The sequence below is a fragment of the Amphibalanus amphitrite genome, unplaced genomic scaffold (genome assembly GCF_019059575.1).
Source record: "Amphibalanus amphitrite isolate SeventyFive unplaced genomic scaffold, NRLGWU_Aamphi_draft 000663F_arrow, whole genome shotgun sequence".
NCBI classification, from domain to species: Eukaryota; Metazoa; Arthropoda; class Thecostraca; order Balanomorpha; family Balanidae; genus Amphibalanus; species Amphibalanus amphitrite.
Window position 1 is genome coordinate 243371 of NW_024882157.1, and position 144179 is coordinate 387549.

The following is a 144179-nucleotide window of genomic DNA, read 5'->3' on the forward strand; positions in this document are numbered from 1 at the left end:
ATCTGTGACACACGTCTTATGTCCTTCTCTTGCATTGATTCTCGGAGCATGCGAAAGTAACCCAAATAACCTATTCTACTTGACGAATCTGGTATGTTCATAGATAGGTACTGCCAGAATATGTCGATATACGTGTAATCGTGGATGTTTAACTTCGGTTTCTCTTTTGATTCAAACGTTAATTTGCCGTGACTTGAGCCCCGTTTATCGTTTGTCTTAAACTGTGTTAGGTACTCTAGTTTTGATTTGGTGAAATCATCTTTGTTTGTATTGCTATCCGTTTATTCTATGTTAAGTTTTAAGCATGGCTGCAAAACTATGTTGTGTCTGTGTGTAATCGTATGACCCTAGAGCTGGTGCAGGACGCGCGGTGCCAAAGCCCATACATTTTACATCTACAGTGACGCAATGCAAGTACAAGCATTGTCATGCCATCGACCGACGCGCCGACAAGTATACATACATGCATGTCTCTGTCTTCTGTCCCCAAGAAAACAAACATTGAATTGAAACCAATCGAACATGTTCGATTCACACACTGCGCAGCTCAACGTGAGAAAATGGATTCGAGCAGGGCCCGAATGGATCGAATGCGCATGGATAGGTGCTGAATGTCACATTCAATGGAATACATAGATAAGGAAACACAAACAAGCACCAAAGAAAGATCGTGAATCAACTGCAGCTTAGCCAGAACGTATAGATGGTGGAGGAACTAGGAAGGTTAAGTTCGTAATAATTCTGCCCTTCGGCGTTGGGCGTTTCGCGAAGCCTGCCGGCACTGCGCAGCTCAATATGAGGAAATGGACGCGAGCAGGGCCCGAATGGAACAGTCGGTGGACAAATTACCGACGCGGATTTACACCGATGGCAAAAACGAGTTGTCGAAATGCCCCGCCATCAGCGGGAATGGCGGCCATATTTATATGGGGCGGGTCCCGGCAGTGATTGGGGAGTGGGGGAAGGGGAGGGCCTCCCGCGCGCATCCCCTGCAGCCGTCAGCCCCTCCCTTCCGGCGCCGGCCGGGGGCACACAAACAAGGAAATGGATCTCATACCAAGGTCACCTTGGTGCCCGGAATTCTTCCTCGTCAGCGGACCCGCTTCCTCCCCCCATCCGAAGACCGGACCAGCAAAAAAGGATCACGCGCTCTCCAAGGGGTGTCCAAGGCCATAGAGAGCCGGCGGCCAAAGAGGGACGCCCGCGCCGCGTCTCTTCAAGGGCAAACCTCCCCATGGAATGGATCTCATACCGCCGCCTCTACGCCGCTGTTCCCCATGGGAGGCCCACCGGCGCAGAGGGAGGGGAGGGGAGGGGGTGCACGCCTCAAAGGAAGTGCACCTCACTACAAGGTCACCTGTGTTGTCGTAGTAAAAGCCAGCTGAAAGAATGTGGCGGGAAACTAGTGCGCAGTAGCGCGGCTGGTCCGCCGGAAAGGGGCGTCATCGGAGTGGCATGACGGGCGTGGGGACGCACGTGGTCTCAGCGGGGCCTCATTGGGAGGTGAAGAGCTGGCGCCAAACGTCCGCGACCGTCATTCAGAGACTCTTCGTCCGCCGTAACGCCGCCGGATTCCATGGCGCGAGATGGCGGCCGCCTCAGCCAGTCGCCGGTCAAATGTCGATCAACACCGAGCGGTATGTACGGTGGGGTGTTTCGTTGTTGGTATATGCACGACCCCGGCAATCCCGGACTACTTCAGATTCCTGCAGCATTTGCGTGACCAGTTTTACGCGACCAGTGTAAGTGCTGGCGCTGATTTTAAATTTTTTTTGTTTGTTTTTTGTTTTGTTGGGTTAGGCCCTTTCGGTCGACAAGACCATTGCAGAGCCGGAAGGAAGATAGGAATTAGGGGGAGACATTGGTCTGGGCAGGCACCCTAGTGAGTCGCCGGGGCTGAGCCCGTCCGAAGACAGGCCACCCAGCCCCAAGGCACTCACTGCACCCGGCTACGGGGAGCGCTCCCTCGGGAGCAGCGGCGCCGCTCCAAGGGAGCAGCCCGCATGAGATAAAGTTGCCTGTCCAGCCCGGAAAGGGGTTGCGGTGTGGAGGAGAAGGATTTTAGTATCCTGAGGACAGAAGCACGGATAGGTGCTGATTTTAAAAATCCGTTTTCCAAGACACTGGGGTATAATTTGTGCCTGACCAGGGCATATTTTAACATACTGACTGCGTCCCATTTTGGGACGCAGCCCCCTGCCTTTGGGACGTAGCCCTCGCGAAATTTGGACCACTGCGTCCCACACTGAAATGCCACGGTTTCAGAGGAAAGTGCGAGCAAAACTAAGTAACATGCCTCGGTCTTTTACTGTGTAACAGATGTTGCCTTTCCGATTGCGTTGTGCCCTGATTTACTTTGTACCTAAGAACATATATGTCCTCTCCAGTCCTTGTGCCCTGCCCTACCCTAGGTCGTACACCTTATTATGTTCTTCCCTACTATACCCCTGGAATATGTGCCCTGCCCAGTGCCCTGTCCTTAGGTCTTGTTCCTTGCCCTACCCTTCCTCCAGGCCCTGCGCCTTGCTCTGCATTCAGGCTCTGTGCCCCGCCCTGCCCTGCCCTCAAACCCGATACCTTATAATTATATACTCTGCCTCGAAATTTTATGCGCTGCCTTCCCGTCTTCAGGCCCCGTGCCCTGCCCTACCCTAGTTTGAGCCCCTGTGCCATTCTCTGCCTGGTGGGTGGGTACTGTTTGACCTTAAGTCATCTTATAATTTCAAACACATAGTATCTTCAATGCGAATTGGCAATATTTCACACGTCAAGCTCTATTTTGAATCGATTGATAGGGTTGCAAAACGCGTGAAGAGACGTATGTATCACATTTTAATCATGCGCATATTTATTTTTATTCATTAAAAATAGGTACAACTTGGTGCGTCAAGGGAGGTCGAACACTCCCAACGCCGTTCAGGAAAACGAGTGACTAACAGCAATATAAATGTCATTAAATCGCCGGTCCGTCCTTTGAATGTGGATAAAGAACGCGCCACGACTGGGCGAATTTCGAGACTGGCCAAAAGCAATCACAGCCCGCTCCCAACATCCCGCTTGCTGCCCCTCCACCAGCACAGTAGGATAGGGTGGGCAAAGCGCCCACCCTAACTTTTCAGCCTCAGTATCTCCTTATCTTACAAATTTGAAGAACAACCAGGTAGCTGATCAGCTCATTACAAGTATGGAAAACATAGCCCGGTGAAGGACTGCTCCGGTTGTTTTTCAGTAGAAAAACACAATTCTAACGAATAGTGTTTGTCTATTTCAAACAACTTGCGGTTACCTTAGCTTTCTTCAAATAACACATCAGAAACGTGTGGCATGCACAGTATTTGAGATATGCCGTCCGATTTGAGAGGACTACAGATCGGGCGTTTTGCCCCACCCGTGGGGCATAACGCCCATATGAGTGGGCATAACGCCCAGTCCTGAATGTTTCATCACAATTTTGATACTCTGACAAAATAATGTAGTAGGTATTCATCCATTCCTCATTTCATTAGACCTCAACTCGACATATTGCATTATAAAAAACACCTTAACCCGGCAGGCGGTGGGCCTCCCGGCCACCTTCCGCGCGGTGGGGGGCATTTTTTTGCCCCCCCCCCCCCGTATCTCCGAAACTACTGAACGGATCCGGAAAATTCAAACGGCGTTCGATATCTCTGTCAAATTTGTTGATTTGTTGAGGGAAACCAAATTTCATTGACCTCGGGGTCACCGATGACGTCACAGGTCAGGTCAAAGATAAAATGTTTTACCGTTCACAGGGCTTCAAAGCGCTATAACACCGAGTAAAACGCATTTTGTCGAAAATCAACGATAGGGCGTCAGTTGTCTAGTACATATGTTTCTATTAGAGGTCACTGGTCATACCACGTCAGGTCACAGGTCAGGTCACCAAAGGTCTCCAAAGGTCACCACATGAACCCAACTTTACTAAGGTTGTGCGATGCATGTTTTATGGCCAGTTTTTCATTTCCAACTCAATGGTGTTGTTTATAAGACCATCAGGTACAGTTAAGGTCACTTTCTGGTGGAGGTCAGACTCAGGTCAAGGTCAGGTGAAAAAAGGTCAAATTTCAAAGTTGATATTTTTGCATAAAATGGGTATTGATTCGATTCAGCTCGTGACGGAGAGTCTAATGGTGGTCTTTGTTTTGCGCTAAGAGGTCTAGAATTGCTAGAAATTGAGTTTGAAAATTCGACGTCATCAATTTTGAACAGTTTTTTCGCTATAACTTGGCCAAAAAAAGAGATATCGATCTCAAATTTGGTATGTAGATAGAAGGCGGTAGGGACTATAACATATCGTCCGTTTTTTTTTCGAAATTCAAAAAACTGTTTGGATTTTTCGGCTATTGTATTCAAAAATCTATTTTTTATTTTTGGGGGCCAAAATCCAAAAATTCTAAAAATCCGAGATAGCAGTTTTGTAGCCCTTTAAATTTTACACTTTTTATATTTGAAACATTTTTCTGTATCTCTAAAGCTGTAGGCCTGACAGCTCTTCTCGCGAAACCTTTTTTTTGGGTCGAAAATGGCAGAAATGACGGCACTCTGACGTCATTTGCGGCCAACCTATCATAGCCTTTGGAAAAACGTTTGGTCACAATGTGCAATAGCTATTCACGGGAGGGTACTGAAAGTTTGGTGACGATCGGCGCAGCGGTTCTCGAGATATATCGAAAAAACTAAAGGGGGGGGGGCAAAAAAATGTTCCCCCCCCCACCGCCTGCAAGGTTAAACAGTAAACACTGCTGTCGCCACCCCAGTCCTTATTCAGGCAACGCCTGTCACTGCGCTGGTGAGCAAAGATATCTCGCGAATAAATCGTTCTAGACGATACTAACCAGAAAATTGCATATTTTATCAGAATCCTGAGCAATAGAAACATATCCCGCCACTCACTTTGAGCCCAAAATGCTCGCAATAACCCGTGCTGTATAACTCCCATTGGCCCATGATGGGCGCTTTGCCCCACACCAAAGTGTTCGTATTACCCCAACAACACATTCAAACAAAATTTGCCAAAATTAAGCCTGTCACAATTGTGTTGCAAGCAAATAAATGCTCAAAGCATAGCTTAAATCTGCATATTCAACATAACAAAATTTTCTTGCCTTCTTCAATCTCTATCAGACAAAGTTTTGGCACTAAGAAAGCTTTTAATTTCTAGAAAACATCAGCAATATATCAATCTGTATTTTATGTCCAGAAAGCTCCACTTGTGGAACCAAAAAAGGAAGCACAAGCAGATTCCTGCGTGTTCTTGAAAATGGCTATCAAGGATTCTTTAAAAAGTCGAGCATTTCACAAATAAGAGGGGTGGGCGTTTTACTCGCCCTGGGCGCTTTGCCCCGCTCTACCCTACACAATGACACATGTATCTGTACATTATCTCACTTGCATTATATACTATTTCGCTTGCAAAGTGCCCTTTCCAATCGAAGCATGTGCCCTATGCCACCTTTGGGACGCAGTGAAAAATCCTTAAAATATGCCCTGTGCCTGACGGAGATAGATCGTGTTCTGACAAAATTAATTCGACCAAAGCCCAAGAATCCGAGCCATGCCGAAGGAACTGAGCTACCTATATGACCGAAGTAATAGATTCGTGTTTCGATAGTTTGTCTGTTCCATAATATACGTTCGATATTTCGCCATTTCGATATTCTTATGCTCGATATTTTGTACTTTCGATGGTTTTATTTTTCATACTTCGTCTTTCGAGACATGATTTTTCTTTCGATATTTTTTTTCTATATTCTGCGTTTGATTTTTTGTCCTTTTGATATTTGTCTTTCGATGCCCATTTTTCGATATACCGTCTTTCCATGTTTTGTCCTAACGATGATTTTTTCGTTTCGATATTTGTCTTTCGATTCCCATTTTACGATATACCGTCTTCCATGTTTTGTTCTACAATATTTTGTCTTTTCGACATTTTGCCTTTCGACATTTTGCCTTTCGACATTTTGCCTTTCGACATTTTGCCTTTACGACCTTTTGCCATTCAACGTTTCAACACCACTATGTCGGCGTTGTGTAGTGTATCTGTCTGACAAAGGATCGTTGGAACTCGACTGTAACCCGTGTCTGCGCTATGCTCGACTGTAGCCGACTGTAACCCGTGTCTCGGCGCGGGGCTCGACTGTACCGGGCGTCCATGCGTGCCGTCCCAGTCGACCATGTGGAGGGAGGCCCGAATAATTGCCGACGCTCCGTTTCAAGGTGACCCTGCGGTCCCCTCGTTCCTCTCTCGCTCCCCTCCGAACACGTTATGCCAAACGGTTGGGAGCACAAAAAACGCGCGCGCCTAGCTGCTCGGCCGGACACAAAAAGAGCGCGCCAAACGGAAACCCGTTAGAGGGGGACAAAAACGGGAGTCGCCCAGCTGCGACGCTGTCCTAGAAACCGGGGCGGAGCGGCGTGCGACCACACGGCCGGGCCAGGACATTTAATTGGAAATAAATGATAAGATGCCTGATGGTACGGGGACCCGCAGTTGCTACTGTACAGCGACCCTGAGTAAATTGTCCTGGCACCCACACAGTGAACAACGATAAGATGTCAGAGGGCACGCACAGAAAACCTCAGCTGCTCTTGTACAGGGACCGGCAGTCGATGTCAATGTTATCGGTTGTTACTGGACAGGACAAACGGTTAGACTTGGGGTTCGTGTACAGTAGCTACTGCGGGTCCCTGTACCTGACTTGGGAAGTTGTTCGGCACTATCTGAAAGCTTAACACGATTGCTTACGACAGCATAAGGGGACCAGATATATAGGGTGACGATGAGCTGAAAATGAACCAAAGACAACGCGCCCAAAATAGCCGTTTTCACGACGGGCTATCTGGCGAATGCACCTAATTTGACCAAATCTGCACCTAATCTCTTTTACAGCAAATATCTTCTGAAATATGAATTTATTTCAGTGTTTTAACCCGCGCCCCACTGGGGGGGGGGGCTATTTATAGCCCCCCTCCCATTTTTCTGCAATAACTTCCAAACCGCTTGACGTATTGACGCCAAATTTTCAGTACCTTAGGCTGCATCAATTTGACACGTTGTGTCAAAATTTGAACTTTGTATATACTATAGGTCGGCCGGAAATGACGTCAGAGTGACGTCATGTTCGGCCGATTTCGACGCAAAACATTGAACCACGGCAATCGCTCCCAAGAGATCAGTTTTTAAGCTAGATCCAATTTCTTTGCATGAGAGGACTCAGAATAGACTGCGCTATCAAACTGCTATCTCGGATTTTCGACATTTTGAAAATTTGGAAAATTTGATATAATAAAATCCAAAATTTATATTTTTACATTTTTTTCGAAAAGCTTTTGACTTTTCGAAAAAAACGGTATATGTGATAGAACGCATTATTATGACTAACTCTAGCAAGTTTTAGCTAAATATCTTCAAAAATGGCCAAGTTTTACGCATTATTGCAAAAAATTCACAATTATTAATTTTGTAAATCAATTTTCAGCACGTATTTGACATCGTACGCCAATATAAATAGCACCATCGTGCTCCTGAGCTCAAACTGCATCCAATAGACACCTTTTTTGTTGAAAAATTTCAACTTTAAAATTTGACCTTTTTTGACCTGAAAGTGACCTGACCTGAGCTAAATTCCACTCAAAATGACCTCGAATGACACAGAAGACATCAAATTCGAAATCTCGGACCTAAATGGACCATAAAACATGTGTCACGTGACGGACTCATGATATAATATTTTCGTGACCTGTGATGACCTGACCTTGACCTGAAAATCAAAGTACAAGTTTGGTACCCTCAGGCTATCTAGAGCATCTGTTCACGAGTGTGTGATCCAAAAATGAGCCTGATCTGACTTGTAAGACGGCGGCCAGAGCCCAAAACGTGAACAGGCCAAAATGCTAATAATTTTTACTTTGACCTGACCTGTGACGTCATCGGTGACCTCGAGGTCAATGAAATTAGGTTTCGCTCGACAGTTTTTCCGGGGCTATCAGACGCCGTTTGAATTTTGACGATCGGCCCAGTAGTTTCGGAGTTAGGAGGGGGGGCTATGAATAGCCCCCCCCCCCCAGTGTTATACGCAGACCCCAGTGGGGCGCGGGTTAATCGATGATGCTCTCTGATAATATGACAAGTAGGCATATAAGCAATAAGTGCAACCCTAGCTGATAGCTACTAAGAGACACACTGAACCTAATTTGACCAAATCTGCACAAAATCTGCACCAGATGTGCACCAAATGTGTACCAGATGGCCGCCGTGAAAACGGCTAATATGCCAATATCACAAAATAAGTACGAAAACGGAACGGTTACTGGGGTTGCAAACTCGTTGTCTATGTGCAACTAAACTATTGCATGAACTAAGGCTGAACTTTTGAACAGGATGCCTTACAGCGTTCGTCAATTATGGAAACCCTTGATACGTTTACGATATCAGCAGCCCCGTAAAAAGCCACTGACGAGAACAAATTAGGCAAATAGCTTTCACACGCCAATAGTGCTGTCATGTGACACCACTCTCAACAAATGCGTGCCCAGCACCGATTCAGAACCTTCACATACATTGTGCCAAACATTGTAGTGGCAAGCACTACATAACATTAGCTTAGCATCATATCAGTACATTATATCTAGCATCAAACACATCGGACCAATAATTATAAACAAGACAAGACCACCGCGTAGTACCAAACACTACAGCATGCCACCGCTATGCCGCGAACTACCATATCCAGCCATTTTCAGGGTGGGACAGCCGGCATCCGGCGAAGGTCACATAAAAAATCAGTGAATTCCCAGTCATTATCGCTCTGAGTGGGAGTCACCTTGAACATAATGAAACCCTTGTGGTGTCCACCGGCGAGCCAAAAGTTACACGCCTTCATTAATTCCGGTGATTCGGTGAACAATAATGGTGACTTTTGGCCTCGGGGCAGACAGAAACCGCTACTCGTAGCAACAGGGAGCACCAGCATGTGTGACATTCCCCGGCTATAGCTGCACATGCTGGCCGGACGTATGGATCTGTGGCGTATCTGTTCACATCTCAGTCCAATCCACAAGTTAAACACAGCTGAACATCATTTGGGGCGGCATTTACTTGTGCATAGGCAATTTATATGTGCACCAATAGGCAATAACATTTCATTTTTCATGCCTATGAATTATGATTACATATGATTGCATTTTACGAAGCATAAACACACCAAAACGTAGCTCTATTGATACAGTGCACATAAATAAATTTGTCATAGCCTTGCATGCATGGGCAGCTCCATCTAATTTTTATCAAACTCAAACTTATTTACCTCATTCCTGGTATACATAAAGAACAGCATCACACTTCTGACACTAGCTTTATAAACACATAAATTACACCACGTAAGTCTGAGTGCGCTCTTCTCTTAGCCGACATAGAATCACGAGCGCTTCATTCCTGCAGAGTCAGTAGAATATGCTTCAATGCCTCCCCCCTTGCACGCCTGGAGGCTGAAGCCATGAGACTATGGGATAAGTCCCGAGGAGGGGAGGGGAGCCCCTCCCCTGGGAAGGAGAGAGGTGTCGGCCTCTCCAGCTGTGATTTAAGCCGTTCCGAGGAATACTCATAAAAGTTTAAAGTACACGGGAGTCGTGCACCCAGGTATTCCGTGATGCTACGCTTCTGCACAATGGGTAGGGTCACAAAAACGTGACCACAAAATGTGGGTGTGAATTAAAGCCGCTTTTGCAAATGTAAGGCTGTATGGTGCATCATGACATACGTCTTAGCGTTTATATGCAGGCGAAAAAACGGACGGTGATGTCTGAGTCAAGTGCGCCGTTGACCAATATTATCCAGATCGGGGCACACAATGAATGATAATGTTCATCGGTAACAAGTAACGCTGAAAAAAGATCGAATACGCATATGTGCTTGCATTTTGCAATCAGTCCAGTTACGCATGTCATCAGCTCAACGACGTTGCGCATCAAGCTTGGTAAGGGTTACTTTCTTGTGATACGTTCAATAAAATGGCTCCTCAACCCAGTAATCTACAAATATTATTGACTTCGACTTGCATGTTAGTCGACAATAGCCGTTTTCACGATGGGCTACCCGGGGAATGCACCTATTTGACCAAATCTGCACCTAATCTCTTTTATAGCAAATGTCTTCATTTTATGAATTTATTTCAGTGTTTTAATCGATAGTACAGACTGATAGGTAATAGTTAGGACAAAGTATATAAGTAATAAGTACAGCCCTAGCTGATAACTACTAAGAGACATACTGAACCTAATTTGACCAAATCTGCACCTAATCTGCACCAAATGCGTACCAGATGGCCGTCGTGAAAACGGCTAATACGACTTTTGGCTCCATCGGTAGACGCAGTGTCGGGGTAGGGGTGAAGCCTGGACTCTGGAGGCATAACATAAACGTTTTACCACGGATATTTTTACTCCAAGGCGCTAGCAGAGTTCCAGGAGGTCACCTTTATAGCCACGCTACACACTAAACAGTGCGCTCAGCTGCACGCAGGGCGGGGCGGCCCTCACAGCATGTCACCCCGTTCCACGAACCGAGTGCTCCCCAGCGCACGTGGTTCGGTGGTCCCTCGCCGACGCGCCGGCTGGCGGGCCCATGCCGTCAGCGTTGTTCGCAGAACTACGTGACTGGCGACACAGAAGGGTCGGGCTCGACGGGTAGGCCAGAGCCGACGCCTTCGGGGAACGGACAGCCAACAAAGTTGGACGGTTCAATGGTGGAATGCGGGCAGGGTAGCGAGGGTGGGGACGGTCCAGGGTGAGGTAGGGACGGCCGAGGGTGATGAAGGGACGGTGGAGGGTGAGGATGGGGACGGTCGAGGACGAGATAGGAGCGGCTTTATAAGGCGAGGTATAGGAACAGCTGAGATCTCGTTCAGAGGTCAGTTTTACTAACAGAAAAATAGTCACATGTCGGAATTTTTAGCCTAAAAACCGCTTCATATACGGAGCGTAAACGCGATGGGCACGTAAGTGGATAGGGCTTTACTGTTAACGCTCCGTATGTGAAGCGGTCTTAGGCAAAAAATCCGGCAGGTGGCTATTTTTCTGTTGGTAAAACTGGCCTCAGATCTTGTGACTGAGTTCACACCCATAAGAAACTCAGATTGCACGGCACTGTCCGTGCCCACCCATATACGGCTCCCATGCCCTTACCAACCGAAAAGCTCCTGTCTCCACCCCTCTCCATTCAGGCCAGGGGCAGCTCAAGACATTCCCCAACCCCATTCCCCAGCCCCAGGAGACGGCGACCACACCCACCAGGATCCCCCTCCCCTCCCGGACCGCACCCCCGAGCGACTCGGTCCGCCTGCAGTCAGCAGCAGGGGAGTGATCGCTGCCGCCGATAGCAAGATTTGGTAAATAACGCTGACCATGAGAAGTTCCCAGAACTGACTGCAAGCGCCCAAACAGCCCCTGCACGAAGGGGAGGCTCAAACCTGTCGGGGCTCGGACATGCAAGAAATACCTATGTGGTATTTCTTGGACAAGCTGAGAGATATGTGGTATTCTACTCATACTCGTAGGCACGTAAATAAAACTGGCAAAATATCATCAGATGGCTAGTTTGGCCTTGCTGGAGCACTTGATTTTGATTGACCTTGCAGAAAAATGCACCTATCTCATCAAAACTCAGTGCATGGATGCCGGCGTTGTAGTAGAAGATAAGCAACTAGCTTACCTAAAACGTATCGATGTCGCATTTCTGTCAGATAGCCAATGGTGTGTGATCTTCCAATGGTGTGTAATTGTCATACTGGACCGATAGGCGGTTCACTGACATTCCATTCCACACAAAACAATATGCATGGAGCATTCACAACCATTTGTCATGAACAATGAACATGAACACGTTACACGCTTGGTAAGAGGCGGCTGTCTTTTTTTTCTGGGAAATTAAAGGGGCAACACGACGTTATGAGACTATGATAGAAATGAATGTGATAGTATGTACCTATATCAATAAGTTATTAGTGAGGAAAGAACATAACATGTTAGATGGTCTTTGAAGCATTAACTAATGCCTATGTGCCATGTAGCCCCCTTAAAACCGTTTTGGCAGATCCATCAGTCAATAATTAATAACTCGGCAGTGAGAGGCAAATGAACTTCATACATCACAAAAAGTGTGATGCTGATGAACGGCAAAATCACCAGCGGGGTGCTGGCAATATCCCATCTCTCCCTTCTCTCCCACTTTCCAGCTCATCATTAATCTCGCCGCTGACTTCTTTCGGCCGGCAAAACCCCGCCGAAAAACCGCCCGAAAAGCCGGCCCTGCCGCCTGCAATAATGTCTGGCGGCGTGGCCGTCTGGCCCGCCGCCAGAGACCTCAGACAGACGGTGGAGTTCCCTGAAAACGTCCCGCGCGATTATCCCTATGACCGGCTGGGTCCTTCAGAGTTCGAGCAGCCGGTGTGCTGAACTGCAGAGATGGCAGGCAGCAGCCCATCCCTCCTCTCCGAGATAGAGCTCTATCCGCTATCGGGCGGTGCTCTCCGTTTGGGCCAGCTGCGCACATGTAGTGCAGACCCTGTGGGGTATGCGGTGCAAACATTGAGTGGTGCAATGTTTGCAGTTGCACCCTGCAACGTAGTTGATGGGAGGGGTGATAAAATGTGTGGAGTCGTCTTTAAATCAAATATCGCACCCATATGCTATACCTAACTTCGACATGGACAAAACGTGGGGATTGCATGCCGTATAGAATACGCCTACCCAAAAACTCAGAAGGGCCTGCTTCACACTAGTGGTGTCAATCGGAACTTGAATCTTCGGAATTCCGATTTTGTCCAATGTCCAATTCGGAATTCGGTTGGATAATGGCCGCAGGCTTTGGACAACTTTGGACAATCGCTTGCTACACCTCAACATTTTTAAAAAGTAGTCGTGTTTAACATTGGTTGGCTATTAGAAAGCTCAGCTTTCGATATGATTAACACTTTTGAGCTTGCAGCGGTACATGAAAAGCTAATGAAATAACAGTGTTGAGTGTAAATTATTGCGTAGGTGTCGGACATCTTAAGACAAATGGCTGGCTTGGACATTTTTGGACGGACAATCGACGTAAGCATTGGACATTGGACGGACTTTGGACATACGTTTTCTGAAATTGACACCACTACTTCACACCACCGGCTGTTCGTTTTAGCCAAAGCTGAACACCGGCACTCCGTTTTATGTAGGGGAGAACGGGGCTATTTGACCGTCCGCGTCACTGGCCGCTCCATGTCTACGCGTTTTGACAGTCCCAAGCGATTATTTTTTAATATGGCGCCATCCGACCGCCGTCATCATATATGATGTAGTAAGTAGTTGTTATAACAACTACTTTGGACAGAACAGAAACTATGTAAAGCTAAAGATATTTGAATTTTGGCTAAAAAACGTAGCTTTTACTTCTTCACGAAATGCTGCATGGTATGCCTCATTTGGGTGACATCAAAATTTCAACTCTATGGTAGAAAAATCTCAGGTAATTCAGGGAACTGTCTCACCGTTTTGCGAATTTAAGTAAAAATTTTTGCTTCTTTGCGGACCCCTTTCCTAAAAATGTGGTAAGAAAGGCGTGTGATCCTTGCGGGATGCACTGATGACGGTCGTTGGGAGTCGATTTGGCTCGTCTGACCGCCCAGTAACAGCAGAGCTGCAGCTGCCGGCCGGGCGACAACGCAAACAGAACACCGCCCCCGCCCGCCCACGGGCTGCCCCGGATGGGATGGGACCGCCACGTGGCAACAGCGACCCAGCTCGCAGGCCGACTCTCTCTCTCTCTCAGCTCTCTCTCTCTCTCTCTCTCTCTCTCTCTCTCTCTCTCTCTCTCTCTCTCTCTCTCTCTCTCCTCTCTCTCTCTCTCTCTCTCTCTCTCTCTCTCTCTCTCTCTCTCTCTCTCTCTCTCTCTCTCTCTCTCTCTCTCTCTCTCTCTCTCCTCTCTCTCTCTCTCTCTCCATCCAATCCCCCGCGTCCAAACAGTTTCTGCGGGGCCGACAGCCGGCGGCGGCGACGTTTCGTCGAAACCAGGCCGGCCGGTCGACAGGGATCGCTCCCGTCGGCAGTGACGGCCGGCCGCGCCGCCACACGCCGCAGACACGCCGCCACCGCCGCAGAGACGCCGACGAGCGCCGCGCGCGTATTGACGTTTCGACGCAACAAAGAAGCCCCACGCTGCACCCTTATCCAGCGCAGGGCTCAAACGGCGGGTAGTTCGAACAAATTGCTCAATCACCCGATATTGTCAACATAAATTGGAATAAGTCAAATAGAACTAAGTGCCGTCACATTAGCGTCGTCTGCGGGTCGGACGGCACGACGGCGGCCAGAAACACAAACAGCCGGTGGCACGGTGGCGAACAAAGACACGATAAAGCACCCGGAAACAGATAGCAGAGTACGCCGCGGCACAGACGGCCATCGGCCGCGCGACAAATAAGCTCGCCGACGGGGCAGACAGGCGGCAGCCGCGTGTCACCGGGATGCCCTATAAGCCCCTCTGTCAGCCGCGCCAGATATTGAGCTCGGATCGGAACCGGCGGAGAGGAGACTCCTATCGTCGTCCTCGGAGCCGTTTAAACGGTTATCGACGCTAAAATGGCTGTTATTGAGACGACAGTTTTTCTCGTCTGGGTGTAAGGCTGCATCGCAACATAACGTCTTTAAAAGACTCCTTAGGTTATACCTATGCCTATCCACATTTACCTATGCTTATGTTAGCCTTTTGTTACACATCTGACGGCTAATAAGCCACTCCTTAAGCACCGAAACAGTCTTCCATAATGCCTACCTTGATACAAGTGTCGACAAAATTTTCTTCGCGTTCAGATTAACTTACGAATCATGCGTAGATAATCAAATGCGCCTCAGCTTTTCTTAGCTCAGGATGAATATCAAACGACGTTTCGTGAACGGCTTAATCCATCCGGTAATGGAGTTATAGTTCTCTGAACGACGCAGTCCACCCCGTAATCCACCACTCCGAGCCGAGATCAGTGCTAATCTCGCTTCACCCGACTGACCTAACTCTCAAAATGCGTCTGTCTGGTGGCTGGCCGCGCACAGGGAGCTCTGGCTGACAACGGGACTGCCTCGCAGTATAACTAAGCTACAGAGCCAGCAGTTAGGTTTATTAGACCCACGCTTCCAGGAGTTCATATCCAAACACAAACTCTGTCCGACCGGAATAGTTGGAAGGCCAAGACCCGTAGGATATGTTCTTATGAATTTGATTGGTATCCTGACTGAAGGTCCGGGTTCTGGGCGAACAGACACGGATATGAATCGGGCATCACTTGGATATGCTAAGTAAGGCAGACTACCTGACCTTCTTTCTCATGTCCCATGGGACCTAGGAAGTGCTGTAAAACTTGAGCACATATGTTTGCAATGTACTTTCCCGGTCGGACATAGATGCCCAAAATACCTTTTCATTAGAACGGCCAGGATGTTAGATTAGGGTGGATTTCATTATTAGGTAGAACAGCTAGATGTTAACGCACTTATAGTTTTTTTTTTTGCCACACGCCTGTGCCTATACCGGTCTGCACTTTGCTGACATACCTACATTCAATGTCATCAAAGAACTATGACAAGCTGCAGCAGCCATCCCCACAACAATCGTAAACGAGTCGAGTCGATTCGCGCTCCTGCCCGGGCCCCATTTCCCAGTAACCGCACCATTCTCCTGCTGTCTGTTATGACAATCATCTGCCACATAATCTGACAATATCTCCCCAGAGGTGCAAAAATGACGCATACCAAGGTCAGCGACGAGCAGATATTCCTGACTCGCCCGGCGGTGTCAACAACCCGGCAGGTCCGTCCGGCGCGTCACACCAGTGGCTGTTTTCTCGGTACCACTGCGCCGTGCAGGGCTGAGATAGTGTGAGGGCACGTGAACCACGCCGCAGTGAAAGTTTTGTGTCAGTGGGCCTCTCATTCGTGATCCGGTGGGCCCCAGAACAATTATTTACATGAAATCTCTTAAAAGACAAAAGTCGCATGCAACGCACGAAACACACTAAATACGTAAATCTAAATCTAAGTGCGCAATTTTCCGAAATCAACATGTCGCGTTCGTACAACGACAATTTTCGTGAACATACGATCCTTTCCGCTTTCCAAAATAAGCTTGGTCATGGTCAAGATTCTTGCAAAGCTATAGTTGTGGTGATCAGCCGTACGTATGCTTCAAGATCAAGTGTAGGCGGTTCATTGGGCGGTTCGGCCGGAGTTGCGCGAAAAAGCGACTTTGAAGGATCATTGCTGATCACGTGAGCGTTAGTAAAAGGGCTGATCAATTCGCTGCTGTCACTGCGGCATGATATGTGAATGATCCGATCTGCCGGATCTGCTCCCAACTGCAAACGTACCTGACGTCGCAGTAACCACTGCAGAAGCGAAGGTCACTCGAAACTGACCATATTTCATTTTCCTGGAATACATGATAAGGGCCTCGCTTGGAATCTGCTGCTAGCTGGCTCCATAATATCCATAATTGGTCATAAATTTTCAGGTGAAATGTGAGTGAAAGTGACGTTAAAGGATCTCTATCCAAAACACACAGGCACAAGGACACGTTCGCAAATAAATCGGCAGATACTAATTGTAGCTTGGGGCCTCTACATTGAACGACTGACACATGTTCAAAATTTCAGAAGTTGAGAGAACATAGTTCGATTTAATTTTTTGCCCGACTAGTCACGCCAAATACCGCACACTGCTTATGTTTTGCCTAAATAATCAAACAGTATCGAGCATTTTGGCTTATGCATTTTATTGTGTAACAAACAATCGCGTATCTCACACTATATCCAGAAAATAACTTCATTTCGCACAAAAGCATCTTAGATAAACACATCTGTAGCCATGCTGGTGCAAGCGAGAACGCGACTTTAGCGATACATCCACGGTCTGTCGCCTAGCCGCCACCCGGCGAACACAGCACACCGGATGGAGTCAGCCACCAATATCACCCAGAGCTTCACACGTCGTTTGTTCACACAGACTGCTCCCTTACAGCCCCCTACCTCGCAGCTTAAATAATAAACGTGAAATAGTTCACGGCATAGCGCTATGCATATAATCATTGCTATTAAACTTAGCAATGACTGCCGATCCATGGTGTCGAACGATTAACTAAAAAGGCTGGAGAAGAGACAAGCCCCATTTACATAGCTCACACATCAAGTCATCCACTCACCGAAGGCGCACACTATTGCGAGTCTATATATATTCCGGGGTGGGATCGCTGCCTTACAGGCTGCCATTCAGGAGCATCCGTCACAAGTTGTCACAACTCAGGGAGTACCACGTCATCCCTTGACTCGAGGGCGCCCAGTCATAGTCTGAAGCCGGGAGTGTCCCGTCACAGGCCGTGTGAGTGCCTCGTGACCAGCCGTAGGAGTCACGACGTGTAGCGTCGTTACTTCCCTGACCTGTATCGCCAGCGTGGACTGTGCGTCCTATCTGTTCCCTCGCACCCCCTCTCAGTCCCGATCCTGGCCGTGTTGCCAGGTCTGTCCATTGCTGTGGCCGGCTACAACTGCACCAGCTCTGCAACATAGCGGCATCAGCATCAGCAAAACATCAGCCAGCTGACCACTGGCGGGCCAACAGAGAGTTCACGATGCATCGTTACATAAACAATCAGAGATAACCTTGGAGCTGCATCAGCGCAGTGCACTGAAAACGAATACCATCGACCAAAACAGCTCTGGGCTGGCACCATTCCTGGAACTAGTCAATGTTATCGAGTTTTCCTAGATTCCAAGCAATAACATTCATTTATCTTCCTTTCATTATATATGCACTTCCTTAGTTTGGATGCCAGTCCAGTGTCAGAGAGTTCGACTTTGTCCAACATTGGCAGTCAGATTCAGATCTGTCCCAAAGGTATACTGACGGGCGACAGCCACTGCGGTCTTTGTCCCTTCTCTGTCCCACACTATTAGCCCGTCCCACATCTGTCCCACACCACCAGCCGGTCCGACATCTGTCCCACACTATTAGCCCGTCCCCCAGCAGTCCCAGTGTCCCCGGCCGCTCGGTCGACCGATGCGGCTCGTTTGCATGCATTGGCCGCCGCGCCGCGATGGCTCGGTTTGGTCTCCGGTGTCGGTCGCTATGCCTCCCGCGCCGGCAGTCTGCTGGGCCGACCACCAATAGGACCACCCGTAAAAACCAGCCCGACAGACCCGGAGACGAAAAAACAACCCAAAAAATGGACCGGAAGTCACACCGGAAGAGTGACCGGAAGTGATGGCTGCCGTGTCGCAGCGGTGGCAGCAGTGGCGCGAAAGGGGACTGGATGAAGTCGAATATGGCCTTATATGTATACAGTGAACTGTATTCGAGAATCTGTCGTTGTTCATTTAAATGAGCTTTTATGAATCCGTTGGAATGTCATATTCGTAGGGCATGTGTGCTTACTGCTTATATAAGCATAAATCAATCGAAAAAGGTCTGATGCGCAAAATGTAACGAAACATGGCATTGCGTGAAGTTTAAATGCAACCGACCGATGATAAAGAAGATAAATTCGTGACTGACAGGTAATGCTATCGAACAAATGTCACGAAATGTATATGTCTCTTGAATGTATGCATGTAATGTTAAGTAATGAGCGACGTAATATATATCGTTGAAAATGTCTTTCGCCTTTATCATTATATTTAGGCAACACTTTGCAGAAAGTAAAAAACAAAACTAGAGTTTTTATTTGAAGCATAGGCGAATCCAGAAAGGCGGCCTCTGAGGTTGCTGGGGCATAGGTATCCCCGAGAATTTTTTTTTTTCCAAAAAAAAAAACTGTTCAGATTTAGATTACTCATGTACTGCAGTGCTGTTTAAAATACATTTTCCTGATAAAAAGCTATTTAGTTTTAACACGGAACAAAAATGATAGACGAACGCGCGCGTTTCGGATAAATCACCGTCATCAGCGTCTAAAAGGAGAGCAAGAGGCACACATCGAGCAAATATCACAGTTCAATCGTTTTGGATGTGTGCCTCTTGCTCTCCCTTTAGACGCTGATGACGGTGATTTAGCCGAAACGCGTTCGTCTATCATTTTTGTTCCGTGTTATTATACTTGTCTCAACTAGAGGTGGAAATGAATATTAGTCATTAGTCAAAAATTAGTCGACTAACGTTAGTCAAGCGCTTTTTTAGTCAGTCAAAAGTCAGTCAACCAAAATGTTTGTTAGTCATTAGTCAGTCATTAGTCAATGATTTTGGTGCATATTAGTCGACTAATTTGTCGTGTTTCGTGAGGTGACCTAACCCTCGCATGTGTAGGGGGGGGGGGGTCGGATGGACCCCCATGGTTTTTCGCGAATAACTCGCGCAAAAAGCGGCCGATCGCGACAAAACTTTCAGTACCCTCGAGTTGATCAATTTTACACCTACTCTTAAAATTTCATGACCCCGACCCAAATGACCTTTGACCTGTGAACAGATTCTCGAGACCATGTTCGGCCGGAATCGCGATTTGGCGTATGTCAGCTCACATTATCCGCGCGTTTCCAGTCTTTTTGTGATTATAAACGTCCAAACATCTGAAATGATGTTCGTCCCACGCATTACGGTGGGTGTCAAGGTCACCTGAAGGTCAGGTCAGGTCATTGACCTTGGATGACCTCGGTTCACTTTTTCGAATTTTACATGTTTCTAGGGTAGTTTTTCGGGCTGATTTCGAATTTGGCATCCATTTCAACATTTACGAAGTAGTTTTAGTGGCTTTGTAACATGTTACGACGCCGTCAGTGGTAGTTGACACCTACTATGGATAGCCGGCAGGACGCCTACTGGTCGACCTGACCTGACCTGACCCGACCTGGCCTAAATGCATGCAGACATCATCTGTGATCAAAACTAAGATGAAGTTCGTGATCAGCACCCCGAAAAACCCCATAACAGCTTCACTTTACGACGAAACTCTAGCAGGTCCCGATTTTCCCGACGTTTGGGTCATTGACCTGACCTGGAAGGTCAACCAATGATCTAGGACCTTAAAATTGGGTATCATCGGCTTCCTCTCGTCACGGGCAGCACGCTCGTTTTTTTTCCCGCGAAGCTCTAGCTTGATCAGGGTCCGAACAGCAGGGGGGTTCAGTCGACCCCCCCCCCCTACACATTAGACGCTGGCAAACGCCGCACACATGCGAGTGTTAACCCGCGCCCCACTGGGGTCGGCGGCCGAACGCGCTCGGCTGGAGGGGGTAAATTTTACCCCCTCCCCTGTTATCTCCCGAACCAGGCGTCGTAGTGGCCGACAAGATATCTTGCGCTCGCTTCGCATCGCGGTGGCCATGAAATAATAAGGGATAAAATTTGGGATCGATTGGTGTTCTTCCAGTGTCGATCAGACGTCTAGAAGTTTAGATATTCGCGAAAAAACTTGCTTTGCTTGTAAATTCCGAAATTTAGTCAAATATTAGTCAAAATCGAGAAAAATGGCGTTAGTCATTCATTAGTCAGTCAAGCTTTTTGAGACGACAGATTAGTCAGTCAAAAGTCAGTCAACCAAAATCGTCATTAGTCATTAGTCAGTCATTAGTCAAGATTTTGGAAAACGTTAGTCATTTCCAACTTTAGTCTCAACTGAAATACTATTTAGTTTTCTTTCTTTATTAGAAACACGACAAATTTTCATCGATTTCGGGTGCTGCAAGGAGGTATTTACCTCAAATTCCTCCCGCTACCCCCCCCCCCTTGGATCCGCCAGTGATTTGAAGTGCGCGTTTCTTTGGTATGCGAGTGACGTTTCCAAGAAAACCAAACACCACTGGCATGTCAGCTATCATGTCTTTGTCGCAGGCGGTGCCTGGCGACCGAGGTATCCATAACACTGCTGCTGTGACAGCCGAGAGAAATGCGCTGTTGACTCGGCGCTATCAGCGACCGTTTCGCAACTTGTCGCAGCTGGCAGCCGTCAGATGCTACAGTTTATGACAGCGCGCCGGCACTGACTGGTCCGTGTTGACCTGAGCCGGCCCGGCGGCTATCCTCCCCCATCTCAGACCGGTGGGGAGACGGCCGCCCGTTCAGACCACTGATCCAAGTCGACACCTCATCCGGCTCGCTCTAATTGGATGCACACACCTCCGTCCGGCGGCCGGCTGTTTTCGTGCAAAGTTAGTGATGCCGCGGGGCTTGATAACATCCTCCATCCGGAGGCGGCCCGTACTGGTCGAACAGGGGAGCCAGCGCCTCATCAAACACGCCTGCAGCGCTGAAACTTCCTACCGGAGGGAGCACCAGGCCAATGAAAATACTAATTTGAATTGAACGGGTGGCTAATTGAATGCATGTGTCCTGGTTGTCTGGCAAGTGGCAGCAGACCAACCGTGCGGTAGCGTCCACCTTCACATATATAGGGGAGACCCGGGAGGTATGGGCTCCCTGGAGGTATTGGCCCTCGCAGTTTTGAAGAAGTTTTGTGTATTTTTTTACTCATGACCGCGTAAATTGGTAGCAACCATTTTTTAAACAACCCATGTGATTTCCACGATCTTCCTCAGTCACCTTTGGCAATGAGCGGTGATAAAGTACCTATTTGTACCTAGAGGTATGTCCTCTTACGGTATCCTTTTACATTGTGACCTCTGCATGCATTTTTTGAACGCTGCCTAGGTCATGGTTTTCGCAATACGAGATCATTTTTATTTGTGAGCAGAGCCAGCAAAAAAGCAAACTGGACATACAGGGTGTCCAGAAAAAACGGATACTATTATTTTTTGCTGTAATTCCGAAAATAAACACCTTACATTTTAAAATGGCACATGCTTGTATTCGCCAAAATATGGCAAAACAGACAGCAGGTGCCACATGGCATGTAAACTCTTTGGTTAGTTGCGGCAGCTCCTCAAAGCAGATACTCAATGTGAGCGGCCTTGCGGCGGATCAGCTCCAGCACTAGCACAGTCTGCAGGTGACTGATGGTCATGTTGACCATCTCGGAGGGCAGGCAGACAACTTTCCAACGACGCATTACAGTGCTCATGAGTTTTGCCAAATCTTGCACTATAAACACATGAATTTGGAACAAAATTGGCACGTGCGTTAATGAATGCGACATAATTTCCGTAGTATCTTTTTTTCTGGACATAGACCTGCATAGATCCAAAATCTAAGTGCATGACTAGGATGTGGGAGAGTAGCGCGGAGTCGTTCCCTTCGTCGTGTGCTCACCGGCTCAACCACGTGGTCCCGACTCGCCGTCGACCGTACCGGCACAGCCTATTGATTGGTGCAGAGGGACGGAGGAAAGGAGGGAAGAGAGAGAGAGAGAGAGAGAGAGAGAGAGAGAGAGAGAGAGAGAGAGAGAGAGAGAGAGAGAGAGAGAGAGAGAGAGAGAGAGAGAGAGTGGACGAGAGAAAAAGAGGGAAGGAGAGAGCGTGAGAGAGAGAGAGAGAGGGAGAGAGAGGGAGGACGAGAGAAAGAGAGGGAAGGAGAGAGCGTGGGAGAGAGAGACAGGAGAGAGAGAGAGAGAGAGAGAGAGAGAGAGAGAGAGAGAGAGAGAGAGAGAGAGAGAGAGAGAGAGAGAGAGAGAGAGAGAGAGAGAGAGAGGAGAGAGAGAGAGAGAGTCGAACGATCCTCTCTAGTGAAAAGCAGGAGCCGATCCATTGCGTGGAGAGAAGAAAAGCTTATGATGCATCGAGAGAAGCCAAACCCCGAAACCGTGCTACCCGGCCTGGTTGACTGCAGCTGATAATAACAACGATTAACGAAACTCGGAGACCCCAGGATAACTCAAATCCACGTATGTCACGTGTAGCCGACAGCCCGATGGGTAGACGTTGGAGCCGTGGGCTGACAAGGGTTGTCCCAAAATAAAAATGGTAAAAGGCTTTATATTACTCGACCAGAGGTCTATGACCCAACCCAATATAGCTTGGCTTAGGTAACGTCCAAGCCAAAACCGGCTGATTGTGCTTGGTAGCACCATGCCAACCAGACAGAGTGTCAGGAGACCAGGGACGTAGCACAGAGATGACCTGCGTGAGCTCGCTATAAACAAAAGCAGTGTCCCAAAATTGCCTTGTCTGGGGTGCCAGAGGGAAAAATTACCCACCAAAAAGAGGGGAGAGAGTGGAAAACTGCTGATTCGATTAGATCCAAAAAGAGTGAGAAACGCCATAAAACATGGATTTTATTCTAGGATGTAGAATGTTTGATGCTAAACCGGGCATTCACACAACCGCTCTTTCTAGAGGTAAAAAAATCTAGGTTTTCTTGGTTGGGAGTGGAAAATTGTTCTTAAAAATTGGTGGTGAGAGTGGAAAATGGATTTCCTTTGGATGTCATTTCCCAGTCAAATCGACAAATTTTAGGACATTGAACAAAAGCACCCCTGACCAGCCAGACCCAGACCAGGTAAAATCAGGCCGGGCAAGGTCAAATTGAGGTCAGGCAAAGCAAGGCTATTGGACCGGTGCAGGTCAGTCCCGTACCTGCCAGGCACAGACTATAGACCAGAGGTGCAGACCAGACAGGAGGACCAAGTAAAAACAGACCAGTCAGGTCAGTTTTCCTGAGAGATGCACCGTCCAGACCCGCTCGTCATCACGGCAGGTGGTGTAGGGCCGCTCCGTGGTGTGAATCGATCCCCACTATACCAATACCCAACTCACGGCTGCGCAGGTTCGTTCTTGATGTAGTCAATGACTCGCTGTATGAGCGTCCGGGAACCTGGTTGCAGGTGTGTAGTCAGGCCTACAGAGGAAAGATTAGCATGGTCTTTGAGTCGATAAAATAGAGTATGTAAACGTTTAACTCAGCCTTCTCGGCTCGTCTTAGCCTCGCAGCTCGCTCAGCTTTGCCTGTTCATCTCATATAAGCTCCCCTCGACTCGATTAGTTCATAGGTATTCAGCCATCGTATGCATGCAGCTTTCGATGCCTGGCTACAAAAAAAAAAAACGAGCGTAGCGGGGCTTTGGATTTTTCCTTCCAATTAGTGACTGCTTCCGATAGACAAGTGCAAATACAGCAGACAAAACGTCGATATGCGCAACTGGCCTTTTTGTCTATAATTTAATCCTTGCATACTGATGACTCGTCCCCGTGGTCTGCGTACCCAACTGTGCATATTAATGTATCATATTCATGAGACACTGTCGCTGATTAATTTTTACGGCTACTGTACTCTATTGCAAGTGTTCTAGAAATAAATATTCATAATTACGTGTAACAAAAGAAAAAAAAACAGAAAAGAGTTAAACAAGTAGCACTGAGGGGTCCCAGGTAAGATATCTCGACTCCGCGGCTACATATAGCGCGGGCAGCAGCCATTTGACCTGCGTCTCGCCGACAGGCCACGTGACCTGCTGACGTCACGCGGCTCGAATATAGCCACCTGTGCTGTGATTGAGAGAATCCCGCTCAATGATTGGCTGCTGCTCCCCAACTGACTGACGTCACACAGGCCTCGTCTAACGAAGCATTAACGACTTATCAGCTCACTAGAGGCGTTGCCATGACAACCAAATAGACCCAGACACTGACGCAAGCCTGCCACAGAGAAACATCCATTGGCTTTTCTCAAGATAGGCCCAACGCGGAGATCAGAAGGAACTAGTTACCTACACTTCCATTCCTTGAAAAGACGCGCTATTTTTGGAAGGTAGTCAACAGCAAACTAACACCCAATCGTCTAGATCCAGAAGCTTCCTTTCAAACGGATCGCAGATAAGCTTGAATTTTAAGCTTCATGTGTCAACCAGCCCCGACAGATATCTCGTCTCGATGTCCCTGACATCTTCTGACCTCTGACCTGACATCAGGGCAGACCTCAGCGGGCCCTGACCGGGATAGACCCTCCCCTGACCGCGATAGAACCCCCGCCCCCCCCCCCCCTGACCTTCCCTGGCCAGGACAGACGCTCTCCTGACCAGCACAGACCCTAAAAACCCTCCCCTGACCAGCACAGACCCTAAGGAGTGGACCCTCCCCTGACCAATGAAAAACCTCTCCTGACCGGAACACACCTTCCCCTGGCTAGAGCAGACGTCTCCAGACCTCCCTGACGTCTGTATCACTGACCGGAGGTATGGACGGGACGCGGCAGCTCCTGGCTGACTGTGCCGGTCCCCGTCAGGCCGAGAGAGAACGGGTCCTGCTCCGGAGCCGTGCCCGGCCGTGGGGACACGTTGGAGTTGATGGAATCCTCGTCATCACTGGTGGTCGCGGGCTTCATCACCAGGGCGTGCTGTGCGGTCAGGCCCCTGTTGGTCAGGTGGGGACGGTGGTGACATTGGTGACGTGACAAAGTGATTTTCAAATTAGAAGCGATGACGGATAAGAGACGATTGGAATCGTTGTAAGTTGATACAAACGTTGAGTGGTGGGGTGAAATACAAAACTAGATGGTCAGGCGTCCAATCTAGACAGCTCGAAGCTCCAGCACATCTTTGTTAGATAGGGACAGAATTGAGGGATGTGGGGATGACAGCGAGGCAGACTGACAACGATCAATGCCCAACGGTCACCATTGATAAACGACTGGCACGCATTTGTATGGGACTTTAGAACCCTGAGAAAAAAAAAAAAACACGGCAGACTCAGCGAAACTCCTGTCTCTTGGTACATTCAAAACGCCCAATGCGTATCAATAAGCTGTTCTATTTCGCTATTTCACTATTTCGGGGGCTTTGTTCGCGAGCCGGTTGAACAACAGATCAGATGCAGCTGCTGAGTATGGCTCGCTGAAGCGCAGAACGCCACAGATGAAGGGCGTTATTTGCACCGGAGACACCGCTCCTAATTACCAGAGGCTCGCCAACTCTGCGACACAAACGCAGCACAAGATTAGCCAATTAGTTCACGGTGTTCGCATGAAATGGCACGGGTAAATACCATCTACCCAAATGGAGTCAGTAGCTCGGTCGACGGGTAAACACAGGATGGCAGAACACGACGCCGATAATTGACTATTGATTGGATATAATTATACCTACTGTCAGGAACACTGCCAGCATTTTACGTTTTTCTCTTCCATTGTGTTCCCTATGTCTTTATTCATATCCAGCGGCCCGACCGATCTGGTAATTTTCGGTTGATCAATGAATAAAACTCGTTGAAGCCGCCGGGCTATTGTCTTGCCCTCTTTGCATTTTGAGTTATTGCGAAATTTTGAATGAGAAAAAACGCATTGATCGACACACTTGCCTATCACCCCATCATTTTCCCCCCTTTAATTCTCGATACCGACTTGATACCGACAGAGTTGAAGTACTCCAAGTACTCGGCTTCTCCATTCTGAGGTGTTGTTTTTATCCGCTGGGACTGAGAGCGTGAGATGATGTTTTTCATACTCCAGCGTAGAAGGGTAGCCATACGGCCGCCACGGTTGACAGTGATGACATCAGTCATCTTTTGCAAGCTATAGCCCAAATCTTTAACGAGCTTGCAAAAGATGACTGATGTCATCACTGTCAACCGTGGCGGCCGTATGGCTACCCTTCTACGCTGGAGTACGAAAAACATCATCTCATACTCCATTCTGGTTTTACATGACGGTTTATATCCGCTTATGTAGCCTTGGAGCACTCCTTCCATGTAGCGGCAGACGGCCTGGCAAACCGGATTAAAAACAAAGCAAAATGTAAACTAAGACTAAAAAATGAACCACGAATAATTGGCTAAAGAAGCAAGCACCCTATTATATTGGCTGTTACTCACAATTCAACTTCTAAAAATAAGTAGTAACATATTGATGTGGTAAAGCTGTACCCATTGGCATAAAAACCGACGCCAATAACCGGGGAAACATTGCTGGACTCGCATTGCGTGTCCCCCAACTGACCCGTTCTGCTGTGCGCCGGAGCCGTCGGAGGCCGGGTCCGGGTGGGCCGAGTTGTCCAGGCCGTTGATGCCCGCCGTGTTAAGGTTCCCGTTGGTGTGAGCCGGACTGGAATCAGTCGACATGGGCACCTGCGGATCGACATCGTGGTCCGACTCGTCTTCTGATTTTGGAGTCGGGTTCCGATCGGACATCTGCTCGGACTGCAGGCTCCGGTCGGCCTGGTCTGACCGCTGGTCGAAATGGTCGGACCTCTGGTCGGCCTGGTCTGACCTCTGGTCGGCCTGGTCGGACCTCTGGTCAGCCTGGTCTGACCTCTGATCAGCCTGGTCTGACCGCTGGTCGGCCTGGTCGAGTTGCGAGTCCTGAGCTCGATCAGCCTGCTCCTGGTGCACGGCCGCAGCCGGAGTTTCCTGTGGAATAGATCCGTGAGAACAGCTCGCCGCACGCCGGGAATATCAGACTGGGGATTAAGTTTAAAGGGAGAGTTGGGGTGGAGTTTATAAACTCAGTAACCGTGCCTCCATGTTCTTACAGGAAAGCTGCATGAGCATTCAAGCATACATACTACACCTTTTTAGGCGCAATTTCAAAAAGTTAAAGGCCAAATTCAAAAATTTTACGTTCAAAATGCACGTGAACGTTTTGAATTTGGTCTTTGACTTTTTGAAATTGCGCCTAAAATGCTGTAGATAGCTGCACAGCTGATCAGCGAACACTATTTGTGGCCTAGATCCGGTCTGATAACCCAAAGGCTTCAACGTACAATAAGTACTGAGGTCAAATCAACTCACGGTCTACCGAAGTGGGAGCCTGGGGTTCTATCCCAGAAATATAGCCCGCCAGTTGTGTACCAGGAAATTTCCACAGGGTTGTTCCTAGCCCTCAGGTAGCTCAGAGCTCTTGGACTACTTCCCACTTAGCCGCGGGGTGGAGACGAAGTTCTTCGAATCGCCTCGAGCTGAGCCGAGGGGCTGACGGACGGAGCCACAAGTCCGGTGGCAGGACTGATCTGGAATTTCATTGTCTAAACTACAGACAGACAGGATTGAAGGCTAGTCGGTCTGAGAGCGGAGGGATGTAGAAATGCTTTTCGAAATCACCAGGACAGCCTAGCTCGCTCGCTTACCTCCGCCCGGGTCGGGTTTCCGTCCGAGTTGTGCGAGTCTAAGGAGCTGTCGTCTCGAGACTGTCCGTCCGACGCCGGGGGCTGTACGGTCGACCTGTCCTCCGTAGTTTGTGGTGCTGCTGAGCCCGTCTGCTCCTCCTCCGAGGAATCAGCCGTCTGAACAACAAAACAAACACAAGGGCCGAACTGAATTACACACGACATGTACAGAGAGCCTGATCTAACAAATCTCCACCTAATTCACCACCGTTGCTGATCAATGGATTCATCTGGAACGCAACAAGGGATCTTCCGCGTCATTGAATAAGCATTACCAATTAATACCGTCCGAGAAAGGCCTCTCATGTGCCATCGACGCAGTCAAGCTGAAGTTCGCATTTTGATAATTTTCACTATTCATGGCTGTGAGTTGTGACTTTCCGCGCCGTCCGCTGCAGCCAGACCCACCTTATCTGCCGCACCGCCGGCAGCGGCGTTGGCCGCCCTGGTCCGACTCATGATGGCGGCCACCCTGCTCCGTCGCTCTCTCCTCTCCTGCTCCTCCCTCTGTAGTTTCTCGGCGGCGGCGATCCTGGCGCGCTCGGCCTCTCGTCGCGCCTCCTCCTCCTCTTGCTCTCTCTGCTGCCGCTGCCGCTCCTCCTCCTCACGGCGACGCTCCTCCTCAGCACGGCGCTCCTCGGCCTCCTGACCGGACACACCGACACCGCAGAGGTCAGCAGGGATCGGTAAGGGTCAACAGAGGTCCCCAATCCCCAGATATCAACAGAGCTCAGCAAAGACAAGCAGATGTAAACAAAGAGGTCAACACAGGTCACCAGATGCCGCCTGAGGTCAGCAGGTATTAGGCACCAAAGTTCACTGGAGGTAACCAGGGGTCACAAGAGGTCATCAGGGGACCCCAGAGGTCAGTAGAGGTCAACAGAATTCATAAGAGGTCGGAGACCTCTGACTGATCTCTGACTGTGCTGACCTCCCCTAACGAGAGGTCAGCAAACCTGGGTAGAGGTCTTCAGAGGTTGACAGAGATCAGCAGAGATCAACTGAGGTCAGCAAAGGTCAGCAGAGGTCATCAGAGGTCACCGGAGCTAGTCACGGGAGTTGTCAAGCCCTCTACACCTTTTGAGGAATGTCAGAGCGTTGCAGCGGGTCATGGTGTGGCTTCTGGAAAAAACGGCGAACTGTGGAAAACCACATACTTGTTGTGCCAAATCAGGATAAAGTTAACAGCAAAACGGAAGTTTGATGAGGAATCATGCATTGCTACATTGATCTATCACTTTCCTCGTGTGCCGTCCAATAAACCACACGAGGCCATTGTCCGCATTAGGTATATCCAATGTCATACCAACGTTCAATTCCGCAGCTCCTAGTAAGACCCACCTGAATGGCTTTCTGGAGCCGCTCCTGCTCAGCGCGGGCCGCCTGCTCCATCAGCAGCTCCTCCTGACGGAGCCGCTCCTGCTCCTGCCGCTCCTCCTCCTCCCTCCGCAGCCGCTCCTGCTCTGCCTGCCGCTCGGCCTCCTCTCGTACTCTGCGCCTCTTCTCGGCCAGCGCGGCCCGGGCGGCGGCTTCGCTGTCATAGCCCGCCTTACGGCTCGTCGTGCTGCCGTCTGCGCAATCGGGGAGAAGATGCATGGTAGTGGGTTAATGGAAGCGAACTCGAGACAAGTGGACGTTCGGGAATCGTCTTAGCTGAAGAATAAAAGTAGATCGAATTTAGCGTACTAAAAGAGCGAGGGAAGCCACAGAAGCGGAGCGAGCCGTTAAAATTCATATCTATAAGAAAGTCGGAAATGATATCATTCTATAAGAAAAATTGCTAAACGCAGAAAGCATGTTCAACAGCTTGTATCCCGCGAGAACCGCTTACCGGCCTGCTCCGTCTGCTCTGACTCCGCTGTGACCTCCGGCTGCGGTGTGACGGTCGGCGGCTCAGTGCTGCCACCTCGCGGGTGCCCGGTGCTGCCCTCTGCACTACTGCTGGACGGCGCTGGACTGGATCTGGGCTCTGACCCTCCTGACTCCGAGGTCGGCTGCAGGCCGGTCCGTGATTCCGGCTGGGGTGTGCTCGACTTGGACCGCTGCTTCTGTGGGCAGTCGACAGCGGAAGGAGCGTCAAACCCTGACACTGACCTCACATGCAGCTCAATTGCTGGCGAAAGCATGTTGCGTAAAATTCGATGCCGTGATCGTTTTTGTTACATTCCTTATCAGGTTGATACATCTAGAGTGACAAAAACATTGTCACTTCTTTGCATGCAACTGACCCAGCATGCACCACTGAGTTGACCTGGTGAGTGATTAGAGCTCGCCAGTGTCTGACCTTTTTGCGGGCGTCGTCGGCCTTGACCTGAGCGGGCGTGCGCCGTGGAGAGGACACTGCTGCGGCGGCTGGCCGGCGGGCCTCACTGGTGGGGGCGCTGGCAGGCAGAGGGCGACGAGGAGTGGACGAGCTGCCGCTGCGACTCGAGCCCCGGCCTGGACAGGTGGGGTGGTGGGTCAACGGGGGTGGGTCACGAGCGGGGTACGACGGAACAATTGCAGGCATAACATATTCGTCGTCCATGACTGTCCCCACACACCGAAAACCACTGGCTTCTCCTTTTCAATGCCCCCCAGAGCGACATATTCACTACCGTCCAGAAAATAACTTGTGTCCTGAGTTCGCTGGCGCCAACACAGTGACATACCTCTCTGTCAAACTCCCACACCCCACATACCCGGTCTTGTCCACTGTTATTACTCCCCATGGCCCATATACACTACTACACACCTCTGACCAGCTTTCCCAGCTATGACATACCATCCCAATGCACCTCCCCGCAGCCTGTCCCACCTTCCGTCGTGTGCTGTGCGCCGGGCTCGGAGCCATGTCGCGGTGTGGGCAGACCGGCGATGCTGGAAGGCCGCGGTTTGCGCCCTCCGCTCCTGGGCCGCAGGGGGGACGGTCGCGCTGCGCCGCCCGCTGCCGCCGGCCCGGCCTGCTGGGACTGGGCCGAGGGAGGTCGGGAGCCAGCGGGAGCGCCGCCCACGATACCTGAGGGTGACTCAGGTCAGAACAGGGGATAGAGTGCGCGAGGGGCTGATTTTTACCATGGTTAGTACGGGCTGGGGCTGGATCTGCATGGGTGCAAGAGGGACTGGTGTACAGGGAACACTGTCGGTAAAAGACTGGTATATAGTCGGTACGATGAGGGACTCACGAGCAAGGAACAATGTCGATACGAGACACGTTTAATAAGGGACATCGATGCGGGGTAATCTGATAGGGTTGAGATGCTGGAGATATTTGTCGAACACCACAACACCTACCCTTACCATTGGGCCGTTTTCTCCTCACTAATGCGGCACAGAATGGCATCCGCATTTCAGACATAGGCACAATACGGTGACACATCACATACTACATCTAACCACATTCTAAGCATCTATACTAAAACAGCTCTGGTGACGACCGATAGAAATGTAACGGTGAATTGTTCAATGCACCGATTATGTCTGTTGAGATATTTGTTGCATTACGTCCATGAAACACATAAGTTAAGTGTATTAGTGCAACTTTTGATGGTGTATTCTAAGGTGATTAGAGCGATATCAAGCATCAGGCTGGCGAGCACTGTGCGTCGGCCAGGAAAAACGAAACGTTTGTGGGAACGATATAGCCTGCTGAGCTCAGGCCGGCTCCGTGAATAAGGCGGCATGGGTGGAGTTTCCTTTATCGTGCATAAACCACACGTTAAGCGAGTTGGTTACATGGAATTGAGGCCGTTCAGTACCCAAACGTCTGCTTTTCCTTGATATAATTAAATGGCTGGGCGTTCTTAAGCCCATTGAATCGAGTTTGTGGAGTTCATAGCCCTAAGAAACAATGGCTTTAGCAAAGCTCTACCCATGCGTCCAGATATAGGTTAATGAGTTTAATTTCATGCATATCGAATCCACCATTTATTTAGGGCGTTAGAAATTAGGGCTAGGCATGCTCGTTGCTCATGCTCCAGCAAGCGCAGAAGTCAGTAGTGAAAGAGGCGCAGACGGAGGCAGGCACATACGTTTTAGCCATTGTGATAGGTTGGTTAGACTGAGCCAAGGGAAACGTTAGAGCGGCGAGTCGCGGGACTCCGTTTACCTGATGGGTACGCGGTGCCGCGAGGTGGTGCAGAGAGTGCCTGAGTGTCTCCTCTGAGTTCCGCCGCAGCGGGCAGAGTGACTTGACGCCTTACCTCGGGCTGGCCACACCGAGACTGAGATAATTAAACCGACTCGGGGCTTACTGCTCGAATACAATGCATACGCAAACATACGAGCCAAAATGGCAGTCAGATACTGCCGTTAAGTCTGCTGTGACAAAAGTTGCAGTATGCTTGCCAGTTGAGGGGACACCAACCGTTTAAAGTCAGTTCCTTCCACTTAACGTCCAAAGCCGTTTACGTAAAAGCACTTGGGGGACGTCTCTTGGGCCTAGCTCATGGGAAAGACGGTCAACTTTTGTTAAAGCAGGTTCGATGAATGGTCTGCACGGAGCGGCCAAATACTGCGCTTTCATAACCCCCATAAGATATTTTATTCACGGGCATTCCGATGGAGATTAGGTACAACCAATAAAGCGCTTTATTTCACAGTCCAAAGTGTTCTTAAAGAAATTCTTACTTCCGCGATTGACTTCGGATTCCTAAGATATATGATACCACCCTTCTCTACATAGTACATAGTATTATACATTTCATATCCCCCCTCACGTCCCCGAACCCCCCCCCCCCCCCTCTCCAGGTGTGCCACTGACGTGTACCTATCTGAGTCGCTCCGCGGGTCGGTCCGCCACCTACCTGGCTGGTGCGTGGGCGACTGTCGGGCGGCTCGTCTCAGCAGGGTAGCTCGGGTAGGTCGCGGCGCCGCCACCGGTCCCAGGTGCCACATGCTCTGCCACTGACGGCCGGCGGCCGGCGCCGGCGACACATGCAGCAGGTCAGGGCGGCTGGCCAGCGGCCGACGCGGCCGCGACAGCACGTCCAGCCGGCTCAGAGAGACCGCTTTACCTGGCGAGCGGTGGCGCGCCGGCGGTGGGTCCCGGAACGAGTGGCCCGGCGGCGCGGTCGGGGTCAGGTCGGACCGGTGCCGCCGGGCGGACGGCTCCTCTGCGGGCGGAGACACAAAGCTGAGAGACGGTACGGGTTCGGCCATAAACATAAGCGAGATACAACATGGCACTTGGGAGACAACATGGCACTTGGGAGACAACATGGCACTGGAGACAACATAGCAGTGGAAAGCAACATATAGCACTGGGAGGCAATACGGTGATGGTAAATGGCACAGCGGTCAAGTAAGTACAGCCCACCGCTAAAGTAATGTAGGGTTTTACCAATCTCAACGGTTGGCTTTGACTGGCGATTGTTTAATTCGGAGTGATCGAAAAGAAGATGTCAATAGCCAAAGTTGCAGCTGCAAGGGTGACGATACATATAAGCTACATTCAAAGTTGCATTGTAGTCTGGTTAATCGTTCCTAAGCTTCAGAAGCAGAACATGCCCATGACTGAAACCGCACATTACTTCTGCTGTGGACTGTACGTGACAATTGTCATCGAATGTTAGCACTTCGATAAGAGACATCATGGCATATCACTCAGAGTTACCTACCTCATTACAATAATCGAAAATAAACGTCAACACGTGAAAAGAACATATAGGCATTGGTTTATACGATACGTTCAAAGCTATATTCATCTGCTGTCAGTAGGTGAATGAAACTTGGGTGAAACGTCATTTGTGGTGTAGCTTACTCAGTGTAGAATTTGCTGCAGCATCGATGGATTTCCTTCTTCCTGAGCAGCGTGAGGGAGCGGGGTTGGGGAGACTTATTAGTGTTTTGTCATAGTCACCAATACCATCAATTGACAGAGTTGTTGAAAACATCCGACCCAGTGTGAGCTGCATGCATCATTTCCTATTTTGTGTTGCAACGTGCACACAACGACTCAAAAGGAACCCAATCCGTGTGAGCCATGAAGAGTAGAGAAATGCCGCGCAGAGAGAAAATAAAAGAAAGCCAGGCGAATAGTGGCAAGCAAATTTACCAGCCGATGGATAGAATGAGCTACAATTAGGAAAATGTACTTACATATACACGGAATGAAAATTGTTGCTGTGTAGACTACAGGTACATACCAAGTATGTAGGCATATGCGGTTTCATGTATAATAAAACAACCTTGGCAACAACAAAAGCTGAGGAATCTCACGATAATCAACGAAATAGAAAGTGCCGGCAATGTGCAATAGAAGAACAAAAGAGAACAAGATCGAATGTTGCATCCTCACATCCAAATACCAACAGCAACTGCCCCACAGAATCATTCTACGCATCTACTTAACAATGTAAAATCTAAGACATAAGCAACGGAGCAGGCGTCTGCGAAAAAAAAAAACGGTCGCAGCAACAGTGCATCCCGAATCATCGAGCGAAACCCATCGGAGCCAACTTAACACGACGAAAGTCTCACTGGTCCGATGTTCTGTTTATCCTGGGACACAGGTCCAACAAAAGAGAAACCAAACGAGCAAGCCCAAGAAACGGAAAAGCACAACCACGCCGAACGGAAAAGACTACTGAGCAGGGGCGAGCGGCCCCCCAAGTCGACCAGCTAGGTGATCCTCACACAGGAGCTCACAGTCGCCCACTGCCGCTGGGGAGTCACAGCGGCCCATCCAGCGGAGCTGCTGGACTGTGAGCTCACTCACCGGCTCCACCGGAGCGCGCTCCGAGGGGACTGGGGTACCGGGGCGGGGGCGCGCGGCCGGCGGGGCTCCGTCCGCCGTCCGTCAGGTCCGACATCGAAGACGACGCCCGCCGGTGCTCGGAGCGCAGCGCTGAAAACGTGCCGACCGACACACTGACCACCGGCTCCAGCAAGGCGCAGGCTCGACCGGCGAGGAGGGGCGGACTCTCGAGGGGGCGGAGAGAGTCTGGCGTTTAGCGCTGCACAGTTCAGCGAACGAATAAAAGGCCATCGGAGACCCACAAGAGACCGCCCAGGACATACTTATCCGGGACAAATCTGACCAGTCCGGGCTCTTAAATGAGAGCCAAACAAGCACTACCTCCATTACCTTTAACACCGTTAGTGTTTGTCACTTAGAAGGTAAGTACACGTAAATGGTACAGTAAGGAAGCTTATTTGGTCTTGTAAGAACAATAGCTATTTAGGCGAAGTGAGTTACATCTGAAGCGGAAAGCGAGTCCAGCAGCAACATAGCTGCACGCACACAGTGGAAGATGTAGCTTTGTTTCTCTCGAACAACATTTAAAGGCAGATGGTTCTTGTGACAACAAAACATGCAGTTTGCAATATCGTTACTGTCTCATAAAGGCATTTACAAGTTACTTACGTAAGTGCATACATGCAGCACATAAACGTCTCGTGCAGGCAGGAACTTAACATGCCTAATACATACATTAATTTACGCACGAATAGCTGGCAGACAAATACTCCCATGCTGAGCTAATAAAGAGAGATCTAGTCAGCCAGAGATGGACTTTCCATACCGCTGCCACAGAACAGTCTCTGCCCATCCCGTCTGTGTGGTTCCGAGTGACAGCCATGAAGTGTGGTGCAAGCGGTGTCCGTGAGAAGGCGTGCTGCCGGCCTGTCTGCGGTGGCCAGCAGTGAGAGCAGAGCGGTGAGAACAGAGCGGTGAGAGCGTGCTCACCCCGTGCGGACGGAGCGGATGCTGATGCGGCGACGGACGGCAGCGGCAGCGGCAGCGGAGACGAGCCGGCGGGCCTGGACGGCAGCACCTTACCGTCGATCGGTGTGCGCTGGCCGGCCGCGTCGAGCTGAGAGCTGGACGTACATCTGGGGGTCAGATGGGAGCACGGGGTGACCGGCGAGGCGGGCCGACTCCAGAACTCGATGTACCTACCGACACCGACCCCGGTCAGCATACGACAGGGGCAGGAGTCGTCAGTCAGTCGGTCAGCCGTGAGTCACGGGTCAATCCGGCATGACAGCTCGAACAGAGTGCAAAGAAAATCAACATGGTATAAATAAATGAAACGCTTTCGATGAAAAGGAAGCCACAAAGAAACACATCAACGCCGGGTGGCCAATGAGTTAAATGTAACATAAATGGTACCGAACACTGGCTCTTTGCTACATAAGATTGGCTCTTTGCCGTGCATATCAGGCAACCATGGGCGGCGCCACAGGGGGGGACGGGGGGGACAGGTCCCCCGCTATCGAAAGTTAGGGGGGTACAGTACCCCCCTATCGGCGAGGCCCGTTCAATAGTTGATAATAATGCATTGTAGAGTTATCCGTCGCATTTAATGCATCGTTGGTTAATCAAGGCAGGTTCTGAATAAAGATTGCTGTTGTGATGTATCGCAGGGGGTCCTGGCCATCTGCAAAAGGTGTGGAGCTGTGATGCCTGTAGTTATAAGGTGATCGGCAGGGCCTCGGGGATCGTGCCCCCCCCCCCTTTTTGGGGCGCCAGGCAGGGTTATTACCTCCTCACCCCACTGCCAGACCCCATTGCCGACAAAACCAAGTTTACTGAAATTCCATAGATTTCCGCTACTATATGGATATTTTCCATTCCTAATTAGTCGAATTCAAGCATGGCAGTTCTACCACAGGAACCATTTGAAATCTATGCCATTTAACCCCAGCACTTGTGGGGAGAAGTGTTCGGATAGATCACAGGCAGGACCAAAAAAAGCACGCAGTAGCCCAAGACCTTATAATTGGGTAGCATCGGCTCCCTCTCGTCAAGGGGTTCGATACTTTTTTTTCTGCAAAACTAAGTTCGGTCGGCGGCCGAACGGCTGGGGGTCTAATCGAGCCAACCCCCCCCCCCCCCCCCACTCCCCTTCTTACGTCAGCGGCTGTGAAAATCGGAATCCTACCCTGGGGCATTTCACCTGCAGAGGTCGCCGGACCTGAGACCCTTTCACTCATTTTTTTTCAACGATGCATGCGCTCGTTTTTCCCGCGAAGCTCTTGGTAAGTAAAATCCATCAGAAAGTGTGATCAAATAATGGCTGGTGACCTTCCATGACCTAGCATGACCTTTTGAGTGACCACCGATGACATGACCACTGACGGCTAGCCATTAGCTGCACCCTGCCCGTTGCATATGGATCAGGTGGTGGTGGTGATGTCATGATTCTGAAATTATATTGCAGTTTTGGCGCACTTGTCAGAGCAGAAGACATTCCCACTTTTCCTCCATGACTATATGATGGCGAAGCCATGAAGCTGACCAGACGTAAGATTGAAAATTTGAAAGTACGAAACGTAAGAATGGTTGGCACTGCTACTCATCATACCTAGGTAATTCGCAGCTTGTAGGAAACCAGCTTTGAGTTGGCAAGACTGCAAATTTTGATTTAGAGGCAAGGATGCTTGAAAAGGTGATCGATCTTAGGTGTCCTAGGATAAGTTTGGAAACGGGATGCACCATTCGATGTATTTTGGGCTTTACCAAGTTTCGCGGCGTTACGTGCCTCGTTTTTTTTTGCATACACGATCAGTATCTACTTTTGGGATTTTCGGTCAGGCAGGTCCCCGTCCCCCCCTATCGAAAACCCGTGGCGCCGCCCCTGCAGGCAACATACACGACGTTTAACGGGCAATCACAACAAATGGAGAAAGCATGTCTAAAAAACGCATTGTTCTGTCGGTGAAGTCGGTTGTGCCTTAAAGAAACGCAAAGCCAAAACACTTGCACGTTTATTCAGTTTAAAGCTACAAATACCGCAAAAAAAAAAAACACCACCACTGCGACCGCCCGTAAACACTGCTGCTTTACGTAGAAGGGTCATGGATGTGCCAATATTAGGTATAAAACGCGATGGCATCGATAGGCAGGTGGAACGCAACCAAATCAGACTCCCTTACCGCTCCGTTTCTCTCGATAGCTGCAAATATCGGATTAGCGACGGGACACACTGGCGGATTTAAACTGCACGTTGTTCATAAATCGCCACAATGGGTGACAAATTCTGTCAGTGCATGCAGTGGAACGAAACACAAAGCCATCGACTTTTAATTTGAATGGTATCTCAGCGGCCTTTTCGAATTGTTGTTATATGTCGATGATTAAACTTACATATAGTTAGATGTAGGGAGGATACACAAGAAAGCCCAAGGCAACATCAGCGTCTCTTACAGGCACCGACGCTCAGCATTGCAGCCATAAGCTGCCGAGCTGAACTAGCCTGCAACTTTAATGGAACGGTCTGTGCTGTGCCCATATCTGCCTCGCCGAACTGACTATCGTCCCATATCTGCCTAGCCAAGCTGTCCCAGGCTCCATATCGCTCGATTGGAGCTGAATTGCGTCCGCATGAATTGACCTGCGTCCCAGTTCAACTGACCTGCGGCCCATGTCTGCCGAGTTCTCCCAGCGGGGTGATGAGCTGCCGAACGCCAGCAGGATCTGACTGCTCTGGTGGAGGCGGCGGTTCTCCCTCCAGGCATCTCTATCAGGGACAGGCCCGGCACGTGCCATCGGACTGGCCGTCACACGGAAATCCTGGTCCTCCTGAGAGCAGAGCAGGTCGCCGGGTCAGTGGGGATCATATCGGGGCAAGGAAACAGCCTGAGAATGGCTGAGATGCAATGTTTCAACAGGAAAACATGAGAATGTCCCGAGAATGGGGTGCACGGTTGGAAAAGAAGCTAGTCTCAGATCTCACCCGTGTGTCGAGCTCCTCGCGGCTGCGTCTGAGTCTCTCCCCATTGGGACGCGATCGCCGAGCTCTGGGCTCCCTCTCGCCGAACGAGAGACCAGTCGAGCCGGCGGCGGCCGCACCATCTGCGTGGCGGAGACACGGGATCGGTCAGCGGTGTACCTCACGGCACCGCCGGCACTGCGGCAGGCTCGCCGGTGGGGAGACCGGTGCTGCGGCCGCAGCGTCACGCACCGTCACGCCCGCCACCGCCGTGACGGACCGCTGGAGCGGGCGGAAGGCGCCGTCACATCGTCACGAGAACGCGACGCCGGACTCGCGGCACACCACACGAGACACAGACGGTACTGGTAGGCAGGGTGCATATACTGTACAGTGTACATAGACACATGCGGAACAGATGGGACACACCAATCTGGCAGGAACTTTTGTATGCACGAGAGCTGCAATATCTTCTTGGACTTGCAGTAGTTTAAAGATACCCTTCGATAATAAATTGCCAATAGAGACAAAAAGGTTACAATGGCGCATGCAGTTAGCTTTGCAGAATGTTTATCACCTGTTGAAATAGCTGCACCATGCAGACCTATCCCCAATCTCCCTTATTCATTTTATCCGGCCTGATGATAACCGACAGCTGTCCATTTAGCTTTCGTGCGTTCTTGTTTTTAACTCAGCGCCTTCGGCCGCCGCCTTCCGTGCTGATGAGTTTTTCCCGTCTGCCCAGGCTCGGACGGCAGTCGGCACAAACAAAGAAGTGAGGAGAGCTGCTTCTCACGCACAGGGCGAGGCCCGGGCGCCGGGCACCGACCGGCCAGAACACTGAGCTACTGACCGGCCAGTGTCCGTACCCTGCCAGTCTGCTCCAGTTGGAGTCAGACACCACCCGCTGACAAGGCCTTGGCCCACTGTCCTGGAACCGTGCGCCACCCCTCCTCCTCCCGCAAATCACCCACAAAAAGTCTCAGACGTGGACATAAACGCTTCCCCGAAATGTCCGTTCGACAATGCAAAAAAAAGTGAACAGTCAAGACAACGCGCGGGGCGCAAGCTTCCCTTACTCTTATCGGTACAATGATCTGATGTGATCTGAAGTAACGGATGATCTTACCCCAACAGGACATCGGTTGACTCAGGAGTCAGGCACCATGCCTACAACACATGCACGACTTTAAACACACGAACATGGCATGCAGAGCTGAGACAGGTTGATCGCGGGATGTCCCGTGATTGGCTACCCAGCTTGTTAGTGGACTCCCGGTACAGCTGTGGTTTGAACAGCAATCGATAGCTGGTCGAGGAAGTTGACAGGATCGATAGCAGCCGTTCTTAGCATCAGCCGAACTGAGTCAGCGTAGCGCTAAAACGAGCGGGCAGCGGCTACAGAGACCGGACGGCCGAATTGTTTAAAACTTAACAGAACTCCACAGAGCTCAGTCGATGATATGTGACGCCCGTATGAAAGGGAAGCCAGGGTAACGTCTAACAAAAGGATTAGAATGCAGATTATAATAATATCGCTACTGTTCCCAATGAGTCACATATAGGCACATACAGCGATCCAGAAATAAACAACCACATACATGCTCAACGATACTACGAACGGACGGGACAAGACAAAGCTAAGCTAGCTGGAATTCAGCGCGCTGGACCATGCGCCTGCTGTCTCTGCAGCTACCTGGATTGGCCGCGTGGTCTTCGAGGGGTATCTCATTCTCACGTGACCCGCACAGGGCGTCGGACACGTTACGGCTGGTTCGCTGGTGGTACAACACATCTGTAGAGAGGGCACGGTCAGAGCACTGGTGGTAGGTACAACACGTCTGGAGAGAGCGAAAAGGTAAAAGGACACAGAACGACACGTCTGCATGGGGAGCGGGCGATCAATCTGGTGGTGGTGGAACACGTAAGAAAAGGACGGCCGACAGGTCAGGGTCAGGCAGGAGCTGCTGTCAGATTGTCTCCTAAAGTATCAGAGCAGGAGGGCCGTACCGATGAAAGTCGGCATCAGCAGCACACAATTATGCAACCAAATGACTGCACAGACATCACTTGCAATATTTTGCCGACCACTCTCCACGTTACATAAGCGAGCACGAAAGCCGGCAGTGGACCGTTCTCGCGTGGCCTTCCCAGCTGGACCGCAGTTTAGCGTCGGTGCCCATCGACCAGTGTCGTGCCACGCCCCGGGTGGACCGACCGGCCACCCTGGCCGCGGTGCCGGGCGGCGCCGACGGCTCTCGATCTATTGACCTCGCTGACCTGGGTGGTCCGGAGTCGGACCCTGACCGAGGGGACGGCCGCGCGTAAACATGGATGGTGGCGAGCTCGGAGCAATCGGTCAGCACTCGAGAGGATGGGGAGACCATGAATAATCTGTCCGTCTGTTTGTTGGCTTGTTTGCGAATGTCTGCCAGGCCATTCGCGTGCTGCCATTCTCTTTCTGTAGATTAAGCTAACATTGAAGGAGTTCCTCTCATTTTATGTGCGCAGTTTCAGCTACAGCACCGGTCGAGTTCCTCGTCGCAATTCTCTACAATTGGTTGTGGGTGTCGAGTACGACCATCGGCATACGTCGCCGTTCTCTCCCTGCGCCTTAGTTCCCTCACAAACTTTAACCAATCAGCAGTCCTTGGTGCACCCTGAACGGCCACCGATCCCCGTCTGCTGTTCGGGGCCCTGCAGAGCAGCGCGCGGTGCTCCCTGCAGCGGGGCTCTCGGCTGCAGCCGACCTAAAGGACCCCTGGAGCCGATTGCACACCCCCGGACCAGCTCGCCTTAGTATGTAGGCAACCACCCCACTCCACGCCAGTTGGTCTCACCGGCGTGCAAGGCCAGCATACTAAACGGACTCGTGAGCGACGTCGGTCGAACTCGCCGGTTTAAAACCCAAGGAACGTTTAAAAAATCAACCCATTTTCAGGATTAAGCCAGAGTTGGCCCAATGTCGATAGCCACAATTCGATTGAACATTATCGATCCCGCGTAAATTCGAGCATCTTTTAAAAAAATTAATGTAAACGTTAAAACTTGAATGGTTTTTAGCACAGTTTTGAGAGACATTATGAATATAATAACAAAGCCGAAAGCTCCCGAAACTGTATTTTGTCTTTCTGAAATTTTATATCTTTTGGCTAATATGAGAGTAAGGTTAATATCTCTTATTATAAAAGTTAAAACCTTTAATTGATGCAAACGACATTGACATGCGACATCGCCGTCGGCCTTCAGCCAAGGAATGGCACTCTCTGGTCACACAGTCTGAACACTAAGCACAGAGTGCAAGGGTTGCGAAACATCGTGACTGTCTTGCTGGGTCTAATTGGCGTCACGCCCACGGACGGAGCAGGGTTGGCCTCAGCCACATACCAGACCGGCAGTGGGCAGAACGCCGAGAACGCCGGCGTGGCGCCCGTCGGCCAGTCTGGGGCTCCGTGAAGGTCACCCTGAGTCACCGCCGTCCGGTGACGTCACAGTGATGACGTCATTGGACCGACCGGCCACCGCAAGCTGTGGGTCACAGCCAGGCACTTTCCAGGGTTGGTGGGCGGGGTTGGGCTGAATTGCCTTAGTTTGTGATCGATCCCGATTCTGACATCAGCCCGGCCTGCAGGACGTAATAGTTCCGATTTCATCAAATGATCGTTATCGATCGGAAGAGGAGTCTGGATGTTGACCGAAGTCGTTCTAGTTTGATTATCCACTGGCTGGACAGTCTGACAGTCTACTACAGCGGCTGCCGGTCTGGCAGTCGCCTGGTATGACAGGCACCTGACTGGGGTGACAGCCGGACGCCATCTGCTGTTAGATCACCCGAGGCTCGTCCCGGCTCGATGTGTTGACGCAGCACCAACGGAGGTCTCCCGGCGCGGACCACCCACGAGAGTCGGTCGCAGCTGGGCGGCTGCGAACGTGGCGTCCCAAAAACTGTGTGCGGAGACAAAGTACGACATCCCAAAACTCTGACAAAGCAGGAGCATGGTGTCATGTGTCACGTCAGAAAACCTCCCGAACGTCGGCTTTCACCGAGAAAAGCCCTCTAGGAACGTCTCAGGTTGACACTAAGACCCGGATTGGATGCTCGGTCCCCACTTCAGAAAGGTGAGACCGGCGGCCGCGGGCCGCGGCAGCCGGGCGGTAAGTTCCGTCCCCATGTCGGTGTCCCGGCCGGTCGCGGCGGCTCTGAGCCGTCCGTCAGACCCGGTGTCCAAGGCTGTGACAATGCCGCGCGGGGCTGTCGCTGGCGGCGCGCCTCGCGGCCGAACCGTTACGTTTTCCGGCGCCGCGGTGCCCGTGCGAAGTCCAGCTCAGCGCGACGGAGCGGAGCGGCGCGCGTCTCGTGCTGGGCTGGCCAGGCCGGGCGCGGCCGGCACGGCTGTCACCGTCGTCTGCTGCAATCCGACGCGGCTGGGACACGAACCGCAGCCCCGTGCCACGCCCAGCTGCCGCGCGCGAGCGAGGGGAGGCCGGCGGCGTAGCGGCGCGCGGCACAGGTGCGCCGTGAACGGTGTCAGCTGCCAGCCGTCCGTCCTCCGCCGCGGGCTCACCGACCCCGGCGTACCGCCCCACACCGCCCCGCCCCGCCCCGCCCCGCCGTGCCGCACCCGACCGGCGCCGGTCGCCGGATCCGGCGGCCGCTATAAACAAGCCATCCCGTCGCCGCCGTCTGAACGGCTGAACGGGGCGGGGCCGGACGGGGTCGCAGCAGCGCTGCAGCTACCGAGCGCGACGCCAGCGCAGCTGACCCCCGCCACGGTCCGCGGGTGGGCGGCGGGGCACGGCCGCATCGCGAGCGGCAGCTCCGCTGGGCCGCCGCGCCGCTCTCTCACGAGGCCGTCGCCGCCGTCTCAGCAGCTGCCGCGGAGGAGGGCGGTGACCGCGCGGCTGTCTGAGAAGTGTTGACGGCACCGGCTGCTGCGAGTCCGTCCACCGCCGCGGAGACGCGGTTGAGGTGTCTGGATTCCACCGCCGTGGCCGCAGCGCACGTCTGCAGTCACTGGGGTGTGGTCGCTGCATCTGGCCGTCGTTCCTTGATCGAGAACGGCTCGATCGGGACAGTGAAAGGCTTGAGGGCGGCTCGATTCGATTTCTGAGCCATCACATCGAACTGTTTTCCCTGAAGAAACATGTACCTAACGAGATTAGGTGATCGCTCTTTAACCACGAGTTGCAGGGAAAACAACTGACAGCAAAAAAATTGCTATTTCACGCTATATACGCTAACGTGGCATACGCTCGAAAATGAAACGAAATAACGATTCAGGTTAGATAACGATTCAGTCGGTTCAGACTAGATTAGGTCATAGGTGAACTTGCTTTGTCAAATTTGTTCTACCTAATTACCACGCTGCGGAAAGCAGTAGATGGAACGGGAATGCTGTGAAATCTAGTGTAAAAATAAGTGAATGGCTCTGTAAAAATGTCTCAAAATTCGTTTATCAAAAAGACGAAGGTAAAGTTTGTTCTAGTTTGGCGGCCAGCTTCGTTCAAGTTGCTAGACTTGACATGAAGTCTGTATTGGTAAAGGATATTTTAATTCACCCGGGCTAAACAGACACTCAAATGTGTTTTGTTGCAAACTTGAGGCTGAAGTCTAGCTCAAACCTGCGGCAAGCTTGTACATAATATTTTTTTTTACAAAGTAGTGTCTAACGTCGTTGTATCGAACGGCAAATGACGGACGTGGTTGTTGACTTCAGTCCACTGTTTTCGATGGAAATTGAAACGCAACATGTTATCCTTCGACTAGGACGCACTGAACGAGACTATACCACCAGCACCAGCACCCCTCATCACTCATATACCCACACTGACCCGCAGCGGTCAGCCCTAACGGGGTCCTCCCACCTAAGGTCAGACCACGCCCACGCCCCGCCCACCGGGGTCAGATCACGCCCCTCACACTGGTTCAGACCACGCCCCGTCCGCACACTCACACTGGGCAGTCCGCTCGGTAGACATGGCTGTCGGCGACTCTGCACCCCGGTCCAGTCGTCCACCGGTCTCCGACACCGAGAGACACCGCGAAACACACCGCCGTCCGCGCCGCGCCGCTCCGACTGGCCACCGCCGCCGACAGACCGTCGGGCCCGGGCGCGAGTTACCGAAGTGTGGAACTGTATATACGTCGACTAGCCGGCCGGATGACGTCACACCACGGCTAGTGCCGGCGCGGTGGCAGACTTGTCGACATTGGTATGGTCTTAACTTGGCGAAGAGGCATCGGACGCCAAAGTTCTGCTGCAGCTAGTTAATCGCGTTTCATTTTTAGCGCATTGTGTTTCTTCAATGTGTATGAGCTATCAAGTCCGCTTCAAATACCTCCTGTACATACAGGAGCGCGTACCTACCTACATTTAGTGTGTGCTATGCTATGTGTATTGAGGATTGAGGGCACATCCGACTCGCTGCGCTATTAATTCTGGTATTGATTGGTTGATTCTGGCATTGTCTTCGCGCAAACCATTGAAAGGGAGGACGTCATTTTTAAGCAGCTGCTAAGTAGGTACACTCCAATGTTTAAAGATTAGCAACTGCTCATTGAATTTCTGGCGAGTGGCAGTGAAACGTTCTGTTCATAAATGAGTACCTTACTAGTACCTAGTAGGTACCTACCCAGTGGCAAATAACTACCGCAGTCAATGAGCATGATTCACGAAGTCCCTAGATTTCTATTAGATAGGCCCTTCAAATGTGCAACATTTGCGTCTTCTCCGCGTTGTATCGTTTCCAGCAAATGAGAAAATCTGCATCTTCTCGACAGCCCTGAACTCAACAAGCTTTCCACATGGCATTATTCCCGAACATAATTTTCAAACATGGGAATCCTCCTCCCCCCCCTAAAAAAAAAAAAAAAAAACGGAAGCACCGTTTCCGTCGCCTCCAATGCGCCGCTCGCCCAGGGAGACGGGAATGTTATATTCTCGGCGGTCCAGTCTGTACTCTGCAGCACGCTCAAGGCTTGGCGGACCCCTAGCTCATGACTGCCTGCGCGATTCGTATTGTGAGGTGACGATAGCAAATGAATTCACTGGTGTTTCGGAATAATTGAAGGCGGCGCAGCCCAGCGTCTTAAAATGAACCACAGCGGCGAATGCACTATGCAGAGAAGAAATTGATTGAGCAGGTGCTCAACCACGCTGAATTGTTAATGTAAAATTGTGCTTTACATTTTCATTATTGCATTTAAGGTTGGAAATGAACGACTTGCGACCCTTATGGCTTACATAACTCGGCACCCTGGTTCGGTTGAACTACACTGCATCTCTTCGGAGCCTAAGCATTTTACAATTTACAACTCAGCTATGCACAAGCACAGGTTTATAATTCAATACTCAACTCCCTTTCCCTATCATCTTTTTGGCACCGTCAATCGCCGTTTGCGCTGTCCACTGTCCAGCGAATAAAACCGGCCGTCTCCAGTTCTCCAGCAGGGGCTTCCAAACTCAAGCGAACTTGCCGAGGTTTCGCGATTCAATGCACAGGATATGTACAATGGAGTTTGAGAGCCTCTGGATTGGCTCGGCGCGCCTGCGCTGCGCCGTTGGTCCGTCCAAGTACGTGAGTGACGTCATGCTATAAGCGTCATCCCTCGACCATAGTCACCAATCAGAGCCCTATAATTGACGTACAGTTCCACACTTAGGTAACTCGCGGCCCGGGCGGCTGAGTCACAAGGCCGGGAGCGCCGACCGCGTCCGGGCGGCGGCGGCGGGGGCGGGGGCGGGGGCGGCCGGCCGTGCAGCGCGCACACCGTGACGACGCCGAGCGGCGGCGCGCGCCGCGCACACAGAGACAACTTGGACACCGTTCTGCTCAGAGGGACCGCTCAGGGGCACCGTCCGGCAGACCGACTCACAGCCGACCGAACGATCGCGTTCGTTACGCCGGAAGCTCGTTAGCCAGTGGTATTCCACTGAGGAACGGCGGAATGTGACCAACTATTGAGGAATTTAGATTATGTGAGCTTCTAAACAACAAGGTAATACCTGGCTACGTGTTTTCCATCCATGTTCCTCAGCCCTTGCTCTTACTTTATCAGTCTCTTCCGTTTATCTGCTTTCATTGAAGTGATGCTTACCTAAATCATTCAATCGCATTGAATATCCAATCTCTGTAATCCCTCCGAGACCCTCTCATTCTCCCTCTCCCTCTCTCCCCTCCCTCTTTCTCTCTCCCCCTCTCTGATCTCTCTCTCTCTCTCATTCTCCCTATCCCCTCCCTCTTTCTCTCTCTCTCTCTCTCTCTCTCTCTCTCTCTCTCTCTCTCTCTCTCTCTCTCTCTCTCTCTCTCTCTCTCTCTCTCTCTCTCTCTCTCGCTCTCTCTCTCTCCCTCTATCCCCTCTCTCATTCTCCCTCTCTCTCTCTCTCGCTCTCTCCTCTCTCTCTTCGTTGCACCTCAGTTGGTAGGCCCCAACAGCTCTCAGTCGCGATGCCGCGGCGGCACCGTGTATTGGACGAGGCAGGTGATCAGGATAACCGGCCGACCCGACATCGCGGCCCCGCGTGTCCTGTTTGATGGATGATGAGTCACCCGAAGTGGTATGGCGGCGCGTTTACCCGTTCACCCGTCACCGCGGTGCACATCAGACATCACTTACAGCACACCTTGCTATTGCACACGTTTACCTGTAATGTGTTGCCGAGGGCGGCATAAGGTCCGTTCACTTTGTATCGGCTGGGTCAGGACGGGATGCAACATATGACCCCACAACGGCCGTCGCCCATCCGTTGGTCCCGATTCCTTCCTAATATCAAAGTAGGATGGCACTGACGCATGCACCAACTGACCCAACCGACCCTAGTCGAGGAGGTCCGATGTCTCAGTGTCACTGTTATGACACTCGTCGCGATCACGTGTTACCATGTATGTCGATGATGCCACCAAGTGTCACCGGTACTGTTATGGATTGAATCGGCTAGCACTGACACGGGCTGAACGATTGACAGTAACACGGGTCGTGTCACTGACACTGGCACAGGTCCTATCAGTTATCACTGATACTGACACGAGTCGTACCCAAGGCTATAGAACTCCAGGTAAGGACACCAGCCGTTTGACCTGGAACGCCGCCGGCCGGCCGATGACGTCATTGGAGGCAAGCCGGCTCGGCGGACACACAAGGCGAATGCATAACGGAGGGGCGTTGGAACGTTGCGGGAGCCGGGGAGATATTTTAATGTGGTTGTATACCACCATTGTTATGTTTATTGATCTACAGACTGCATTCTTTTAAACCTCGATGCACTCTAGGCCTGGATGGTTCGTACATTCGTGGAACGATCACCCCGTCCGAAGTCCGTGGTCGAAGCTGTCATAGTATTAAAGACACTAAGACGGGTGCAATAACGGCGATCCGATCCCGTCTCTGGCGAATCTAGAAGGGTCGTAAGGACCCAGGCCGAATCTGACCGTCTATTTTTAGGGAAACGGGGTGGGTGAATTGACAACCGATGGCTTAAGAGATAATGAGAAGAGATCCCGTCGTCGATTGTTGTTTGACAGACAACACATGTTGTACTGGACGTATGACCATCAGAGGTAATGCCTGAACGTAGGCAAGCATAATTGTTCTGTCATACTGTTTAGGAATATAAAATGGTAATGGAGATTATTGAGGATATGATCTCTACGTTACAGGAATTCGCTAATTACTACGGCCCATAGGGGCACCGCCGGAGCTGTTGTTTTGCCATCGGTCCCAGGCAACTCCAGGGAGCTGCAGTACCCGGCGGCCAAAGCGGCCCACCTCGTCGACTCGCAGGTCCTGTGGGATTCCGTGATGCTTTAGTGCTTCACCCACAGAAGCACGGGCATAGCAGTAGGATGTGGGGCTAGGTGTCTGTCCACCTCTTCATTGAAAGAACAACGTATACAGCGCCTGGTCCCGCCGAAGCTCGGTATCGACCGTGACTTATTCACAACTGGCGGATCCAGGAAGCGGTCTTGGACACTGCGGGGGCTTACCCCAAAAAGATTTCTCGGAATTAATTTAAAAAAAACTCTGATTTCGATTCCTTGCGCACTGCTGTGCAGTGTGATTAACCAACATTTCCTCAGAAAAGTTGTGAAGTTTTCTTTGATTCTCGAAAAGCGATTTCGGGCGCTGCCAATGTGGGGGAAGACATTTGCCCCAAATGCCTTCCCCTGGATCCGCCAGTGGGTTGCCCCACTCCGAGCTTGACTAAAACCATTTTCAAACCCCACCAGAAACCGATGGTAAGGTGAATTTAAATCCAATAACTCATCTCTGTCTGCCCGCCTAAATATGTATACAACACATGGTACGGCACCCGGCCCTGTCTGAGCTATGAGCCAATCGCGATATTTTAGGCTTTCCCCAACCCAAGCTCGATTAGGAACGTTCTCCTTCCCCACCCGATTGCTGATGTCAATTCAAATTCAATACCTCATCTCTGTCGGCCCGACCATAACCCATTCATTGCACACCGTTCAGCGCCCCGCCCCGCCAGAAGTATCCTAGCGCGCTGAGCAGTTGCCTCCAGCCGCGTCATCGCGAGGCCCCGCGCGGCCCATAAATTAATACATTGCGCGAATAGCCGTGTCGCCCCCCTGGTCGTACCTATAATCGACACTGACACGTGTTATAATATTGCTACTGCGTACTACCACGTGTCACAAACCATGACAAGGTCGTATCAGTGACACAGGCATGTCACTGACACTGACACACTCACATCACTGACACAGTCACCTCACTGACACTGACACTCACACGAACCGTATGCACTCACCCGCGGCGCCGGGCTCCTCTGGCAGTGGATACAGGTGACGGCGACTCGGCCGCAGCTCTCTCGACGTCTCCGACCACCAAAACATCGCATCGGCACAGCTCGGACGCAGCGAGGTCACACCAGGTCAGGCCAGGTCATCTCAGGTCAGAACTGCGCTCGGATCACGGCGGGGATGGTGCCATCCGTGGGATGAACTACACGTCACTCCAGTATAACGCCAGCAAGTGCGGGTCGGAGCGCCTGATCGGCAGTAGTCAGCCAGCCGTCCCCAGCTGCGCACACACACCTGTGAGCAGTGGCGTGAACAGGAGAGAAAACGGCGGACAGGAGACAGGACAGGACAGGACAGAGGACAGACATCAGGATTGTAGACGGGACAGAGGACAGAGGAGAGGACAGAGAACAGGACAGAGGAAAGGACTGGAGAGGACAGCGGACAGACAACAAGACAGAGGACGGCAGGTGACAGGACAAAGGACAGGACAGAGCACAGGACAGAGTGTCACTGCAGCGTCTTACATGGGACAAAGGGCAGGACAGACGACAGAACAGAGGACAGATGGCAGACGACTGGACAGGACAGGACAGAGGACAGCGGACAGACAACATGACATAGGACAAGACAGATGACAGGACAGAGGAATGACAGAGGACAGAGCAAAGGACAGTACAGAGGACAGGATAGAGGATAGGACAGAGGACAGGACAGAGGACTCAGCATAATTACATCAGCATTGCTTGACCTTTTACTATCCGGCTCCTCCGATTTTAAAGGATTTCATTCAACATTGTCGAGGAGGCGGGAAGTCATTGAATTCCTTATTTTTTCATTCAAGGTCACATATTCACGAGCAATGCTCTGTTCACGAACCGTTCGTGAACATTCATGGACGTTCATGAACAAATAATAATTTCTGATTTGTTTGTTATGTTGGGTTAGGCCCTTTCGGTCCAATTATACCTTTTTACACTAGTGCCCCTTTTTTGGCCGTACAAGGGCGATTTTACGGATATTTTACGAGTTTTGGGGGCTCTACGGGCCTTAAACGTCAATGCAACGGGAACCGTTTTGGGGAAAGTTGCTCGTCTGATGGTGGGGCACCTGTGTGCCGATTTTGAACGAAATCGGGAGGAACCCGGCCCATTGACCCAAAATTTTGATTTTCCCGTAAAAACTTTCCTCTGGGGAAAAAGTGAAATTTTGCTGCACAGCTGTGTCTAGGTAAACGAGAGCTTTCGTTTCATATCCTTTTTTACCCTTGCGCCCCTTTTTTGGCCGTACAAGGGCGATTTTACGGATATCTTACGAGTTTTTGGGGCTTTACGGGCTTTAAACGTCAATACAACGGGGACCGTTTTGGGGAAAGTTGCTCGTGTGATGGTAGGGCACCTGCTGCCGATTTTGAACGAAATCGTGAGGGACCCCCTGGCCCCTATTGACCCAAAATTTTGATTTTCCCGTAAAGATTTTCCCGTGGGCAAAAAGTGAAATTTTACTGCACAACTGTGTCTGGGTAAACGAGAGCTTTCGTTTTGACACCCATTTTTACCCTAGCATAGGCGCGGGAGCCGGGGGGGCAGTGGGGGCAGCTTGCCCCCCCAACTCTGGGGCCGTGGGGGCGGTGCCCCCACAGCTTTGAGACGGATTACCACACTTTTTTTTGCAAATGTTTTCTTTTTCTGTTGAAAAAGCCGAGGGGTGAAAAATAAGTGGCCTAAAACCGGTGAGAAAACTAGATTTGGGGGTACCCTAGGTTGATCTCTATTATGGTGTGCCCCCCCCCCCCCCAGTCGGAAAGTAGTTCCCGCGCCCCTGTACCCTAGCGCCCCTTTTTTGGCCGTACAAGGGCGGTTTTACTGATATTTTACGAGTTTTTGGGGTTTTACGGGCCTTAAACGTCAATGCAACGGGACCGTTTTGGGGAAAGTTGCTGGTATGTTGGTGGGGCACCTGTGTGCCGATTTTGAACGAAATCAGGAGGGCCTCCCCCCCCCCATTTACCCAAAATTTTGATTTTCCCGTAAAAACTTTCCTATGGGAAAAAGTGAAATTTTACTGCACAGCTGTCTCTGGGTTAACGAGAGCTTTCGATTGGTGTAGTTTTTTAACCTTGTGACGTCATTTCTAAGGGAAAACGGGTCATAAAGGTTTCCCCCTACCGGGTGATTTTTTCCACCTACTGAATCTGTGTTGTGCTGAATCTGTGCCAACTTCAGTTACATTGAGGTAGCCTAGATGTATGTAGCCTAGATTTCATCGGAAACCCGAAACATTGTACTAACGAATTGCTGCATCAGTCAATTGAGCATTGTATTATGCTCCATAGTTAGTGCTTCAGTTACAATGAGGTAGCCTAGATGTATGTACTATGTAGCCTACATTTCATCGGAAACCCGAAACATTGTACTAACGAATTGCTGCATCAGTCAATTGAGCATTGTATTATGCTCCATAGTTAGTGCTTCAGTTACAATGAGGTAGCCTAGATGTGTGTAGCCTAGATTTCATCGGAAACCCGAAACATTGTACTAACGAATTGCCGCATCAGTCAATTGAGCATTGTATTATGCTCCATAGTTAGTGTAGTTATGTTGATTGTAATGTTGCTATGCTGAGGAAAGCGCATGAAGTCACTTGACTGTGCCATAACGGATACAAATGTACGGCATTTACTGAATAACTGAAGAAGCTCGCGGAACTGTCGACTCGGGACAATCGGCTTATTCGCCTAAACCATTCATCTCTTCAAAGCACATATATTTTTGAAGCTGTGGTAGCGTTAATCTCACATACACGTACTGCTAGCTAGTTACAATGATCCATTAAACATCCATACAGCAAATATGGTTGTTGACACGTATAACACTTATCAATAACACTTATCATCCAGCTCAGAGTATCACTGCGTTCAAAACGGACCACTCCGGGCGTAAGCCAATCAAAAGGACCAAACCAGCTATATACACTGAAAGACTCTCGATGGCAACAAGCTCTCAAGCAGCTCATCGCCTCGGTTCGCCTTCCTTCGACGACAATGAAGGGCCGGTCGTAGCGACAGCAGTGTCAACTACCGGCGATCAAAGTAGCGACATCTTCCTCGCCTCGGCCAACGTCACTATCAGACGGCGCACTCAGCTCAGTCAGGGCGCCTCAGTTTTGAACAGCGTGCGCCGCTCAGCAGGGGAATCCCGCTCGCTGCTGGTCGTATCGCTACTGACGGAGGCCGGCGGCGCGGGCGCGGCGCTGTCACTGGTGGAGCGGGCTCTCAGCAGACTGCGGCGCGCCGCGCGGAACGACGCCAGCACGGCCTTCAGGTGGTCGTATTCGATCATGTCGTCCACCTCGACGACTAGGCGGCCGGCCGGACACGGACGGCGCGCCGGCGGCTCCTGAGGGTCGGGCGAGGACGCCGGCCGGCGCTGCTTGGGCAGCGCGCGGCTCCGGTCGGTGCGCGCGTCACGGTGTGGGCACTTACACACCTTCACCTCCACAGACTGCCGACCCAAAGCCTCTCCGGTGCTGTCGGCAAAACGGGGGGAACATGAGTCAGTTTTTGGTCAACTGTAAGATTCAGACCGTGTACGTTTGGTCAGCAAACGCAGATAACGCTTCGCGTGGTCTGAAAGACATTACACCGTGTCGCGACTCGCTATATGCCACTGAAAGAACAAGCGGCGCCAAAGGACTGGAATCTGACAAAGTGAATCAGGTCACCACGCGGAACATCGAGTTGACCTACTTTAGTTAGTCCAGTTGAGAATTTAGCAGACCGCTCAGGTCGCACAAGCCATATCATTCGATGCTTAGGCCTACAATAGGAAAACGAAAAGCTACCTTATGTTAGTTACATGCTCGTTGACCGTCAACATTAACCACAGACCTCCCCATCTCCACCTGTTCCCGATAGACAGCACTGGTTCAGTGCCTGTCGGGCTGTCCCGCAAGCAGTAGGGGTGTCGCGAACACCGTCCGCTCACCTCGAGTCCTCCAGGGTGAACAGGACCATCAGGCGGCGCCGATTGATGCCACCCACGCAGGTGTTCATGCAGCAGAACCGGTAGGAGACCAGGTAGTCGAGGGTGCCCGGCGGCGGTCGTTCGTACGGCACCACCACACTGCGACGCTCCTTAGTAGTGCCTCCCTCCTGGTACCTGTCGGGGAGCACAGCTGGTCAGATACAGAACACAACCGGAGCGCACAACCGGAGCTTACAGAGGGGAACAAAACAGGGGCACACAACAGAGACACACACCAATGACGCCTACCGGTATCTCAGTTTATAAATGTTCCTCTACTCAAAATGCCGTTTCATTAACAACAAATAAAGAATCTCGGCGGGCTTATGTGGACTATCAATCAATACACGGCTACGGATTGAGCAGCAAAAGAAAAAAGTAAATAAAATAAAATATTGAATCGGACACTACCAGACTCGTGAGAGAAAGTGTGTAAACGGTAGATATTGACCTTGCAAAGCCTTCAAAGAAGATAATATGAAATGCCCCGATCCAGAGCGGAAACACGAGTTTCCGCACACTTACACAGCATCGTCGTGCTCGGCGCGAATGACGTGGTCGATAAAGCTGCCGGCGCCGTTGTTGCACTCGAGCTCGGGCAGCCGGTGGGTGGGACAGCGGCGCACCGGCGTGTTGACGTGGTGCATGTCCGGGTAGACGGGCAGCGCCGACACGCGCAGACGCGTCGTGTCCGTGCCTTCGGCGACGCGGAACGCGAACGTCACCGCGATGATCATGTCGACGTACAGCTTGTTGGTCTCCCTGTCGAACACGTAGGGCGGCTGGCGGCCGTGCTGCGCCGGCGGCGGCGTGCGCACCGACACGCGGAACCGGTGCTGGCCCGGCCACGGCTCCAGCGCCGGCAGCGTGTTGTTCACGGCAGACTCCACGAACCGGTCGCCGGCCGGCTGCACCGGCTGCGGCGGCGGCGCGTGCGGCAGCACATACTGAGGACAGAGGAGCCACAGTCAGAGACGGATCCTCAGGGGGACGGTCAGACGGACGATGGACGCCGCCTTCCGACATGCCCTGCCACGCTAAAAAAACAGCTCCTTCATGATTCTGGTAAAAGTTTTACTTATACTATTATTTTTTATGTGACCTGGTGACCTGACCTTGAACGACCCGGGTCTAAAATTTTCACAATATGTGCGGAAAAGATGCATGAAGAGATGTACCAAAAACGCGAAAAAACTGGGGGGGGGGGGCGTAAAAACGCCCCTTTCCAGCACAGCGCGGATCAAGCAAAGCCACGGAAGAGCCACGGAAGCCCGCGCCCCGTAGGGCTACCGGCGGACCCTACCACCCGCCGGTCCTAACAATGCCTAATAAACAATAAACCCGTAGGGGGGGGGGGCGTTTCGCCCCCCCCCCCACTAAGATCTCGGAAATTTACCGGCCGATTTTCAAAATTCAAACGGCGTTCGATAGCCCCAACCGGGTACTACCTTGTGACCAAATTTCATTAACCTAGGTCAAACCGATGACGTCACAGGTCAGGTCAAAGGTCGGATTTTCACCGCTCACAGGCATTTCAAGAAATGTGTTGTGAAATCGAGTAAATTGGTAATTTATTGAAAACCATCGATGGTACATGGTTCGTCAAAACAAAACTTGGCTATCTGAGGTCACTGATCCTTCCAGGTCAGGTCACAGCGAGGTCAGGTCACCGGGGGTCACAATATGAAAGTGTCGTGTGATACATGTTTTATGGTCCATTTTACATGACAAATGCGATTATGTGGGTTAGGCAGCCTTTGGGGACAGCCTAGGTCACGTTTTGGTGAAGATCAGGTCAAGGTCAGGCCAAATTGGGTCAAATTTAAAAGTTGATATTTTTGCATACAATGGGTATCGATTCGATGCAGCTCGTCACGGGGAGTCTAATGATGGTCTTTGTTTTGTTCTACGATGTCTGGAATTGCCATAAATTGAGTTTGAAAATTTGACGTCATCATTTTTGAACAGTTTTTTTCATAATAAGATAAGAATAACCAGTAACCTCATAATATAAATCAGAAATGGAGCCAAAAGGTTATATTTAAAGTTATCGAATATTTCGCTCCTGGAGCTTCGTCAGCGATAATTACAGAAAAACATAGACGTTTTAAACATGGAACAACAAAGAACACTGCAGAATAAATAGCAAACTCATGCTACACTTCGCAAGGGACCGACATTTTTGGCGAAGTTTGAATAGGTACAATATGAATGTATGTATACCATTGACCTCTAGAAGTCTAGACACACTTTTAGACTTTTCATAACGTGCCGCCCGGCAACGCTGTAAAACTCAAGGTCATTCTGACAGGGGGGCATTCGTCGGCCTGCGGCAAACGTTCACCGTTGTTGGTCGTATTCCCGTTGGTGAGCGGTCTTGCTAAAACTCGGAAATGACGAAAAGTTGTTCTGCGATCGGGTGCACGAAGAGGCAAGGAGGTCAACCCAGGCATGGCACCGTTTTGTCGTTCCACAAGTAAGTTTATGTGCCTGAATTAGCTTTTTAAGGATCTTCTTTTTAAAGATAGGTCTGCGCCGTTATTGTCGTCAGGCGTGCTGCGTTTCGGCATAAATTGAAACACATATTTCTAATTATTAATTCTGTTGAGTTGAGAAAGAGAATGATAGATTAAGATGCGTTAAGTATAATTTCATGTATTTCTGAACAAGAATGCTATTTTTACCTTGTTGATTGCTGCCATCAGGAGGAATTTTCTACACTGGAAACAGTTTGAGATAACTAAATCCAATTAACCCAAATCACATAAAAACCTAACCTGAAAGACTCATAGCCATCAGTTGAGAATCCACATTATTTCAAAATTCAATATTGTGTTAGGAAAAGGCAAAAGCAGTGATGTGGTTAATGATAAGTGATACCTAACCAGCAAAGTAATACCACGTAAAAATCACAAGATCCTACAAGCACAGTGATCCGTCATCAGAAAGATTTAAGCTTTTTACAGGGAATTGAAATGTGTGTTTTGGTAAGAATAGTCATATGAAGTAAAAGCAAATCTAATTTTTTTCTTATCATTCATGGAAATGTAACTACGCGTGCTTACTGCGTAGCCTCTCATAAAACCGTGGCCCTGGGCAGTGGGCTTGACGAGATAGTTATCTCTGGGCAGCCCAGATCCTGTCAAAAGGACAGTTTACCCTCAGTTATCTGTTAGCCTACCCAAAATTGTACCTTTGTCACCCGATCTATGTCACACTTGCCCTGCTTTCCATGTGTTCTGCCCTATCTCGAGTAGGTACTGGCCTGAAATCCCTGAATGATGCCATATTTTTTCAGAGCCGCCCCAGTTAGATCATGTCAAACCCTGCCATGTTTTTCAGACTGTTTTTTAGCTTCTTGCTGTCCAAGAAGTGATATTTTGATGATTTATTATGGATAAAAATGTGAAAACTAAATTGATTACCTACTAACTTTTATTTGTTTGCATTATCTGCTTTGTCTATAAGGAGGCTGAAAAGGACTTAGGTATATTGAGGACATTACATCATAGATGGGCTAACATCATAGATGGGCTAAGCTCAACTGCTGTAGCCTGATCACGGAAATCAAAGCTTGGGCAGTGTCAGTATTACAACAGTAAACCCATCTGTCCTATCCTACAGCTGCCATCTGTTCTGGTTTCTTATTAAGCTTCTTAAGCTTGAATGGAATGATTGACTAAAAAGAGCAATTGTAATATAGCATATAAAGTATAACAAACAACATTACAATCTACCTACTCTGTATTGTTAACACAAACGTGTTTCGTATTAACATCACCAGTATATTAATCTGATACAGAGAGACAAATTATAGTATCAAGAGAATAAATAATATAAAAGAAAATACGTTCTAAGTATTGATTGTTGCTGTATGTCCTGGTGTCGATAATGTCCATTATATATTTTTACTGACATGTTGTCAGTTTTGTTTGATAGGTAATGTCTACAGACTTCAGATATCAGGCTTAAACAGTTTTCTTTTCTTTCAGGTTTCCTCATGAAGATCCAAAGCTGCTAAGAAAGTGGATGGCTGCAGTGCGGCGACGAGGAGATCACGGAAGGCCATGGAAGCCATCACTGACTGCCATGCTCTGCAGTGATCACTTCTCTGAAGATGACTTTCGTCCCAGCCATAAGCGCAGAGTTCTTCGTGAGGGAACCATCCCATCTTGGTTTGTGTTCCCAGGGAAAAGCGGTCAAGCTGAACGCAGAAGTCCCCTGAAGCGAGCTGGTGCCAGCTTGTCTTCACCCAAGGCCAAGCGAGTGAGACGGGTACTGCTTAGGAATACAGATATGTCCGGCCTGTCCGGGCCATCAGAGTCGCAACAGCAGCAGGCTGCCTCAGAAGAGGTCCCAGAGGAGGTCCAGCTGCTCACAGTTTCAGAGGAGCCTGTGCAGTTCACTGTTGTGGAGGAGCTCCCGCAGCCCACTGTCTCGGAGGAGGTCGAACAGTCCACTGCCTCCAAAGAGCCTCAGCAGCCCACTGTACAAGAGCTCCAGCCGACTCTGCTGGACCACAGCTACTCCTCTAGTGCGGCAGAGCGCCACATCCACAGTCCAATGAAGAAGATGGTGGCCAAGGTTCGCCAGCTAAACTATGAGAAAAAGAAGCTGCGTCAAAAACTGAAGAGACGCGATAGGCGGCTGAAGTGCCTGAAAAGCACGTTGGATGCACTCAAGGAGAGCCAGGTGATGGATGCTAACCTGTTGGACAGCATCCGTGCGCGCTTTGAAAATCCAATTGTGTCAGAGCTATTTGCCAACGAAGTAGTGAACGGTGGTCGCAAAAAGCGTGGTGGGCGAAGATATTCCGAGGAGATAAAAAAGCTCTGCCTCACGCTACATTACTACTCTCCCAGAGCGTACAAGTTCCTCGCTAAGAACTTCTCCCTTCCTGGTGTAACCTCGCTGCAAGAGTGGACAAGGAGCGTCGGATGCGAAGTCGGTGTCCTCGACGAGGTCTTACAGACCCTGGCCTCTCAAGTAGCCTCGAAGAAAATCGACCCAAACTGCTGCCTCATGGTAGATGAGATGGCTATCCGAAAGGCAAAAGTGTACTCCCAGCCCAAGGACAAGTTTGTTGGCCATGTCGACCTGGGAGCAGGTGATGTGGAAGACTCTAGACTGGCCACAAATGCCATGGTGTTCATGGCCGTTGGGTTGAAGGGGGTGTGGCGCCACCCAGTCGCGTACTTTTTAACTGATCACCTGACGGGAGAGACGCAGGCTGAGCTGACCAAGACCGTCCTACGTGCCCTGAACTCAGCAGGTCTGAAGGCTAGGACGCTTGTGGCAGATGGTCTCCAGGCCAACATGACGATGTTCGCTCACCTGGGCGTTCAGAATATGCAGCCGGGACAACTCCAGCTTCCCATCAGGAACAACTTCTTCCTGCACCCTGCTACAGGAGAAAAGGTACACATACTCCTTGATGTCGTCCACATGTTGAAGTTGTTGCGGAACCTGTTCGGTGAACAGAAAATGCTGCTTCTGGATGGCGAAGAGATATCCTGGAAGTATGTACAGGTGAGCATTAACGCTAATCAGCGGACTTGCTGTAATGGGTTTATTTGATTTTAACCACTACCCAGCTTTTTTGTATACTGTGCATAATGTTGTAGTGAATATTTTTTTGTATATTTTGTAGTTGTTGTACTTAAACAATAATCAGCAATAACACAACCAGTAACCACCCATCAGGATGCTGTCAACAGTGTCATTTACATTTTTTTGCTTTTATTGTGCTTAAGCATTAACCAGCAATGACCAGACCTTTCACTCAGCTTTGCATTAATATAGCAGTAGGCAGTAGCATTGAAGTAATCTGACTGCCAGGCCGGCTGCCGACGTTCTTCATCAAAATAATTTTGGTTTGTTTTTTCACAGGCGCTGTACGCTCTTCAACAGAGGGAGGGCATCCGAGCTGCAAATAAGCTATCTCGCCTCCACATCGAGTACAAGAAAAACAAAATGAAGGTAAAACTCGCGGCTCAGCTGTTCAGCAGCTCGGTGGGCAATGCCCTGCTGTACATGGCAGAATCTGGCCATCACCAGTTCGTTGGAGCTGAAGCTACGGCCCGATTCATCCTGATGATCGACCAGGCGTTCGATTACCTGAACGGCAGTAGCATCTATGGCAAGGGCTTCAAGGCTCCTGTAACCGCCAATAACCTACCGTGAGTAGCGATGGATTCAAAGCCATGGATACATTTTTTTTGTTGCTATCATTGTGCTTCAACATTAACCAGCAATAATCAGACCATTTGCATTGACTCATTTTTGCCTGAATATAGCTTTGAAGTAACCTGTTTGCCACGATGCCCTGAAATATTCATATCGTGCCAATTGCTTGTCTTGCTTATTTGTCAGTGTTTCACATTTGTTTTGCATCAAAGGTGTTCGAAATCAGCTGCTAGTACTTTAAATCAAGGCTGCGGCGTCGGGGTCGTGGTCGGTAGTTAATTTGTCCGGAGTCGGAATCGAAAAAATCACCGACTCTGACTCCTGCCTGGAATTAGAGTCGTTTAAACCAGCTCCCGTTTTTTTTCGGGTTCCTGACTTATTCAACCCTTTTCAGGCTCCGCCGTCAGTTCCTGGCGGAGTTCAGCTCCACACTGTTCCGGCTGCAGACGGCATCCGGAGAGCCGGTGCTGAAGACGCGCCGCTCCACTCCTGTGTTGGGCCTCTGCCTCGCCGCGCAGTCCGTCCTGGACGTCAGCGAGGCTCTCCTGGAGCAGGAGGGCTTCGCGTACGTCCTGCCCTACAAGATGAGCCAGGATCACGTGGAGCTGCTGTTCAGCCGTATCCGGCGCATGGGTGGGTTTAACAATAACCCAAACGCGGTGCAGCTGCAGCACGCTCTGCGGAGACTGGCTCTCCACAACTTCATCTCGCCATCTGCGACCGGCAACAGCACGGCACCAGCTGACGAGGACAACGGCAACGACGACGAGGTCGGTCTGCTGCAGATCCGTCGCCCACAACGGCAGCGCTCGGCACTCGGTGCAGGTGATCCGATGCCGGCGGTAGTGCAGCATGTCCTCATGACGCCCGGCAACCGGTCTGCGTTTGTGGACGACTCTGTCGGCTACATAGCTGGCTATGTGTGCCGTAAGCTGATAGAGGGCAGCGTGGTGAAGTGTGGAGAGTGTATAGGTGCACTTCTCAGTAACGAGGAAGATCCGCCATCACGCGAAGTAATGAGGCTGGTCGAAATTCGAGACAACGGGGGCCTTCTCGTCCCATCGGCGTCGACGTACGCAATCATTGCGTCATCAGAGCGGCACCTGACTGCGCTGAGAAGGTGCGGTGAAATGGGACAGGAGAACCTGTCTCTGAGGATTCAGTGCTCCGTACTCGCTCAGTTTATGACTGAGCGCAGTCATGAGCTATTCCCTGGCGTGCAGGAGCACATGTTTGAACCTCGCGCAGGTGGATGCCACGCAGTGAGTCTGCTGAAGCAGGTGGTGGCCCGGTACCTGCGCGTCCGGCTGCATGCCTACGGCCGCTATATCACTCTGAGCGGGATGGCCAGTGCCCATGTGAGGCATCATCTGCACAAGCAGGTGCTGTTTGCGCGGCAGTAAGTATATGTGCCATATGAGTATGTGCATTCAATAGTGTAGGTGGTATTTAATTTTTTTTGTATGCATAGTTGGTGTTTTGTCGTTTTCGCTATCTTTGATATTTACGTGATTTCACTCGCTGTTTCGCTTTATCCACCAATTTGTGAGTTTTCGTCTGGAAAAAATTGTACGTGAGATGTAGCAGTAATGTGAAATGTCCGCCATCCAAAATTTATTTAGTGTCAATTTTCAGTGTCGTGTACTTTTATTCTTTTTTTGAGGACATGAAATATTCCGGGAAAAAGTGGGTGATAGCCGGGAAGCTGCTTTCTGTTAGATGACGGTCTTTGACACTGACAAATGTAATTCATTGTGAAGTCAAGGGAATCGCCTTGGCCTGATTCGTTCCTGGCATGTGCTTACTAGTTTACAGACACTGTGTGACAGTGTAAGTGACTGGATCTTACTGAGAAACGCCTCTTTAATCTAACTTGAATTTGCCGGACACCTTAGTATCTCGACGGAGCGCGGCGTAGATGTATGTATCGATGTATGGCTGTTTGAGTTGAGCGGAGTTGAGCGCTGTGGCCGGTCAGCTGGCTGGCTTTCTTTCAGAATCTCCTGCTTTCTGGTCTCGTTCTGGTCTCCCAACAGCAGACAGCGATGCACGTTCCCAGGTTGCCAAAGAACGTACTTAGAATAAATACTGCACCGCCTGAAGCCCGTCGTTCACCTCCCAAACCGTGGAATAAGGCTTCGAGATCGGCCCTGTTCCATGGGGCTGTAACGTTGCCGATCAAGTTTTGTTGTTCCCTAGCATACATAATTGACTACTTAATGCATCTGTGAAGGTTAAAATGTTCTAACCCAAACAGGTTTATCAGCATCCGCATCCAAAGTTTGATATTTCGCCATAGCCTTAGCATTACGATGCTAACTCACGCCCCCAGTCGTGTGGTGGCGCTAGTGTCGCAAGACAGGAACGGCCGGCCGGGCGCCGGGCCAATGGGAGTCGCGCGTCTACACCTTTTTAGCCGCGATTTAAAACATTTGAACTCCATTTTAAAAAAGCTGATCTGTGATTTAAAACTGTTGAACTTGGGTTTAAAACACATGACTTCCGTTTTAAAAGAATTGAATACGATTTTAAAACAACTGACGACGATTTTAAAACAGTTGAATTTATTTTTAAAAGAACTGAACTGCATTTTAAAGTGTACTAAATATAGCATTATCTCATTCATTATTAATGCATTGTGTTGTCATGCAACCTTATCTAATACCTTGCCTTTTCTGTGGAAGGTGTAACTAATTTTTGTTTGCCGATGTGTTCTGATTATTGCTTTTTGCAATGTTTTTAAAGATAAAAATCCGTTGTGATACTGGATTGTCAGGAGTGGCTGCGCCGAGCTCTCCGACAGTGCCATCAGCCCATGGACAGCATCGTCGTGGTGTGTGACAACGCCCCGGCCCACAACGGCATCGAAATGGTGGCTTCTGAGGCCGAATTCGAGGGGCTTGAAATAATCCGAATGCCCCCCTACAGCGCGCCCCTGAACCCGATAGAAGAATGTTGGTCGGCGTTCAAGGCGGCCATGAAACGGTCCATGGCCGTCACCTTCTGCGACATGCTGAACACGGGCGAGGGGCTCTCGCAGACTGAGCACCGGCTCCGCTACCTGGAGGAGCACATTGACAGAGCCATAACAGCGATAACGCCGGTGTGCTGCCTCAACTGCTACAACCATGTCCATAGGCACTACGCTGGCTGCATGGCTCTCTTGGACCTATCCATGGGTGTATAAGCTATGCTGTGTACCGGTTGCATGTAGCATGCCCGAAGATATGCAAAGATAGATGCGTCACAAAAGCATGACGATTGTCTATGCAAAGTTACATGTGTACATTGTTTCGAATAATTTCGATGTTAGCTAACGACTGTTAAGCAGTGAAACCACTGACAATGTTATCTGAATAGCCTTGCAATAAATGCGGTGGGATTTTTTATCTTTAAAAACATTGCAAAAAGCAACAATCAGAACACATCGGCAAACAAAAATTAGTTACACTTTCGACAGAAAAGGCAAGGTATTAGATAAGATGCATTAATAATGAATGGGATAATGCTATATTTAGTACACTTTAAAATGCAGCTCAGTTCTTTTAAAAATAAATTCAACTGTTTTAAAATCGTCGTCAGTTGTTTTAAAATCGTATTCAATTCTTTTAAAACGGAAGTCATGTGTTTTAAACCCAAGTTCAACAGTTTTAAATCACAGATCAGCTTTTTTAAAATGGAGTTCAGCTGTTTTAAATCGCGGCTAAAAAGGTGTAGTCTTTTTTAGGTCAATGATGTATACAGTGTACGTATTTACAATATACACGTATATAGGTACAATAAACAATAGCTTTACATACAAACATAATCGACTACATGTGCACTGCATACATTACACATAATATCATCAATTATTCACATGTGATTGTTATTATGTACACTTCAGACTATATGTATCCAGAAAAGTTTGTGACGCATTTACATTTTGAATGATGTTCTCTTTATGATTATACAACATATACATATATATGTATATAATATACTACACATATATACAGAGAAAATATTATACAGAAATATACAGGTCTATCATACATAGACATAAACATCTGTAAAATATTAACATATATATAGATGTGGCATGTACAATGCTTACATATATTTACATATATCTATGAGTCATATATCATCTATGTACAAGTGTCACGTACAGTATATATGTATATCATTCTAAGGCTGCAGCCGTGTCAGCGGCCACGAGGTAGTCTGGGTGTTAAGTGTAGGTCTCTGGTCTCTGATGTACATGGACTCTTTTATTTTTCTGTCGGGACCATCCTTGGCGCGAGCCAGAATGCTCAGTTTCAGGTTGTTGCATGTCAGAGGGGTGTGTAGGTGTTGGTTTTGATGAGAGCCAAACGGTGTGTCTATGCGTTTGTTGCGTGCGTCTCCAAGGTGTTCATTGAATCGCTTCCTTATCGAGCGTCTGCTTTCACCGATGTAAAAGGACTGGCCCTCGGGGCACAAAGAACAATCAATCCTGTAGATGGTGTTTTTGAAGTGGCACTTCCCTGCAAGCCCTGCACAGCATGTGTTGCAGCGCCTACCTCCACCTGGACAGGCAGGAGGACTGAAGGCTGATTTAATCAGCTTCTGGCCGACAGTCTCGCCGCCTTTCCAGGCCACCTGAAAGGCAATTTCACTGCGCCTCACGATGCCTTGCACTATGTGGCACAATTTATCGTCAACGAATGGCAGAACGAGTGGGGTTTTGTAGGCTCTAACCCAGGGATGCGGAGCCGGAGCCGGAGCCGGAGCCGGAGCCGCCGGAGCCGGCATATTTTGCCCGGAGCCGGAGCCGGAGCCGGAGCCGTGAAACAATATAGCCCGGAGCCGGAGCCGGAGCCGGAGTCGTCAAAAAGGGGGCGACTACGGCTCCTTTTCTTAAGAGGAAACAATTATTTACTAATTCGGTTTGACAGTAGGTAAAAGGCGTAAAACAATCTGGTATTCAAAATAGCCTTGTTATACAAATACAGAAGCAACGTGTACCAATCCTATCGCCTTTTTTCTTCCACCCGTATTTAATTGATCGCATAGGGGATGTACTGAGTAGAAGCCGGAGCCGGAGCCGCCGGAGCCGGAGCCGCCGGAGCCGGATCATTTTACTCGGAGCCGGAGCCGGAGCCGGAGCCGCCATGACATTTCACCCGGAGCCGGAGCCGGAGCCGGAGCCGATTTTTTTCTCCGGAGCCGGAGCCGGAGCCGGAGCCGTCTGAAATTTCCACGGCTCCGCATCCCTGCTCTAACCTGATCGTGCTGACCTCGTGTGCCTGTGTCTGTCCTGTTATGTGTTTTGGTGGCCTCCTGCCGTGCTCTGTGAAGTGTGGCCCGTGGGTAGCCGTTTGATTGGAAAAGGTCATCTACCTTATGGAGGCTGCGCTCGGTGGGGTCCCCTGGTGACGATAGTCTCAGAGCCCGTAGGTATTGGGACCTAGCTGTTGCACGTTTTACAGACATAGGCTGTGCCGAGTTGAAGTGCAGAATGACGTTGGCTGACATGGGTTTGATGTACAGTTCTGTGGTGTACTGCCCTGTTTCAGATATTTTGATGAGGGTGTCCAGGAAAGAGAGGGCCCCTGTGTCGGCCGTATGTTTGGCGTATGGAATGGAATGGAATGGTTTGGCGTTTGGCGTATGGAATCACGGGCTCCCTAGCTTACTTGACTATTTTGAGTACCTAAACAGCGTCCACCCATCAATAAAGTTCACTTTGGAACATACGGCCGACACAGGGGCCCTCTCTTTCCTGGACACCCTCATCAAAATATCTGAAACAGGGCAGTACACCACAGAACTGTACATCAAACCCATGTCAGCCAACGTCATTCTGCACTTCAACTCGGCACAGCCTATGTCTGTAAAACGTGCAACAGCTAGGTCCCAATACCTACGGGCTCTGAGACTATCGTCACCAGGGGACCCCACCGAGCGCAGCCTCCATAAGGTAGATGACCTTTTCCAATCAAACGGCTACCCACGGGCCACACTTCACAGAGCACGGCAGGAGGCCACCAAAACACATAACAGGACAGACACAGGCACACGAGGTCAGCACGATCAGGTTAGAGCCTACAAAACCCCACTCGTTCTGCCATTCGTTGACGATAAATTGTGCCACATAGTGCAAGGCATCGTGAGGCGCAGTGAAATTGCCTTTCAGGTGGCCTGGAAAGGCGGCGAGACTGTCGGCCAGAAGCTGATTAAATCAGCCTTCAGTCCTCCTGCCTGTCCAGGTGGAGGTAGGCGCTGCAACACATGCTGTGCAGGGCTTGCAGGGAAGTGCCACTTCAAAAACACCATCTACAGGATTGATTGTTCTTTGTGCCCCGAGGGCCAGTCCTTTTACATCGGTGAAAGCAGACGCTCGATAAGGAAGCGATTCAATGAACACCTTGGAGACGCACGCAACAAACGCATAGACACACCGTTTGGCTCTCATCAAAACCAACACCTACACACCCCTCTGACATGCAACAACCTGAAACTGAGCATTCTGGCTCGCGCCAAGGATGGTCCCGACAGAAAAATAAAAGAGTCCATGTACATCAGAGACCAGAGACCTACACTTAACACCCAGACTACCTCGTGGCCGCTGACACGGCTGCAGCCTTAGAATGATATACATATATACTGTACGTGACACTTGTACATAGATGATATATGACTCATAGATATATGTAAATATATGTAAGCATTGTACATGCCACATCTATATATATGTTAATATTTTACAGATGTTTATGTCTATGTATGATAGACCTGTATATTTCTGTATAATATTTTCTCTGTATATATGTGTAGTATATTATATACATATATATGTATATGTTGTATAATCATAAAGAGAACATCATTCAAAATGTAAATGCGTCACAAACTTTTCTGGATACATATAGTCTGAAGTGTACATAATAACAATCACATGTGAATAATTGATGATATTATGTGTAATGTATGCAGTGCACATGTAGTCGATTATGTTTGTATGTAAAGCTATTGTTTATTGTACCTATATACGTGTATATTGTAAATACGTACACTGTATACATACATTCATATTGTACCTATTCAAACTTCGCCAAAAATGTCGGTCCCTTGCGAAGTGTAGCATGAGTTTGCTATTTATTCTGCAGTGTTCTTTGTTGTTCCATGTTTAAAACGTCTATGTTTTTCTGTAATTATCGCTGACGAAGCTCCAGGAGCGAAATATTCGATAACTTTAAATATAACCTTTTGGCTCCATTTCTGATTTATATTATGAGGTTACTGGTTATTCTTATCTTATTATTATTCATCATGAGCCTCAAGCAGAGTTTCAGCTTTTTAAGAAGTAACAGTTTTTTTCGCTATAACTTGGCCAAAAACGAGGTATTGATCTGAAATTTGGTATGTAGATAGAAGACGGTAGGTTCTATTACATATATTCCGGTTTTTTCGTAACTTAAAAAACTTTTTGGATTTTTTGGCAAATATATCCAAAACATGTTTTTTTTTATTTTTGGGGGTCAAAATTCAAAAATTTCAAAAAATCCGAGATAGCAGTTTTGTATGTAGCCCTGTCAATTCAGTTTTGATCAAAGCAGTTGTGTAGCCCTGTCAATTCTACCTTTTATGTCTTGATCATTTTTCTGTATCTTCAAAGCTGTAGGCCTGACAGGTCTTCTCGCGAAGGTCTTTTTTCGGTCGAAAATGACAGAACATGACGTCATTCTGACGTCATTTGTGGCCAACCTATCATAGCCTCTGGAAACATTTTTGGTCACAATGTGTAAAATTGATGCCCGGAGGGGTCCTGAAAGTTTGGTGGCGATATCTCCAGGCGTTTAGGAGATATCGACGGAAAAGGACAGGGGGCCGTTTCGCCCCCCCCCCCCACTACGGGGCGCGGGTTTTAACCCGCGCCCCGTTGGGGTCTGCCGAGCAACGCGCCCTGTTGGGGGGGGGGGCAATTTGCCCCCCGCTAAGATCTAGAGAACCACGCAACATAGCGACAAGCGGTAAACGGCGTTGGATAGCCCCAACAGGGAACTACCTTGTGAACCGATTTCATTGACCTAGGTCAAACCGATGACGTCACAGGTCAGGTCAAATGTCGAATTTTCACCGTTAACAAGCATTTCAAGAAATGCGGTGTAAAATCGATTAAATGCATTTCATTGAAAATCATCGATGGGGTATTGTTCGTCAAACACATATTTTGCTATTTGAGGTCACTGATACCAGGTAAGGTCACAGAGGTCAGGTCACTGAGGGTCACAATATGAAAATATCATGTGATACATGTTTTATGGTCCATTTTATATGTCAAATGCGATTATGTGGGTCAGGCAGTCTTTGGGGTCAGTTTAGATTATGTTCTGGTGAAGGCCAGGTCAAGGTCAGGTCAAGGTCAGGTCAAATTAGGTCAAATTTCAAAGTTGATATTTTTGCAAAAATGGGTATCGATTTGATGCAGCTTGTCACGGGGAGTTCAATGGTGGTCTTTGTTTTGCGCTACGTGCTCTAGAATTGCCAAAAATTGAGTTAAAAAATTTGACGTCATGAATTTTGACCAGTTTTTCTCTATAACTTGGCCAAAAAAAGAAGTATCGATCTAAAAATTGGTAGGTAGATAGAAGAGCACAGGATCTATCACATATATTCGGTTTTTTACGAAATTAAAAAAAACTTTTGGAATTTATTTGCGTTTTTCTAAAAAAAAATCTTTTTTTTATTTTTTAGGGTCAAAATCCAAAATTTTTGAAAATCCGAGATAGCAGTTTTGTAGCGCCGTCTTTTCTGTACATGACTGTATAAATAACTTTGAAGTTGCTAAGCAACTGAAGCTTTGGTGAGCGTTTCAAGATTTCATGTTTTTGGCTCATTTTTGCTCGAACATGACTTCAGTTTGACCTCAATAACTCCTGACCTAAGGTGACCTAAGACTTGAAATTTTGTGTGGATGTGTCAAATTGATGTTTGGTAAGGTACTGAAAATTTGGCAGCGCTGCGCAGCCCCCGTTCACGAGCTTCAGAATTCCTTTACCGTGACGTCATCACGGCGCATGAATTTTCCTTCACCCATAGAAATGCATGCAAAGCATGGTGTGTTTCAGGCGGGCTAAGGAAAAATCTAAGGCCTACATGTGTTCAAAAGACGTACCACTAAGCCAATGGATTTGTCTCATTACGATAAATGGGGTTGAAATCGAAACATTCGGCCTATATTTATCTAAAATGGGCCAATCAAATGGTCCCTGCAACTCATAATGAAGGATTTCCTCTGCGTTGAAAAATTTGTTTCACGTGTTTTTTCATCAGCGACAGGGGAAATCCTTCATAATTGCTACCAGATTACTACCATATTCCCTCGCATTTCTGTTGCGCATTGCCTCACAAATCAGAGTTTTGTGAAGTTCGTATCAGCTACGTCAGTCAACCAATTCAAGACCAGGCTGGATGCCCACTGGGCTGACATCATGCAAAGCCTTCCCACCTGAACCCGATCTTACCCAACCTGAGGCTGACTCAAGGCCCTATATACCAGGTAAGGACACCAGCCGTTTGACCTTGAACGCCGCCGGCCGGCCGATGACGTCATTGGAGGCAAGCCGGCTCGGCGGACACACAAGGCGAATGCATAACGGAGGGGCGTTGGAACGTTGCGGGAGCCGGGGAGATATTTTAATGTGGTTGCATACCACCATTGTTATGTTGATTGATCTACAGACTGCAATCTTTTAAACCTCGATGCATCCTAGGCCTGGATGGTGCGTACATTCGTGGAACGATCACCCCGTCCGACGTCCGTGGTCGAAGCTGTCATATAGTATTAAAGACACTAAGACGGCCGACGGGTGCAATAACTGCGATCTGATCCCGTCTCTGGCGAATCTAGAGGGGTCGTAAAGGCCGAATCTGACCGTCTATTTTTAGGGAAACGGGGTGGGTGAATTGACAACCGATGGCTTAAGAGATGATGAGAAGGGATCCCGTCGTCGATTGTTGTTTGACAGACAACACATGTTGTACTGGGCGTATGACCATCAGAGGTAATGCCTGAACGTAGGCAAGCATAATTGTTCTGTCATACTGTTTAGGAATATAGAATGGTAATGGAGATTATTGAGGATATGATCTCTACATTACAGGAATTCACTAATTACTACGGCCCATAGGGGCACCGCCGGAGCTGTTGTTTTGCCATCGGTCCCAGGCAACTCCAGGGAGCTGCAGTACCCGGCGGCCAAAGCGGCCACCTCGTCGACTCGCAGGTCCTGTGGGATTCCGTGATGCTTTAGTGCTTCACCCACAGAAGCACGGGCATAGCAGTAGGATGTGGGGCTAGGTGTCTGTCCACCTCTTCATTGAAAGAACAACGTATACAGCGCCTGGTCCCGCCGAAGCTCGGTATCGACCGTGACTTATTCACAACTGGCGGATCCAGGAAGCGGTCTTGGACACTGCGGGGGCTTACCCCAAAAAGGTTTCTCGGAATTAATTTAAAAAAAAAACTCGGATTTCGATTCCTTGCGCACTGCTGTGCAGTGTGATTAACCAACATTTCCTCAGAAAAGTTGTGAAGTTTTCTCTGATTCTCGAAAAGCGATTTCGGGCGCTGCCAATGTGGGGGAAGACATTTGCCCCAAATGCCTTCCCCTGGATCCGCCAGTGGGTTGCCCCACTCCGAGCTTGACTAAAAACGTCTTCAAACCCCACTAGAAACCGATGGTAAAGTGAATTTAAATCCAATAACTCATCTCTGTCTGCCAGCCTAAATATACAACACATGGTACGGCACCCGGCCCTGTCTGAGCTATGAGCCGATCGCGATATTTTCGGCTTTCCCCATCCCAAGCTCGATTAGAAACGTTCTCCTTCCCCACCCGATTGCTGATGTCAATTCAAATTCAATACCTCATCTCTGTCTGCCCGACCATAACCCATTCATTGCACACCGTTCAGCGCCCCGCCCCGCCAGAAGTATCCTAGCGCGCTGAGCACTTGCCTCCAGCCGCGTCATCGCGAGGCCCCGCGCGGCCCATAAATTAATACATTGCGCGAATAGCCGTGTCACCCCCCTGGGCTGACTGTCGATAAGCACTGGGAGCTCGCTGAGACCGGGCCCCACAGGCCAAATTGGCCTCCCACAACCCGTATACCGTAAGGTAAGGTAAGGTAAGTTTATATTAATTTAATTGTCATATTTTGACTGAGTTTGGCGATTTTCAATTATTTCAACGCAGCATGGATCTGATAGCTCTCATAGTTTGCTGAAGAATGTGGCTTTTGCTTGGTTATTTTCAAGTTATCTGTGATTTGGTGCGCCGTGATCGCAGCATTATACAAATATCAACTTTAAAAATTGAATCAACTTTTGAAGTGAAGTTCACATGAAAAATCAAAAGTTCAAGCATAATAATTGTTTAAACATAATGATGCAACATGTGTCTCCCTGATGGAACTTATATTTCAATTGAAAACTGAAAATGGAAAACAGAAGATGGATCTGCGGAGTTACTGAGATCACAAGGTGCTCTTAATTGTTGGTAATTGAAGATGTTGAGAGAACTTGTGAATCTGCATACCAGTCCTGACTTGCTTGATTGTTTAAAACTATTTTAATTCTCATAATTATGTAATGTGTAGTGACTGTGCACACTGCGCAGCACATGTGCGCAGAAATGTGCAGGTGGCTGGTAGGTGGGTTAAACTTCGGAGATGCAAGTTTGGATGTCAGTTATAAAATTAATGGTTATGCCTTGTAGAGTAAGCTCTGCTGTTTTTTTTTTGTGATTGTCTTTTTTATAATTGTAACCTTCAATGCTGTTAGTTTCATTTTTATTAAAATGCTCGACCAGAATTTGCACTTGTTCATGCATGAATGGCTAAGTTTGGGGTGTTTATTCAACCCTGACTGCTCAAGTTTTTCAAAGGCACATGACACAGCATGGCTAGATCAGCTGGTACCTACCTGTTGACTATTTTTGTTTTTGGTGGTGATGTGTTTGCTGTTTGTCTTTTGCATGGTGGTCAATGAAATAAAATAATGCATTATTTTGGAATGTTTCCTTGACAGAAGCCAGGAGCCGGATTGATGTGTGCTGGTGAATGAGATGGTTCAAAAGCATTATCTGATGTTTTTCAATGTGCATAAGCCATAACATCCCTTTCATACGCTGAAGTTTTGATAGCTTCTCAGCCTCTGTCATTTTCCTGAAATATTGGTGTAGATAAGAGATATCAGTACCTTCTCAGAGGTACCTGCCTTCTGCTGGATGAATATTTAATTGGTTGGACGAAATGGACAGGTAGCCTTATGATAATGTAATGTGAAATCTTATTTCTATAAAACTTTGAAAATGAAGTTATAATTATTCATATGTGCATACATTTTTGATGACTAAGAAAGTTTTCCACAAGAGTAGAAAATGTGGGAAAGTCTATCAAATAACACATTCTGAAGGCTCAATGCTGACAGAGTGCTGCCTCAAAGAATAACTGATTTGCTGGGTTACGAATATTTCTTTATTTTAATTTTCAAATGTAATGTACAATACATTGCAGTGAAATAACAAAATAGTGCAGTAAAATAGTATTGGCGACGATCAAACAACACGTGCGCCATTGATGTCTGCAAAAATTGCTACCAGATTGCTACCAAATCCGTGACGTAGCTACGGCGCCTTTATTTCCCTAGTGAACCAACCTGAGTAGTAAAGTAATCTTGGCGCTGCGCGCCGCCGTTTTCTTACTATTTAGGAAAAACCACAGGGGGGGGGGGCAAATTGCCCCCCCCCCCCTCCCCAACGGGGCGAGGGTTAACCCGCGCCCCGTTGTGCCATTCCCGGACCCTACATGAACCACTGTCAAAAGAACGTGGTCCTAATTCTGCTTCCAGCTCACTGATGACATGACGTGATATGCCCGGTCAAAGTAGAAAGATATATTATACACTGTGGTAGAAAGGATCTACATTCTGGCATTTGGGCCTTCGACCGATCGCTAAACCAGTCACAAGCTCATTTTTGGTTTGCACACTTATACTAAATGGAAGCTGAAGAATGTACAGTGTACACTACTTACCATGTTTCACGTGAAAACTAAGTCACGCTATAAGTCACAAATGGTCATGGAAGTTATAGGGCATGTACAGTCGGGTACAGGTTGATGGTCCACTACTCTTTATTCACCGGGTTCCTATGGCTCAGCATTGGCAGCAGCCGCCTGGCTCATATCAGGCCAGGCGGCTTTGGAAGGGTCCCACCCTTTAAGCTTGGTGGATTGCATGATGTCATGGGCGCCTACAATTTGTATATCTCGGATTTTTTATATCCGTGACCTAAGGTCAGGTCAGTGGCGTGACCTTACCATTATAAGCAGGGATGCGGAGCCGGCATATTTTGCCCGGAGCCGGAGCCGGAGCCGTGAAACAATATAGCCCGGAGCCGGAGCCAGAGCCGTCAAAAAAGGGGGGCGACTCCGGCTCCTTTTCTTAAGAGGAAACAATTATTTACCTAGTTCGGTTTGACAGTACAAGGCGTAAAACAATGTGGTATTCAAAATAGCCTTGTTATACAAATACAGAAGCAACGTGTACCAATCCCATCGCCTTTTTTTCTTCCACCCGTATTTGATTGATCGCATAGGGGATGTACTGAGTAGAAGCCGGAGCCGGAGCCGCCGGAGCCGGATCATTTTACTCGGAGCCGGAGCCGGAGCCGCCATGACATTTCACCCGGAGCCGGAGCCGGAGCCGTCTGAAATTTCCACGGCTCCGCATCCCTGATTATAAGTCAATGGAGAAAAATGAAAATGCCTCTAGATCCGTGTGTAGGTATAGGAACAGCCCAAATATTTCAGAATCACAATGATTTGGACCACCCGTGACGACCAAGGTGTCTTTTTTGCTGATAGCCTCTAGAAAGGTCATCCGAGGTCATTTGAGGCTACAAACAGATTTTTGCCAATAACTCTCGATTGGAAAGAGATAGGACGCTGGGGATGGCCTCATAGTGTTTGTCTTGTTGAGACGCATCGAATGATATGCAACATGACCTTTTCCGGTCAGGTCATGACCTTGACCTGAGGTCAAATTTTCAAGTTGACCTTTCAAGGTCAAATTATAGTTCATTCGACGCGTCTCGTCGAGAGGAACACAATTCTGGCAATAGAAATGTCGTGGCTTTTTCTAGTCAAAAGTTATTGTCGAAAAGCACTTTGCGAAAAAAACAGCTATTGAGTTTTTGCCGTCTGGAGGCTAAACCACTGACCTGAGGTCAATTTTGATGATGACCTTATCGAAAGACGAGTTTAAGAGCTATCGATTGACTTTTCACGCATTTTTGTAGCTATCATAGTTCCTGAGATAAATGCATGTTTTCTGAAAAATATAATGACGTTTGGCAAATTTTGACCTTTGATGACCTCCAGTGACCCCAATATTGCTCCAAAATGAAAAATGACCGAAATACCTTCAAACGTACGCATTGAGAGCTATCGACTGCTTTTTACCGCGTCTTTCTAGCCCTCTTAGTTTTTGAGTTAGAGGTGGGTGGTAACATATGCCCCCCCCCCCCCCCACATAGGGCGAAGTTGGCTGAGACCGCCACCATGGGGCGCTGGTTAACAATTTCATTCCTTTTTTTGCTAAGCACAATGCATGGAAGACCCAGCGAATACAATTTACTTTACTTGTGCATTGTGCAATACCGAGTGCAATACGGCAACCATAGGTCTTGTGCCTATGCATGATATTTAGGCAATACGTTTATGCAAATGGTAGATTGATGCTGGATGTCAATTCGTATGCTAAATGTCGGCACGTATTAAATGAATGAATGAATCAATCAATCAAACAATCAAGCGGCATGTATAAAACCGTATAAATGGCTCGCAACCACTAATAGCTATCAAACCATCCTAACTCGGAAAAGCAGCCGGAGCCCTGATGAGGCTCGAACCGGGACTCCACACTGTAAGTTATGCCAATGATCCATCATCATTCCACCAAGCTAGAGTGACCGGCACCCGAACCCACAAAAACATTTATTGGCTTTGCCGCCGACCTTCCGGCCCCGCCGCCCGCCCGGCCAGACTTTGCCCCGGCCATAGCCACCATCCGGTGTAGCTCAGCGTAGGAGTGTTTGACTGTCAAACTGACCGGTAGTGAGCGGCCCGGCTCGAAACGCTTCGGATGCTGGATGTTTATTTCTCGGTGAGAAGCTTTGCGTTTAGTCCACTTTTCAAAAATATTATTTGGTGACTGACCTGTTTTCTTTCTTTGCTGCAATTCATGAGGAGACCTGTCCTTCCGCACCCCACTTAGGAGATGGGTGGTTGACGCCCCCCCCCCCTCCCCATGGGTTTTGTGAATATCTCTAAAACGAATTTTTGGAGGGGGGATGCGATCGGTTCACTTCTATGCGACAAGTGACCACACACGCCCAGCCCCAGGTCCGCTCCCTCCCTCCCCACATCACCCCCTCCCCACACCACACTCAAGCCCACCTCATCCACCGAGCCGAGCCAAATCGACAGGCCTAACCCTTACCCTCCCCCCCTCCCCAGCCGGTGTGACGCAGCGTCCGGTCAAATCGCTCTACCAGGCGGCCCGAGCCGGTGTCATACAGTGTGGGTAGGCTGTGCCGTTTCATTCTCGGGTCATGCGGCACAGCCTACCGGTACCAGGCGGCTGCTGCCAATGCTGAGCCATAGGAACCCGGTGGATAAAGAGTAGTGGACCATCAACCTGTACCCGACTGTATGTCAATTGTCATGCAACACATACTTAATGGTCTAATTTGACCACAGACCTCAACAATAGTGTCGGCTGTGCCATCCGAAGTCATGTTCTTTCAGCTGGTTAAAGGGAAGGTCATGTCACTGTCAGCCGTCAGGAAAAAATGTCAAATTTTCAAGTGAGAGTTTTGGACAAACGGGATGTTTATTGAGCTCAGGAATGAGCCTTTAGCTTAGGAACACGATGGCGCTATTTCTTTTCCGTGCAAGGTCTAAAACGTACTTAAAATTGCATTTTAAATTTTGATAATGGTGAAAAATTGACTAACAGAATGAAAAAGGCTAAAATTCCCTTTTAAAAAATAACGGGCTAAATAAAATCGGCTGAAGGACTTAATCTGTAGGTGTTCTGTCAGTTATACGTATTCCCCTTTTTGGTACCTGAAGATAGTTGATCGGTCAAAACTGAAAAGTTTTTAATGAATAATTTTCAAAATTTTCAAAATTCTGAAAATCGGAGATAGCTGTTTAATAGCGCTATGTAAATGGCATATATCATTTCATACAAATAAATTAGTGCTTTTTTTAAACTTCTAGCCATTTATTTGATCATTTGACCACCATTAACCACGCAAAACAAACGCACACAAACATTACATACAAAATTACAACATAATATGACACACATAGCTTAACAGCTTTACTAACAGACCTTTTAACAAAAAACACAAAACACAAAACCAAACAAAGCAAAAAAGAAAAGAAAAAAATAAGCAAACGAACCCAAATAAAAGTGACGACATACGTAAGCATTCGGATCAACTAATAACGGCATTCGTGACCCTCCACAGGGCATCATATCTATCCATTTTGTCATTTATTTGCGCCACATGCTTTTCCATAAGACTGTACTGTTGCAGCGTGCTGATAAAGGTCTGGAAGGTTACCGGTCGGTTACTAACTCTACAATTCCAAATATACTGTTTGGCTACCAAAATCAGTAGATTTAAGCGATCAACAAAGTGAGCTTCGCCTTCGACCCCGCATATTATCTGTTGTAGAGACAGCTCCTCTCTTACCCTGAATCTGTCCTTCAACTGACGCCAGAAACTCGCCACTACCTGACAATGCCAAAAAAGATGTCCAATAGATTCTTGATACATTGGATTAATAAATTAGTGCTAGCCTTAAGCACTGGGCTCTTGGGGCCCAGAACTGAGAAGGGCACCGTACGGTGGCCGGTGGGGCTATTGGAGACGGATTTCAGCGATCCAGGAAAAAAGCGATCAATTTAGCCTCAAGTATGAAATACAGAAAAATACACATTTTACCCGCGCTCTGCTGGGAAGGGGGAGGTGTTGAACAACCCCTACGTGCGACATTTAGCGCAAACATCTATAAAAAAACCGCGGCGTGGAGCGGCACACCTTATCCTACATCTTTTCAGCACATGTGAAAATTTCAGACCGAGGTCACTCAAGGTCAGGTCACCAGGTCACTTCAAGAGACCTCACCTCATAAAAAGTTTAAATGTCTTTCATAACTACACCGAGTAAACTATTGCTTTGAAGCTTTCAGCGATTGGTAAGAGCAACAGCCAACAGTACAAAATGCATGACTCGGAATTTTAACCCGCACCCCGTTGGGGTCTGCCGAGCAACGCGCCCTGTTGGGGGGGGGGCAAATTGACCCCCCCCCCCAAGATCTCGAGAACCACGCAACATAGCGACAAATAGCAAACGGTGCTGGATAGCCCCAACATGCAAATACCTTGTGACCCAGTTTCACTGACCTAGGTCGAACCGATGACGTCACAGGTCAGGTCAAATGTCGAATGTTCACCGTTTCCAGGCATTTCAAGAAATGCATTGTAAAATCGAGTAAAATGCATTTCATTGAAAATTATCGATGGGAAAATGCTCGTCAAACACATATTTTGCTATTTGAGGTCACTGATACCAGGTTAGGTCACAGAGGTCAGGACACTGAGGGTCACAATATGAAAATATCATGAGATGCATGTTTTATGGTCCATTTTATATGCCAAATGTGATTATGTGGGTCAAGCAGCCCTTGGGGTCAGTTTAGATTATGTTCTGGTCTAGTGAAGGTCAGGTCAAGGTCAGGTCAAGGTCAGGTCAAGGTCAGGTCAAGCTCAGGTCAAATTAGGTCAAATTTCAAAGTTGATATTTTTGCATAAAATGGGTATCGATTCGATGCAGCTCGTCACGTGGAGTTCAATGGTGGTCTTTCTTTTGCGCTACGTGGTCTAGAATTGCTAAAGTTGAGTTCAAAAAGTTGACGTCATCAATTTTGAACGGGGCGAGGGATAACGCTTGTGAATTTTCCGACAAATCTAAACACCACGCTATAGTTATGCTGCCAGACTATTACCTCGTTAATGGTGTAAAAAACACATCCAAAAGAGGTACATTTTCGGAATCAGCGCACCGCAGAGGAGACTCTGAATGTCTACCTTTCAGCAAAACCGAAACGCCCTGCCGTTTCCGCCAAAATGTTAAAGGGACCCTCCCACCTTAACATTAGTTTTGAGTTGAGATAGCCAAGTTTGCGACCAGGCTCAGAAACCACCATTTATCCTGGTCGCAACCCCCGCAGCTTTATGGTGTTCAAGAAATTTCTTCCCTTTACTTGCAGGGTGGGACCAGCGTGGTCCCCATCTCTCAACCATTACGGGAATCTGATGACGTCATCAGGCTTTCGAACGTCCGATAAATGTTTGACTAAAACGTTTTGTACCACGCGGTGGTATATGCTGCTTTGCGCGCAACAAATGCCGCACTTTCAAATAAAGTCGCTAGGAACAGCGGAGATCCCAAAAAGTAAACAAAAGTAAAAGTCTAATATCTTGAAAACCGGTGAATATTTTTCGATCAAATTTGGTAGATATTCGTTTTTGCTCTTTCTGAACCGAGCGACATCACTTTCACGCCAATTCATAAACTTTTTTGAAGGTGGGAGGGTCCCTTTAATGGGACGTTGTCGTTGACTTGTTTATTGTTAATAGCGCAAAATGCTACCCAACCAAAGGCCAAAACTCATGAGCGATACATTTTCGAAATTAGCGCGTCACGGAGGCTATGGGCCTGTTCCAGCGCCTCCAGTAGAAATTCTTGAATGGAGGCTCTACCAGAGTTTTAACCCACGAGCCGCTGGGGGGGGGGCATAAAGTTGCCCCCCCCTTTACGTTTTGTAGAATATCTCCGAAACCCGATGAGCTACGAACGTGAAACTTGGCACAGCTTCAAATGAATACCTAGGCAATGTTTGAGGAAAGTTTGGTGGTTGTAGCACTTAAGATGACGTCACAGTGACGTCATAAAGTTTTGTCGTTTTCCGATATGGACCGTTTCTGATGACGCTGAGCATGAAACTCAACTGCAAATGAACTAGACAGCACCTGCTGTCATCTTAAAACATCTAAGTACACTTCCAACTAGTTCCTGACCAATAATCGGCCCTTTATATTCGGTCTCATGTATCGGATATATCGCGAGGAAACTGAGAGTCGCAAATCTATAATTTGACTTCTGACGTCACTGTGACGTCATTTCAAATGCGATCGACACCAAATTTGGACACAACCTCGGCTAGGTGTTCAGGAAGATGTGTGCAAAGTTTCGCGTCTCTATCTTTTCGCGTTGCGACGATATCGTCGCAGAAGTAAAGGGGGGGCAACTATATGCCCCCCCCCCCCAGCGGCTGGCGGGTGGCGCGGAGGCCCAGCGGCCGCCGGGTTAAGGCCTGGCTACACTATGCGTTTTCTTCGTGCGTTTTTTGCGTGTTTGCGTGTTTTGCGTGATATCGTTCTAGAAAAAAGAACGATATTACGTTTTTGAGATGTTTTTTCACCTTAAATTTTAGTTATTTAAGAGTTATATTAGCTTTTGTATATAACCAAAGTAAAAATTATATTGTTTATAACTTTTTTCCTAGAACGATATTACGCAAAACACGCAAACCTGCAAAAACGCACGCAGAAAACGCATAGTGTAGCCAGGCCTTCACTGGAGGCGCTGGAACGCAATCTGGAGATTTCTGCCTTCTGGAGATTGGCATCACAGATACCAAATGAATGACGATTGTTCTCTCTTGACTCTTGAGACACAATATTTTTTCAATTTTATTAAGAAAGATTAACAAAATTATAGCAAATGTAATTTTCTTTACATTCAAGTTGTAAAATATTCAGCCAAAAGTCCTTTGTTTACATTCCTGATTGTCACATGTGCGCCCTAATTGTAGACCAGAGCCTCCAGAGAAATTTGGACCTCTCAACTCTCTGGAGGCTACTGGAGGTTTCTGGAGCTTTGGCGAGGGCTTTCTGGAGCTTTCTGGAGGCGCTGGAACGCTCTCTGGAGGATTTTAGAGCTTTCTGGAGGTTTCTGGAGGCGCTGGAACAGGCCCCAAGCATATTAATTTTCAGCCAAAATCGAAGGATCCCGCCGTTTCCCTCCAAAATGTTAAACCGGCACCGCCTGGGCTATTTCCGTACCCATGACAGCCTGAGAAATGGTCGGATCCGACCCCCCCCCCTGTTATCTCGAGAACCAATGGTCGTATCGAGCCCCGCGAGGCGGCGTTTGAAAGGTCTCTACGAGTCACGAGACCTTTCCAAACCACTCTTAAGATTTTAAGATTAAGGTCAACTTTCGGGTCAAGGCCAGGTCAAAGGTCAAATTCTGGGGTTTTGCATGATGAGGCTTATGGACAGCGGAATCGATAGCTCCTGCTCAAAACTCACCAAAAATGACGTCAAAGGCCTAGTAAAGATACCATGTGCGTATAAGGGTCATACTAAGCACGGGTCGGTCAAGGTCAGGTCAGGTCACGAAAGGTCATGGTTTTCACTTTCTGCTACATGGGCATGTATACCTCTGTGTTCGTATCCAGCCGCGCGAGCATCGGCAGCGGGCGCTGGCGACTCGGCACAACAGTCGGCATCGGCTCCGCCAGCAGACGCCGCGACTGGGGCCCCAGCACCATTCCTGCCGCTCGCTCTCACTCGGCACCTGCCCCCACTCCTTCGGCGACGGCGCTCAACTGAGTTGTCCGCAGGCGCACACAAGTCCGGACACCGCGCAGCAGTGACGCGATGGTAAACTCCCACGCAGCCGCATTCGAATCGCACCAGTCACAGGCACGTCGTAAGCTCGTGAGCTGACGTGGCCACTTCGCTTGAATTCACCAGCTTGCACTACGTTCTAAACCACCACCAATACCCCCAGCCCCCCGCCCGAGTCCCGCGCTGCTATTGGTTCCCGGCCGACACGAATGCGCCAACAGGGCCGCGGCCGCCGACTTGGCGCTGTGCCAACAGCGCTCCACCGCCGCTCTTCCCCTCCCCCTCTGCCTTTGCTGGCCTGTTCAGACCCGACGTGGCGTGTTCGGACCGGAACGCTGTGCTGCGCCACCAAGGGCATCGGGGGCGTCAGAGGCGGATCCAGCGCAAACCACCCTGACAAAACCCATAAGGACGATTTTGAAATAAGAGGACCGTGCACACAATGAAACTTATCATAATATTGACATAGACATGATGCAGAGCACAAAAAAATTGAAATTTGACATAGGACAGTATCAATAAAGCAACATGATAGAGCGAAAATTACGATCCAGTAGGCAATATTATTTGTTACCATAACAAAATACCAAGGTACGACCCGCCAAGAAAAAAAAAATAGGTTGGCTGCCTGTATAAGGTATATCTTTTTCTGGGGGGAATAATGTTAAATGACATTAGACGTATTCATCGCCGCAGATCGATTATTGTGATGTTGGCAACCAACTACTTAAAGGGACCCTCCCACCTTAACATTAGATTTGAGTTGAGATAGCCAAAATGGGGTCCCTGGCTCACAATTACCGGTTTCGGCACTCACAACATCGAGAAATGCCTTAAATCGGAAATATTGAATTTCAAAATTGCAGCATTTTGATTCAGAGGGGCTAATGCTTAGGAATACCCCTCTGAATGTGTGACGTCAGCGCAAATATCTAACGATTTTAAATGTTTGACTAAAACGTTTTGTAGCACGCGGTGGTATATGCTATTTGCGCGCAACATCTGCCGCAAACGCCGCACTTCTAAAATAAAGTATAGAAACAGCGGAGATCCCAAAAAAGTAAACAAAAGTAAAAGTCTTATATCTTGAAAACCGTTGAATATTTTTCGGTGAAATTTGGTAGATATTAGTTTTCGCTCTTTCTGAACCGAGCGACATCACTTTCATGCCAATTCATAAACTTTTTTGAAGGTGGTAGGGTCCCTTTAATAACTGGGGGGGGGGGGGGTACCTGTTGAATTCATTCGATAATACAATTTCGGTAAGTTCGATATAATCGATAATACAATTGTTTGCGCAATCGTCCATCTAAAATAGTTGGCCACCAAATAAACGAAAACAATAGTACAATTTTCATATAACCCAATAACTCACATGAAAAATGCAGCTTTAAATGGGATATATGATTATCGATCAACCAATTCAGGATAACAATAACGAAACCAGCGCTAATTTGCTGTCGCCGGTATCAGTATGGTTTTTCAACAATCGTATCTTGGCGGGTGATGCCGCGGCAGAACAGCGCTGCGCGGCGGTCGACCGTCGCTCGGGAGGCACTGTGGCAGGCCTGACGTCAGTCTCCGCCCCCCCCCCCCCCCCCAGTCCCAGCAGCTGGTTGCTGGTGGGGCAGCGGCCGACATGTCCGGACGCGTTTGGTCGATAGCGTCAGCGGGCGCCAGCCGGCGGGCGCCGACGCTGCTCGGTGGGCTGGGAGCCTCCCCTCCCTCCCCTTCCCTCCCTCTCCGAAGTAGGTCTCTCGTATGGCCCCACGCCACCAGATGGCACAGCAGTCAGCAGTCGCAGCGGACAGTGAACCGAGAGCTCACGGGAGAGGTGAACCCCTCACTGGTGTGGGTGCGACAAGGCCCTCAGCAAGTAAGAAAGCAAGCATATAAGTAGGTAGGTACAGTCGCATCCATACCCCAGGACAAGCCCTGGAAAGTGGATACCTTTAATTAAAGGAAATAGTTCACTTTTTAACATGGGTTTTGAACTGGAATAGCAGTTCCGTAGCTTGGGCTGAGACGAGCATAAATCAGGAGCTTTTACAGCCCAACGATCACCCTAGGCAAAGATATTCTATTTCCCGTCCCGAAAAAGGTGTCTTGCGTTGAGGATGTGTGCCTTGCATATATTTCCATCCAGTATGAAAAGAGCATGGGTCCCGAAAATTCTTCAGAAACTAGAGAAATTATCTACGAGAACTCTAGAGAAATTCTCGTACTGATCAATTAGGACATTCAGGGGAACATTATCAGATCGAGCAGATCGCCCAAATGCCGGTGGCTGCGATAATTTCTCTGTTTCTGAAGAATTTTCGGGACCCATGCTCTTTTCATACTGGATCGCGTGTGCCTTACAGAAACTGAAAAGTTCTTCTTATATCAAAATATAGAAAAAAATCTTTTGTTATAAAAAGGTTTTATTTTCTTTGCTGATTATTTTGAACATAAAAAATCATAAATCGTTGCAAAAAAAATAATTTCGTGAAAGTGAACTATTTCCTTTAAAGCAAAGGATGATTTCACTGACCTGACGCAGTGGTCCTGGCTGGACTACCGGCGCCTGCACCGTGCCGGGCGGCGCCGGCGGGGCCGGGGGCTGGAGCGCGCTTTGAGCCAGCCCCACGGCAGCAAAGTCCGACACTGGCGCAGCACCCTGAAAACAACAAGGGAATCAGAGTCTGCTCTTCCGTACATGCGACAAATCTCAACACACGTGAGCCCACAGCGCATTATAGGATATCATTCTGAGGCCTCGCCCCAAAGCAGGCTGTAGAAATCGGTTATAATCAGTAGGCAAGAGCACAGAACAATGAAGAGAATGAAAATATATAATTATGAGTTACCGGATGTCACTCCGAACACCACCGACGGTCGACGAGCGATGCATGTCCCATGGCCCATGGTCCAATGGATTAGGGAAGCAAGGTATAATCCCTGATTGAAATGGCACAAATATAGTGAATGGTATGCACAGTACACCTACAGATTAGCGCCGTTAGTTTGCAGGATCAGTTTATATCCTGATCAATGACCTTCACCCATACACTTGCATTATTTGTGCGGAGTATGCTTATCTGAATGGGAAAGGTAAACGGTTATGACTTGAAATGCACGACACTTCTGCACAATTTAATAAAAGCGGCTTTCAAAAACGAAAAGGAAACATTGATAACTTGCAATAGGAAATTTTAAAACAAAGTCGACAAGACATTTGCTTGGAACTTTGGAATTTGAATTTACATTATATCTCACATGAAACATTCGTTACAGTCTTACCGTAACGAATGTCTGTAAGACTGTAAGATGGCTCTGTCGCAGGCAAAGACCTGCGACAGAGCCATCAATCACCGTAACTACGCTGGAAAGCGCTGTTCCTACTAAGAAATGCAGACAACTCGAACTAACGGATATGGTGCCCACTGCCCACCATAGGCGGCGGAACGGGGAGGGCAGCGGGGGGTGCCCCCCCCCCTTTGATTTTGGCATTTTAACATTATCCCTATGGGCGTTGCATGGAAAGAATGGGACCAAAAGTCGGCAGTGCCTATCCCACCTTCTAAAATGTTGTTAAAACCAGTTAAATTGTGCCCGACTTTATAGATTGGATGACCAGGAACACGGTTCTGGCATTTACTTTTCATTAAACATCTTAAGCTTCCCATATTCAAAACACAAACTTTCAAATATGTGACGTCACAGCCCAAAATTACCTCATTCCCCAGGCCACATTACTGTCATAAAGCTGATTCTTTTTACTCTGTAGGCACCACAACAAAGCTCAGACCAAGTTTTAAGCGATTTTTCAACGAACAAACCCATTTAAAAACAGAATGACTAAACGAGGTGACGTCACACTTACGGTCGCTCCATGTTGAAGAAAGGGCCTTGTACAAGGCCCATTTTCAAATGAAGGGAACGAATTTCTTCAACACCAAGAGGCCGCGGGGGTTGCAACCTAGATAGATAGTGGTTTCTGAACCTCGCCGCAAACTTGGCTATCTCAACTCAAACCCCATGTTAAAGGTGGGATAGTCCCTTTAAAGGTGTTCCGCCGCTACTGGCCCACTCCACCCCGAGCAGCCCAATTTCAGACAGAGTGCCGTGGCCCCAGTATTTCTTTTCTCACCTGGGCCAGAAGGTATCCGTCGGAATCCGGAGATCCCTGATTGAGCATCAGGTGCGCCAGGTCAATGGCGGCCCGGTAGTTACTATCCGCTTCCAAAGCCTGAACTTCTTCTCTGGAGAAAAGCGTCTCTGTGTCTGTGTCCGTGGAGGACCCAGACATGATTCCGCTAAGGTGGCTCGTCGCTGGGACTCTGGCTGTTCCACGGCCAGTCGGTCATTGAAGGCGCACTCTGAAACCGGGCGAGAACGGGGTGTCGGACCACGAGAAAAAAAAACGGAACTGGGAAAAAGGGCGGAGCTTCCCTGCGCTGGTCGGCCGGCCGCCTTGAATTGTTTGCGGCCCAAAAACTATCATCGGAATCGGCGGTATTCCAAATTTTATGCAGTCCACACTCCACCAAATTAAAACAAAACAAACAAAAATTGAAATAAAAAAAGATCACCTTGCAAATGAATAAAGCTAACCAACGAAGGCCTGGCAGTTTTAACAAGCCAGTCACGTCATGAACGATCCGATTAAACGTCTTTAAACCGCTGGCGTAAGTCCAACAGAGGCGCCCTGCGGTACACTTGACACAGCAAGACCCCCACGTGTTCAGGGATGAATCATACAGGTTTCTATATACCGTGAATCATACGTTACACCGCCGGTCCGTCTGCCTCCCCAGCCCCGCGGCTATCATACGTCCCTCGTTCGCTTGAGTAAAGGCACAACCATGATGGACAAACTAGCAAGTGGAGCTTCTCAAGCGGTCTTAGCAGTACTCCGACCCTACCGATAACTGTGTCTCCGTCTTCGCGTGGGACATGGAAAATCTGGAAAATCTGACGAACCGCCGCGCCGCCCCCTCCACCGCTGCTGGCCGCCAACCGCCGACTGGCCGCAGAGGCTGCGGGCGCCCGCCAGATGACGCCACCGGACCACTGTGGCGGCGCCACCGTCGCGCTCGTCGCCAGCGCGCCGGACGGCTGACGAAATCTGGCGTGGCCGAGCGGCGCGGCGCGGCGGCAGCGGGCCGGCCAGCGATTGGCTGGACGGCGGGCTCGCCGAGAGGTAAGGCTCAACGACTGACGACACGTGATGTAACCATGTAGACTGCGAGTTTATGAAAGCACTCGGCTGGGCCGCTGCAGATCTTTACTTCGGTCCTATCTCTGCACAAGCTAGTCGACCTCGGCATACAAATACGCTCGTCAGCCCAGCAACCAAAAACTGGTAGTCTTTGTAAAAAAAAAAAACTCCCATAAGTCTCGCTGATGCAACGCATCGTCAAGGCATTACCATGCCCAGCCCGGAGGGGGAGGACTGCACTGGTTCCCTTCTAGAGGCTACACCCACAACGGAGGCTGAGCGCCACTGGATAGCTCGACGGGAGTTTGAGCGACGCGATCCACATGCAGGTGCCACGAGACAGGAGACTGAGGATACGTCACGGCTGACAGCGTTGAGTCATGCACAATGCACTGTGCAACAGCCATGGCGTTCCGGTGAAACCTGACATCTAGCGGAGGGTAGAACAGCCAACGTGCATCGTTCGGTGACGCCCCGAGTCGGCGGTACGGTGATGTCTGTGACTTGTGGAATATTGTGCACTTGTGTTGTGCGCCATTCCTGTCGATCGGCCTAAAAAGTGAGTGACACGGGTATTTGCGTTGCACCATTCCTACGATTATAGCAGTACGGTACCTACAGTTAAACAGATATATCGTCCCCCAACCCAATCCCCGAGCACTCGGGCTAGGCTGGGACGTGTCCAGTTTGCGCTCGGGGAGGGGCGTGGTCATCGGCCGGTAGAAGCCAGAAGTCGACCGACACACCAATGAAGCATGCTTCATGGTAGCATTTCAACAAATAGATACTGATAGTGAGCATAATTTATCAGCAGTTAACTATTTGAAAATTGATTCGGGAGGCATGATTAATTATTTGTTAAACCTGATTTTATTCATGGAATTTGCTGGTTCAGGCCCGTTCGGCCAAGTGAAACCGTTTCTGTGTCGCAGACTGAGGAATAATTAGACATTATTCGGAAATCATAACACAGAGACGCGCGATGCTTCCACCATTGGATTGGGTTTATCACTAAACAAATTATCCGACCAGCGTGGCATCAAAACGAAAGTTTGATTACGGGGCAAATGCAAACTTTCGTCCATGCCGTCAAACTGAGTGGAAAGAATTGTTCAATAACCAAACCATAGGAGTGGAGCCTTGCAGATACTGGTACTATGATTTGAGTGACCGATACCATAGCAATCGAGTTACCCTTGCTTTTGTCGTAAATCAGAATGCCTTCAAAGTAATAGGCCGAACCCTGTACAAGCTCAGAGGAGATTTACTAAGCTGGATGGATAACAAGCAAATAGCCAGACAGAATTAACTTCTTTTGAAAGCAGCGAAAGAAGCCCTTCTTTTGATATGCGTAGCCTGCCGCCGTGGCTCCCACCAAGGCTTTCCAGCTGTCCCGATATACTGTCACTATTCACGGGGCTAAGATCATACAGGGTTGGATAAAAGCCGGCTTAAATTGAATTTATGCCAGCCAGTGGTTTAAACCGGTTTAAACCGGCTTAAACCGGCTTAAATTAATAAAAACCACCTTCAGTCAAAACATCTACTATAACTTATCTTGTGGGTCAGTGTACTCGTTGGTGACTGTGCAGAGTGCAGGAAGTCAATACCGTGTCATTTTGTATTATGTCAACATGTTGGCATGTGATTATGTTGACAGTCTGGTCAGTAGGTAACTAAGCTAAAAAGCAAAGTAGGTATAAGGCATAAGCACATTCTAATCTTAACATTCGGTTTACCAGTTGAAAGTCTCACTTTATTTTACATGTAAAATGTATTCTGACCAATCGTCTGGGGACTGGGCTAGAAACTTAAATATTTTTCATGGTATCTATCACCCTTCCTGTGATTTTTTAATTGCACAGGAAATAATTGTAACAACTCATCATTTATAAATCTTCTGGAATGTTCCTATGGTTTTTCAGGTAGTGCATGTTGTTTTCTTGGTATAGCAGTGTCCAGTGGCGGATCTAGGATTTGAGTTTAGGGGGGGCAAACATTGCGCCGCCAGGCAAGTCGGCGAGAATTTCAAACGTCCAGTATTAGGAACAAAAAAAAAAAACGAGCTACCCCTATTTTTCTCCTCGGATTTCGGGAAATATTTTTTTTTGATTTTTTACATTTTTGTCAGTCCGGCCAAGCCAGGGCAGCGCAAAAAAAAATTGCAGCCACCCTGACTCCGGGAGATAGTTAGAGAATAGCTCAATGGCGCTATGGACGGTCCGTCCTCTACCTCCCGCATCACCTCGGCAAGACCTCGTCCGAAAGGTCCGCCCGCGCCGGTTCTCAAGGGCTTCTGTATCCGGAGACCGATAAGGGTCGCAGCAGCAGGTTCATGTGTAAATGCCCACGACCAAAGGCCACATCAGCGTACCTGCGATACTATACGCAGTCAGGGTTGCCAGTTGCCACGTAGTTAAACGTATTAACAGTTGTTTCCGGTAATAGAAAATGAGATCAGTCGATTAAGAATCCCAACAAGAAATAGACGAAGAACAGCGCATTTGTTTTCGGTCCTGCATTTATTGATGCAATTACAATGAACATTCCTTAACTTTGGGACTAAACTTCGTGAGCTAGCAAAATTATACAATAAGTGTTACTTTCGAGAGGAGATAAACGATGCTTCTACAGACTACATAGGACCACAGCGCAACAGCCAACGGAATCACACTGAACAGCGTTGAGTTCCCACAACATACTGAGCTTCTGCTTCTCCAACACCTCGCAAACCAAAAGCTCTGACTGAGCCTTTCTGTGTTTGTCCCCGTTAGATAACGGTATGGCTCATGAAAAAGCCGCGATTGGTAATCTTCTTTACGTTATTCCTCTCAGAAACCTATCTCGCACTTGTTCTCAAAGGCACGCAGTACACCGTTCTTTCTGGCCATCACTGAGTGACACAGCGGCAGTAGCTCAACCATATCGTTCACTCGTGCGGATCCAGGCGGGTGCGAGGGGTGCCAAAATCAGTAATCGGGGTGCCAAAACTGAGTTTGGCACCCCCTTTCGCTCCTCAGTCCTGCATACACATATGCAGCTCTTGTAGAGACTCTCGGACTTTTGGCACCCTTTTGGCACCCCCTTTGGAAATGGCTGGCCTCTGCTCTGGACATAACTTATGTAGCCACAGTGGAAATGCTAGGTAGGTACTAATGGATATTTAGACCTTTTCAGCTCCTACACCCATGCTATCTAGCAATAAAATATTATCAGGGGCGGCGCCACGGGTTTTCGATAGGGGGGGACGGGGACCTTGCCTGACCGAAAATCCCAAAAGTAGATACTGATCGTGTATGCAAAAAAAAAAAAACGAGGCACGTAACGCCGCGAAACTTGGCAAAGCCCAAAACACATCGAATGGTGCATCCCGTTTCCAAACTTATCCTAGGACACCTAAGATCGATCACCTTTTCAAGCATCCTTGCCTCTAAATCTAAATCAAAATTTGCAGTCTTGCCAACTCAAAGCTGGTTTCCTACAAGCTGCGAATTGCTTAGGTATGAGTAGCAGTGCCAACTATTCTTACGTTTCGTACTTTCAAATTTTCGATCTTACGTCTGGTCAGCTTTATGGCTTCACCATCAAATAGTCATGGAGGAAAAGTGGGAATGTCTTCTGCTCTGACAAGTGCGCCAAAACTGCTATATAATTTCAGAATCATGACATCACCACCTGATCCATATGCAACGGGCAGGGTGCAGCTAATGGCTAGCCGTCAGTGGTCATGTCATCGGTGGTCACTCAAAAGGTCATGCTAGGTCATGGAAGGTCACCAGCCGTTATTTGATCACACTTTCTGATGGATTTTCTTACCAAGAGCTTCGCGGAAAAAACGAGCGCATGCACCGTTGAAAAAAATTGAGTGAAAGGGTCTCAGGTCCGACGACCTCTGCAGGTGAAATGCCCCAGGTTGGATTCCGGTCCTTGTTGATTAACTTCGTCAAAAATGGCAGTAGAGCTGTGATGTCGGCATCATTGTGTTCGTCATGATCGAGCTGGCACGACCTGCATCGTTCTCATATTCACCCTCCAATCGTAACAACTACAGCAGGGATTGGCAAATGGCGGGGCACCCCCTTTGGGAGGTAATGAAGGTCTCTGGAAACCTCATCCCTCATCTCTTTAGCATTAGTGGCTCTCCTTATGGAACAGGTCTCTTGGCTGGTCTGTTTCACCCCAGAATTCAAAGACTAGTCAAGGTAAAACCGAGCGCACCACAGTGAGCACAATTTGATAAGCTGGTGTAGGTATCTCAATTTTCATGTAGAACATTTCACGTATCACGTACCTAAAACCCTTTCGTGCACTCATGCAAAAGCAACTGCCATGTTTCAACAGCTGGTAATGGCATTTTCACAGCCGCTGACGTAAGAAGGGGAGGGGTGGGGGGCTCGATTAGACCCCCAGCCGTTCGGCCGCCCACCGAACTTAGTTTTGAAGAAAAAAAGAGTGCTATCGAACCCCTTGACGAGAGGGAGCCGATGCTACCCAATTATAAGGTCTTGGGCTACTGCGTGCTTTTTGGTCCTGCCTGTAATCTATCCGAACACTTCTCCCCAAGTGCTGGGGTTAAATGGCATAGATTTCAAATGGTTCCTGTGGTAGAACTGCCATGCTTGAATTTGACTTACATATTAGGAATGGAAAATATCCATAGAGTAACGGAAATCTATTGAATTTCAGTAGACTTGGTTTTGTCGGCAATGGGATCTGGCAGTGGGTTGGGGAGGTAATAACCCTGTGCCTGGCGCCCCAAAAGGGGGGGGGGGGCACGATCCCCGCTACCGATCACCTTATAACTACAGGCATCACAGCTCCACACCTTTTGCAGATGGCCAGGACCCCCTGCAATACATCCCAACAGCAATTTTTATTCAGAACCTGCCTTGATTAACCAACGATGCATTAAATGCGACGGATAACTCTACAATGCGTTATTATCAACTATTGAACGGGCCTCGCCGATAGGGGGGTACTGTACCCCCCTAACTTTCGATAGCGGGGGACCTGTCCCCCCCGTCCCCCCCGGTGGCGCCGCCCATGAATATTATGCAAACACTTCTTATATACCCATGCAAACCCACCACTGTCCAACCGCTCACCAGTGAGGTGACCCCTAACCCCACTGGCGTCTGGCGGTCTGCTGTTGACGGTTTGTTTACTTGGCTCGAGGTTTCAATAAATCGCGTTATTTTTTATTATTTTTTTTGGTAGCAGTAGCAGTAGTAGCACTGCTGATGGATGATGGACTGACATTCATGGGGCGGAGGACTTTTTATCAGCTCACAACTTAATATCACGAATATGACAACCTTCTAGTCCTCCATTTATTTCACATTTTCTTTTCAAACACCATATATTTAGTATTCAAGTTGTAGTTTTTTAGGGGGGGCAAAAAGATATGTTTGCCCAGAGGTTTTCCGTTTAGGGGGGGCAATTGCCCATTTTGCCCCAACGTAGATCCGCCACTGGCAGTGTCCCTAACTAATCACACTTATTGTTGTTTTTACATGAACTTTGGAGCCTATAATGGTTGCCGTGCTGTCAATTCCTTTGTTTAGTGTCACTGACTGCTTTAGCAATAGACAGTTCCCTAGTAAATAGGCAATGTTCTGTGTGATAGTTTTTAGGCCTTACCATTCACTGATCCTTGCACCATGCATTTGGCATTAGGTCATGTTTGCTACAGCTTCTCATAAAATTGAAATTGGTTTCTTTTTTGAACCTGTCTCCAAGACTTTTCATTCCATGAACCACCCATGTAAACAACTAGTTGTGTAAAACACTGCAAATCAAAATAAATATTTGATACAGGGTGATACAGATCAATAATGAATGACATCAAGTTAACCCCCAGGGGGAAAACATTACAAGTTAGCATGTATAATTGAAAGGTGTGTATAGAAAATGTGAAGAGAAGAAGCAGTTCAACCCAAGTGATGTTACGACAAGTTAACGGAAGGGGCATTTATTATGTTGGTGCACACTGGTTTAAACCGGGGTGGCTTAAATTAGTTTATGCCAGCCGGTTTAATCCATGGATTAAACCGGTTTAAACCGGCTGCTGGCATAAATTTGCCAACCCTGCCCATGATGCCTACAAACACGCTCGCTCGGCTGCCATGTTAGTCTCGCCATTCACAGAGCTTGACCGTCGTGCTAGCGGGCGTCCGTTTCATTGGCATCGAGCCAATTGTGGTGAGCGCTCAACCGCCGCCGCCATTACCGCCCCGAACAGGTGAATCATCTCACGGATCAATAGCGTAAAGTTCTGAGCTGAGACGACGCTTACAGTATGATTATCCCTACTCCGAATGCGGCCACTTGAGAAAGGCTGAGGGTCTTAACTATTACAACTCATTGTCGCTTTGCCGTAATTTCAGACCCAAAGCCACTGACCAGCACCCAACTCAGTGGGGCGATGCTTTGAGACCTTTGCTTACGCTTTAGACTTCCAGTGATCGATGCCACTATGGCCACTATACTCGTATACACGGAAGGAGCTGCACGGCCTTTATCCGAGCTGACGCTGACAGTAGCCTGACGCGGGCTGGATGTTGCGGCCGGTCAGGAGCTTGGTCAAGGTCACGCCATGCGGCGTGCCGATCTCTCAAAACGTTATGCAACGTCCGGGCGGGGCGGCCGGGCGGGCGCGGCGCGGCGGCGCGGCCGCGCGCACCCAGGGTATATGCGCGCACCGGTCCGTCTACCGGGAGCGACGGCGGGACTAGCGGAATGCGACCGAAACCACCGGCTCGCTTACGGATCATATCAAGATGAGGTGTTCTTTGCCATTCATTGTTTGTTTTGAGTCATTAAAATTCAGACCGAACAGTTTTAGCTATTTCTAAATTTAGTTTTCAAGATTTAGCTAGTTATTATCCGTCTTAGTTAAATTAGTTAGCTGTTGTAATAAAAGTGCATTCACGATTATGAAAAACAAGGCTGGTGTCCTGATTTGGAGTGAAACAAAGGAAGCTTCACCATCCACCGGTAGCGTATCAGTGTCAGCTGGACCTCGCAGCCGAAACTCTACTCCGCTGGATATTTTACAGGAGATGGTTTCCACAAATCAGAAAATAATGAGAATCAGAAGAAAATTTTAGCCGCATCATAACACATGATGATAAACTTCCCTGTGCAACTTAGACTCAATATTCTCGAATGAACAATTGTAGCTTTTTACAATCCAACAAAAACACAAGAATTTTATTGAATTGGTGCACCTGTTATTGCAGTGTAAGATTGCAATGCGAGCATTTTAATTGCACTAGGTGTGGTTAGGGGATAGTTGGGAGAAGCATGGGACGAAGGAAAAGTGGGACACCTGTTGGATTTGAAAAATCATAATCAGAGATCAGAGAAACCATGGCTTTAGGTTGTCCAATTTTGCACGAAATTAGTTGGTGTACATTACTACCGGACTATTATCTGTTCCGGTTGCTAGTTACCGAGGAATCGATGTAGAGTCAAAAAATCGATTGTTTGGTATAAACAATTCAATTTGCCGTTTATTCAGCAATGTGATCCCTTTAATTGGATGTCCGTCAATATTTCGAGCATTTTTATGTTCCCGTTGCAAATTTTGTATGGCAGTCATTTGAAGGAAAATTGGGAATCGGGGAGAACAATAGGATAATGAGCGAAGTCCCTTGTCCCAGTGCGCTCGCCTATGAATCAGATGTCCATATCTTTCAGATTACGCAGTCAATGCAAAAATAAAAATAAAAAGTGATAATAAAATTTTAGGTAAATGTCAACGGCGTTAGCGTTTAATCTGGGAACCTTTATACTAAAGTATATTCGGCATACATACTTGATTTTTCTGCCATTTGTTTTCTGCCATTTCTTGGCCAGTCCCAGTTCTCCCCTTCAGGGCTTCATTTGTCACACTTTTGGAATGCCCCAGAATTCACCCCATGTGTCAACTTTTTGTAAAATTTAAATTGAGATATATTACATTGAAACCTAGGGGTAAAAATGGTTAAGAATGAATGGCAAAAATAAATCGCTTACAATAAAAATATAGTAAGCCTATATAGTAAACCTTTATCGCCTTTACGTACGTGCTATATAGGAAATGTATAGGCAATCCTCATGGCCCTGAAATATCTTACTCCTAACTATTTTCAGAGTTGACGTAAAAATAATGGTCCACTTCTCCCCGGTCTCCCCTACCAAATTGGCCTCTCTTAGCAACAAAGGGAGGGAATCTCAGAAAGAGACGTCGCTTTTAATGTGATGACACTATATTTACAAAATCATCTTCGATTTAAATATGAGACCCAAATAAACTGAAGCTTCATATAAGGCGCGCAATGCGCACATTTGTTTCGTGCTGTCCTAAGCAGACCTAGCCCTGGGAGCGTTCGACGGATCACCCATTCACTTTGAAGGACTGGGAAATGGGTTTCTTGATCTTCACCATCGCGTGGGAACTTAAAGTTCTTCAGACCAGCCGAAACGTTAAATAACTTAGATTTAAATACTTTAAAGTCTTTCTCCTCAGAAACTTTGCCCTAAAAATCGAAACAAGCAACCTAACGCATCATTCAACGGAGCCGTAGGTCGCGGACACTCCAGTATCAGTAGGTGGGTGAGCCGTGTTGATGCTGTGAGCGCGGTGTGACCACGTGTACTCACCGTCCGGGATCCCTGGTCGAAGCGCCCACACTACACCACCACCCGCTCACGATTGCCGCGCGCCGGCCGCCCGCCGCTTGGCCCGCCGCGCTACGCGCGCTACCCGCCCTCAGCCAGGCGGACCGACGTGGCGCGCATGCGCTGTCAGTGGCGGATCGAGTGGGGAAGAAAAGGGGATTGGCACTCACCGAGCCGGACATGGCTGATTGGCTGATATACCATTTAATGCTAAAATAATTATGGTCTTAAATTTTTATTTTAAAATGGGCACGGTTCGTGCCTCCGCCCCCCTTTGACCTGAGTCCGCCAGTGACCGACGTCACTGAATGACGTCACTGAAGGAGAGACTGACGTTGGGCGTTAAATAGTGGATGCTGGGTTGGGTGTCGCTGTCAATAGTCCACGGCTCCTGATCATCCGAATACTTATTTTGGAAGATTGATAGACATAGTTCCTTTGAGTCATATTGGCGCACACCGGCGGCATGGGACCTTGGATGCGCCCATGGACGGTCGGTGTCAGACGGTGGCGCGAGGCTGTGGCTGCGGCCTGCGCCGACGACGCGGCGCGGCCCGCTCAGCACCGCACATCGCCCGGCCGTGCGGAATGCACCCCCCCCCCCCTCTCCTTGCCCCCTCCCACCTCCTTGCCTCCGTTCTCAACGGCAAAGCGCGGGTTATGAGGGAGCGTCCGTTGGCGGGGCGTTGTGGAGCGCCCGGCTCCTCGCTCGTCCTTCTGAGTCGAGAACATTCCACGTGTCCGTGCAACAGACTCGCCAGTCAGCTTTAGGTGCGCCCGTCTGCGATGTCCAGTTGGGCAGACATTTTCGTCTGGAGGACAGACGAAAACACACAGACGAAGACAGACGTCGTCACGTCTGGACGTCTGGAGGACTGTACAGTGGAGAGCTAAGACGTTTTAATAAAAAAGACTTGTCTTTAGCACGTTTCACATACGGCACCAGTCCATAACCATGCACTTACCGTGCTCCGAAACTATCCCTGGCTTTAGCGTTGCCTAGCGCGGGCGTGTGGTTGTAACATCTCACCTCAATGCTTTTTCATCCCGGAAAACATTTTTGGCCGTGATCGAAAACGTGTTCCGAAAATGATAAAAAGGCCCCATATTTTAGATTGGAAATGCCATAGTCCCATGCCGCCGTTCCTTGCCTTGCCAGTGTCGATTGATTTCGTTCACTTTCAAAGGAAGTTTTTTTTCAGCGCGTTGACCACTGGAGACCGCAGCGCCGGCTGTGAGCGGCAGTAGCGGCGCAACACCTTCAATTAAGGGGGGGGGCACTGCCGACTTTTGGCCCCATTCTTTCCATGCAACGCCCATAGGGCTAATGTTAAAATGCCAAAATCAAAGGGGGGCACGGTGCCCCGGTGCCCTACCCGTTCCGCCGCCTATGGACTGGTGAGCGGAAACGGCAGCACAGGCCGCCGAGGCCCGGCCTGCAGCATTCCGCATCGACCCACTCCCATCTGCCGCCCGACCTGCCGAAACCCAGTCGGACACCAAGGTTACATCATGTTAAACGAACCGAAAACCAGTCTGCATGCTTACGCCGGGGGTTCAAACTTCAAATTCACTTGGATGGTGTTAGGTATGTGCAATGTGCATTGAGCTGCATTTTGCCAGTGAGGATCAATGCATGGCGTCCAACATACAGTAATGCTGATGCATGACCAATCGATCTGGGGCCAGAGTATCAGCGGACCAGCGGTGCTGAAACTTATTAGTGGGTAGGGGTGTTCGACGCTGTAACACCCTGCCGCCTGCCGAACGCACAGTCGGCTGTGCCGCAGTGGCGACGTGCATTGCGGCGCAGCATCTGCCAGGCAGCCAGCGAGCCGCGAGACGCTCTCGCTGGCCGCTGCGCAGTGCCGAGGGCCGGCCGCCAGATACCGGTATGACTCGGAGGCGGGACAATATTCCACAGAGACAATATTCATTTCCGAAGCCGGTTCCGAAAGCACTGAATGCTCACGGACAACCTCAGAATGGACGCCCCGTGGCCGTGGATGCCATGCGATTCATCTCATGGACAACGTATCTCACGCATTTGCGCCCGCATAGGTTCCGAAACGCTTATGAAGTTCACGATTGCTGATGGCGTGGAGTTAGAGATGAAATTCGTGCCAAAGCCTGCACCATATTGACAAGTGAATAAACGTAGCAAAAATATAAATACCTACTAGTCTCCAGACAATAACGATCAATCAGAACAAGAGTAACTAGTAGATACGTTTCCAAAAACACCCGTTTAAAGTCTCTGCTAGTTTGCCTTTCGAAGGAAGGCCATGACGTCCAACAACACAATTAATTGGCGAGGAGCGTGTCAGGCGCGTACCTTCCCCTCTGGCTAGGGCCATATAATCAGACCGCCCATGGCGACGGTCGGTGCGCGGACGAACCCGCTCCTCCTCCAGCGCTGCAGAGCCGGCCCCGCGATGCGATCAGTGACCCATTCCGCGTCACTTTCAGACTCGTGGCAGCTAAGGGCGAACGACCCTGCCTAGGAAGGGCCGCTCGCTATCACCCTGTTTGGCTGGCGCCGCGAGCCTGGGGCGGTGCGTCCTGGCACCTGTTCTGGACCAAGGGGACACCTGCCGTGGAACCGTCCCTGTACCCCTTCTCCTCCTCCCCTCCCCCCGCCCCTTCCCCGTTCCATCGGGCAGGCTACATGTGTCCCGTCCAGTTGGCACCGCACTGTAGGCGTTCGGGCCGGTCTAGCCTCTTACGGAGCAAAAAAATTATTTTGCTTTTATGAAAATAAAAAGCATACCAATCGACTACAAAATGTCCATACATTATATAAATGACCGTTATCTGGTCATGCAACAACTTGGTATAGGGTGAAAGGGGCTTCAAACACAAAAATTTCTTAGGCCGTAGACAGGTCATAGTTTTCGGGTGTTTGAAAAGTCAAAGTAGATGCCATGGGGATCCTATGTACGTGAGTTTTACACGCCAATGTTTTTATGAGTTGTTCTGTGACATGTCACGATCAATTCCGCGCAACGAAAAATGAGGTTGCGAAAATCATTTAGCAGCATGAGAGATAAACATATCATCTAGTTATTTGGTATGCTTAAAATTAATATCACTCTCTATGTTAAAGCCGATCTTTTGAGTTCCCCCAGGTCCCGCTCTAAATCGTGTGTCACAATGTGCATTGTGATGTTATTGAACCGGCCAAGCAATAAAAAAGTGCGCAAACTTGCGCCATTTGCTGCTATGCAACATTTTGCAATACGCTGTCTAGCCTTTATTAGCTCCATGGTGACGGGAGGGAACAAATCAGCCTGCATTTTAGCTTATATTATTTCAAATGATGACAGTAACACCAGCCAGTGTTATCTCGTGGGTCAGAAGCATTCTAATTGACCGGAGGATGAGCTGTCACGTGACCGGAAAGGCCTCAGGCGATGCACAGTGGGCGATCCGGCCGGTCTGGTCTTGCGAAACCTCAAACACATTTTGTTTCCTAAAAAAATGAGAAATATTGCATATAGTAAATGGGAAATTCTGCATAAGTCGGCCCCCCCCCCGAGGCCGAGGGGGGGATGCCGCCCCCTTATCGGTTTTATCGCGATAGCTCACAACACGCCGAAGATAAAGAGCTGAAACTTGGCATACTTGACCTTTGATTCAAGCGATTCAAGCCAAATCTTGTTAAATCAACCGCATTTTCAGGTCAGGTCAGGTCAGGTCACTGACCTATGACGTCATAAGTGAACCTCTGCACGGTCCTCAGATGTTGCAACGTCGCAACGCCCTCAGTGCCAGAGGGACGTTCACAGGGAGATGAAGCTTACACAACGTAGCATCGTCCAGAGGTCTCACAACTTGTATATCTCAGATTTTTTGCTTAAGTTCATGTGCGGTCAGGTCGGTCATGTGATCTCACCGTTATACGTCAATGAGGGAAATACCGAAACTGTTATTTTAGCGCCAGGAATGATCTAAAACTATCTCAGGCACATGGAATCATGGTTTCATGCGCTCCCTGCAAGGTACGGTGCTACACCTTTGCATTGCTGACCTTGTATGACGTCATTTATGATGTCATTAGGGCCATATTAGTTTTCCGTCAATAACTCCGGAACAAAGTGAATTAGACAGTCGACCTCCTTTGACCAAGTTCGTGACATGACGGACTCTGACCAGACTTTGACTCGAGGTCAACGACTCAAAACCTTAACCCTCGCATTTGTAGGGGGTCGAACGGACCACCCTCGGTTTTTCTCGAATAACGCGCGTAAAAAATGGCCGATCAAGACGAAACTTGCAGTACCCTCGAGTTATTAAATTTTACATCTACTCTAAAAATTTCATGACCCTAATCCAAATGACCTTTGACCTGTGACCTATTTCTCGAGACCATGCTTGGCCGGAATCGCGATTCGGTGTATATGTCGGCTCACATTATCCGCGCGTTTGCAGTCTTTTTGTGGTTGCAAACGCTCAACCATGTAAAATGATGTTGGTCCCATGCATTATGCTGGGTGTCAAGGTCACCTGAAGGTCAGGTCAGGTCATTGACCTTTGGTGACCTAATTTCACTTTTTCGACTTTTACATGTTTCTAGGCCAGTTTTTTTTAGCTGATTTCGAATTTAGCAACCATTTGAGCATTTACGAAGTAGTTTTGGTGCCTTTGTATCATGTTACGAGGCTGTCAGTAGCGGTTGACACCTACTATGAATACCCGGCAGGACGCATACTGGTTGACCTGACCTGACCTGACCCGACCTGGCATAAATGCATGAAGAAATCATCTGTGATCAAAACTAGCATGAAATTCGTGATCAGCACCCCGAAAAGCCCCAATGTAACCTCACTTTACGATGTTTTAACAGGTTCCCATTTTCACGACTTTTGGGTAATTGACCTGACCTGGAAGGTCAACTAATGACCTAGGACCTTAAAATTTGGTATCATCGGCTTCCTCTCATCACGGGCAGCACGCTCGGTTTTTCCGCGAAGCTCTAGCTCAATCAGGGGCCAAACGGCAAGGGGGAATGGATGTGCTCCGTTTTGCCACGTTTATGCAACATTTCATGCATGTTCCTGCATATTGCGAAAGCTTATAACATGGGAAACGTCATGCATTCACGTTCATAAATGAATTTGCTACAGTTTGGTGTGTAATTCGTACGCGTAGGTCTCCTAGATCCAAGGCTATAAGGGTTGAAAGGCTGTGAGAGGCTAGAACCCCTGAAACGCCCACTGTGCACCGGTAGCGGCCGGCCCGCGGAGTGGAGAGGGGGAGGGACAAACGGGGAGGGGCCGGCTATCAGAGGTCGCGAGATAGCGCAAACACCGCCCGGCTGAAGTCTGAACTGTGCGGTGCGCCGGCCGGACAGCTGCAGCGCGCATTGATGATCGACCCCGAATGGTGATGTCAATTTTAGATAATTGGGAAACTGATACCAGACCAACTACCAACCCAAAAATTGGGATAATATCAAAAACTAAACCTTCAGAAATTGAGAGAAATGCCAACTTCTTACGAATTCACAGCGTTCATTACATAAGCCAGGCTTCGTAAAAGCAGCAGCCAAAATGCAACAACAAAAACCATTGAGAATGATATACCAAAGAGGTACCACTTTGGTATCGGTTTGATATCGGTATGTAGGTAGGTACTGAAAAGCTGGTATCCGACTGACAGATCTATAACCCCGAGCCTGGTCAGACGAAGGCTATGTTTGACACAACCCGATCGATACGGCCTGGCGCACCGGCCGTACACTGAAAACAAAATGACACAAAAAACGACTAAAAACGCACAGGCAGAGCGTGTTAACTAGGCTTTCTTGTGTACCCTGCATCATGCATTTTTTGACCCGTCGCAGACGTGTCAATTTACAAATGTGTTAACCCAGTCGTGCTGTGTCCTAAAACACAATATCATTGTGTCTTCAACACATAAGGCTTGTGTGAATACATTTGCAGAATACAAGGTAAATATGTTACTAAATCTAACACAAATCGCAAGTGAAAGAAGGAAACACGTGGTGATTATGTAGTTTGTTGCCGGGGCGCAATTGAAGGGACTATGGCTTTGGCTGGACAGGCTGACTGCCAAAGCCGGGCCCCGAGTGGAATCGGGCGCTCAGGTGCGGTCAGGGCTGAGTACCCGGCCGGCCGACCCATACGGTCAGGGCGCGGTCAGGGCTGAGCACGCGGGCGGCCGACCCATACGAGCTGGAGGTGCGCTCGGTCGGTCACTTCAGAGCCGAAGGGTGAACGCGTCACGTGGACGGCCCAATCAGAGCACCAAGTGACGAAGCCCCAAATAGGAGGACTACTGTTAAATACAGTTGTCCAGACAGCCGGGATAAACTTACAGCCACCGATTTTTTTAAATATGTCCTATATAGACGGAGGAGTTTCTTCCTCCAAGCAGACGTTAATTAGCTATCCTTCAGCTTGCACTTGATGTAATCAGCGCATATTGCTCTAGACAATTTATCATGTATTGACTCACTAGGCTGTATTGTGCATTTTGACCTTTCTCAAAACACTTTGGCAAATTTTTACAAAAACCCAGCATAAAAGTCGGTGCTCGAAAAACGCCCTCTCTTATCCCCATTTGAAGTTAAGGTTCAGAGGTTGCTCACTGGTGGATGGCACGGTGTATTTGTGCAAGGGTACACGTCTACCATATCCGACAACACATGATTTCGATACACTGATGCATTACATTCGTCCAGCGTGCTTGGCACGATACAATTGTGTCATTATTCTGTTTTATGTGTTATCAAACGTGTCGAAGGTCCCGCCAAGCGTGAAAATACTCAGCCTTATTGTGTTTTGGGTGCGATTAACACATGACTGATGTGTTACCAGTACAGAACATGCCCTTACTGTGTCGATTTGTTTTCAGTGTACTCGCTCGTAAAACGGGTAATCGAGTCCGGTTCACCACCGGCTGGAGCGTGCGACCGACACTCAACAGTATCAGTCGCGGTAAATGGACCATGATAGCCATGGCGGTTTTTATCTTTCCTTTGTCACTTTATCAGGGCTATGGTTCCTTTTAAATTTCCATCAGAGGCTGCTGTACTGGCTGCCATTGCCAGTCATGAACAGTGCAGGGGAAACGGAAGTGAAGTGCGCCCGAGCCGGCCTGATACGATTCCTGTTTGTCATTCAACAGATGCGTCATCACTGGAGCCTGTGTGAGTGGTGCGCGGCGGACGGCGCTATCACGATAGCCTCCCTCCCCCATGTTCCTCGCTCTACACTCCCCCTGACACGGCCCCACGTGGTGTCTGGCGGTCGTCGGAGCAGCCACTGGTGACTTCCACCTGACCGGACACCCCTTCCCCTCCCCCGTCCCTCCGCGGCGCGGCGGACGCCGGTCTGCCGACCGGACGACGGACGACGGCCGGCGCCGGCGGGGCCTCGGCTCTCTGCCGCCTGCCACGGTGGCCAGGCTGCAAACGCCAAACAGTGCACACTGCACAGAGCGCGACTGGGCGTCTCCGGGCAGACGTGTTTTTACCTGCACCCTCCTGACCTTGAGCGGCCATCTCACGCGGTCTGTCACAGGGTAACATTCAATTATCGCGTCAATCACGGCACCCTCGGTAGGATGACTGGGCGCGCTCTAATGGCAGCCTGGCCAGTGGCGGCCAGCAATTCTCATAGTTTATCTTTTACGGCTGCGATGGCATTGAGCGTCTCTCCCCTAAGTAATCCAGTTGAGCTTACCGATAACAGCGTACGTAAGTTCGTATATCATCCAGCCTTCCCTATGCAATAAATAGCAAGGCACACTGCTCGGTTAGACGCCTTTAGAGTCTCATGAAACCCTTATTAGGTAGGCATTTGCACGGGTTGGCGCGGCGTCTACTGCAGCCTCGGGCCTGGTGTTTGTCGGTGGTTGAACTCGCGCATAAATTGCCACAGTTATAACCTCGAAAGCCGCATGTCCACGAGGTAAGAGAGCACGCATGGAGCGGCAGTGACGAATAGGTAGTCCGGTGTAGCCCACGAACTCAGTCCGGTTCGACCTAAGACAGTCCGGGCAACTCCGTCTCACTCAGTCCGGTCCAGTCAGTCCCCTTAAGTTCAGTCTCATATCCGGTCCAGTCTAATCGCAAAGTTCAGTCCGGCCCGACCTAACTCAGTCCGGTCGATTATCATCCGCCTTCGTCTATGGTAATGGGACCTTTTAGCCCGGTCCACTCAGCCCGGTCCAGTCCGACCAAACTCAATCCAGTCCGGTCCGTGCTAACTGAGAGGTCTGGCTCGTCCGTTCTATTTCAGCCCTTTGTGATGACCCTCGGTCCGGTCGGTTCCGCTTGGTCCGGTCCCCCTCCCCCTCCCTCCCTCCCTATCTACGGGACGTTGTTCGAGCTGACGGCTCGCCGCGTACTCGATGCCGCCGAGCCGCGGGGCGGGCCATGAGTCACCGGGGCGGAATCAGGTCACTACCGGGTGGCGGCTGAACCTGGTCACTGACTTCTGCGCCAAGGACAAGAGGCGGACGTCTGAGGAACAAAGCCGGTTTGTAGGAATGGCAACTGCGAGTGAAAGTAGCTGCTAAACATGGTAAGCATGGATGATGAATTCATCACCAGCGTGATGATAATCGTATGTCTTCATCCATGTTTACCATGTCATGCGATACCCAGTTCAGTTTGTTTGATTCGTTATCAGTGGGTTGGATGCGTGGCCGGTCTTAGGTCGTTTTGAAGCAAACAAGAGACGACTGACGAGGGAGGGACATAAGGACCGAACAAAGTAGGCTGTAAACGGAGGTAAAAGATAACGCTGAGGCGACAAGGGTCAAATTCACATACCAGAGACACCGTTGGTGTCTCTGGTATGTCTCTGGTGTCTATCACCGTTGGTGCTATGCAGTAGAGATGTCAATCGGATACCAACTTTTTGGTATACCGATACCAAACCGATACCAACTCGGTATTTGGTATTTCAATCCTAATGTGTTTGGTATTTTGTTGGTATCATGAGCCCTCGCTAATGTTTAAGAGGCTAAGAAATCGGTAAAAGGTCGGTATTTTCCTCATGTTCCCAAGTTGGTTTGGTTTCGGTATTTCTCCACGGTTTTGGTTGGAATTTGGTTTGGTATCGGTATTCCGATTTTCCGTAATTGACATCACTACTATGCAGTGATCGCGAGCCCCGTTCGCCCACGCCGCAGGCCGGCGGGGAGAGGGCGGGTCGGGGCAGGAGGAGGTGGGCAAAGCTGACCGCGGTCGCATGGAAGCGACAGGCGGGTCGGGGAGGGATGGCGGCGGGCCGCTATACTGCGCAGTGCGCACCGGGTCAGACTGCAGCTTCCAGACTGTCCACTGCATCTTCCAGACTTCCACTTTCACTTCCAGACACCCGGCGGCGTCGCCGGCTCGGCTGTGCTTGAAAACATTGAGTCACAATTCCGGTATGTCCTACCCTACCGCGGCCAGCAGAGTTTGTCACATGTGATAAATAACTTGCAATGTTCAGCAGTGCTTTGAAAGCAATTATAACTGTTTCTAGGTGTTCCATGCTTACAAAGTTGTCACGAAGTTCCCGTTTTATAAAAATGTCAGCTCTGCTGTGAAACTTTGACCGGATCTGAGTTGCCTCCCGATTTGCTGCCCGTCTGAGTTCAGACGCTTGTTTTGTCTGTCTATCTTTCTTCCCGTCCCTTCCGGCCGGCCGGCGTTCAGCGGCCCGAACCATGTGGGACCATGTGTGGGCCTGCATGTCACCGCCCTGGGCCGACGACTTCGTCCAAAGCCAATCAGTGGTTCGACGAGTGTCGCCGGGGAGAGGACCTGGCAATCCTCTTCCTGGCACGAGCGAACAAAACAGCTTAGCGGACAACGAGCGTGTCGAAGTGAATCGCGAATCCGACATCTTGAACTGAGCTTCAAGATGAACTAGGCACACGAATTTGTGCAGACTCAGTGGCGGATCCAGGGGAGGGCAAAATGGGCATTTGCCCTCCCCAGAGCCAAATCGTGTGGGCAAGACTATCTTTTTGCCCCTCCCAAAGCATGTAGCGATGAGCAAATCTAATACGGCGTCGATGCCTATATGGACGAAAAGCAGGGCTTCTTTCCGTGACGGCCATTCCGAAGGAAGGAGCTGACCACTGGCTGCTGATATTTTGGGTCGATATGCTGATATTAGATTGAACCCCCTGAACTGAATGCATGCATAAGCATATGCAGTGTGGCCAATGGCCATGGTGTGGGGTAACACGGGGCAAGATGCCCAGTCGGGTGAGACGCCCACCACCCTATATTTGAAATTACCTAAGCAATCCACAGTTTTGTCATTTGTTGGGAGCCTCATTGCTGTGGAGCGTTCCGCGTAAAAGAACGGCGACGTGACTAGCCGCCATTTTATACCTATTTTTTGCATATGTTCTGAAAATGTCAGACCAAGGTCTCTCAAGGTCACGAAGTCACTAAGCTGTACGTCAAGTGACATGACCTAAAAACAGTTCCAATGCCTGCCATAGCTACACCGAGTGACGGATCGCTTTGAAACTTTCAGCAGTTAATAAGGGTAACAGTACCTATGTACACAATGTTAGTCACATGATTTTTATATCGATGACCTAGGGCTAGGTCATTTTTGCGACCTCTCCACTATAAGTCAATAAGAGAAAATTGAAAGGCACCTTTTTGGGCAAACCTCCTGTCCGGTAGCTCAGTTGGTAAAGCAGTGGACTCCCGGTAGTGAGAGCCCGGGTTTGAATCGCTCCGGCGCTCGATATTTGAGACTCCTGACGGGGATGGTCTGAGGTTGGTGGGAGCAGCCGCAGCCATTCAAAGTCAGGAGTGGGACAGGCCGTGTCCGGCTTCGAAGGGCACGTAAAACATTGGCATCGTTAAACGTTAAACTAAATTCTCCTGTCACCCGGAATTACGCGATCGGACGGTAGGGGTGGGGCTCTACGCAACAAGCTCTGCTTAGCGTAGGCTCCCGCTCCCGTCAATCCGCCCTTTCAAACATTCGTGCTAAATTTATAAGAAACGTCACTCTTAACAATACCGAGTTACAACCTAAACAGCACACAGTTAACCGGAAAATAGCACCCGTGACCCCTCCTTATGTCCCTGAGATCATCTCAGGTCACGAAAGATATGCAATAGTTTGCAGCAATTCGCTAATAACTTCTGTTGGAGGCATTCTAGAGCAATAGAAACACCTTAGATGTGTTCAGCTTTACGATACAGATCGACTGATATGCAACACGACCTTTTCCGGTCAGGTCATGACTTGACCAAATGTCAAAGTTGTAAGTCCACTTTTTAAGATCAAATTATAACTCATTCGACGCGTCTTCGCGAGAGGAACAAGATGCCGGTAAAAGTAAGATCGCACAAGGTTTGATTCAAAAGTTTTCGCAGAAAATCCGTTCCCGTAAAAATATTATATATTATGGCAGTTTTCCCTGGAGACTAAACCGTTGATCTTAGGTCCAATCTGAGCGCATTATCCAGAAAGAACAGTAACAGTGCTATCAAATTAGCTTTTCTGGGGCGCTCTAGCTCTATTCGTTTCCGAGTTATGCGCCAGTTCTTCAAAAATTGTCGAAACTGGATCTAAATATTATCCAGATTTGGCCTTTGATGGGCTCTGGTGATCTGACATCTGACCTGACCTTAAAAGTGACTGCACTGAAAGCAAATCTGATCGGCTTTTGTTAGTAACAGTAAAGTGGGCCTAGAATCACTACCATTTTACCAACCATTTACCATCACGGTACTATGCTCTTACTATCCCAGTACCATGTTTACTATCCCAGTACCACGTTCATACTATCCCAATACTATCCCAGTGCAAGGTTTTTACTATCCTAGTACCACGTCTTTACTATCCCAGTGGGGTAATTTGGTCATTATGTTTGACACTCTTTCAAACGCCGCCTACCGCGTGTTGCTACGTGGTCCAGGAGCCGAGTTAGAAGGGATAGGGTGTTCAAACATCCACCAGGGGCGTGAAAATCCAGGAGCCCCAGCGCGGCTGGGCACGGGTCAACCTAAGACATTTTACACCATCTTACGGTAAGATGGTGTAACTGGCGTTGTGAAGTAACTTGGTCACTGCACTGGCACGGTGGTGGGTCGCGGTCGCCGATGGTCGGCTAAACTTTTGCCCTCCCCAAACGGATCGGCTGGATCCGCCCCTGTGCAGACTTGGTGCAGACTACAGCCGCAGTGATGCTAACGACAAACCACAACGTCCGACGATGTGAACCCACTCGCCACTGATACTTCTCCTTTAGTCCTTTGCTCATCTATACCTGTATAGTCGACTACAGAATGATGTTCCACTTTTCACAGGCAATTATTTGCCTGGAGTGGTAGGCTGTGCCGCATCACACGGGCTGAGTTCACAATTTATAGGTAAGTACCTTTGTCCCCATGCTCACATTCGACACGCTTAATTGCGTGATAAACGGCACAACTTAGCGCTCCGGTCAACTGATAGCTTCTGAGGAGTGGACCATCATTCTGTAGTTATTCAACATCATGTAGTCATAGAACATCATTCTGACTTATATACGGCGTTTAGACTGCTGGGAGCGAACGGACCATTGCGTGCGCGCAGCATGCATATTGCTGCATGGAATTCGCTGCCTCTGCCTCGGGCCTAGCACTCGTAGCCTTGCTCGGCACCGGTGAATGACGTCACCCCTTAGCCGGAGAATGACGTCAAAGCTCACCCGATAGCACCACTTACTCTGGTGACGTCAGATTCGGGTCGTCGCGACTGCACCGACTTACTGACCTATTCCGCACATCTACTAGCTTTGGGTGGTAGGATTTATTATGAATTTATCCTCATTCCACTATTGAACGAGATCGAGGTTTGTTTAAAAGGTGCAAAGAAGTTTAAGGTTTGCGATATCTGCCTATGGTGTTAGGTGCTTGAGCTTGCAAAACGTTGTTAAAGGGACACTCCCACCTTAACATTAGTTTTGAGTTGAGATAGCCAAATTGGTGGCCATGGCCTGCAAATACCGGTTTGGTCACTCACAACATCGACAAATGCTTTAATTCGGAGATATGGAATTTCAAACTTGCAGTTTTCGGATTCTAAGGGGCTAGTGCATTGGTATGCCCCCTTAGAATTTGTGACGTCAGCGGAGATCTAACGATTTTTAAATCTTTTACTAAAACGTTTGGTAGCACGCGGTGGTATATGCTGCTTTGCGCGCAACAAATGCCGCACTTTCAAATAAAGTCGCTAGGAACAGCGGAGATCCCAAAAAGTAAACAAAAGTAAAAGTCTAATATCTTGAAAACCGGTGAATATTTTTCGATGAAATTTGGTAGATATTCGTTTTCGCTCTTTCTGAACCGAGCGACATCACTTTCGTGCCAATTCATTAACTTTTTTGAAGGTGGGAGGGTCCCTTTAAAAAGGACTGATTTGCTAAAAAGCGCAATTGCACAGTTTCTGCTTTTGCATCCTCTCACGACAGTCCACGGATTCGGTGTTGCTAGCCAAATAGTTGAGACCTCTTTATTTGGCATGCATCTTCATAAATCAAAACAGTGTTAACCATAATTTATTTCAGAAGGAAAACGTCTAAATATCTACGATTTTACCAAAAAAAACCTTCTTAAAAATTTTAAACAATCGCATGCAAAAACACCAGATTGCTTTCTTTTCTCCGTGATGTTTTAGCTCCAAAAACATTCATAAAGACCGTACAGCACCTTCACGAATGGACGCTCCCTAGCCTTGTTTTGCTAAGAAGTCAGAGTAAGGTGCTCTTCAAATATACCTTTACAAAGTCTGAGAAGTTACTGGAAATGGCTCGGCTGTGATTCAGCCATGTGGTGGGGACCGGAAGAGTGGCGCTCCGGCCGCGCGGAGCCGGCTGCCGTATCGTATAAACTGCCGATATCGTCCGCGCCGGCCGGCCTGAACTGAAGACAGAGAAACACGATCGGTGAGACCCCGACTGCCGCCCGCGCCGAGCAGATATACCAACTACCGAGAGCTGCGCCGCCCCGCGGGCGGAGCGCGGTGGTTTCCCGGACGGTACCGAGGTTCACCGTCCTTCAACAGGCCACAAGGTCCGCCAGTGTTTGAGGCGACGGAGATTCAGCAGCAGCGGGTTCAGGATGCATGGCCACGGGGACGCTACCGTTGTAAATGACATGATTTTGAACATATAACAGCTCATCATCGACTCGTCTCACAAAGTGTGACACACTTGGCGAACGCCAAACATCCTAGAGGCATATCCTGGAGGCAGACCCCTCAACTTAGATTTGGACAGTCGTAAGTATGTTGAATCAAACCCAGCCCCCACCAACTTTTAGCAAATCTCCAGTGAACAACTGTCTGTCGGTCAATTAAACGTTTCATCCTAAACACGCGGCTACATCCGACACTGACAATTGACATCATTGCTCATAAATATGGCTAGAGCAAGGCTGGCCACCGGTACGACCATTCCAACGCAATGCATCGCGGCTGAAGGTTTCCTTCCCATCAGCAATGCATGTTAATTGTGTATTAACTATTAGTATAAGTACTACTAGTATTAATTATTAACATGTTAATTGTTAACTGTAACACATGTTACAGTTTGTATGCGAAATCCGTTAGTTTGCAACGGAACTAGTTTCGTTGCAAACTACCTGGCCGGTCAGGTAGTTTGCAACGAAACTAGTTGCGTTGCAAACTAACGGATTTCGCATACTAACTGTACCATAGGTACATATCGTAGACCCGTAGCATAGACCTCCGTATACCGAGGCCTACAGACTACAGAGGACTATACGCTATACCTGCGTAGATTTTTATTACGTGTGTCCTTTTAGAAATAGATATGCCTGCCTAGGGGTCGCACTGCCAGCCGCCGTATACGACAGCTGCTGTAGGGGAGAGCGGGGCCAGTTGAACCACTTTTTATATATTGACATGCACAGCGAGATCTAGTTGTCATATCGAAAAATGCACAATGCCATGAAAAAATATGCTCTTTTGGCTTTATTTTAAGATATGTAAAACTATGTTTCAAACATATTTTGCTGCCAAACGCATGCTTATAAAACAGCTCTACGCCCGTTTCAAATGACCCCGATGCGAGGGTCAATTGAACCAGCCCATGGGGTCAATTGCACCTATCCTTAACAATGGGATGTTTTCCTCTTTAAGGCCACTTTCTTAAGGAGATATTTTGTCCGGTTTACTTTTCCAAATGCTACATTCAATAGGTCGTTGGAAAGCTAAAAGTGCAAAGTTCCTCATAATAGGTGACATAAAGTACATAGACTATGGTAAAATGGGCGGATGAGAAAAATGAGAAATATCTCAGGCTATAGTGTGCTTTCAAGCAAAAGGCTGGAGAAAAAGGGGTCAAAAATTGAGCTCTATTAAACTACTATTTCAGTTTAAAAGCTCATTTCAAAGGTGGACTATTTCCTTTAATGTTTACAGCCCCTGAACAATAACCATTGCAAAGGTCACCGGGGTCCATTGAAACGGCCTGTGGCCCTGTTTCAACTGACCCTCAGAGAAGCGTTTCAATTGACCCCATCCGCTCCCGCCATCTCGCACGCACCGTAAAGCACATGTCAAACGAGCTGGAGGCACGGCATCATGCTGAATGAAGGGCCAAATAAGGTGTTATTCCGGAGCCAGGAGTTCTTCTTTCACCATACAAAGGTATATGAGATATCACAAAATATTCATAAAAACGATTTCTCCCAAACGCCCCTCAAAAACACAAAAACAAGTGTCAAATCAAAATTACCGTCCGTTTGCCGCCCAAACGCCGTTGACAAATGAAGTGGTCGAGCGCGGATGCGCAGTGGTGTCGGCAACGCCATATACTGCATACTGTTGAAAATAAAGCCATGTTTCATCTGACCCCGTGTTTCAACTGGCCCCGCTCTCCCCTAGTGCAGTGGAACCGGTACCGCCTGGATACATCGAAGTAATTTCGCTGGAATTATGCAGTTGAATGCACATTGACATGACAAAGGAAGCTGGGAATGGGATGCTAGCTCTGGTCAGTGGTCAGCCCATGGAGCACTTCGCGTCATATATATATATATATATATATATATATATATATATATATATATATATATATATATATATATATATATATATATATATATATATATATATATATATATATATATATATATATCTCCCTCCCTCCCTCTCCCTCTCTGTATGTGTCTCTCTCGGGTCTCTCATCTCCTCCGTTCGAGTTCAGACGGTTTTCACGCGGTGCTGTTGCACCGTCCAGTGTCCACACAATGTCATTGTCCACACACTGTTGAACCGCGTCGTGTGGAGGGGCGGGGGCGGGGTGAGGCGGGACTGCAGCGGCGCTACTTGGCACCATGCCAGTGTCCGACGCAGGCAACCCAGCTGGTTCGAGCGTATACCCATAGCGTATTTACAAATTGCAACCGAGCTCCGCCGTGGGGTAAGGTGGGCAGGGGTTTTCGCACTACGGCTGCGGTTGAACTACCGTCTGTGGTAGAAACTTCAGGACGATGGCGCGTTTCATACGAAATCTGGCGCAATGTTTGTTTGCTTCTGTACTTGTACTGTTATTTGCTGTGAATTCTTGAAGTGGGAGTGTTTCAATAACAATTTATGGATTATTTGAGTTTCTTTATATAAACATAATACTGATATGATCAATTACTTAGTTTGGGAATTGATACACATTTTGTAGAGATTTGTCTGGCAAATGGTGTAACAAACCTCAAGCCTATCATGATCTGAAGCTGTTATAGGTAACATCAAAATTGCTTCAATGTTACCTTGTACCTTGTTGGAAAGACTGGAGCATGTTTCAAGATGATGCGTAAAAATTCAAGATTTGTGCGAAAGCTTGTGACTGAAGAACGAAAACAGTTTGATATGATGGCTCAATCAAACGTGGAAATGGACGACAAAAGTAGAGTTTCAACATTCCAGCATGTGAGAATAACTTCAGAAATTCATAGTTCTTGTAGTATTGCATTCTTCTTATGTACAGTTAATAGGTTTTGTTAGGGTATTTCAAATTCATTGTGTCAGTTGTGAGTTGAGACATAGATGGATTGCGGAAAGTTTTTTAGAATCATTGTATGGTACCTAGCTAGGTACCTACTTGTTCGGTAAAAAGGTATGTGTTGAATGCCATGAGAAGGTTTTTTATGATTTAATATATGGTCGTTGTTGTACCTACAAAAATGCAAGCTTACTAGCAACTAGTTTCTGAATCAAATTGAAAGTACCTATTTGCCATGAATGTAAATATGTACCTGCAAAGTATGTCAATAAATTTGTGTGATGTTGACCAGAGAGTTTTATCATCTGGGCATTTATGTCGCTTCCTACATTAGGTGTTAAGCATAGTAATTACGGATGAACTTTGTGCCAATATCTTCAATGCACATTGCACAATGTATTAGCATGTCTACAACCCTCACTGATCCTGCTATAGCTATAGGCATTTGGCACCAGCTTGACCAAGGGCATGAACTTCACAGTTGCACAACCTTTTGTTTTGTCATGTACCACCAGTCATTTTTTTGTGCACCAGTCACTTTTTTGTGCACATAGCAGTGCACACAACAATGTGCAGAGGGCCTACACTAAAACAACATGATTAGTGTGCACTATGCACAGCATTGTACCCTGATTATTTGAATATTTTGACCACTCAACAGTCAACAGTCAGGAGATAATTATTTAATATCACATTTATTATACATCACATGTCAAACAATAGCATGATGACACACATTTTGACAAGCATTCATGGTAGTATTCCAATAAGTTGGACAGTCACCTCCCTGGGCGTCATTTTTCCGGGAAGGTACCTCTGCAGTGTTGTGGTAGGCTAGGTTGAATTGGGTTAAGTTAGGCGAAGTAAGGTGGTTAGGACCAGGTCAGACCGTAAGGCCTGGTCAGGTTGATTTTAATCTTTCATTCTAATTTGACATAGATACCTATTCCCTATGTTTTTGCTCCAGCCTGAATTTCATTAGGTAATGAGTTAGTTTTGCTTTGTTTTTATCTGTCTTGTTTTGTGTTTTTGTCCCTTATATTTTGCCCCATAGGCAAGGGTGGATCTTTTCCAGGAAAGGTGGTGGAGCATGATTGGAGGCGCTCAACCAGACGGCATAGGAGGGCACGATTTCTGAACGCGCACTGATGCCTGATTCAAGCCACGCTGTCTTCATGCGGGGCGGCGCGCTACTTAAAAGTCCCTAAAAGAACGGGAAATGATGCCGATAGAACCTTCAATCATTCTGGGCTAACGCTTATGACTTGGAAAAAGTCGCGATCCCAATTCAATCGAAAACCTGTGGGCTCTTGTTCAGCAGGAGGTGTATGAAGAGCCACCCGCCATAAGCACTGCTCAACCGCAGGCACAGGTTTAGACGGCGTTGGTCCGCATCAAAGCCAGTGTGCTGGAGAATTCATTGGCTGAAATGCTCCAGAACGTTCACCACTGTGTTTTTATGAAAGGTGGCTACAAGCTCAGTTAAAAGAAAAAGTACCAGATTGTTTTGCTTTTTAATTACAGCGGGAAGAAAGGTGTCCGGATAATTTCGTTACACCCCCTGTAATGTTCAAATCCTCCTCCTATAATTGGGACAACACAAGAGCCCGTTGGAGGGAGGCCTGAATAAAAAAATAGTTGCTAAATTCGAAATCAGCTCCAAAAACTAGCCTAGAAACATGTAAAACTCGAAAAAGGAACCGAGGTCATCAAAGGTCATTGAGCTGACCTGACCTTCAGGTGACCTTGACACCCACCCTAATGCATGGGACCAGCATCATATCACATGTTTCAACGCTTGAAACCACGTGAAGACTGCAACCGCGCGGCTAATGCGATCCGACATACGCCGAATCGCGATTCGGGCCAAACATGGTCTCGAGAAATAGGTCACAGGTCAAAGGTCATTTAGGTCAGGGTCATGAAATTTTCAGGGTAGGTGTAAAATTGATAAAATCGGGGGCATTGAAATTTTCGTCGCGATCGGACGGTTTTTACACGAGTTACTCACGAAAAACCGATAAAGCGCACCCAAAAAGGCAGAAATATGCACAAGCGATATCCTATACTGCAAAAAAGTGCATCATTTTTTTAACGTCGCCGACAAATTGTAATTACCCTAAGCTCAGGCAGATGTATGGTAGAAAATGCCCCAAGTGAAATACACTACGGCGGAAATAAAATACCCTACGGCGGAGCTCGGTTGCAATTTGTAAATACGCATACCCATAGGGAGCGGGAGTGGGGGGGGGGGGGGGCACGACTCGCGCCACGTCACGTGACCGTCGGGTGACCGCCCACACGGTCTGCGTCTCACCTCCAGCCGGTGGTTCCGTCCCGTGCCCCCTTTTCCCCCCCGCCACCCAGATTCATGTCAAAACACGATCGGTAGTTGTTGCTAGGGGGCTGCAGAGCTGACTGCGCTGCCGAGGCCACTGCAGCCACGTTCGCAACGCGGCGCGGTTGTGTGAAACAGGAGATGGGGATGCCGGCATCGTTAGTGGTGGCGATGCGGTAAACCTATGTGTCACGAGCTGCAAGGTCGCGGCGTGCCGCGTGAGTCCCACAGTGCCGCTGTCAATGGAGTGGAGTGCAGCAACGGTGGGAGGGCTGGGAAGGAAGTAGGAACTGGTCTGATGACCGACCATATTCGCCTACGCTCGGTTAGGTGAGGTTTACAATGGTTGGTGGAACGGAAAACGACAAAATGATTGACGAATGAGCATGTAAGCAGTTGGTCTGGAAACGTGGCGTATATGTGATGTGCCTCGAAGCTTGATTTGATTTGGAATAAAGTAGCCCGATCACTCCAATTTCCAAACGAACCACGGAATGGCTCTCTTGTTATGACCGTGAGCCCATACGGCGCACAGCCACCCGCAATTACCATGATAAATTTGTAATGACATCTGAAGTGAATAAATGATGACAATGAAACAAACATTTGCGATTCATATATTTTGCACAGCAAACTTCTTTGTCTTATCAAAAGCCTTCGGCTGCCTGGCGAGTGGCGAATCAGCCCAGTAGTTAAGTCAGCCCAAATGCTCGTTGTGTTTTGAACGAAGCCATGAACATCTTAGCTTCAGTTCGAACCCTCCAGCTTCGGAGAGCCGTGGAGGCGTCGGGCAACCGAAAGTCGGGAGCGTTCTGGAGTGTTCGGTCAGTGTCAGTGGCCTCAAATGAGTCAGCGTTTCGAGCCGGCCCCTTTCCTCCCGCCGCGCTACGACCGTGTCCCGTGGAGCGCTGCCCATCCCACCGACCGACGACCTTGCCGGCGTGCAGGGTACGGTCTCGGACACGTGGGTCAGTGGTGTCGGAGGCCGGAGCCCGAATGGAGTCCGACGTCCCTCCCCTCCCCCCGGAACGATCGCGTCTGACGTCACAGACAGTGGCGGTGTGGCCGAGGGCGGGGCTTCGGACGCCTAGCCATGGATGACGTCAGCTGCACTCTGCATAGGCGGCAGAAGTTTGACTAGAAAGGCGGGGGTTGATGTAGTCAGCGCTGGCAGTAGCGGTGGAACACCTTCAATTTGGGGGGGGGGGGGCACTGCCGACTTTTGGTCCCATTCTTTCCATGCAACGCCCATAGGGCTAATGTTAAAATGCCCAAATCAAAGCGGGGCACGGTGCCCCGGTGCCCTCCCCGTTCCGCCGCCTATGAGCGCTAGAACATGCATTGCCGAAACAAACGGGGCTGAGTTGTCGATTCAGCTATTTTTATGCACGTTAGACTTTATTGAGCCAGATGGCAGATGCTATAGTGAATAGAGGATGCCCGGTTACGGTGCCGTGCCTGTAACAAATGTATGGCAAACAACATTACATGTAGGTTTATGTAAGTACAGCTCTCATGCAAGTCACAGCATTTGGTGGTTGGTGACCAGCGGATGTGTTTTGACTTTGAGGATATAACTCTGAATGGCCGATGGCGTAGACAGTAGACACTAGCCGTTTTCACGACGGGCTATCCGGCGAATGCATGACCTGATTTGACCAAATCTGCACCTAATTTCTATTACAGCAAATATCTTCATTTTATGAATTTATTTCAGTGTTTTAATCGATGATGCTCTCTGATAATATGACAAAGCAAGCATATAAACAATTAGTGCAACCCTAGCTGATAGCTGCTGAGAGACACACTGAACCTGATTTGACCAAATCTGCACCTAATCTGTACCAGATGTGCACCAAATGTGTACCAGATGGCCGTCGTGAAAACGGCTATATGAAAATTACTTAAAAATGAGAAGAGGTTTCGTGCGGACACGTACTTCTTCGGCAATGCATTGTCAACAACTTAGACCCGAGAAGACGTATGACTCATCAATAGTCAACAGTCACCGATGATTGTGATGTTGGTAATCACCCATTATGCTGCGAGAGCTGTACCTATCTCTGATTCTACTCATGCTTCACACGCTTGTCAACTTGGTAGGATAGGTACTAAAGTCAACAACCTCATGGTGGCGGAATTAAAACATCAGTTGCAAAAGCACCGCAGAAAGCATCAACGCACCGAACAGTAAATAGGTATATAAAATAGAATAGTTATGTTACAGGCAAAGTGAAAACTCGGGCATTTTGCAAAATGCCTAGGCAATTTGCAAAATGCCTGACCGGCTGGGCATTTTGCAAAATGCCCAGGCAATTTGCAAAATGCCTGACCGGCCAGGCATTTTGCAAAATGCCTAGGCAGTTTGCAAACTGCCTGGCCCACCAGGCATTTTGCAAACTGCCTGAAATTATTTTCTCAGGCAGTTTGCAAAATGCCCGACATCGAACTCACACCAGCGACGATGCGTAAGCATTATTGTAAGTGCCGCTTACAGGGGTTAATCACAAGCGATACGTTCCAAGTGGGAGGACACACAGTGAGACATTCTCCGGGTAGCGCTGCCGAGTTCAGGGTCACTGAGCCCCAGGCAACGGCCCGACCGCCGCGCCGGCTGCCGGGCGCCCGGCGCGGTTTTATCGGTAAACACTCGTTAAACATGGTAATGTTTCTAAGAGCCTTGATGACTCTGGAAATACTTTGGGTAGATCTGATCAGAAAAGAATGTTCTTTCGATGTATGGTAGTTTGATTGGCGGGCCACACGCCTACATTATCAATGCATTGTGACTGTGTAAAGATGAACATGTCCGTTGAATGTAAAACTTGTTATTTCTAAGCGTCTTTTTATTATAAAGGTGTGCACGTGGGTCGTGGATGACCAAAAACTTGCTTTTCTGGAAAAGCCACATGTTCTTTTAGTCTATGGAATGTATCTCATCGCATTCCAATGCATTGTTTATAAATGCTGTTTTTTTCTGAAATGTACCAAAAATGGCTGATTTCTCAAGATATAGACTATTTCTTTCCACGTGACACGTGATTAAAGGAAACAGTCCACTTTCCTGAAATCAGTATTTTGCTATTGATTCATGATTTTTTATGCTCAAAATAATCATGAAATAAAATAAAACCTTTCTGTAAAAACAATTATTTTCTATACTTTAATATAGGACGAACTATATTCTATGTAAAATAATGTTTGACGCGGAAGCTTATTACGCATTGACCAATCATATTGCGTAGCTCAAACCTACGCATACTGCATTGGCTGTAAGCAGCACGCTGATTGGCTGACGATGACGTGGCTGCATTCCTGTGCAAGGCACGCATTCCTCTACAAGGCACTCTTTTCGGAACGAGAAATGGAATATTTTCGTCTAGGGTGATCGTTGAGCCGTAAAAGCTCCTGATTTGTGCTAGTCTCAGCTCAAGCTACGAAACTGCTATTCCAGCTCAAAACCCCATGTTAAAACTTAAAAGTGAACTATTTCCTTTAACAAAAATGCTTATTGGATACGATGTCTCTGTTCTATCGATCGAGCTGGCAACCCCGTGTCACTGCGGCCCTCTGTTGCCGTGATGTAAGTAAGCACGGGAAGCGAAGAATGTCGGGTCAATATTCGGCCGGTCGCCGCGTTTTTCCGCGCCCATATTTTTTTCTGTGCCCTGCTCCGCGCCCCATCACAGCATTCGTACACACGCACGGCTACAACTCCGTATACGAAAAGTATAGGGAGACGTTGGCTCAATCTACACAGTCCATTCAGTAGTGGCTCCATCTCGACGGTAGTGGCGGAAGACGTGGGTATATTCGTAAATATTGAATGTGCTTGGGGCTCAGGCACATGGGAACGACGTGGTCAACGCCTGTGGTAAACAAAAACGGTAAAATAAATCAATCACAACTCAGGCATTTTGCAAAATGCCTGACCCGCCAGGCATTTTGTAAACTGCCTAGGCAGTTTGCAAAATGCCTGGTGGGTCAGGCAGTTTGCAAATTGCCTAGGCATTTCGCAAAATGCCTGGCCGGTCAGGCATTTTGCAAATTGCCTGGGCATTTTGCAAAATGCCTAGCCGGTCAGGCATTTTGCAAATTGCCTAGGCATTTTGCAAAATGCCCGAGTTTTCACTTTGCCTGTAACAGTTATATAAATTCGCTAAACATTCATATCTACATATATCCGTCGACCGTTCGTGTCTTGTAACTATATAGGTATGCACATAAACGATGATACCTATGCACTAAAAATGCAATATTTTATGTTCAAGATCAGACACGACTGTCGTTCCCACGGTCACCCGCTGTCAAATTGTGATCGGCCCTGACAGTGAGCTGTGACAGAAGTCAGACTTGCCGGCGTCAGCGCCCGCAGTATATCAATAACAGAGGTGCCGTCTCGGAGTTCAAGGGTCGCGTGCCGCTGGTCTCAGTCTGGTGCGAGCACTTGGGGTTTCTAATGGTAAATAGACGGTGAATTTGGCCTTATTGTGGCGCCAGTCAGCCCCCTGGCCTACCAACTGGTGACTCGAAAGTCCAGGGTTGTATACTAATCAAGTCGATTGAATTGATTGATTTGATTCAACGCGTATTTTGAGTTGATTGGATTGAGTCGATTGACTTTTCGAGATGACTGGTTGACTGACTCGTTTGACTTCAGCGACTGGTTGACTGATTTGATTCCCGAAAATTAGAGTGACTCGTATGATTGAGTCGATTGAATGGAAAGTTGAAATAAGTTTTAGTTGACGAAAAATAATGACACCAATTGATGACATCAAAGATCACAAAACTACACTGAAAACTGCTTGTCATCACAACTGCAATATGGGGTAGATGGCCAAATAAAGAACAGGGCCTAAACATGAACAGCCAACTTTGACTTTCAACTGCAATAACTGCTCCAATCCTGTGATAGAACCTGGCGATGCACCTACCTACCTTTCTGCACTCAGCAGGAAACTTTTTTTAATCCAAATGATAAAGTGCAAGGCCCTATATACTAATAAAGTGTGATTAATTACTAATTCACATCTCCACATCTCCTCAGAAACAACCCACTGAACTCTATAAATATCTGAAACCCCTACAAAAATAACTGAAACAAAAGCGCCGTTTTCGTCTCGCTAATTACGTTTACATTAATAGCTAATTTGCTGCATTGTTTAATTTGCAGCAGAACGTTTGTTGATCATTTTCTCCTGAGAGCCTAGGCATAACATATTTAATATATTTCATTTTCCTTAAAATATTTTACCGGATATTATTAAGTGGTTTTATTTCAAATGAAATAATAATTAAAACGAAATTGGTGTTGTACAACCGATTTATTTTATGATGATCTACCATTCTACATGATTATCAATGACGTCATCTTACCAAAAAATCAAAAGACGTAGAATAAGGATTTATAAAAGCTTAGCATACTTCTTGGCAAAACGTTTTCTTTGTTTTTTCGCAGTCGCACCATGGACTTATCCATGGTCGCACCAACGGCATTTAATTTTCCTTGTTCTTCTTCCTTTGTCCTTAACTTATCCTGTGGTTCCAGAGTCCCTGTCCTTTCCATTTCCTTTTAAATATATTTTTAATGCTCATCCCTATCCCCCAGTCCTAACAGTTTCAAATTGTATTGCAATAAAATGTTTTGAATTCTTCACATATAACCTATCTACCATGTAAAAATGTCATCATGTAACGGAAGTTGTCATCATGTAACAATGTCATCATGTAACGGAAGTTAGCAGGGATTCAGCAGGGGTTCAGCAGGGATTCAGCAGGGATTGACGGCCCCTACGATTTCGCTGAATTTTGGTGGAGAGGTGCAGAATGGTGTCCTCTATCGAAAATCCTAGTGCCAAAATGCGGGGAATCCATCAGGGGGGCCACAAATCCCAAAAAACAGTATGCCCTCAGGGCACAATCGACGAACTTTGAAAACCCTACTTCTAGCCGTCAAAACAGCTAAAAATGCACGTCATTCGAAAGAGGACAAAATTTTACGTGCAACGGTACCAAATTTAGGGGGCTAGCGCCCCCCTGAACCGAACAAAACAGCTTCAAATATATGGGCCCGGGAGTATGCCCTCGGGGCATACATAAACGTTTTCAACAATTTCAGGCCTATAACATCGACAAAATCCAGCAATATGCACATCATTGGAAAGAGCGTAATTTCCCAAACAAAAAACCCAAGTAACATTTTTCGATGGGGCCCACCTGGGGCCCACGGGACCCAATTGAAATTTGGGGCCCAATGGGGCGGCCCCTACGATTTTCTTCAAAATTTGCACAGACACTCTCCTGGGGCCCCTCTTCAATCTGGCTGAAGAAACCTACCGGGGAATCCAAAGGAAGGGGCCCAAAGAGGGCCCCAAAGAGGCCCTTTCTAAGTATTGCCCCTAATTTCGCGACCAACCCCGGCAATATGCACATCATTGGAAAGAGCGTAATTTCCCAAACAAAAAACCCAAGTAACATTTTTCGATGGGGCCCACCTGGGGCTCACGGGACCCAATTGAAATTTGGGGCCCAATGGGGCGGCCCCTGTGATTTTCTTCAAAATTTGCACAGACACTCTCCTGGGCCCCCTCTTCAATCTGGCTGAAGAAACCTACCGGGGAATCCAAAGGAAGGGGCCCAAAGAGGGCCCCAAAGAGGCCCTTTCTAAGTATTGCCCCTAATTTCGCGACCAACCCCGGCAATATGCACATCATTGGAAAGAGCGTAATTTCCCAAACAAAAAACCCAAGTAACATTTTTCGATTGGGTCCACCTGGGGCCCACGAGACCCAATTGAAATTTGGGGCCCAATGGGGCGGCCCCTACGATTTTCTTCAAAATTTGCACAGACACTCTCCTGGGCCCCCTCTTCAATCTGGCTGAAGAAACCTACCGGGGAATCCAAAGGAAGGGGCCCAAAGAGGGCCCCAAAGAGGCCCTTTCTAAGTATTGCCCTAATTTCGCGACCAACCCCGGCAATATGCACATCATTGGAAAGAGCGTAATTTCCCAAACAAAAAACCCAAGTAACATTTTTCGATGGGGCCCACCTGGGGCCCACGGGACCCAATTGAAATTTGGGGCCCAATGGGTCGGCCCCTACGATTTTCTTCAAAATTTGCACAGACACTCTCCTGGGCCCCCTCTTCAATCTCGCTGAAGAAACCTACCGGGGAATCCAAAGGAAGGGGCCCAAAGAGGGCCCCAAAGAGGCCCTTTCTAAGTACTGCCCCTAATTTCGCGACCAACCCCGGCAATATGCACATCATTGGAAAGAGCGTAATTTCCCAAACAAAAAACCCAAGTAACATTTTTCGATGGGGCCCACCTGGGGCCCACGGGACCCAATTGAAATTTGGGGCCCAATGGGGCGGCCCCTACGATTTTCTTCAAAATTTGCACAGACACTCTCCTGGGCCCCCTCTTCAATCTGGCTGAAGAAACCTACCGGGGAATCCAAAGGAAGGGGCCCAAAGAGGGCCCCAAAGAGGCCCTTTCTAAGTATTGCCCCTAATTTCGCGACCAACCCCGGCAATATGCACATAATTGGAAAGAGCGTAATTTCCTAAACAAAAAACCCAAGTAACATTTTTCGATGGGGCCCACCTGGGGCCCACGGGACCCAATTGAAATTTGGGGCCCAATGGGGCGGCCCCTACGATTTTCTTCAAAATTTGCACAGACACTCTCCTGGGCCCCCTCTTCAATCTGGCTGAAGAAACCTACCGGGGAATCCAAAGGAAGGGGCCCAAAGAGGGCCCCAAAGAGGCCCTTTCTAAGTATTGCCCCTAATTTCGCGACCAACCCCGGCAATATGCACATCATTGGAAAGAGCGTAATTTCCCAAACAAAAAACCCAAGTAACATTTTTCGATGGGGCCCACCTGGGGCCCACGGGACCCAATTGAAATTTGGGGCCCAATGGGGCGGCCCCTACGATTTTCTTCAAAATTTGCACAGACACTCTCCTGGGCCCCCTCTTCAATCTGGCTGAAGAAACCTACCGGGGAATCCAAAGGAAGGGGCCCAAAGAGGGCCCCAAAGAGGCCCTTTCTAAGTATTGCCCCTAATTTCGCGACCAACCCCGGCAATATGCACCCAGATTGAAGAGGGGGCCCAGGAGAGTGTCTGTGCAAATTTTGAAGAAAATCGTAGGGGCCGCCCCATTGGGCCCCAAATTTCAATTGGGTCCCGTGGGCCCCAGGTGGGCCCCATCGAAAAATGTTACTTGGGTTTTTTGTTTGGGAAATTACGCTCTTTCCAATGATGTGCATATTGCCGGGGTTGGTCGCGAAATTAGGGGCAATACTTAGAAAGGGCCTCTTTGGGGCCCTATTTGGGACCCTTCCTTTGGATTCCCCGGTAGGTTTCTTCAGCCAGATTGAAGAGGGGGCCCAGGAGAGTGTCTGTGCAAATTTTAAAGAAAATCGTAGGGGCCGCCCCATTGGGCCCCAAATTTCAATTGGGTCCTGTGGGCCCCAGGTGGGCCCCATCGAAAAATGTTACTTGGGTTTTCTGTTTGGGAAATTACGCTCTTTCCAATGATGTGCATATTGCCGGGGTTGGTCGCGAAATTAGGGGCAATACTTAGAAAAGGCCTCTTTGGGGCCCTCTTTGGGCCCCTTCCTTTGGATTCCCCGGTAGGTTTCTTCAGCCAGATTGAAGAGGGGGCCCAGGAGAGTGTCTGTGCAAATTTTGAAGAAAATCGTAGGGGCCGCCCCATTGGGCCCCAAATTTCAATTGGGTCCCGTGGGCCCCAGGTGGGCCCCATCGAAAAATGTTACTTGGGTTTTTTGTTTGGGAAATTACGCTCTTTCCAATGATGTGCATATTGCCGGGGTTGGTCGCGAAATTAGGGGCAATACTTAGAAAGGGCCTCTTTGGGGCCCTATTTGGGCCCCTTCCTTTGGATTCCCCGGTAGGTTTCTTCAGCCAGATTGAAGAGGGGGCCCAGGAGAGTGTCTGTACAAATTTTGAAGAAAATCATAGGGGCCGCCCCATTGGGCCCCAAATTTCAATTGGGTCCTAGGGGCCCCAGGTGGGCCCCATCGAAAAATGTTACTTGGGTTTTTTGTTTGGGAAATTACGCTCTTTCCAATGCTGTGCATATTGCCGGGGTTGGTCGCGAAATTAGGGGCAATACTTAGAAAAGGCCTATTTGGGGCCCTCTTTGGGCCCCTTCCTTTGGATTCCCCGGTAGGTTTCTTCAGCCAGATTGAAGAGGGGGCCCAGGAGAGTGTCTGTGCAAATTTTGAAGAAAATCGTAGGGGCCGCCCCATTGGGCCCCAAATTTCAATTGGGTCCCGTGGGCCCCAGGTGGGCCCCATCGAAAAATGTTACTTGGGTTTTTTGTTTGGGAAATTACGCTCTTTCCAATGATGTGCATATTGCCGGGGTTGGTCGCGAAATTAGGGGCAATACTTAGAAAGGGCCTCTTTGGGGCCCTCTTTGGCCCCTTCCTTTGGATTCCCCGGTAGGTTTCTTCAGCCAGATTGAAGAGGGGGCCCAGGAGAGTGTCTGTGCAAATTTTGAAGAAAATCGTAGGGGCCGCCCCATTGGGCCCCAAATTTCAATTGGGTCCCGTGGGCCCCAGGTGGGCCCCATCGAAAAATGTTACTTGGTTTTTTTTGTTTGGGAAATTACGCTCTTTCCAATGATGTGCATATTGCCGGGGTTGGTCGCGAAATTAGGGGCAATACTTAGAAAGGGCCTCTTTGGGGCCCTCTTTGGGCCTCTTCCTTTGGATTCCCCGGTAGGTTTCTTCAGCCAGATTGAAGAGGGGGCCCAGGAGAGTGTCTGTGCAAATTTTGAAGAAAATCGTAGAGGCCGCCCCATTGGGCCCCAAATTTCAAGCGGGTCCCGTGGGCCCCAGGTGGGCCCCATCGAAAAATGTTACTTGGGTTTTTTGTTTGGGAAATTACGCTCTTTTCAATGATGTGCATATTGCCGGGGTTGGTCGCGAAATTAGGGGCAATACTTAGAAAGGGCCTCTTTGGGGCCCTCTTTGGGCCCCTTCCTTTGAATTCCCCGGTAGGTTTCTTCAGCCAGATTGAAGAGGGGGCCCAGGAGAGTGTCTGTGCAAATTTTGAAGAAAATCGTAGGGGCCGACCCATTGGGCCCCAAATTTCAATTGGGTCCCGTGGGCCCCAGGTGGGCCCCATCGAAAAATGTTACTTGGGTTTTTTGTTTGGGAAATTACGCTCTTTCCAATGATGTGCATATTGCCGGGGTTGGTCGCGAAATTAGGGGCAATACTTAGAAAGGGCCTCTTTGGGGCCCTCTTTGGGCCCCTTCCTTTGGATTCCCCGGTAGGTTTCTTCAGCCAGATTGAAGAGGGGGCCCAGGAGAGTGTCTGTGCAAATTTTGAAGAAAATCGTAGGGGCCGCCCCATTGGACCCCAAATTTCAATTGGGTCCCGTGGGCCCCAGGTGGGCCCAATCGAAAGATGTTACTTGGGTTTTTTGTTTGGGAAATTACGCTCTTTCCAATGATGTGCATATTGCCGGGGTTGGTCGCGAAATTAGGGGCAATACTTAGAAAGGGCCTCTTTGGGGCCCTCTTTGGGCCCCTTCCTTTGAATTCCCCGGTAGGTTTCTTCAGCCAGATTGAAGAGGGGGCCCAGGAGAGTGTCTGTGCAAATTTTGAAGAAAATCGTAGGGGCCGCCCCATTGGGCCCCAAATTTCAATTGGGTCCCGTGGGCCCCAGGTGGGCCCCATCGAAAAATGTTACTTGGGTTTTTTGTTTGGGAAATTACGCTCTTTCCAATGATGTGCATATTGCTGGATTTTGTCGATTTTATAGGCCTGAAATTGTTGAAAACGTTTATGTATGCCCCGAGGGCATACTCCCGGGCCCATATATTTGAAGCTGTTTTGTTCGGTTCAGGGGGTCGCTAGCCCCCTAAATTTGGTACCGTTGCACGTAAAATTTTGTCCTCTTTCGAATGACGTGCATTTTTAGCTGTTTTGACGGCTAGAAGTAGGGTTTTCAAAGTTCGTCGATTGTGCCCTGAGGGCATACTGTTTTTTGGGATTTGTGGCCCCCCTGATGGATTCCCCGCATTTTGGCACTAGGATTTTCGATAGAGGACACCATTCTGCACCTCTCCACCAAAATTCAGCGAAATCGTAGGGGCCGTCGATCCCTGCTGAATCCCTGCTGAACCCCTGCTGAATCCCTGCTAACTTCCGTTACATTCTACCATTCTACATGATTATCAATGACGTCATCTTACCAAAAAATCAAAAGACGTAGAATAAGGATTTATAAAAGCTTAGCATACTTCTTGGCAAAACGTTTTCTTTGTTTTTTCGCAGTCGCACCAACGGCATTTAATTTTCCTTGTTCTTCTTCCTTTGTCCTTAACTTATCCTGTGGTTCCAGAGTCCCTGTTTTTTCCATTTCCTTTTAAATATATTTTTAATGCTCATCCCTATCCCCCAGTCCTAACAGTTTCAAATTGTATTGCAATAAAATGTTTTGAATTCTTCACATATAACCTATTGTTGTGGATCAGCTGCCGCTGTTGACGATCGGCCGTCGCGCGCCGATCCGGTGACCCAGTTTTGTCGATCAGCTGATCGTAATTTGTCGGCCGGCCGCCAGAGGCGCTGTTTGTCCTTCTCGCGACGGACCTGTGTGGCGGCGGGCGGCCGGCTTGTGTGGCCGAGAGTTTTGAGCATTAGTAAGCGGTTACAGTGCTACCTTCGTGTTTAAATTAAGTTCAATAAAGTTCAAGTAATCGTAACATTCAGCGGTGGGATTATAACCGTCGCCGCGTGCCGCAGTCGGCGTGAGCGAAACCGATCAGTGTGCCGAAGATCATCGAAGATGGCGTCGGCCGGCAGCGGGAAGAGCGTTAGCCGGACGTGACGTCACAGGGAAGCTTCGGGACTATTCCGCGGGTGGCGCCACCGGTCAGGTGTGTCATGGCGGCGCCCCGTGTGATAATGTAAACAAACTGAGTGAACGGATACCGGACGGATAATCTGTGTGATACGGGACCGGTGATGGATAACTCGGTGGACACGAGTGCCGGGGCGACTGGGGCACTGAGCCTGCCCCTCCCCGTGTTCGAGTACGCCGAACCACGGCGTTTCTTCAAGCAGTTTCGGCGTTTTGCGAGCTTGAAAAACCTGTCGGGCGTGGTGGCCCTGGACTTGATCTGTTATGCCCTTGGCTCGTGTAGGCGGGCGGCCTGGGTGGCCGACCGGGTTGAGGCAGAAGTACAGGCTGCTGAACGGGATGCTACAGTCAGTGCTGCTGAACAAAAGGTGCTGCATCTCCTGACGCCGGAGGTGATGAAGGGGCAGATCCTTCAAGGGCTGGACCAGCGTCGTCTGCAGCCAGGCGAGACTCCGCGGGAGTACGTAGAGGCGCTGAAGAGTCAGATTCAGCAGGTCATGCCAGAGCTGACAGCCGAGTCTCTGGACCGCATGACCATCGTACAGGCGATTAAGGGTGCGCCAGAGGCCTGGTCGCACAAGCTGGGAGAGGGCGACCTGTCCTCGCTGGACCAGCTGGTGACTCACATGACTCTGCTCCATGGCAAGCAGAGGTCAGCAGCGAGGCGCTGCCAGGAGACTGGAAGATCTGTGAGTCGAAAGTGTTATTCGTGTGGCCAGATGGGACATATTGCCAAACAGTGCAAAGGAGGGAGCCGGTCAGGCGGCTCGAAGGGCATCAAGTGCTATAAGTGCGGAGGTGTGGGGCACATCAGTCGATACTGTGCCAGTGGTGGTAACCGAGGTGGTGCCATGGGGAGTGCCAGTGGTGGCACCAGTGGTGGTGCTGGCACCAGTGGTGCAGGACCAGGAGCTGTGACGGCCAACAGGCGAGTGGTTGTCGGTTCGACGTTGAAGCTGGACGTGACGGTGAATGGACGGCTAGTGCAGGATGCAGTCGTGGACAGCGGCAGCGAGCGGACGCTTCTGTCGCGATCGACGGCCGACAGGTGTCAGCTGCAGCTGCGACACAGCCGAAAGGCTGTGGTGGGAGCTGGACAGGAAAGTCTCCATGTTCACGGAGCTGCAGATGTGGTTCTGCATGTGCCGGGCACTGCAGGTGAGGTGACCATGGAGGTCCTGGTCGCCGAGTGCAGTGACTGTGTGCTACTCGGCACAGACTTTCTAAAGGCGGCTGAAGTGGCTGTCAACTTCAGTACCGGTGTGCTCTCATGTTTTGGACAGGAGGTTAGAGAGCCGGCCGCCACCGTGTGCCGGTGTGTGGTGACAGATGGTGCGGTGGAGGACTTCGAGGACAGTCTGGACGAGGAGGTGATGCCGTTCCTGGACCAGGTGAAGACACAGGCTGACCTGTCTCACCTGTCAACAGTGGATCAGGAGAAGCTGAAAGCGGTGCTGGACCAGTCGGACGTGTTCAGCTCGCCAGGGCAGCTCGGACGAGTCACAGCTGTCGAACATCGCATAGAGCTGATGGAGGAGCCGCGGAAAAAGAAGCCGTACCCGATTCCGCCGGCTCTGCGAGAGACTGCCAACCAGCAGATCGCGGACATGCTGTCAATGGGCGTGATACGGGAGTGTGCCAGCCCGTACGCGAGCCCGGTGCTTCTTGTAAAGAAGAAGGGAAGCAAGAGCTTTCGAGTATGTACTGACTTCAGGGAGCTGAACCGCTGCACCGTGAAAGACTCTTTTCCTCTACCTAGGATAGAGTCGCTGCTGGCGTCGATCGGTCCCAAATGCCGTGTCTTCTCGCAGCTCGATCAGAAGGCTGCGTACTGGCAAGTGAAACTGGACGAATCGGCACAAGAGAAGACAGCCTTCGTCACCGATCAGGGGCAATTCTGCTACCAAGTCCTGGCCTTTGGTATGTGCAATGGACCGGCAACGTACCAGCGGATGATGACGACGGTGCTGAAGGACCTGCTGCACCAGTCAGTGGTCGTGTATCTGGACGACGTACTCATCTTCACGGAGACTCTAGAGCAGCATGTCGCTGTTCTGAGGGAGGTGTTCGAGCGGCTCGAGCGGAGCGGGATCCGCCTGAACCCCCAGAAGTGCCGCTTCGCACAGTCTGAGGTCACGTTTCTGTCTCACGTGATCTCTGAGGGGTGTATCCGGCCGGCGTACGACAACGTGGCTGCGATCACGGCCTACAAGAGGCCGAGCAGCGTGAAGGAGGTGCTGCGATTCGTGGGGATGGCGGGCTACTTCCGTCACCTGATTCCTCACTTCAGTGTGCGTGCGGTGGGTCTGACTGATCTGACTCGCCGGCACTCGTTCGAGTGGACGGAGGCAGCAGAGCGGAGCTTCCAGGATCTCCGGAAGGCGGTGGCTGCCTTCCCTGTGGTCCGGCCGCCGGACCCGGAGCAGCCGTTTCGGATCACGACCGATGCGTGCTCGCGCGGCTGGGGCGCGACTCTGAGCCAGTGTGATGGTGATGGCGAGTATGCAGTCGCCTTCGCTTCGGGAAAATGGACGGACTGTCAGTCGCGCTACACGACGACTGAGCACGAGCTGCTCGCTGTGATTCGGGCCGTGACCAGGTTCCGATGGTACGTCCTCGGGACTGAGTTCGTCGTCGTGACGGACCACCAGGCGCTCAAGTGGCTCTGGAGCCTAATGATCCGTCTGGTCGGCTGGCTCGCTGGGTCATGGAGTTGTCCCAGTATGACTTTACGGTGGTTCACCGACCGGGGACTGCGATTCCCCACGCGGACGCACTGTCCAGAGACTGTGGTGATGGTGACAGTGCTGGCTGTGTGCCAAAACAAGGACTGTCTGCTGATGCTGGCTGTGTGCCAAAACAAGGACTGTCTGGTGATGCTGGCTGTGTGCCAAAACAGGGACTGTCTGGTGACCGTGCTGGCTGTGTGCCAAAACAAGGACTGTCCAGTGTCAGTGTTGGCTGCGTGCCAAATGGTGACTCGTGTGAGCTGGCCGAAGGTGACGTGCCGGCGACGGTCCGAGCTGTGGAGCTGAAAAGCTCGGCGGCTGACGAAGCTGCTGTCGGGGCGGAGGCGACGTCTAGCCGGCTCAGCCTGCCAGAGCTGCAGCAGGCGACGCGTGAGGACCCGGTGCTGTCAGTTGTCATGGACTGTCTACGGACTGGGAGCACGAACGATGCGAGACTTGGTGACGTCGGTGCGTTCTATATGCGTGATAGAGACAGCCTGTTTGTTCGTGATGGCCTCGTGTACCGACAGACCATTTCAGACCGTGAGCCGCAGATAATCGTGCCGTTAAGCATGCAGAGTCACGTGATACGTCTTGCTCACGATGTGCCAATGGCGGCGCATTTCGGGTTGAAGCGTACGATGAGTCAGATCACGCGTCATTACTACTGGCATAACCTGAAAGTGACCGTGCGCGACTACTGCCGTGCATGTCTCGGATGCGCGCGGGTGAAAAGGCCGAACCGTTCTCACCGAGAAGGTGTAGGTAGTGTACCTGTCGTAGGGGAGCCGTTCTCCCAGTGGTCGGCAGATATTCTTGGACCACTGCCTTGTTCAGATGCTGGGAACAGGTACGTTCTAGTCGTGTCGGACTTGTTCACGAAGTGGGTGGAGACCTATTGTATTCCTGACCAGAAGGCCACGACCGTGGCCGACTGTTTCGTGGAGCTCTTTGCTCGTTTTGGAGTGCCGAAAAGCATTCTGACAGATCAGGGCACGAACTTCGAAAGCGCGCTAGTTAAGCGGATTTGTGAGCTATTGGGGATCCAAAAGCTACGATGCACGTCGTACCATCCACAAACGAATGGTCAAACCGAGCGGTTCAACCGCACTCTGTGCGATATGCTCACCCATTATGTGAGTGAGAACCAGGCTGATTGGGACCGGTGGGTCAGTGTGTGTGTGTCAGCCTATCGGTTCTCACAGCACACCACGACAGGATATTCGCCGTTCGAGTTGGTTTATGGTGTTTACCCGCGTGTGCCCGTTGTGAGTGAGATCATTGATGACGCAGATAAGCTGCAGTGTGACACTTACGCGAATTATGTGAGTGACCTGAAGCGCCGTCTCGAGGTGGACCGCGACCAGGCCCATCAGTCACTGCAGGACAGCCAGTCGCGCTCGTCTGTGGCTGGAACGAGTGACATTGAAGTAGGCGATACGGTGATGCTAAAAGTGCAGGCAGTGAAGCGTGGTAAGAGCAGGAAACTGTCCGCTCGTTTTACTGGACCATATGTAGTCGTCAAAGTGCAGCGACCTGATTATAGGATTAAGCGGGGACGAAAGCAGGTGCTTGTGCATGGTAGTAACCTGAAGAAAGTAGAAAGTTCTGTGCGGGACGATTCAGAACGGGCGACATGTGTGACGGTTCCTGTCACTGTCAGTGTGTCTGACGAGGAACCGGACCTCGGTGCCTGTATTCCGCTGTTAGGTCGGACCGCTGTCGGGCCATTGCTGGCGGTCCGCTCCGATGAAGTTTCCGGTCGTGTGGACTCGCCGAGTAGCGCTGAAAGTGAATGTGCTCTGTCGGACTCGGATAGTTCGGATTCGGAGCCGGACGGAACTCCCATCCGTCCGCCAACTGCTGTTAGCCGCTATGGCCGCCCAGTGCGACGCCCGCAACCGTATTCGCCAGGTTAGGCCCTCGGGTGTGCACCTGTGACCTAGGTGTCCGTACTTTTTGAAGGGGAGGATGTTGTGGATCAGCTGCCGCTGTTGACGATCGGCCGTCGCGCGCCGATCCGGTGACCCAGTTTTGTCGATCAGCTGATCGTAATTTGTCGGCCGGCCGCCAGAGGCGCTGTTTGTCCTTCTCGCGACGGACCTGTGTGGCGGCGGGCGGCCGGCTTGTGTGGCCGAGAGTTTTGAGCATTAGTAAGCGGTTACAGTGCTACCTTCGTGTTTAAATTAAGTTCAATAAAGTTCAAGTAATCGTAACACTATCTACCTTCGTTGGTACTGTTGGTAGCCAGTGACACATCTAGGCAGGTAAGTAGGTACCTACCTGCTTTCCTGCTGTCTTCATAAAGCATACCTAATGAAGTTAGGTATGCTTTATGGTATGCACTGGGTGCATGGCACAGAAATGTGCTCAGGTCTCCCACAGAGAGTTATTGATGCAATTATGGAGTATGACGGCAGAGGGATTAGCTTTGTGTGTACTAAGTGTCGCATCAGACGTGAAAGTATATCTACGGGAAATGCCCAGCCACTCATGATTGAACTAATGGATCAGCTCTTCCAGCAACTGAGAGGCCTCTGTAGCACAGTTCATGGTCTGGTCGAACAGGTGAAGGCTCTATCCACCAGACCACCTCCTGAGCCTACCTCTGCACCTCCTCCGGACACTCGTCCCTTGGCTTCTCCTCCAACGAGTGATGACCAACGTTCCGCTATCCGTCGTGAGATCAAGGAGTTGAACGAGATCAACAAACGTCGCAACTCTTATCATTGTAAAGGGGCTGACGGCAGACTCCCCTCGTGACCTAGCCCAAAAATTCTCTACCCTAGCTCAAGAAGTTCTGGGCACATCTGTTACTCTGAACGATGTAACCCCTATCCCTAACCACAGAAATATCTTCAGAGCTAAGATTTTGGATGATGATGCCCGGAAACAAATCCTGGACAAAGCCAAAACCTTAAGGAACTCTGCTTATGATGGTGTGTTCATTTCTCGTGATCTGACTTATGCCCAGCGAGCGGAGCAGTTTGCTCGTCGCCAGGCTCGTAGAGCTGAGACACATGGGCCGCCACCCCAGTCTACACAACATAGTCAACCACCAGCCTCCCAAACTGAAACTGACAGACCTGGGCCCCCCAGCCAGGGAAACGTGCAAACCCAGTAGATACTTCTGTAGCTCGCCAAGCCAAGTGCCTCCCAAACACCACTGCCTTGTTTTTTGTGCATACTAATGTCAATGGACTTGCCCCCAAGCTTAACTCACTGAAGATTCTTGCAAGTGAGAAAAGCTGGGACATAATGTGTGTATCTGAGACTCACCTACTTCCGCAAGTACTCAACTCTTTTGTGGATATTCCTGGGTACCATCTAATCCGGCATGATACATCGGGGAAGGTAGCGAAACATGGGGTGTGTGTATATATCAGAGAGAGCATTAAGGTAGATTCTATTAACACACCTGTGCCAAACATGATCTGCTTCCGCTTGGCTGATTTTGATGTTTACTGTGTTGCTGTGTACCGTCCTCCCAGTAACCCCCCTGAGATGGATGCTTCTCTGGTTGAGTTCATCAGTGGTTTTAGCATTGATAAGGAAGTAATTGTTGTTGGTGACTTTAACTTACCTTCCATCGATTGGTGTACTGATCCGCCCAGAGCCAGTAGCCTCACTGATCGTGACTTCTTGGATGCCTTCAATTCCCTGGGTCTTCTCCAGTGGGTAAAGGAACCCACATTCCCCCGGTCAGGGAATGTACTTGACTTAATCCTTACTTCAGAGACAGACAGAATAGGCTTTTCCTCTGTGTTACCTCCCTTACCAGGATGCGACCACTGCCCTACCGAATTTCAATATGTGTTTGCTGGCCTTCAGTCCAGTTCCTCTCCTCAGCCTAACATGGCAAGCCAACACCCTAAGAGATCCTGGCACAAAGGTAAATATGGAGTCATCTCTGAGCACCTGGCTTCCATTGACTGGGATTTAGAATTGTACCGCCTGAATGCTGATGCTTCCTTTAAGCACCTGACCTCCATCCTTCATCGTCTCATAGATGAACATGTCCCTTTAAAGCCACCACTTTCCCAAACAAGCAGCCCGAAGTGGAACAAAAGACCCCCATCCAGCCTTTTGAACCGTAGACATGCTGCTTGGACCAGGTACAAAACAGTCAGGGCTGAGCTTGGGCGAAAGTCACCTGGTGCAATAGCTGCCTATGCTTCCTTCCAGACAATTAACCGCAGTGTGAGAGGTTTTTCTGTTGCTACCCAAGCATCTTATGAGCTCAACCTGTTGAACCAAGCTAGAGATTGTCCCAAGTTACTACACTCCTATATCCGTGACAAGAAGACTGGTCGCCCAACTGTTGGCCCCATCAGGTTATGCTCTGGCGAACTTACTGACGATCCTAGAGACATGGCTGAAGCATTTGCTTCATCTTTCTCCTCGGTGTACACCAAGGAAGCCCTCAAACAACCCGCCCCCCACCAGACTTATAATGGTTCCATGGGCATGGTTACCTTTTCACAGAACCGAGTCCTGAAGGCCCTCCAGCTCCTGGATACCAATACATCCGCTGGCCCTGACAACCTACATCCTATTTTACTCAAGCGTTGTGCTACTTCTCTGGCCTATCCTCTTCTTACTGTCTTTATCCGAGCTTACCTTGAAGGCAACCTTCCCTCGAGCTGGAAATCCTCCCTTGTCATTCCCATTTTTAAGAAAGGCGAAAGATTTGATCCACTCAACTATCGTCCTATTAGCCTTACTTCAGTGTGTAGTAAAACATTTGAGCGCCTGCTTTGCGAAGACCTTACAAACTATCTCGAGTCTAACAATATCCTGTCCTCTCATCAATATGGGTTTCGGGCTAACAGGTCTACCATGGACCAGCTCCTTTTGGTCTATGACAATGTATCTAAGAGTATGGACAGAGGAGGAGTCACCGACTTGATTCTCTTTGATTTCAGCAAGGCTTTTGATGTCGTGGCCCATGTCCTGCTGCTTGAGAAACTACGATGTTTGGGAATCCATGGTAGAACACTCTCTGCCATCCGTTCTTTCCTCACCCATCGCTCAATGAGTGTGTGTATCCAAAACCACACCAGCCAACCAAGGCCGGTTCTTAGCGGTGTTCCCCAGGGGTCGGTGTTAGGGCCATTACTCTTTCTAGTATACGTTAACAGTATTGCATCTGAACTTTCCTGTAGTCATAAGATCTTTGCCGACGACCTTAAGATTTATGCATGCATAGAATACCCTAGCTCTCCCGCACATGCTCCCTCATCCCCGACTACTGTCCAGCGTGACATTGACATTCTTTATAGTACGGCGGCTTCATGGGGATTACACATGAATGTCAAAAAGTGTGCTGTTCTCCGCTTTTCCAGACTTTCTGCTCTCTCGGGTCCTCCCTTGTACACCCTGAATGGCCAACCTATCCCCTCCGTGTCCTCAGCAACTGACCTTGGAGTTCTTGTAGACACCAATTTAAAATTTCATGGTCATGTGCATAAGATTCAGGGTTGTATACGACTCAGAGTTGAATCATGAATCGACTCAAGAATCAGTCGTTTTTCTTCGAGTCATGAGTTGAGTCGAATCAAATAATTTGAAAGCTTAATGAATCATGAGTCGAGTCGATTCACATATGCATAGGCCACTTGAGTCAGAGTTTGAGACTTGAGTCGATTCAAGGTAACGCGAGTCACATTTTGAATCGATTCAAGGAACTTGTCACAGTCTGCTCCAGCCACCAGGTAAGATAAACTTACCTTACCTTACCTTACCTTTGCGGTAATCGGGATTTAAAAGGCCACTTGGCCTGGGGATCCCGCTCACATCGAGCTCGTGACAGGATACAGGCTGGGCTCTTAGGGGGTTGGGATGTCGAACATCGAGTCGCCCCAGTGTTTATCCAGGAGAGCCTTGAACTGGTTCACGGACTGGGCCGCCACCACTGCGTTCGGCAATGAGTTCCAGTCGTTGATGACTCTAATGCTGAATGAGTTTCTGCGCACCAGTTTCGAGGCCCTGGGCTTCTTAAGTTTCCAGTCGTGGCCCCTGGTACGACCAGAGTCACTCCGCGTCAGGAAGACTTCAGGTGGAATTGCCAAACCGCCGTGGAACAGCTGGTACACCGTCACCATGTCGCCTCTACGTCTCCGGTAGTGTAGGGATGGCAATCCCAACCGACGGAGCCGTTCAGTGTACGGGAGGTGCCTGATCGCGGTGACCATCTTTGTGGCACGCCGTTGCACGCGTTCCAGCTTCTTCTGGTCGACCTTTCCGAAGGGACCCCAGATGGTGTTTCCGTATTCCAGGAGGGGGCGAACCATCGTCTTATATAACAGTGGCAGTGTGAACTCATCGATGTTAGCGAATGAGCGCCTCACAACGGCCAGTATCTGGGAAGCCTTCGCGATGGCTGCGGCAGTCTGCTTGTGGAAGTTGAGCTGGCAGTCTATGAAGATGCCAAGGTCTTTCTCCTCCTCTGTCTCTTGTATCGGAATGCCACTCAGGGTGTACGTCAGGGCCGGGTTTCGCAGGCCGAGATGCATTGCCTTACATTTCTGGGCATTGAATGGGAGAAGCCATTTTTCGGACCATCGGACGAGTGCGTCGATGTCGCTTTGGAGGCTTGTGCCGGTACCGGGCACTTGTCGATAAAGCTTAGTGTCATCTGCGAAAAGCTTGACTGAGCCAGACACTTCCAAGGGCAGGTCGTTGACGAAGATAGTGAACAGCACAGGTCCGAGGACCGATCCCTGGGGAATTCCGCTCGTCACCGGTGCCCAAGGGGACTTACTTCCCTGGACCACGACCCTCTGTCGACGACCGACCAGAAAGGCCGCAATCCAATTGAGAATGGCTCCTCTGACACCATAGGCGTACAGCTTGTGTATCAATCGTTTGTGCGGCACGGAATCGAAGGCCTTAGCAAAGTCCAAGTAGATGATGTCAATGGCCTCGCCATTTTCGAGAGCACAGCTCCAATCTTCCATCGCTTCCATCAGCTGGGTAGTGCAGGACCTCTTTGGGAGGAACCCGTGCTGGGCGCTGTCAAGCAGACCATTTGTGCACATATGCTGGAGGAGGGCGTCTCGGACGATTGACTCCAGGACTTTGACGGGGATGGCCGTTAGTGTTATAGGTCTGTAACTCGAGGGGTTCTGACGGTCTCCTTTCTTGAAGATAGGGGTGATCTCTCCGGTCTTCCATTCTGGGGGGAGGGCTCCAGCATCCAGTGACTTCCTGAATAGTGTGCTCAGGGGCATCGCGAGGGTCCTTGCAGATTCGCGGAGGACTCGAGGCTGTATGGAGTCGGGTCCTGGAGAGCTGTTTGGTCTGAGGGAAGTCAGTTTTGCCTCCACTTTTTGCGCAGAAACGTCGATGTCTTCGAGGACAGGTCCATCCCACCGCACGTTAAGTTCTGGCTCTGGTTCGTTGGCTTCGTGGGTGAAAATGCCACTGAAGTACCTTCCCAAGATGTTAGCCTTTTCTTGGTTGCAGGATGCTAGCGCTCCATGTTCGTTGACTAGGTCTTCAACTCTGCTCTTGGTACGGAGTCTTGTGCTAGCGTATCTCCAGAAGGCTTTGGGATTTTCCTTTAGTTTACCCGCCAGGCTGGATTCGTATTGCTTTCGCAAATTTCTTGTGAGTTTCCTTAACTCATTCCTACAGCGTACGAACCTGGCGTGGTCAATTGGGTCTAGCGTTCGTCGATATTCACCCCAGAGTAACTTCTTTTTCTTTCGCAGCTGCATTGCTTTTCTGTCCATGTAGATGTTTTTCTTGGGGCGGATCTTTCTTCTTGTGGAGGCTTGTGACACAGCCTCGGATAGCCGTGCCTTGAATGTTGCGTATGCATCATCCAAATTCATGTTATCAAGCTCTGACCAGTCTCGGGCACCCAGCTCAGCGGATAGTTGCGCAAAGTCAGTGATCGTGCGACACTGAGGGAGTGAAGTAGCGGTATCTGTGTAACAAGAGAGGGTGAACCGGATGACCAGGTGGTCGCTATTTCCTAACGCAGGCTGGTACTGGAGGCTAGTGACCATACCCTCCTCATTCGTGAGGACCAGGTCAAGGACAGATGGGGTCTCGCCCAATCGGTATCGAGTTGGGTGCTTTATATGCTGAAAGAGGAGGCAGTCATGGATCAGGTCCAGGAAGGAGTGTGAGATGTGCTGAGCTGGTGCGGTTTCTGATTCCCAGTCAATGTAAGGGAAGTTAAAGTCGCCGACTATGAGGAGGTGGGAGAATGGCAACAGGCATGCCTGCCGAAACAGACCCTCAAGGTGCTGCATACTTTCTTCTGGAGAACCAGAAGGACTTCTATAGATGCATCCCAACAGAAGGCGATCGCTTCCAGTGAGTGATAAACTCACCCAGGCGTGCTCCACTGATGAGTGTTCTAGAAAGACTTCAGACACACTTAGTTTTTCAGATGTGAAAATGCATACACCTCTCATGCCGCTAGTACCCAAGTTGGGTGTAGATGGTGCAAAGCTAGGGTGCATAGTATATCCAGGGATGTGGAGCAGTGCAGGGGCTATTGGATTTTTTTGGGCCTTGGGAATCACTTCAGAGATGAGAATAATGTCTGGTTCATCATTGCAGATTAGCATGCAGAGGTCGTCCCGTTTGGTGGTGAACTGGTCGGCATTTGTATACAGAACTGTCAGACCCTTGATGCGCTGCCTTGGGTGACTTAGTCAAAAGCCAGGGGCAGCATTTTCTGGTTGGGCTGAGTGGCCTTCAGTGCCAGAGGTGCCACCAGATTCCCGTACTGCACCAGGCAGACCTGCGCGACCCTGACCCTCGTTGTTATCAAGGGCTGCGGGTGTAGCCCCAATAATTTGAGGAGCGGCAGGGGCTGGCTGAGCAGGGACACTGTCGGGGACATGGCTTCTAGACTCTGACTCCCTGGACTGAGAGGACACTGAGGTGCCACCAGACACACTGCTCTTGCCTGGTGCTTTGCTGTTTTCATTTGGTGGCTGGGTTAGGCAGATGATTTTGCCTCCCTTGATCTTCAGGTTTGTTTCACCTGCTCTACGTCTTGATGTGAGCTCATCTCTGAGCTTCCTGTTCACCTCTCTCTCCTGCTGAGTCAGATCAGGCGTGATGTAGATGTTGGGGTACTGCACAGAGTGGCGCAGCTGCGGAGCACACCTAAGTACATCATGTCTACAAGCTGGGTTATCCAGAGTTACTATCAGTAGTCGTGGTTTCCCGGGCACTGCCTTACCAACTCTGAACGACTTTGATGCCCTTACGTTTATCTTCATCTCATTCTTGACTATCTCAGTGAACAGGGACAGGTCTTTTACAGACCTCTCGTAGAAGGTGCCTTCTACCTGCTCGGGAAGGTTGTGAACAACAAGGTTCGCTTTCCTTCTCTCTTTGTCGAGATGGTTGTCAAGGACCTTGGAAAGATCCATTGTAGCCTTGCGCTCTTCGTGTTGGCCGGATTTTGGAAGCTGGGCAAATTGAGTTTTCACCACCTGAGCCACCTCAGAGCAAGTACTTTTTACTGCTTCAGCATAAGAGACCTTGTGTTGCTGGGTTGTAAGTTCAAGCAACTGAGACTGCTTGACTGTCTGCAACTCAATGGATTTGAGTGATTTTTCAAGCAGGGATGCATGGTCCTTAATCGATTTCTCGTGAGACTTGACTGAGGTCAGGAAAAGCTCCGAGTTTCTCTTAGCTGCATCTTCGAGCTGCCGCAGCCTGTTCTCGGTGGACCGCAGTTGCAAAAGGAGAGATTTTTCCTTTCCACCCTTTAAATCTGTCTTGCATGTCATGCAAAGCCAAGCGAGGGCCTGAAATCTCTCAAGAGCTCTAGAAGCAGCTTTTGGAATCCCTTGGCAGCTGGGATGAAACCATTCGTGACACCTATCACAGCAGACCCCAGGTTCGCCATTTTTCACAGGGTTTCCACATACCTTGTCAGGGCCACCAGTACAGATTGCCTCTGTGCTGCTCGTGTCGCTTGAGGAGCGTGATAGGGTACCGCCAGATTCCTGCTCAAAAGCTTTGTAGACGCTTTGATTGAGTTTACCCACCTTGGTTTGCTTCGTCGAGGTTTGTTCCATACCTGAATCGATGTCTTTCTCGCCGACCGCCGCCACGCTTCCCTGTTTATGGTGCTCGTCGCTCCCTCCTTCGCTACCGCCACCATCACCACAGCCACCGATAGCTAAAGCCCTGGTTCCACCGCTTTCCCCGTCGCGACTTTTTTCCTTGCTTTTCTCGGAGACTCCGGTCGCATTTTTGAAACCGATCCCGACGCTAGCGTCTTGAGGCTGATTGCGGTCAGCTGGCGTCCCTCCTTGGTTTCGGCGGGAAAGTACCGGCGATCGTTCTAACGGCATTTCTTGCTTTTCTTTACTCTTGTTGTTTTTGTTTACGAAGATGTGATCCGTGGATTAGGAAATAGCAAAGACCAGGAAAGAAAACCAGGAAAAGTGAGAAACTCTGCTTGGCGTCGACCAATCGAGTTATGGCCCGGCACCAATCAGCTGACTAGCCAGGCAGTAAGGAGGAGCTCGATGGGCACGTCCGATCCCGACGGAATCCCGACACCGCACCAACTTATTTTTAAAGTCATGAAACTGCTTGTGAAGTAGTGAGCACCTTTTATGTTTTGGCTGGCATCAGCTACCTATTATATTCAACTTTGGCAAGTCAGCATTGCAATTGCCTCAGCCTGTATTTAACTATACCTATATGCAATCACTACATCTGTGGACTGTTACTGAAATACTCACATTGGGTTGGCTTTGTGAGTGCTAGTAAGGGACACTAACAAGTATGAGATAGATACCAGTTAACAATTGAAATAAAACCTTAAATAATTGTCTATCAAAGTTGTCTAGAAAGACCATCAATAACCCTCACATTTTTCTTTTCCGATGGTTCACAATTGCTAATTCGTGGTCGCGCATGACGTCGCAAATAACTATTCGTAAACAAGATGAAAAATGAAGTTTTTATTTAATTCAAGCTGATAAATGAATAGGAACAGATTTAAAACGATATGAGAACTTGATCTTTTTAGCCAGAAAATTATAAAATGATAAAAGTTAAGAAAAAAATATAACATGATTTGGTTTCAAATTAAAATTGTATGACGTCATTAACGTGGACAAATGTTTCTCGAGCTTGCATAGATAAGAGTAATATTTGTAAGTTATTAGCAATTTCTGTCGACAATCATATTTGCTGCCATATCCCAAACGTAAAGGAAAAGCAAAAAATCGTAGCGGCGCTACCATAGCTAAAAAAAACGGGTGACATTCATAAGTACCAGAGTACCATTGTACCCAGGTTACACCGGGACCAAGGTTACACAGGGGCCCAGGTTACGTTCGGCCCCAGGATTTGAAGGGACCATGAAGACGCAAGTACCATACTGTGATTGGTCGTTGGCAGACGGGAATGACGTAATGCATCTATGTGGCGGCCGTGACGTTGACCAATAGGAGGGGCGGATACAAATTTGGACCGCCTTGGTACACTACTTGGCAGTGTGCTTGGGATTGATTTTCTCGAGATTGAATTGAGGTAGTGCCGTCCATCGCCCGCCGCGGCGGCGCCCAGGCCCGAGGGTCATCCGGCGCGGCGGGAGGTAGCGTCCCTCGGCCCCCCTCCCCCGCGCGGCGGTATGGCGTACTGCGGCGTCCAGGAGAAGTGAAAATGACCCCTTGCACGAATTAGTGTTCGCAGCAGCTAACTTAAATTGCAGGAGGGGGAGGAGGCAGTGGCGTAGCCACGGATTTTTTAGTGTGTGTGTGTGGGGGGGGGGGGGGGGTCGGGTTTCCGGTCTTCGTCTTGATGGGTAGAGGTGTTTTAGCCACACTCCGACTCCCGGTTTTTTTCATGTGTTGAGAAAAACCTCGGCGCACAGTGCCACGAAAGCAGCGGTATATCTTATTGTACATCACTTTTGCATCGTGCATAAAAATCAAGCACAGGCCACCTGAGGTCAGGTCACAATGTCATGTTCAGTTCAGTTCAGCCTCTAAAAGCTGCAATCTTGTCATTCTCATAGATTATCTCCTATAAGTCTGAAATTTGGTGCAATGAATGGGATTATAAGTGCCAACAGTTCATGAATCTGGGATTTTACATCTGAAAAGTGAAGTCAGGTCAAATATGTGACCTCACCAATCATGATAAGATATGGGAAAATGCACGAATGCCCTCTGCTTTGAACGAATATGCTAAAAACGCTAAAAGATACTTCTGTAGCACTTCTTCTGTGATTGACCTTTACCTGATGTCAAGTTTTCTAGTTAAGTTCTTAAGTTCAAATTGTAAGCCATGCGACGTGTTTCGACGAAACAAACACGATGGTGAAACCTAACATGAATATCATACCTACACATTCACTGAATTATAGGTTGTTACAGAACAAATGTTTCGGCAAATTCCGTCCGTTTAACTGTTTGGCCTCTGTTTAACTGTTTGGCCATAGACCCGAAGTCATATCTGAGGCGAAGTTGGCGAAAGAGCTTTAAAAAAAGCTATCGAGTAAGCTTTCTGTGTCGCTTTAGCTCTTATTCGTGTTTTACGGGTCGCCATAGGCGGCGGAACGGGGAGGGCACCGGGGCACCGTGCCCCCCTTTGATTTTGGCATTTTAGCATTAGCCCTATGGGCGTTGCATGGAAAGAATGGGACCAAAAGTCGGCAGTGCCCCCCCCCCCTTAATTGAAGGTGTTCCGCCGCTACTGCGGGTCGCTAAGGTAAAATGTTTACCAACGTAACGCTAAAGGTACGCTTTCGGCCCCTGATCGAGGTAGAGCTTCGCGGAAAAGCGAGGGTGCTGCCCGTGATGAGAGAAAGCCGATGATGCCCAATTTCAAGGTCTTGGCCGAGTCATCTTAGGTCAACGCCCAAAAGTAGAAAAAAGCTGGCCTGCTAGAACTTTGTGAGCCGTAGCTGTTATCGGGGTTCCGGGTACGAGTTCGATGTTAGTTTTGGACAAAGCTGATGACTCCATGCATTTGGGGTAGATCGGGTCGGGTCAGGTCAGGTCGACCAGCACGCTTCCTGCCGGCCATCTAGAGTCGGTGACAACCACCAACGAGAGCTTCGTAACATGTTTACTACATTACCACCATTTATCAAAATTACTTCTTAAGTTCAAACGGGCGCTTAACTCGAAATCAGTTCCAAAAACTTCACTTGTAAGTGGAAGCAAATAAAACTAAAAAAAGTGAACCAAGGTCAGCTATATTCGAATCAGGGCCAATAAATTTTTAGAGTAGGTGTAAAATTGATTAACTCGAGGTCACAGGAAGTTTCGTTGCAATAGGCTCCTTTTTGCGCGTCTTATTGGGAAAGCCCGAGAGGGTCCACCATCTGACCCCATTTCCCCTAGCTACAGGCAGGTCCGAGGGTAGTCAGGGCTGAGGCTAGTTAGGTACCTCGTAGTTACTGATATGTCATCCGACGAATCGACTGTAACCATTATTTTGACAATCAGACGAACGCCTGGGTCAGTTTTGGCGAGCTCATTCGTTTGAGGGATAAAAAGGGACTAGAATAGTGGCTATATACTTTAACCCTCGCCCGGCGAGGGGGTTTGATGCAACCCCCTAAGGTTTTTCGCAAATAACGTAAAAACGGCGGCGCTACGCCAAATTTGGCATACCTTCTGGGGCAACCTTTTCGCACCTATCCTGAAAATTTGAAGTCCCAGTCTTTTCAGGTCAGGTCACCAGGTCACAAAAGCCGGTACAAGGTCAGGGGAAAATTGGACTAGCTTAGCGGCAACTGAATTCCAGAGTTCACTTAAAATGGTAACAAAGTATATCATTCGATGCGCACGGACGTTCTGAGTTCACTGGTGCTTTTATTTTTGCTCTATCTTTACTAGGTAAAAAGTTATAAGCGAAAAACGTTTGACATGTTTAAGCAAAATTGTTGCGTTCATACCCCCCAAAACCCCCTAAATATTGACTTTAAGTCACCAAACTTTTACAGGGGCGAGATCTCCTATGGACCCACCTACCCTGTAAATTTGGCGTTTCTAAGTGCCATAGAAGCTAATCGCGAGGGGGGTCGTACCAACCCCCCCCCCCCCCGCCGTCCGTGTTATGGAAAAGGCCCTCGCCTGGCAAGGGTTAAAATATTGTTATGCTGTCCTTGGAAGAACTTAACCCTCGCCCTGGCAGGGCATTTTTCATAACACAGCCTGGCAGGGGGGGGGTCGATGCGACCCCCCCCCCCCTCGCGATTGGCTCCTATGGCACCTAGAAACACCAAATTTGGTAGGTAGGTGGGCCCCCAGGAGTTCTCGCCCCTGTGCAAATTTGGTTGCTCTAGGTCAATATTTAGGGGGGTTTTGGGGGGTATAAATGTAAAAATTTCGCTAAAAACAGGTCAAAAGTTTTTCGCTTATAACTTTTGATCTAATTAAGATAGAGCAAAAAGAAAAGCACCAGTGAATTCAGCACGTCAAGGCGCGTCGAATGATATACTTTTTATCTTGCTTAAGTGTACTTAAAGTTTTTCTTAAATTTTAAGTAAACTTAAATTAATATCTTAAGTTCAAGTTAACCAAATTTCATCATATCGCATATCATTCGATTCGGCTGATCACCAGGAACACAATGATACCATTTTTAAAGCTCTAGCGTCATTATGTGCCACGTTATTGGCAAAAACGTCATTTGACCTCTGTTGACCTCATTTGACCTGACCCATGGATAAGTACACCAAACAAAGAAGCACCAAGTGACCTGCTGTTGAGTACTGTGGTTTGAAAGCACAAAAGTGATAGAACGAAGCGGATATCTCCAGTATTTTCCGAATTTAGTATTTTCCCATAGGCTTAACATTACGACGTAATGACCTCTAACTGACCTCAGGTCAGTGACCTCAAAAAACCCGAACTATATGTTATACAACTCGGTGAACTTAGCACATCCTGAAAGTTTGAAGGAAATCAGTCCAAAACTGTGAGTTGGACAGGTGCAAAAAGAAAATTGAAATTTGACCATGACCTTGTACCGGTTTTTCTGACCTGGTGACCTGACCCAAGGTCACCCGGACCTGAAATTTTCAGGTCATATGTAAAAAGGTTGCCCCATAGGCTGTGCCAAATTTGGCGGCGCTGCGCGCCGCCGTTTTTACGCTATCTTTGAAAAACCTTAGGGGGGGTCGCATCGACCCCCCCCCTGCCAGGGCGAGGGTTAAACAGCCTTGGCTTTTCACGTGGCACGCACCACGACGGTCATTTTAGATGCATCAAGAGAAGTGTAAGGTGTGGTACTTGTAACATATTTTTACGCTTACTCTGTCACACAAAATTCCATTTCAACCCTGGAGAAAGAAAAACTGTTCAAGTAGCGCAAATATAACTTCCTTTCTGACCATGCAAACCTTATTTTTGGACAAGCTTTGTGTTATATTATGACTTCATCCATCATTGGGTGTATGCCTGTGGATGATTGATTGAATGAACTAAACTAACTAAACTAAGCTGAACATACTTGGAAAAGTAAAGCCTCACTTCCCCACCAAGTCACGGTGTGTTACCCCCGACCGTGCGGTACTTACATAGAACAGTCTTCATATCTTTGCACGCAATAAAACGATAACCTCGCTATCACCGCTGTTGTTTGGTGCCTAAACAAATAGCCACAACAGCTCTTAACATACCTAGGAAAAAGTGGGGTAAGACGGTCAGGGTAGGTAAGACGGGCACCCCTTCTGCAGACCAAACCAATAGCGCTACGAGCGAGAAAAATTAGGACCAGAATTGCCTTTGTTCACTACACACCACCATTGAAGTCTGGTGAATTTGTGTTCAGTCGATAATCTTTTATTTTGCTTTCTTTAAAACACTCATTTCATTGAAAACATCCATAATGTGTTGTGCATTGTGCAAGCTTTTGTGTGCAACAATATAGATTAAAAAACTCGCAATCACTTGT

General features: G+C 48.9%; 2 protein-coding genes across 14 annotated transcripts; both read right to left on the reverse strand.

Moving 5' to 3' along the window:
* Positions 1-16794: 16794 nt before the first annotated feature.
* Positions 16795-44718, reverse strand: LOC122364236 (MAP7 domain-containing protein 1-like). 11 transcript variants are annotated; one of them, XM_043334433.1, is made up of 15 exons: positions 44601-44708; positions 40343-40441; positions 38671-38789; positions 38350-38516; positions 35772-35824; positions 33007-33105; positions 30810-31010; positions 30297-30451; positions 29844-30060; positions 29354-29583; positions 28421-28657; positions 27974-28129; positions 26848-27257; positions 25086-25267; positions 16795-17595 (listed from the first exon to the last, which is right to left on the reverse strand). In XM_043334433.1, the coding sequence occupies exons 1-15, from the start codon at positions 44623-44625 to the stop codon at positions 17579-17581; spliced, it is 2367 nt and encodes a 788-aa protein (XP_043190368.1). In that variant the 5' UTR covers positions 44626-44708; the 3' UTR covers positions 16795-17578. The 11 variants fall into 11 exon arrangements, with proteins under 11 accessions (XP_043190368.1, XP_043190364.1, XP_043190366.1 ...); XM_043334429.1 differs by having other exon boundaries at positions 32797-33105; XM_043334431.1 differs by having other exon boundaries at positions 35679-35824.
* A 7443-nt stretch (positions 44719-52161) lies between these two features.
* LOC122364238 (cellular tumor antigen p53-like) lies at positions 52162-94347 on the reverse strand. 3 transcript variants are annotated; one of them, XM_043334437.1, is made up of 6 exons: positions 94277-94347; positions 84560-84788; positions 82961-83086; positions 53961-54382; positions 53397-53570; positions 52162-52938 (listed from the first exon to the last, which is right to left on the reverse strand). In XM_043334437.1, the coding sequence occupies exons 2-6, from the start codon at positions 84716-84718 to the stop codon at positions 52560-52562; spliced, it is 1260 nt and encodes a 419-aa protein (XP_043190372.1). In that variant the 5' UTR covers positions 84719-84788; positions 94277-94347; the 3' UTR covers positions 52162-52559. The 3 variants fall into 3 exon arrangements, with proteins under 3 accessions (XP_043190372.1, XP_043190373.1, XP_043190374.1); XM_043334438.1 differs by lacking the exon at positions 94277-94347 and adding an exon at positions 85335-85436; XM_043334439.1 differs by lacking the exons at positions 82961-83086; positions 84560-84788; positions 94277-94347 and adding an exon at positions 80238-80767.
* Between the last annotated feature and the right edge of the window lie 49832 nt (positions 94348-144179).

Bases quoted from the DNA above. Each gene is read 5' to 3' on its own strand.
- LOC122364238 (XM_043334437.1), bottom strand. From the start codon at position 84,718: ATGTCTGGGTCCTCCACGGACACAGACACAGAGACGCTTTTCTCCAGA. The intron at 83,087-84,559 runs GTGAGAAAAGAA...TGTTGTTTTCAG, and splicing joins ACGGATACCTTCTGGCCCAG to GGTGCTGCGCCAGTGTCGGA. The intron at 52,939-53,396 runs GTGAGCGGACGG...TTTTGCCGACAG, and splicing joins TTCACCCTGGAGGACTCGAG to CACCGGAGAGGCTTTGGGTC.
- LOC122364236 (XM_043334425.1), bottom strand. From the start codon at position 44,625: ATGTCTACCGAGCGGACTGCCCAGT. The intron at 30,452-30,809 runs GTGGGACAGGCT...CCACCTGTCCAG, and splicing joins CGCACAGCACACGACGGAAG to GCCGGGGCTCGAGTCGCAGC. The intron at 27,258-27,973 runs GTAAGCGAGCGA...TCTATTCCACAG, and splicing joins GAAACCCGACCCGGGCGGAG to GAAACTCCGGCTGCGGCCGT.